The 142,753-nt window shown below is 40.5% G+C and overlaps 4 protein-coding genes and 2 non-coding genes across 10 annotated transcripts; all 6 read left to right on the top strand.

Moving 5' to 3' along the window:
• Positions 1 to 2,498: 2,498 nt before the first annotated feature.
• Positions 2,499 to 53,070, top strand: LOC118804761 (zinc finger protein GLIS1). 4 transcript variants are annotated; one of them, XM_036565403.1, is made up of 8 exons: positions 2,499 to 3,426; positions 24,116 to 24,277; positions 33,151 to 33,261; positions 36,554 to 36,686; positions 43,043 to 43,196; positions 48,087 to 48,223; positions 50,131 to 50,241; positions 52,498 to 53,070. In XM_036565403.1, exons 1-8 carry the CDS (start codon positions 2,500 to 2,502, stop codon positions 52,632 to 52,634), a joined length of 1,872 nt encoding a protein of 623 aa, XP_036421296.1. In that variant the 5' UTR covers position 2,499; the 3' UTR covers positions 52,635 to 53,070. The 4 variants fall into 4 exon arrangements, with proteins under 4 accessions (XP_036421296.1, XP_036421299.1, XP_036421297.1 ...); XM_036565406.1 differs by having other exon boundaries at positions 52,501 to 53,070; XM_036565404.1 differs by having other exon boundaries at positions 43,046 to 43,196.
• A 1,302-nt stretch (positions 53,071 to 54,372) lies between these two features.
• si:ch211-106k21.5 (leucine-rich repeat-containing protein 26) lies at positions 54,373 to 66,720 on the top strand. 2 transcript variants are annotated; one of them, XM_036556383.1, is made up of 3 exons: positions 54,373 to 54,807; positions 63,448 to 63,606; positions 65,397 to 66,720. In XM_036556383.1, exons 2-3 carry the CDS (start codon positions 63,579 to 63,581, stop codon positions 66,632 to 66,634), a joined length of 1,266 nt encoding a protein of 421 aa, XP_036412276.1. In that variant the 5' UTR covers positions 54,373 to 54,807; positions 63,448 to 63,578; the 3' UTR covers positions 66,635 to 66,720. The 2 variants fall into 2 exon arrangements, with proteins under 2 accessions (XP_036412276.1, XP_036412285.1); XM_036556392.1 differs by lacking the exon at positions 54,373 to 54,807 and adding an exon at positions 63,082 to 63,239.
• A 31,703-nt stretch (positions 66,721 to 98,423) lies between these two features.
• Positions 98,424 to 128,216, top strand: hectd3 (HECT domain containing 3). The gene is made up of 22 exons (XM_036565407.1): positions 98,424 to 99,094; positions 101,128 to 101,288; positions 103,455 to 103,547; positions 105,449 to 105,584; positions 106,639 to 106,760; positions 109,387 to 109,500; positions 110,745 to 110,827; positions 111,124 to 111,125; positions 112,399 to 112,565; positions 113,824 to 113,905; positions 114,653 to 114,835; positions 115,817 to 115,869; positions 116,109 to 116,173; positions 116,841 to 116,944; positions 119,363 to 119,476; positions 119,590 to 119,679; positions 121,212 to 121,418; positions 121,874 to 122,003; positions 124,094 to 124,168; positions 124,264 to 124,345; positions 125,547 to 125,618; positions 127,993 to 128,216. Exons 1-22 carry the CDS (start codon positions 98,744 to 98,746, stop codon positions 128,075 to 128,077), a joined length of 2,571 nt encoding a protein of 856 aa, XP_036421300.1. The 5' UTR covers positions 98,424 to 98,743; the 3' UTR covers positions 128,078 to 128,216.
• A 7,553-nt stretch (positions 128,217 to 135,769) lies between these two features.
• Positions 135,770 to 140,747, top strand: rps8a (ribosomal protein S8a). The gene is made up of 6 exons (XM_036565408.1): positions 135,770 to 135,875; positions 138,190 to 138,296; positions 138,533 to 138,632; positions 139,423 to 139,598; positions 140,265 to 140,394; positions 140,587 to 140,747. Exons 1-6 carry the CDS (start codon positions 135,872 to 135,874, stop codon positions 140,694 to 140,696), a joined length of 627 nt encoding a protein of 208 aa, XP_036421301.1. The 5' UTR covers positions 135,770 to 135,871; the 3' UTR covers positions 140,697 to 140,747.
• On the top strand, positions 138,341 to 138,446 carry LOC118804804. The gene has a single exon (XR_005007019.1). It is a non-coding gene; the product is annotated as a small nucleolar RNA SNORD46 (small nucleolar RNA).
• LOC118804803 lies at positions 140,069 to 140,137 on the top strand. Its single transcript, XR_005007018.1, has one exon. It is a non-coding gene; the product is annotated as a small nucleolar RNA SNORD38 (small nucleolar RNA).
• Positions 140,748 to 142,753: the final 2,006 nt, after the last annotated feature.

A 142,753-nucleotide genomic window follows, 5' to 3' on the forward strand; every position in this document is an offset into this window, starting at 1 on the left:
AATCATTTAAACCCCATTATTAATCGAAAATAGTACAAAGACAACATATCAAATGTTGAAACTGAGAATTTTTGTTGTTTCTTGAAAAATATTTGCCCATTTTGAATTTGATGCCAACAACACATTCTAAAAGAGTCTGGACGGGGGAACAAGGGCCTAATAAAGTTCATTGTAAAGTGTATTGCTAAAAGAAACACCTGGTGGTTGATTGGCAACAGGTCAGTAACATGACTGAATATAAAATGAGCTTCTCAGAGAGGCGGAGTCTTTCAGAAGTAAAGATGAGGAGGGGTTCACCACTCTGTGAAAGACTGCACGATCAAATAGAGCAACAATTCAAGAATAATGTTTCTTAATGTAAAATAGCAAAGAACTTCTGCTTTTTATCATCTATGGTACAAAATAACATTAAAAGATTTAGAGAATCTGGAGAAATCTCTGTATGTGAGGGACAAGACCAAAAATCAGTATTTGCTGGTCGTGATCTTTGGGCCCTCAGACAGCACTGCATTAAAAACAGACATGATTCTGTAGTGGAAATCACTGCATGGGCTCAGAAACACTTCTGAAACCACTGTCTGTGAAAACGCTTCATCGCTGCATCCACAAAAACTCTAAAACGCAAAGAAGAAACCAAATATAAGGATCCAGAAACGCTGCCACCTTCTCTGAGCCTGAGCTCATTTAAAATGGACTGAGAGGAAGTGGAAAAGTGTCCTGTGGTCTGACGAATCAACATTTGAAATTCTTTTTGTAAATCATGGACACTGTGTCCTCCGGACTAAAGACCACTCAGTTTGTTATCAGTGCACAGTTCTAAAGCCAGTATTCATGATGGTGTAGGGGGGCATTAGTGCACATAGTATGGGTGACTTGCACATCTGTGAAGGCAACATTAATGCTGAATGATTTATACAGGTTTTGGCAACATATGCTGCCATCCAGACGACGTCTTTTTCAGGGAAGGCATTGATTATTTCAGCAAGACAATGTAAAACCACATTCTGCATGTATTACAGCAGCATTGCTCTGTATTAAAAGAGTCCGGGTGCTAAACTGCCCTGCCTGCAGTCCAGACCTGTCACCACTGATAACATGTGGCGCATTATAAATAGAAAAATACAACAAAGGAGACCCTGAACTGATGAGCAGCTGAAATCCTGTATTAAACAAGAATGGAAAACATTTCAGTTTCTAAACTACAGCAGTGTCTCCTCAGTTCCCAAACACTTACAGAGTGCTGTTAAAGAAGAGGTGATGAAACTCAGTGGTCAACAGGCCCCCGTCCCAACTTTTTGTTGGCATCAAATTCAAAATGGGCATATATTTTTCAAAAAACAATAAAATTTCTCAGTTTCAACATTTGGTATGTTGTTTTTGTGGTATCTTCCTTTAAAAATATGGTTTACAGGATTTACACATCATTGCATCCTATTTTTATTTACATTCTGCACAGCGTCCCAACTTTTCTGGAAATGGGGTTGTATATGAGAAGAGTGAAATCAGCACATTGACAGTGTTATTCTATTTCTACCAACTGCTTAATCTTTTCGTGGTGTTTTTGTACATGCAGTACTGCAGAATTCAGACAGCACCCTTTATTTATTTAATTTCCAGTAAACGAAGCCATTAAATAAAAGTTACTAATTTTTCAGGAGATTAGATATGAGAATCCACATGCATAAGGAAAGAGAAAGTCAAAGAAAATAGGTGAGTCTCCTGAAAAGAATGGAAGCTGGAATAAAGGGAAAGAGTGACTCACTGAACTAGATTTAGTTGTTGAGGCCTCTGTGTGATTTTCTGATAAATGTGTTTTCTTCTTTTTTTCCCCTGAAAAAGAATAACTTGTATTCAACAGTTGTTTTGACTGGAAATTAAATAAATGAAAGGTGCTCTCTGCCTGTACAGTACAGTGTTACACTGTTATTAATGAAGGTTCTGTGCAAGTAGATTTTTTGTTCATCAAGGTACAAACAGTGTAAATGTTCCCTCAAAGCTCCAACAGTGGTTTTAAGGTCTGATTGTGAACCTTAAATAAGTTTTTCCAGGTGAAAAGTTCGTATTTGTACCTTTTCATAACCGAATGTTTTAAACAGAACAGTAAAATAAAAGCCTGGAGACGAGACGGGGTGTGTGGAGTCAGTACAGCTTAGAACATATCATTCAGTGGATTATGGTTCAGTTATGTTCCCTGACTAAAGGTACTGAGATGGACCCTTTAGGGAACCACCCCAGTGACCAGAGGGGCACTGCCCCAGTGTCAGTTTAGTACCTTTATTTCTGAGAGTGTATTTGGTCAGTAAAAAAACAACTTTTATTTTGATTCTGGAAATAACGAGATGCACTTCTAACATTCTCTGTCATCGTGTAGGTGCTTTGGGACCGAAGATAAATTCACCACTTTGGGAAAACATGGAGTGAATTATTTGTATGACAAGATTCAAGACGAGATCCAGAGGACAGCCTTGTTTTTCACCTCGAAGAGCCTTTAGGAGAATAATGGGGCCAACCAGGTTTGGGCCAGCAGCGCTACAGCTGGACAAGTGTGGCTTTTCAAACAGTATTTATGAGGAAGAGCAAGTTCCCCAGCACTCACTGAGCTCGTCCAGCCAGTATTGCTTTTCTCGCTCGTTCCACACTCAAAGCGTCAACCTATGCAGCGTGTCCAAAGCCACGGTGCCCATCATCACTGCGGATGGGTTTGATCTGGCCTCTGTTGTCTACTCAACTCAGAGAGCCATAATGTATCAGTGTGTCAGTGAAGTACAAAGCGACTGCGCTCATTCAGCTGACCTTTCCCAAGCAGCCAGCGCTTCCTCTTCATTAGCATCCCTCACACCTCCCTTCTCCTCTAACTCCTGCTGTATCGGACCAGAACTGTCAGGCTCTCAATCGATCTCATGTTCTACTGCGATCCAAGACATTCTGGACGATGCACCACAACAGGAAGCGTGCCCGTTTCCCAAGAACCTGAAGCAAGAACCTGGAGGAACGTCTGAAGCTTGCAGTTTACGCTGTGAGAACAAGGATGTGCTTTTTCATCTCTTGTATGGACAGAGCTATCTCTGCACCAGCCCGAACACAGCCAATGAGCTAAAAGCCCACGAAAGTCCAGCGGCACCGTCTGAAGACCTTCACGCCAAGCTCCACTGCCAGGCGGATCTGGGTCGGGTACCCGGAGAGAAGGAGGCGAATTCCTTCTTGGGGAACGAACAGCCGTGCCAGTGGATGGACTGCAGAGCGTCGTACGAGCAGAAGGAGGAGCTGGTGAGACACATCGAGAAGGTTCATGTCGACCAGCGGAAAGGAGAAGATTTCACCTGTTTCTGGGCCGGCTGTGTTCGCCGCTGCAAGCCTTTCAACGCCCGCTACAAACTGCTCATCCACATGAGGGTCCACTCCGGAGAGAAGCCCAACAGGTGCATGGTGAGTCCCCAAAGGAGCATCACAGAGTCAAGCTAGCATTTATTGGGTTCATTGGCTGTTATTGGCTCAGTGATCACGAGTGGCAGCAAACAGACTTCCCTGCTTAAAGTGATCATAGTTGTTTTCTGGTGGCGTCCAATGGTCTCTGGGGCTGATATCACAGTCTAAAGGATTCTAATGGTTTAACAGGTGTTGTGATTTCAGATCTGCACTGCAAAAAATAACATCTCAGAAAATGTAGTGAATAAATCTAATATCTCTCATTATGAGACTGTTGTGAGAATATTCTAAGATTATTCCACCTGTTTCTGTACATTTTTACTTGTTTTAAGTGATTTTATCTGGTGAAAGTGTCTTATTCCATTGGCAGATTAGTTTACTTGTTTTGAGAAATAATGAAGATAATTTTGCTCATTTCGAGAAATAATGATTAAAACTAGAAACATGATCTGCCAATGAAATAAGACACTTTTATAAGATAAAACTGCTTGAAAAAACAAGTAAAAATGTCTAGAAATAAGTTAAATAATCTCAGTATTCTTACAACAGTCAAATAGTAAATTTATTGACTACATTTAAGAAGTTTACACTCACTAAGATATCATTTTTTGCCGTGTGGTTTCCTAATGGGATATAAAGGTGTCCTATAGGAAGCTAGTGGTCTCTAATGATAACAATTAAGCCAATTTCCCTCAGAAAGGGAAACCATCAGGTTTAAATCCTAATGGTTCTAATGGTCTTTTTTCAGCAGGGTTGTGAAGCAGAGGACCAGAGTAAAAGAGTACAGACAGAGGCCTAGGATTTAGCTCACTAACTTAAATGTCACATCTAGACTATATTTAATATCTAATACATCAAATATCCCACTTACAGTTTTGTACTGGAGGCTCTTTCAGCCAAGGTGCTTCAGTGGAAATCGGTCTCTAAATGTTATTTACACCAGGGCTGCGCGATAAATAGTCTTTATTGTTTCTGTGATAAACACATCATAAAAAAAACTCCACCAGTTTTTCAAAGATTCTTCATAATTAACTGGTTAAGATGTAAACAGAGTCGTTCAGAGTGGTTTGGTGTGAAACGCTCTGTTCTAGATAAACTTACAGAGTCAGAACTGTTCACAGTGGTGGTGATAGGAACCAGACGTCCACCTCTAAAAGCTCCCTCACAGAAAGTTACTACATGAAATGGTTATGAATTCACTGCCTGATGACTGAGACACTGTTTTATGATAGTTTTGTTGGCTTAAATTGTATTTGAATCCATTTATGGGATACATGCAGGGCGCTGTGAGGCAAAATAGTCCCCAAGGAAAAATTATTGTTTCAGATTTTCCACTATTTACCATCATCAACGTTCCATATAAACTCAGAAGACTCGTGTAGGTTCACTGGTGGTTCTGGATAGTAAATAAAATGTCTATATCTGTGTTGTAGTCATGGCGACCCCTGGTTCCTATCACCACCACTGTAAAGACATCACAGTCTGTAAGTTTCTCTACAATGAACTATTTCCTATCAAACCACTCTGAATGACTCTGTTCGTACCTCAAGGACTGAATGATTGGGGAATTTTAAAAAAATTGGTGGATTTCACCTTTAAGAGCTGCAGAAATGTCTGCACTTTGTCTCGACTCTGTTTTAATGGTGTTTTGTCGCTTCTCATGTCGTCGTCGCGATGTTTGACAGCTTTATTGGACATCGTTTGATGTCAGTGTCGTACAGCTCTGTGTTATTAAGATTATTTACTATAAGTACCGTCTGTGTAATATAGTGTTTTCTTTCTTTCTTTCATAGAGCAGCCCACATAATGACAATATAATATGTCTTATTTTGATCACACAGGACGCAAATTGGTCACAATGAGCAGAGCAGTGAATGAAAGGCTCATCGTTTTTACTGCATTCATGATTTAATACTGTTGTCATGTTTTTGTCCATCAACGTTACATAAATATGTCATGGTACCATTTTGAAACACTTCTGATTTTAACCAATACTGACTGTAGTCAGGGGCAGATTTAGTGATTCTGGAGCTCTTCAAGAACATTTTAAAGCTAGTTGAGGCTCTGGGCTCCCACTGCACTGGAAAGAATCATATCTTGGCAGGTGAAATCATCTTAAATCTAGCCGTTATATCTAATATTTCTCCTTTTGAGGTTGCTGTAAAGTTTCTTTGCTGCACTTGGAAGACTGTATTTGATTTTCCCTGTAAACACCCAGAAACTCACACACTCACACAGTTGTGTCGTCACATAACAATAAGGAATAGTCCATTATAACCATGACAGAGGGGTGGAGCTGCAACGAAAAGACTGAAAACAATCACTGCAGTTGCAAATAACATATAAAACAAAACACATTTTTAAAATATATTTACATTTCAGAATTATTTAACAGCAAAATTTACAGTCTCCGTAATTTTCTGTATTTTCATGAGGGCTCTAGACAGCCTACTATTGCCTATTGAAAACACCGCCCTTGGTTATAGTGCTTACCTCAATCGTGGCACAATTCAGTGCAGTATGTCTAGCTGAGGTGAAAGCTAAAGGTGTTACTTGTACAAAAAATAAAAAACTGCAAAAAAAACACATGGTTTTGGAACACTTTACATGTTTAAAAAAGTGTGATTACATGAAAAAAAACACATGGTCACACGAAAACATGCTCACGTGAAAAAATGTGTTCACGTGTGAAAACATGCTCATGCGTGAAAATGAGTGTTCACGTGTGAAAAAACGTGTTCACGTGTGAAAAAACGTGTTCACGTGTGGGAACATGCTCATGTGAAAAAAATGTTCACGTGTGAAAACATACTCACGTGAAAAAAATGTTCACGTGTGAAAACATGCTCACGTGAAAAAAATGTGTTCATGTGTGAAAAAACGTGTTCACGTGTGAAAAAACGTGTTCATGTGTGAAAAAACGTGTTCATGTGTGAAGACATGCTCACGTGAAAAAAATGTTCACGTGTGAAAACATGCTCACGTGAAAAAATGAGTTCACGTGTGAAATAGATGTGACATCTCTATAAAATGAACATGTGATTAAAAATGAATACCATGAAAATGATCTACAAGCTGCACCGCTAAGAATCGTTCTTTGCACTTTTAGGTAGAAACAAAGTCAGTCTGAGCTAAGCTATCCAGCTAGCTAGATCTCTAATTTGCTAACTTCATCGTTTAGCTCGTCTTTCCTCCTCATCTGACGAGTCATGTGATAATCCACACTGTCCATTGTAATGCTGATTTAAAGACAGTTAGCAAAGAAGTTCAGTTGCAGTGAGGTTTCCAGCTTCTTAGCACGTTCCTGCATTAGCTAGTGAATGAGGAGTGAACCCCCAGTGAGTTTTTAAAGAACTACAAGTTCTCTGGGCCAGTACACTCTTAAAGATGTTTCTTCAAGGGTTCTTTAGTAAAGAAAATGGTTCTGTATAGAAGCATGAACACTCAAAGAACCCATTGCATGATTAAAGGGTTCTTTGCATTATCAAAGGGTTCTTCAGGTTGATGGAAAATGTGCATGAATGTACTGTAGACGGTTCTATATAGAACCTCCTTGAAAAGGGTTAAATATATCACCCAAAAGGGTTCTTCTGTTGTTACGAGCTTGACATCATTACAATAGAAGAACCCTCAAAAAGGTTCTATATACAACCATATAAACACACATCTTTCAATCTGAAGAACACTTTAATGATGCAAAGAACCCGTTAGTCATTTGAGTGTTCAGAAAGAGAGACAGAAAGAGAGAGAAAGAGAGAGAGAGAGAGAGAGAGAGAGAGAGAGAGAGAGAGAGAGAGGATTTGTTTGACTCGTTGTTCAGTCGTCTTTTCTAGTTTTCTAGAGAGAGAGAGAGAGAGAGAGAGAGGGAGAGAGAGTGAGAGAGAGAGGATTTGTTTGACTCGCTCAGTTGTCTTTTCTAGAGAGAGAGAGAGAGAGAGAGAGAGAGAGAGAGAGAGAGAGGATTTGTTTGACTCGTTCAGTCGTCTTTTCTAGTTTTCTAGAGAGAGAGGGAGAGAGAGTGAGAGAGAGAGGATTTGTTTGACTCGTTCAGTTGTCTTTTCGAGAGAGAGAGAGAGAGAGAGTGAGTGAGAGAGAGAGAGAGAGAGAGAGGATTTGTTTGACTCGTTCAGTCGTCTTTTCTAGAGAAAGAGTGAGAGAGAGAGAGAGAGATAGTGAGTGAGAGAGAGAGAGAGAGGGAGAGAGAGTGAGAGAGAGAGGATTTGTTTGACTCGTTCAGTTGTCTTTTCGAGAGAGAGAGAAAGTGAGTGAGAGAGAGAGAGAGAGGATTTGTTTGACTCGTTCAGTCGTCTTTTCTAGGAAAGAGTGAGAGAGAGAGAGAGAGAGAGTGAGTGAGAGAGAGAGAGAGAGAGAGAGGATTTGTTTGACTTGTTGTTCAGTCGTCTTTTCTAGAGAGAGAGAGAGAGAGAGAGAGAGAGAGAGAGAGAGAGAGAGAGAGAGAGGATTTGTTTGACTTGTTGTTCAGTCGTCTTTTCTAGAGAGAGAGAGAGAGAGAGAGAGAGAGAGAGAGAGAGAGGGAGAGGGAGAGAGGGTTTGTTTGACTCGTTTTTCAGTCGTCTTTTCTTGCCGGTGAGTTCAGGTGAAGGAGTGAGTGTGTCAGATTGTGAGGATCCGGAATGGGAAAGCGTTTAGGGCCGACACTGAGTCCGTCGCCGTGCTGTAGGAAACCGCAGCCTAGGCTGGAGTGAGAGTAGGAGTGGAATTCCCCTCTGGAGCTGATGCAGACAGCAGAATCCCCTCAGAGAGAACAGCAAGCAGCAGGAAACACAGAGAGGCCTTCTGGAGAGAGAGACCAGAGCGACTGCTGGATGGTTGTGCTGAAGGCTAATTGGCTGTAATTGATGGACGAGTGGGTTAAAGTAGTGTTGCACCGATACTGATACCATATCAGTGCTGATACTGGCACTTAAATACGGTATTGATATTAGTGATGGAGATACTGATACCTGTGATCAATACCATGAAGCGATATCAGACTTGTTGGCGTCTGCATGTGCACCAGTAGAAAGGACTTGACATGTCGGCGGTGTGGATGAACAAACAGCAGTAAAAAATGCTCACTGCAAAAACCGTAACGGCAGGATTTGGCAATGTGAGTGGGTGGAAGATCAGTTGGAATTCTTCCTACGATATTATTACTAATATTACTAATTACTAAGATATTAGTTCCACTTGTACGCCACAAATAAGACAGTTAACAATGAACAAACAGTGCAAAACATGCTAACAGGAGCCCCTTTACCTCAATGTCAGGCTTCAGCAGAGCCCGATGCTCGGAGATGTAAGTGAGAGTGAACAGGACACACGTCTGAGACTAATTTGGATGTGAAACAACATTCAGTACCACTTTTTGCTGATCGAGAGAGGCTGCTGTGTGCTTACCTGAACACTGACAGGCTCATCAGTACAGTGTTCAGATCAGTTTTTAACTGTTTTGCAGAATAAAGATAATTTACATGTACTTCAGTTGTTAAATATAGACCTTATTACTAATATGGTAAATAAACTGAAGCATCTCATTTGGTTTCACACACATGTTTGTTATATTTACTTGTGAGGACTTCCATTGGTTTCTGTTGATCTTTGTATACTGTAGCCAAGTAATACTACACCTAAACCCTAACCTTAACCTCAGTATCCAAAAGGCAGTTTTGTGAGCTCATTTAGTTAATATATATATATGTATGTATATATATATATATATATATATATATATATATATATATATATATATATATATATATATATATAATACACACACCGATCAGGCATAACATTATGATCACCTTGTTTCTACGCTCATTGTCCATTTTATCAGCTCCACTTACTATATAGGTGCACTTTGTAGTTCTACAGTTACAGACTGTAGTCCATCTGTTTCTCTGATACTTTGTTAGCCCCCTTTTACCCTGTTCTTCAGTGGTCAGGACCCCCATGGACCCTCACAGAGCAGGTACTATTTGGGTGGTGGATCATTCTCAGCACTGCAGTAACACTGACGTGGTGGTGGTGTGTTAGTGTGTGTTGCGTTGGTACGAGTGGATCAGACACAGCAGTGCTGCTGGAGTTTTTAGTAAGTGGAGCTGATAAAATGGACAATGAGCTTAGAAACAAAGAGGTGGTCATAATGTTATGCCTGATTGGTATGTGTGTATACATATATATATATATATATATATAAAATGGAAAATTACACTTAAATGTTGTTTTGACTGGAAATAAATACATGAAGCATGCTCTTTGCTCAGTACTTTACAGTACAGTGTTACTATTAAAAACTATTTTAATTCTGATTCTGTAAATCTATATCTATAAACATATATGTCTATATAAATAGAGTTAGTATTGGTATCGGTATTCGATATCGGCTGACTGATCAGGTATCGGTATCGGTATCGGAAGGGAAAAAGTGGTATCGGTGCATCACTAGGTTGAACTCTCATATTTAACCATTATGCTGCGTTTTCGTATTTATGTTGAAAACTGTTCTGTGCCTCATGGCGCTGTGTGCGACCTTCAGCAGCGGCCTTTATCGACGTAAATGTGTGACGATCAGAGGAGACTGGCAGAGTTGGTTGTTTATTTAATGTGGAAAGGAGGCAGTTGGATGCTCTGTTTCATTATGTTTTAAAGTTTACAATAAATCTTAAAAATAAGATGTTCCATATCCATGTCTGAAAAACATCAGCATATGGTTTATTTCGTGCTCGTGGTTGATGGCAAAAGTTGGGAAACCCGAGCTCTTGATGGGACGTTCTGCTGACCGCTGCACTATACTGGTGGTGTCAGAATCTGCTCCATTGAAAACAATGGAATATCTGGTTTGCAGTCAAACATCTGCACCAACAGCTGCATAGTAAGTCTGGAGTTGTTGTTTTTTTACTATATTATATAGATGTGACTATATAGAAACATATTTACACACTTTGTTCAATAATTCATTATATTAATATTCAGATTTTAACTTTTGTCTGTTTGTTTCAAGAACAAAAACGGGGCCAAACTGTAAAGGATGCTTTTTTCTTTCTGCAAAACAAAACTACACACAACAATAACTTTACAGCAAATTAAGATTATAATAAAATATCTCCTCTTTTACCCACAAACACTAATGAAAGTTTAGAGTCTGCTCGTTTCAGTGAGTTATGAGTCAGAAATGAATCATGTAATTTTACAGCGTTTACATGCTTTCGCTATCACTATAACTGTGATTCTAACGGTGGAAGGTGGGTGTAGAGTCGTGAGGAGTGGTTTTGGCAGGGCTGGTGTTTTTCTCCTGGCAGTATTTTAAACCCACAGTCAGGAACAGCTGAAACAGCAGCAGAGCTGGAACAGCATTCACTCCAAACTGACCAGCAGATTCAGGCCAATGTACATACTGGACGCTGCAGAGTCTCATTGCTGTTATTTGAAGGGATAAAAACTGATCCACCAGGTGCAGTGAAAGCTTTAAGTGTTGTGTTTGTTTATGTGAGTGTAAACTTTAGCTGTAGAGTAGTTTGATCCTGAAGATTGCTTTAGTGATGTTCTAGTGTTCTCTGATCCTGGACGCTGTTACAGGTATACACAGTTCCTTTAAGGGGTCCATATGTTTTATATAATTGTCTTGTTTTTATTATCTTTCCTGAACTCCACTTATGACATTCATGTGGTTTTATGCACCAAAATGATGATCATGATGCATTTTTACATGACAAGTTACATACATGACAATATACATTACAGTGTTTGTAATAAAGTGAGACTACACACTTTATCACACACATTTTACTGTATTTATCTACTGTATAGGCCGTGCCATAAGCCTTCTGAATAAGAACCTTTCCCACATTACAGTGCGCATGCCCTGTAATTTCTTACAATATACATGTTATAGACACACATTTATATTTACATTATATATATATATATATTTACATTTACATTCACTGCTCACTCCTCTAGCTGTACATACTGTGTATTTGTACTTCAGCACGTGATTGTAACTATACTTAACTCCTGTTGCATATCCTTATATATATATATATATATATATATATATATATATATATATATATATGTATGTATTATATGGACAAAAGTATTGGGACACCTACACATCACTCCTACAGGAGCTTTTATGAATCCCATTCTAAATCCATAGGCATTAATATGGAGCTGGTCCCTCTTTGTGGCTCTAACAGCTTCCACTCTTCTGGGAAGCTTCTACAGATGTTGGAGAGTCTGTGGGAATTTCTGCCCATTCATCCAGAAGAGCATTTGTGAGGTCAGACACTGATGTCGGACGAGAGGGTCTGGCTCACAATCTCGGTTCTAGTTCATCCCAAAGGTGTTGGATGGGGTTGAGGTCAGGGCTCTGTGAGGGTCAGTCAAGTTCTTCCACACCAAACTCACCCAGTCAGGCCTTTATGGAGCTGCTTTGTGCACTGGGGCTCAGTCATGCTGGAACAGGAAAGGTTCTTCCCCAAACTGTTCCCACAAAGTTGGAAGTGTCCAAAATGTCTTGGTGCTGAGTCATTAAGATTTCCCTTCACTGGAACTAAGGGTTCTAGACCAACCCCTGAAAAACAACCCATATCATCATCCCTCCTCCACCAAACTCTACAGCTGGCACAGTGCAGTCAGGCAGGTAACGTTCTCCTGGCATTCGCCAAACCCAGACTCGTCCTTTAAAGGCACTCTTCCTGTGCCTTTAAAACTGTTACATGCAAGTCACCTGTTTTCTGATTGGCTGCTTTGAACCTCATTCAAAAAGCAGTCAGGACTGAAATACTTCTGCTACTGGCAGAGCTAAACTGCTTTAGACTGAATAGGCAGTTATTTTGTAAATGCATCACAAATGCAGTGAATTTCAAACAGCCTGTTCACACAGCTCAGTTTCCATATATTGACTAAAAGGTATATTTAGAAGCTCTGTATAATTTGTATATATTACACCAGGTGCTTTGTCCTTTAAAAAAGACTTTGAGAGCACTTTCAAAGCCTACTGTTCACTCTAACCCTGCCCTTTCTTTTATCCTTTATTTTAATTTGATCCATATCATTCCATTATATGATTTCAATTTAATAATCAGTATTTCCTCTGTTACTGTTAAGCCTGATCTCCTGTCTGTAAAGCACTGATTAAAAAATAAGTATTATTATTATTATTATTATTGTTATTATTATTCATACAGAAGTTATAAGAAGTGTTCTATCCTTGACTGCATACAATACAGGGCAGCCAATCAAAACAGAGCTCATTTTCATATCGCTGTTGTCAGAAGAAAACCTGTTATCTCCAAAATGGTAACTTTACAAGAAAAAGAAAAAACCTACTGTACTTTTAATGTAAGTCAATGGAACCAGACATCTTTCCAAGTCATTTTGGTGCCAGTTATTTTGGGTCCATTCTTAATGAAATTTACGCACAATGTAAAGAGAAACAGGCATTTTCAAATTCTGTCAAAAACTGAAAAACAACAAAAATGGAGATACAAGGTTTTCTTCCGACAGCAGTGATATACTCCTTTTCAGAAATTGGTTTTAAAGGCACACTAACAAAAACAGCCTGTCTAATTACTGGGGATAAAGAGAGGCTGGAAAATGACCATGTAAAAATATTTTATGACCATTTTTGGTTCATAAAACCGCACAAACATTATGATTGGACTGAATTCTGATCAGATTTTGGCACCATTAGGTCCCATAAACACTGTAAAACTGAACAAATCAGAATCCATAACAGTGTGATGAGTGGCTGCAGCCAGCAGCTGCAGTGTGTCTGTCCCGTTTACATTATATATTACAGTTTGCGGTAAATAACAGTGCAGTGAAGAGTCGACCGGGGCGTTTTATCCTCAGAGCGCAGATGCGTCAGGGATTTAGATGGATATGTAATGTATACAAACAGAGCGTGTTTGTGAGAGGCGATCCCTCAGAGCCTCGTAACGTATCACAGCTCTGTGTAAATCCGTCGCCGCTCCTTCCAGGAAAATACAGGCCGATTTAACTTCAGAGTGACGGACTGCGTCAGACTGGAGCGCTGCAGGTGATGAAGCGTACAGGTGGTCATTAAGTGGACGTATGTGCTCTGAGTGGACGTACCTCCCTGACTTAATGCTGTGTGGCCACATTTGAAGCCAGAATGTTCTCAGACGATACAACTCAACTTAACAAGTGATGCAACTGTACAGTTATGACCCATATTCATTTTTCCCTGTCAGTTGAATATAATTCAGTTTTATGCTATAAAATTTGTGATACTGGGAATGTTTTCTACACCAGTAAACACTCCAGCAGCACTGCTGTGTCTGATCCACTCGCACCAGCACAACACACACTAACACATCATCTCCACGTCAGTGTTACTGCAGTGCTGAGAATGATCCACCACCCAAATAGTACCTGCTCTGTGGGGGTCCATGGGGGTCCTGACCACTGAAGAACAGGGTAAAAGGGGGCTAACAAAGTATGCAGAGAAACAGATGGACTACAGTCTGTAATTGTAGAACTGCAGAGTGAAACTATACGGTCAGTGGAGCTGATTAAATGGACAATGAGCGTAGAAACAAGGAGGTGGACTTACTGAAGTGGCCGATTGGTGTATACACTCTTAAAAAAAGATGGTTCTTCAAGGGTTCTTTAGTAAAGCCAGTGGTTCTATATCAAACCATGAACACTCAATGAACCGTTTGCATGCTTAAATGGTTCTTTGCATGGTGAAATGTTCTTCAGACTGATGGAGAATGTGTTGTATGTATGTGGTTCTATATAGAACCTTTTTGAAAATGGTTCTATATTGCACCAAAAAATGTTCTTCTGTTGTTTCAAGCTTTAGTACAACCCTTTTTTGTGCTATATAGAACCATTTACACACTCCACATCAATCTGAAGAACCATTTCACCATGTGAAGAACCCTTTAAGCATGCAAATGGTTCTTTGAGTGTTCTTCGTTCTATAAAGAACCATTGTCTTCACTAAAGAACCTTTAAAAGACATCTTTAAGACTGTAGTTCTATTTAACACAATCCATTATATTCCTCAGTACGTTCACCATGAAGGTAAAAACCCAGTCGCTGGTTCGTGGTTTGTCCATCCTTGGTCCACTCTCGGCAGGTGCTCACCACTGCTGACCAGGTGTCCCACAAGCCTGGCCATTTCAGAGATGCTCCAACCCAGCTGTCAATAACTATTTGGCCCTTGTCAAAGTTGCTCAGGTCTTCACACCCACTCATTTCTCCCACGTCCAACTCATCGACTGTGAGAGCCGTTTAATATCTCCCAGACCTTCATACGCTCCACTGTTAATAATCAGCATTATTAACTTCATCTGTCAGAGCTCATAATGCTTTGGCTCATATATAGAGTGAATCATCTCTGTCAGACCAAAACCCCAATATCCAAAATGGTAACTTCACAAGAAGAAGGGAAAAAATAATATAAATTTCAATGTAAGTTAATGTAAAAAGATTTTATATAAAAAAAAAAAAAATCAGAAATAATAGAAATTATCTTCAAATATAAAGTGTTTTTATTTTAAAGTTCAGTAGTCCTTTTAAAATTCTTTTCATATGTAGTTGCACTGCTCTTTGTGTGTACAGTAAGCCTGTCATGGTTATCTGTGTACCAGGGATTTTGTCTTTTCGTTGGAAAAAAAATAAAATATAATATACAGCCACACACTGCTGATGAGCTGTCATTAAAGGGCTACAGTACTGTTAGCATTATTCAGTGTTTTGGCCTTAAATGAGCTGAAGGATGCAGACTGACTTGTTTAGGACTTGAAGATTAGGACTATTGACTCGGGACTCGACTATCTCGACTCGGGACTTGAGTGTGAAGACTTGAGACTTACTTGTTACTTGCAACTTAGTGACTTGTTCCCATCTGTGACACAATGTAAAGGGCAGCTGGTTCTTCCAAATTATATCAAAAAAATGCAAAATTGACGAAAATTGATATGAAATATGAAGCTGATAAAGTTGTTGCTATTCATTTTGCACCAAAGTACAAAACAGATATTCTGCAAATGCAGCTTTGTCCTATACTTAATTAGGCTTTGCCACCCCTCGCTGTGCTCTTGCCCCCCTTTGTTTAATTACTCTTGTCCGTAACTGGTCAGTTTGGAACATGTTTATGTAAGTTATGAAATAAACAGCTTACATACACTCTCAGGAATAAAGGTACAAAACTGTCTCTGGGTCAGTGCCCCTCTGGTCACTGGGGTTGGACCCTCAAGGGTCCATCTCAGTACCTTTAGTCAGGGAACATAACTGAACCATAATGAAATGATATGTTCTAAGCTGTACTGACTCCACACACCCCGTCTCGTCTCCAGGCTTTTATTTTACTGTTCTGTTTAAAACATTCGGTTATGAAAAGGTACAAATACAAACTTTTCACCTGGAAAAACTTATTTAAGGTTCACAATCAGACCTTAAAACCACTGTTGGAGCTTTGAAGGAACATTTACACTGTTTGTACCTTGATGAACGTAAAATGTACTTGAACAGAACCTTTATTTCTAACTGTGTATTGCGAAAAAAGGAGAGGGCCTAAAATGGAGCCTTGCAGAACCCCAGGTATTGTATTCCCAGATGCAGAGGAGTATCTCCCAGCATTAACTGAGACGATCCTGTGTTTTAATATTGGAGATAAACCATTTAAGAGTCAAACTCATGACTCCAGTGTTCCAAACACTCCTTAGGCCTCATTCTCCAGTATCTTCCTGAGTTTGTTCTTAAATGTGTTCTTGAGAAAGGTTCTAAGAAAAGGTCTACGTCAGATTCATGACGTGTTCTTAAAGCGCAGAACTGTTCTCACCTTTGTGTTCTTGAGTGTGTGTAGACTCTTTTCTTACCTACACTTTTAGAAAAGGTACTAAGCTGTCACTGGGGCAGTTCCCCTCTTGTCACTGGGGTGGAACCCTCAAGGGTTCATTTCAGTACCTTTAGTCAGGGAACATAACTGAACCATAATCCACTGAAATGATATTTTCTAAGTTGTACACTGCAAAAGTGGAGTCTTTACAAGTACAGTTATCTTACAAATAGTCAATAAATCTAATATTTCTCCTGTGGAGACTGTTGTAAGCTTAATTTGAGATTATGTACTGCATTTCTAGACATTTTTTACTTGGTTTAAGTGATTTATTAAGTAAAATGATCTCATTATAGTGGCAGATAATGTTGCTTGCTTTAAAAAATGTGCTTGAAACCAGCAAAACTATCTCCCAGTGCAGTGAGAGAATTTTACTTGATAAAATGACCTAAAACAACTGTATAATATAAAGAAATAAACTAGATAATCGCATTTGTGAGGTCAGACACTGATGCTGGACGAGAATGTCTGGCTCGCAGTCTCCGCTCTAATTCATCCCAAAGGTGTTCTATCGGGTTGAGGTCAGGACTCTGTGCAGGCCGGTCAAGTTCTTCCACACCAAACTCGCTCATCCATGTCTTTATGGACTTTGCCTTGTGCACTGGTGTGCAGTCATGTTGGAACAGGAAGGGGCCGTCCCCAAACTGTTCCCACAAAGTTGGGAGCATGAAATTGTCCAGAATCTCTTGGTGCTGAAGCATTAAGAGTTCCTTTCACTGGAACTAAGGGGCCGAGCCCAACTCCTGAAAACACCCCCACACCATAATCCCCCCTCCACCAAACTTTACACTCGGCACAATGCAGTCAGACAAGTACCGTCTCCTGGCAACCGCCAAGCCCAGACTTGTCCATCGGATTGGCAGACGAAGAAGCGTGATTGGTCACTCCAGAGAACACGTCTCCACTGCTCTAGAGTTCAGTGGCGGCGCTTTACACCACTGCATTCGACGCTTTGCATTGCGCTTGGTGATGTAAGGCTTGGATGCAGCTGCTCAGCCATGGAAACCCATTCCATGAAGCTCTCTACGCTGTTCTTGAGCTGATCTGAAGGCCACATGAAGTTTGGAGGTCTGTAGCGATTGACTCTGCAGAAAGTTGGCGACCTCTGCGCACTATGTGCCTCAGCATCCGCTGACCCCACTGTCATTTTACGTGGCCGACCACTTCGTGACTGAGTTGCTGTCGTTCCCAATCACTTCCACTTTGTTATAATTCCACTGACAGTTGACTGTGGAATATTTAGTAGTGAGGAAATTTCACGACTGGACTTGTTGCACAGGTGGCATCCAATCACGGTACCACGCTGGAGTTCACTGAGCTCCTGAGAGCGACACATTCTTTCACTAATGTCTGTAGAAGCAGTCTGCAGGCCTAGGTGCTTGGTTTTATACACCTGTGGCCATGGAAGTGATTGGAACACCTGAATTCAATGATTTGGATGGGTGAGTGAACACTTTTGGCAATAAAGTGTATATCGACTAGAATAAGATCATTTCACTTGACAAGACACTCCCCGGCTCGACTCCAGGCTTTTATCTTACTGTTCTGTTTTAAATCATTCAGTTATGAAAAGGTACAAATACGAACTTTTCACCTGGAGAAACTTATTTAAGGTTCACAATCAGACCTTAAATCCACTGTTGAACCTTTGAGGGAACGTTTACACTGTTTGTACCTTAATGAACGAGAAATGTACCTGAACAGAACCTTTATTTCTAACTGTGCACTTGAAAATAACTTTCAGGAAAAAAGAGAAACAGCCCCAGGAGAACATTTCATACTTACGGTAATAACACGCCACTTAAGCCAAGAATGAACAATCATGAATCCTCGAAGGACGATCAGCGAGAGACGTTTTCAGGGCAGCGCTCTGCATCGTAAATTGTTCTTTAATTAAGCGTTTGGACTTTGAAAGCGGTCCCTGTGAGAAGGAGCTGGACTGGGCCGTGCGTTTAAAAAGCTGCCAGGCACGGATAATGATAAAGAATAAGGGCCGTTAAGTGCTTTGATGAAGCTGTGTTTGATTTACTCCTCCAGTGAGGAATATGGGAAGTGTGCTTTGTTTTTGGTGATCGTTTATTAAGGGTTTCATTTCACAAATCTACATGTGTCGAAATGTTCTCGCAGCCGCAGGGCAGGAGATTTTATCAAATGCACATGTTCCTCTGCGCTCCTTTTCCTCCAGCAGCCCTCCCTCGCTTTCCCTCGCAGGGCTTCATCCTTTCAGCACGGCGTTTTAGCTTCCTGAGGCATTTTAGCACCGTTCTACTGCCTCTAACCTGCTAGATATAACATAATACACCGATCAGGCATAACATTATGACCACCTCCTTGTTTCTACACTCATTGTCCATTTTATCAGCTCCACTTACTATATAGGTTCACTTTGTAGTTCTACAGTTACAGACTGTAGTCCATCTGTTTCTCTGATACTTTGTTAGCCCCCTTTTACCCTGTTCTTCAGTGGCCAGGACCCCCATGGACCCTCACAGAGCAGGTACTATTTGGGTGGTGGGTCATTCTCAGCACTGCAGTAACACTGACATGGTGGTGGTGTGTTAGTGTGTGTTGTGCTGGTGTGAGTGGATCAGACACAGCAGCGCTGCTGGAGTTTTTAAACACCTCAGTGTCACTGCTGGACTGAGAATAGTCCACCAACCAAAAATATCCAGCCAACAGCGTCCTGTGGGCAGCGTCCTGTGACCACTGATGAAGGACTAGAGGATGACCGACACAAACTGTGCAGCAGCAGATGAGCTATCGGCTCTGACTTTACATCTACAAGGTGGACTGACAAGGTAGGAGTGTCTAATAGAGTGGACAGTGAGTGGACGCAGTGTTTAAAAACTCCAGCAGCACTGCTGTGTCTGATCCACTCGTACCAGCACAACACACACTAACACACCACCACCACGTCAGTGTTACTGCAGTGCTGAGAATGATCCACCACCCAAATAGTACCTGCTCTGTGAGGGTCCATGGGGGTCCTGACCACTGAAGAACAGGGTAAAAGGGGGCTAACAAAGTATCAGAGAAACAGATGGACTACAGTCTGTAACTGTAGAACTACAAAGTGCACCTATATAGTAAGTGGAGCTGATAAAATGGACAATGAGCGTAGAAACAAGGAGGTGGTCATAATGTAATGGCTGACCGGTGTATGTTCAGCGAGAGAGCTGTAAAGTGCTTTATTTTGCTTTTAGCTTTGCTTTCAAAGCAGGAAAAAAGGTGTTTAATGGTCTGTATTTGTACCTCAGTGGACGTGTACATGTTGATCAGCATTTAGAGGCTGTAATAACATCAGACTCGTCTGAAACGTAAATAAACTACAGCTTGTCCAGCAGTGTAATATTATATGTATCAGCAGCTGCAGCTTTATTACTGTTACCGACTCTCTCTGTGACCCGATTCCAACCCAAATATCCACATTTCTATATTGTACAGTACTGTTCTAAAGGATTTGGTGCAAAAGGCTCTGAGAAAGTGCTCTGTAAAGCCATTTATATAGTTTATAAGAGCTTATTTAATATTAGAATAAGGACAAATAAACAAATAAACAATCCATTAATTGCTTAGTATGTGAGAGTGATCTTAACTTTTTCCAGATCTCTGCTGGAGGAAGTCCAGTGTTTACAGTTACCACCCAGTACCTGCTTTATCTAATCAATCCTTCATTAAAGTAAATCAGATAGAACTAAACAAATTCATGTGATGACTGGAGAACAGAGAGACATCAGGAACCAAACCTGAGATCTTCTAACCTACATATTCACTTTACTGACAAACACATTCTGACTACTGCACTGCAAAAAATAATATCAAGTGTAAACATCTTAAATGTAGTCAGTAAATCTAATATCTCTCATTATGAGTCTGTTGTAAGAATATTATAAGATTATTCCACCTGTTTCTGTACATTTTTACTTGTTTTCAGTGATTTTATCTGGTGAAAGTGTCTTATTCCATTGGCAGATTAGTTTACTTGTTTTGAGAAATAATGAAGGTAATTTTGCTCATTTCAAAAAAATAATGATTAAAACAAGTAACATGATCTGCCAATGAAATAAGACACTTTTATGAGATAAAACTGCTTAAAAACAGTAAAAATGTCTAGAATTAAGTTCAGTAATCTCACAATATTCTTACAACAGTCTCATAATGAGAAATACTAGATATACTGACTACATTTAAGATGATTACCCTCACTAAGGCATCATTTTTGCAGTGTGACTCCTGTATATATGCCTATTTGTATTGGTTCTAATGTTATATGGTGGCACACTGGCGCAGCAGGTAGCGCTGTCACCTCAAAGAAAGATCTCTCTCTGGGTTTGATGCCCTGGCCGGGTGCCCCAGCTCTGGGTTTGATGCCCTGGCCGGGTGACCAGGGTCCTTTCTGTGTGGAGTTTGCAAGTTCTCCTTGTGTCCATTTCCCCATGCTTAAATGGTTCTTTGCATGCTTAAACAGTTCTTTGCCTTCACTAAAGAACCCTTGAAGAACCATCTTTTTTAAGCATGCATGTCAAAATAATTAGCTGTTAAATTTCAGAGACACTCTTAAAAACAATGTTTCTTCAAGGGTTATTTAGGAAAGAAAATGGTTCTATATAGAACCATGTACACTCAAAAAATTGTATGATTAAAGTGTTCTTTGCATTGCAAAAGTGTTCTTCAGATTGATAGAGAATGTGTGGTATATGGTTCTATATAGAACCTTTTTAAAAGGGGTCTGTTATTGTTACGATACATGCTTATTGCAGTAGAAGAACCCCTTTTCCTGCTATACAGAGCCCTTTTCAAAAAATGTCTATATAGAACCATCTAGAGCACTTTCTTCATCAGTCTGGAGTCTTATGATGCAGAGAACCATTTTCTTTACTAAAGAACCCTTAAAGAACCATCTTTAAGTGTAAATGAGTGTAAGTCATTATTTGAAGCTAGTAAGACAGTGTTTTGAGAAAGTAATTATGTTGAGATGTTCTCCCCGTGTCTGTGTGGGTTTCCTTTGGGTGGTCCAGTTTCCTCCCACAGTCCAAAGACATGCAGGGATGCTAAATTGCCCCTCGGTGTGAGTGTGTGTGTTTATCTGCCCTGTGATGGATTGGCAGCCTGTCCAGGGTGTTTCTTGCCTGCGGGGGTTGGGGGGAGGTGGGGGGGCTGGGGGTGTGTACAAATGTACTGCCCAGGCAAACCATTTTAATCAGATATCTTAGCTGCCTCAAACTTATGCACAGTGCTATGGAAGACTGTTCCTACCAAGTAGAGGAGAAACAGTGACTCACACAAGATTGTTATGCATTGTAAATAGAAGCTGGTGCTTCCAAAATAAATTGAAAAAAAAAAAAGAAAAACGACAAAAATTGAGATTTAATGTAAAGCCAATTAGGTATTAATATGTTGTTGCTATTCATTTTGCAACAAAGTACAAATCAGATATTCTGCAAATGCAGCTTTGTCCTATACTTAATTAGGCTTTGCCACCCGTCGCTGTGCTCTTGCCCCCCTTTGTTTAATTACTCTTGTCCGTAACTGGTCAGTTTGGAAGATGTTTATGTAAGTTATGAAATAAACAGCTTACATACACTCTCAGGAATAAAGGTAGGAAACTGTCTCTGGGTCAGTCCCCCTCCTGTCACTGGGGTGGTTCCCTCAAGGGTCCATCTCAGTACCTTTAGTCAGGGAACATAACTGAACCATAATCCACTGAAATGATATGTTCTAAGCTGTACTGACTCCACACACCACGTCTCGCCTCCAGGCTTTTATTTTACTGTTCTGTTTTAAATCATTCGGTTATGAAAAGGTACAAATACAAACTTTTCACCTGGAAAAACTTATTTAAGGTTCACAATCAGACCTTAAAACCACTGTTGGAGCTTTGAGGGAACATTTACACTGTTTGTACCTTGATGAACGTAAAATGTACCTGAACAGAACCTTTATTTCTAATTGTGTATTACGAAAAAAGGAGAGGGCCTAAAATGGAGCCTTGCGGAACCCCAGGTATTGTATTCCCAGATGCAGAGGAGTATCTCCCAGCATTAACTGAGAAGATCCTGTGTTTTAATATTGGAGATAAACCATTTAAGAGTCAAACTCGTGACTCCAGCACAGTGTTCCAAACACTCCTTAGGCCTCATTCTCCAGTATCTTCCTGAGTTTGTTCTTAAATGTGTTCTTGAGTGTCTACGTCAGATTCATGACGTGTTCTTAAAGCGCAGAACTGTTCTCACCTTTGTGTTCTTGAGTGTGTGTAGACTCTTTTCTTACCTACACTCTCAGAAAAGGTACTAAACTGTCACTGGGTCAGTTCCCCTCTGGTCACTGGGGTGGTTCCCTCAAGGGTCCATCTCAGTACCTTTAGTCAGGGAACATAACTGAACCATAATCCACTGAATGATATGTTCTAAGCTGTACTGACTCCACACACCCCGTCTCGTCTCCAGGCTTTTATTTTACTGTTCTGTTTAAAACATTCGGTTATGAAAAGATACAAATACCAACTTTTCACCTGGAAAAACTTATTTAAGGTTCACAATCAGACCTTAAAACCACTGTTGGAGCTTTGAAGGAACATTTACACTGTTTGTACCTTGATGAACAAAAACCATTTACATCAGATATCCTGGCTGCCTCAAACGTTTGCACAGTCCTATGGAAGCCTGTTATGACCAAGTAGAGGAGAAACAGTGACTTATTGTGACTACATCATAAAATGACTTATTTTCTCAACACACTGACTCAGTATCTCAAAGTAGTGACTTACTTTGTGATTAATACACACTTAAAAAAGATGGTTCTTTAAGGATAATTCAGTAAAAGCAATGGTTCTATTTAGAACCACAGGTTCTCTATAGAACCTTTTAGAAAAAGGTCTGGTCTGTATCAACAAACAGTGTTCTGCTATTGTTAGGATGTCAAGCTTGCAACATAAGAAGAACCTTTTTGGCACCATATAGAACCATTCTCAACAAGGTTCTATATAGAACCATATAAAACACATTCTCCCGCAATCTGAAGAACTATTTCACAATGCTTAAATGGTTCTTTGCCTTTAGTAAAGAACCCTTAAAGAACCATCTTTTTTGTGTGCATGTCAAAATAATTAGTTTCAAATACACTCGCAAAAAGATGGTTCTTCAAGGGTTCTTTTGTAACGAAAATGGTTCTGTAAAGAACTGTAAACACCAAAGAATCCTTTGCATGATTAAAGGGTTCTTTGTATTGTGAAAGGGTTCTTCAGACTGATGGAGAATGTATGGTATATGGCTCTCAAAAGGTTCAAAAAGGTTCTGTATAGCACCAAAAAGGATTCTGCTATTGTTACGATACATGCTTGTTACAACAGAAGAACCCTTTTTGGTGCGGTACCTTTTCAAAAATGTTCTATATAGAACCATCTAGAGCACTTTCTCTATCAATCTGAAGGATTTCACCAGGCAAAGCACCCTTAAATCATGCAAAGGGTTCTTTTAGTGTTTACGGTTCTATATAGAACCATTTTCTTTACTAAAGAACCCTTGAGGAAACATCTTTTTTGAGAGTGTGTCATTATTTCAAGCTAGTAAGTCAGTGTAACATTCAGTAAGTCACTATAATCCATTGTTTCAACATACTAAGTCATTATTTTGAGAAAGTAAGTCATTTAATTCATAACTCATTTGCATAATAAGTGCTATAGAAGATGCTTTGTCAGTATTTTGTCAAACTGCTGCCGGATGAGTTTTCTCCTCGTTTCATGGGAATGTCCTTCCCCACGTCAGCGCCTGTGCTGAACGTACTGATCTGTGTGTTTCTTTTTCTGTGCAGTTCGAAGGCTGCAGTAAGGCTTTCTCTCGGCTGGAGAACCTGAAGATCCACCTGCGGAGCCACACGGGCGAGAAGCCGTACGTGTGTCAGTATCGCGGCTGCCTGAAAGCCTTCAGTAACTCCAGCGACCGCGCGAAACACCAGAGGACCCACCTGGACACGGTACACACACTCCATCGCCACGCTCTAACACACTGTACACCACACGCCAGGCTGGGGGACGCCTCACTTCTCAGAGTGTTTTCATTATAAACAGCGTTTTCTCTGCTGCTCCTGTCCTGTAATGTAAGGCAGATGCGTAACTTTAACTCATGCAAATAATAGCTGTTCTTCAGGGGGCTTAAAGGGGAATTCCACCAATCTTTCTGAATTTCTGCATAATTAAAACACCCTCACAGAAAGTTACTACATGAAATGGTTATGAATTCACTGCCTGATGTCTGTGAGATTGTTTGGTGATAGTTTTGAGAAGATTTCAGCCTTTACATCCATTTATGGTGGAGGGATGCATGCAGAGTTCTGTGAGAAAAAGAAGACTTATTTAGATTTATCAATATTTTACCTTTGACATTCTATATAGAAGGTCCACTGGTGGATTTGGATTCACTGCAGACAGTAGTATCTTGTCAAGTGAAATGATGGTAAACGTAGTCAGTGTATCTAATATTTCCCATTTTGAGACAGTTGTGCTCTTATTGTAAGATTATCTAGCTTATTTCTAGACATTATTTGCTTGTTTTAGGTAATTTTATCAAGTATAATTCTCTCACTATACTGGCAGATAATTTTGTCAATGATGTTTCTTAAAACAAGCACAATTATCTGCCAGTATAGTGAGATAATTTTACTTAACCTCTTCAACTCCTTGAGACCACCGGTGGTTCCAAAACGCACTTCGTCATATTCTTCATAATTTTCATATTTCATAAGCTCCATTCTAAAGGTGGGGGTCGTATGAGAGCTGTAACTGTCTTCTTTCCAATCAAATAGATGGGTGATGTAATTTTAAACCCTTATAATAAAAGAAGCTGAACTTTTCTACTGAAAGTCGACCCATTTTTCCACAAATCTGGGCTATAAACTATAAACAGATGGCGTCTCTTCAGTGATCTGCTCTGTAAACATTATTTTTATAAAATAATAAAAGGGCGTCAAAGATTTTTGGCTTTCAGCAGTAAATTGTAAGCATATAGTAATATGTGTATCATAAAACATAATAATGATAAAAAATAAAAAAATAAATAAATAAAATAAAAATGTACATTTATTTCATGCAGTTACTGAATAATTTGCCTTAAGATTTGGTCGTGTAAATTCAGATGGACAAACCAAAATACACCCACGTGCATAAGAGGTTAATAAAATCAAATAAAACAAGTAAAAATGTCTAGAAATGAGGTAAATATTCTTAAATTAAGCTCACAACAATCTCAACTTGAGACAAATTAGATTTATTTACTATATTTTAAAATAATTTAACTGGACAAGACACCATTTTTTTTGCAGTGTAGTAAATAAAATGTCTATATTTGTGTTGTAGTCATGGCGACCCCTGGTTCCTATCACCACCACTGTAAAGACATCTGAACCATTTCACACCAAACCACTCTGAATCACTCTGTTTACATCTGAACACTGAATTATGAAAACAGGTGTAATTCCCCTTTAATTGGCAAAGGTGCCTTGCAATTAATTAATAAGCAATTATGAGACCACAGACAATAAAAAATAACATGCAGATTCGTTATAAAAGCTCAGTGAAGTTGCTCTGTTTCTCTTTCTTCTTTTTTAGCCTGTTTCCCGTCACCTGCCCCGAGCGCTCCCATCTTTCCTTCTTTCTCCTCCTCTCTGTGCTGCCTGACATTAGGTACATATCAAGCTAATAAGCTCGGAGTAAACGAGCAGTGGAAGTGTTGACCTGTCACTTTTTCCGTGCGGAGTAAAGCCCTTAAATAGCAGGGTTTTGTTTTACATGCGCGCTGCAGTAAGAAACGACACGCAGCCAAACACTGATATCCCCTTTCACTTTAATGGCCGGAGGCTCGGGCCGCCCGTCTTTCTGCGCTGCGCTCACAGTGTGGCTTTCACACCAGCTAATCAAGCCGCAGAGCTGCTGTTTTTACCCACGATTCCCTCTCACACTTCAGTCAGCAGCGTGCGTTCACTCACAGCGGGGTGGTTTCATTAAAGGGCCCATATTCTGCTTTTTTCTTTAGTTTATTTTTTGTCCCTGAGGTCCTTTTTATAAAGTTTGTGTGGATTTATGAACAAAAACAGTTCATCCTCTTCCCTCTCTTTGTCCCGTAGAATTAAACCGACTATTTTTGTTACTGTGCCTTTAAGACCGATATGTAAATGAACTCTATTCTGATTGGCTACCCTGTATTGAGCCTCATTTAAAACGCAGTGTGGGCTGAAACACTCCCTATAACTTCAGTGTGAGTGGGCGGGGCTAAACTGCTGTAGGCTGAACAGGATATATGTAAATGAGTTGTTTTTGTGACATCATGATAACGGTGAATTGTATGGAGGGGGGTAAATGGTACATTTTGAAACATAATGTTTATATACTACACTTATTATTTCAAACATACTTTATTAAGTGACCCTTATTAGTCCAACAACGGGGAAATTTCACCTCCACATTTTGACCCATCTATGCAGTGAAACACCACATACACACTAGTGAATGCACACACACTAGGGGGCAGTGAGCATACTTGCCCGGAGCGGTGGGCAGCCCTATCCACAGTACCAGGGAGCAGTTGGGGGTTAGGTGTCTTGCTCAAGGGCACTTCAGTCACGTACTGTCGGCTCAGGGGATCAAACCGGCGACCTTCCGGTCACAAGGCTGGTTCCCTGACCTCCAGCCCACAACTGCCCTTGGACCCTTTAAAAGAATATTCTAGCAAATGTTTGGTGTCTGAAGTTGCATCTTTAGTTTTAGCACTGGAGCTTTGAGGCTGATGTGGTTAACATATAATGTGCAGCAGTTAGCGTAGTGCTAACACACTATAAACAAGGACTACAGCACCTCTCTAACCACCTCCACTCAGCCTGCAACTCTTTCATTTGATTTTAGTTAACTTTTAATAATATTTTGGTTCGTTTTAGCTATTGTGTCACTTTTATAATTACCAAGTTATTGTTTTCCATCTTCTATTCCTTTATTTATTTCTTTAATTATTTTAGTTTTTTATTTATTTTATCCCTATTTGTTTTTTTTTTGATTGATTATGATTTATTAAGTTGCTACATTGTTGGAATTTTAACGGTTTATTATTATTATTTTTTTTACTATTAAATTTACTATTATGATTATAATTACTTTTTGCTAAGTTTTTATAATCCAGTTTTTCGATCCCTTTTTTCAGTGTTGGCTTGGCCACGTTGTAAATGAGGATCAGTGTACTCTGAGTTTAAATAAAGGTGGATTGATTAATTGATTGGATGATTGAAAAGTAGCAGAATTTTGTTTGTGCTTCAGTCCATGTTTATAGATCACAGATTTACATACAGTGTCAGGAAACCACATAATCAAGTCTGTTAGAGATACTTAAAAGGGCATTCCAGCCCAAAACTAAGTTTAATGTGCTGTTTGTCATGTTATGCAGCAGTGTGGGTGGTTTTGGCGTGAGAGTCACGATTTTGGGTCTTTTTTTCAAACTCTGAAACTACTCTGCTTAAAAACCCAGCACAGACCAGCATGCGTTCCATGCTGATCTAAACTGGTCTATGCTGGTCTGGTGCTGGTTTAGCTGGTCACCCAGCATCGTCATGCTGGTTGACCAGTATACTAATATATATAATTATGTAATTAGCATTCCTAATTATAACTAATCATTGTAAATAAATAACTACTACATAACGTTAAGATCCCCTGAATAGACTATTAAATGAAATAAGCTTAATATAAAACCAGAGGAAAAACAATCACATTAACAGGTTCTCTGTGCTTCACCAACCACACGGCCATATCTACACAAACATCACACAGACAATACGCATCACACAGACATGAGTGTGGATCACTGCGTTCCCTCCGTTATATAATCTTATCCCACTTTCTGAGAGTAATATTATTGAAATAGTGTAATTTTGGACAGTATCTTTCTTAAACTGCCGCTCTGTAATGGTACTGAATGCAGTCCAGCAGCGATGTTGACCGCCCCAAAATGGTGGCGCCGTTGACGTGCCTGGCTGGACCCAACGCGGCATCTAGGTGTGTTTATCTATGAAAAAACATACAAACATTGGGAGTCCCTGTGGTGTCAACCAGTCCTGACTGCTAGCCTAGCCCCTGCGCTATAGGCTAATAAATACACCACGCCTACATTAGCATAACTCTTGAAGGTAAAGTATTTAGATTGGCATGTAGCGACCGTGCTAACTTAGCTTCATGAGGAATCATTTCTGGGGTTGGTAGTCCAGTCTCTCCACTGTAATGATGGTTTGAAGACAGTTTCTACAGTGATGCGGCTGCAGTGAGACGGCTGCAGTGAGACACTTCCCTGCTAGAAAAAACAGCAAACCCAGCTGTCACCATGCTGAGTTTTGGATGCTGGTATGCTGGTCAACCAGCGTGACCATAGACCACTGTAGTCGTGTCGTCAGTGTAGACGGCTCCATGCTCTTATGCCCGTATTAGGAACTCCGGGTCTGAGCTCCATTTCTCTATGGCCAGAATGAATAGGGTTTTCGAAAAATCGCCTCTAGCGCCCCCTGTGTTAAATACAAATGTTCAGAACCCGATACGTTCTGTCCTGTGAACATTTTTCTTTCGAATATCACTGGATACTCCGAATCACGAGGGCGTTAAAGAGTTGAAATATGAATATTGCTACATGCGAGCTAAAGCTACTGCACACTAAATTCATGTTATTAGACTGACTCCTTAATCAGGTTTTGTCAGCGTACATTTCCATGTTCAGACTGAGGGCAGATGAACGGAAGTCAGAACAACATCAGCAGGTTTCCCTGCAGTTCTCTGTTCTTCATCTGATCCTCACTGAAACCCAAAAGATCTTTCCTTTTAGCTTGATTTAAAAAGATCTACAAACTGACCTGCACTCAGGCTGATCCAGAACAGACTCAGCTTAACATCACTGCTCACCCTGATAAACTGATTTAGGCTCTCAGAACATCCTAATTTTTATTTTAATGCTGGTAACATTTTTCTGAGGACACTTTCTCGGGAAATTCGCCAGCTTTTTGTTCGTCTTTCCCCGTTCCACCTTAAATGGCGCAGCAGTCACGTTCTGAACTGCTGCGCCATTTAAGGTGGAACGGGAAAACTCGAACAAGCAGCCGGCGAAAAAGAAGCTGAGTTCAGCTTCATGGAGGGTTGATAGACCTGATATGAGGAGGTTTCTCTATTTCTGCTGAACAGCTGAGTAACATTAACTGATTTTTGCTGTTTCTCAGAACCGACAGGTCAGTGTTTTGTCTCGTTTGCTATTGTTTGTGATAGCTAGTCACAGCTGCTGCACCATTTAAGGTGGAACGGGAACGCCTTAGTGTTGTGTAGTTTAGTGACGTCAAATTGATGCGCAGTAGCTTTAGCTCACATGTAGCAATATTGGTATTATAGCTCTTTAACGACCTCGTAATTCGGAGGATCCAGTGGTATTCGGGAGAAAAATGTTCACAGGACAGAACGTATCGGGTTCTGAACATTTTTATTTAACACAGGGGGCGCTAGAGGCGATTTTTTGAAAACGCTATTCATTCTGGCCATAGAGAAATGGAGCTCAGACCCGGAATTCCTAATATGGGCATAACGAGGACTACAGAATGAAGCACGACTACAGTGGTCTATGAACCAGAACCAGACCAGCATTAGACCCACATACACCAGCTTAAACCAGCATGAAATGGTTGCTGGTCTGTGATGTTTTTTTTCAGCAGGGTTTGGTTCCTCATGGTGATGTACGCAGTTGTAGTTCCTCAACCGTTCCTCTCTCCTCCACGGTAGATCGTTGCCTCAGCTTTAGAGTGAAAAGTCTCACTCAGAGAGGTTGTAGGATGTCAGTTAGCATGTTTACAGCAGATGTGGCGACAGTTAACTCGACTGTAAAACCAAAGAAGCAAACTTCTGACACCAAACGCGGCTGGGCTGATGGGAAAACTGGGAAAATGAGATTTTCTGCTGAGCTGTTCCTCCAACCGCTGTCAGTGAGAGTTTGACAGCAGCGGTGCGTGGGCAGATGTTTTTTGAGTGGAAAACATCTGCACCGAGCGAGAGAGTTCAGTGTTGTTATCGTTCAGTAAATCCGTGTTATTAACGTGAACCGTGTCGTTATTCCCAGCCTGCAGACGGCACGTAAGTGTTCTTTAATAAAAGTGAGGAAGCATGAGTGCATGTCTGAGGAGTTCCTTTCCTCTGCCTGTCTTTTCCGTCTCCTCCTCCTCCTCCTCCTCCTCGTTTCTGCTTGTCTCTCTCGGCTCTTGCGGCTGAAGGCTGCACACCTGTGAGTTTATTGATTATTAAACATGTTACTCATTCACATTCCATACAGCTCAGGTTTAGAGAGCGCAGGTGCAGAGAGAGACTAATATTTATAAACTCTATCGCTGTATATCACACTACACCTACAATCTGCTACAAGAAGTGACCAGAACATACACCGATCAGGCATAACATTATGACCACCTCCTTTTTCTATGCTCATTGTCCATTTTATCAGCTCCACTTACTATATAGGTGCACTTTGTAGTTCTACAGTTACAGACTGTAGTCCATCTGTTTCTCTGATACTTTGTTAGCCCCCTTTTACCCTGTTCTTCAGTGGTCAGGACCCCCATGGACCCTCACAAAGCAGGTACTATTTGGGTGGTGGGTCATTCTCAGCACTGCAGTGACACTGACGTGGTGGTGGTGTGTTAGTGTGTGTTGTGCTGGTCTGAGTGGATCAGACACAGCAGTGCTGCTGGAGTTTTTAAACCCCTCAGTGTCACTGCTGGACTGAGAATAGTCCACCAACCAAAAATATCCAGCCAACAGCGTCCTGTGGGCAGCATCCTGTGACCACTGATGAAGGACTAGAGGATGACTGACACAAACTGTGCAGCAGCAGATGAGCTATCGTCTCTGACTTTACATCTACAAGGTGGACTGACAAGGTAGGAGTGTCTAATAGAGTGGACAGTGAGTGGACACAGTGTTTAAAAACTCCAGCTGCACTGCTGTGTCTGATCCACTCGTACCAGCACAACACACACTAACACACCACCACCACGTCAGTGTTACTGCAGTGCTGAGAATGATCCACCACCCAAATAGTACCTGCTCTGTGAGGGTCCATGGGGGTCCTGACCACTGAAGAACAGGGTAAAAGGGGGCTAACAAAGTATCAGAGAAACAGATGGACTACAGTCTGTAACTGTAGAACTACAGAGTGAAACTATATAGTAAGTGGAGCTGATAAAATGGACAATGAGCGGAGAAAAAGGAGGTGGTCATAATGCTATGCCTGACCGGTGTAGCTGTGGGAAATGTGCTTACAGCTGAGTGTTAGACAAGATTTTATTCTTGTGCATGGTTAAACAGTTAAAGGTTTGGACACGCCCACTCATAGAAACGTTTTGCGTGTTATAGAATAACAGCAAAGACATCCAAGCTGTGTAATATGCAGCAATCTTTTAGGCTGGCTTTACGCAGTGATGCAAGTAGTTGCATGCTGTGAGTTGCCTGCAACATAACTTCAGCGCAACTTGACAGTTACAGAGAAATTCAAAAACAAGTTGCACGCAACACATACAGTTACTCCACTGGCGAGTATCAGCTTGTGTTTCTGAAATGATGTTTTGTTCTCAATAGTCAGTTGCAGCTGGGTTTCAAATGAGTTGCAGGATACTTTGCATCATGCAACTCGAGCAACGTAGTTTTGTGTAGGTTGTAAGCTACTAAAATTGCATTAAAGTTCTTTTAATTTGGAAATAAATTCATATAAAGGCAGCACAAACTTCACTGTTTATATTTGTCTTAAAGAGAATCCAGTGAGAAACTGTGAACACACTCATGGCACATTATAATGCAGTTGTAAGGCACTATAAACACGACTATAGATATTTTAAAAGTTAAGAGTAAGATTGTTACGGTGTTATTGTTACAGTCACTGTTACTACATATATATATATATATATATATATATATATATATATATATATATATATATATATATATAATTTGCCTATAGGTAATTTGTCTATATATATGTCTATATGTACAAATAATAATGCTTACATTTTATAGCCGTGTTTATTGTGCATTATGAATTAATATGCTTTAGAAGTAATGCTAATAACGTGTTATATCATCAGCACCACAGAAACACAGCCTGCATAACAGGTTATGACTATCAACGCTGCCTAGTCTTAAACTCGTGCTGAGCTGTTTCATGATTTATATTCATAAAATATTAGTATTTAAGTTACCTCCATGTCTCCACCCTCAATAGACGGTTGAGAGTTTTAGTTTTATTAGTTACACTGTAAATATGTGGCGTCAATAAGCTTCAATAATACTTTAGTCTAAAGTATCACTTCACTTAGAGTGAGTCATAATCAGCTATGCGAGCTGAGACTGAGTTTCTTTGGCACTAATGATATAACCTGTTATGAATACTACTAATGACAGGGTATGTTACCAATTCATAATGCATCATAAACATGGTTATAAAGATTAACGCATTTGTCTTAGTATTTATATTCAAATTTATAATGCCTCATCACTGCATTATAACATGTTTAATGTGTTCATAGTCTCTTAAATTCATGGTGTTTGTTGTTTCAGACCTTTAAATCAAAAGGCTTAAGGTTATGAAAAGTGTACATGTCAGTCAGGTGGGTCTGAACCTTTAAGTGGTCTTATGTGTTTAAAGCCTAGTCCTCAACTAGATTCCTCTAACGATGAGGATTCCACACCTGACAGCACTTTTAGTTTAGGACCAGGCTTAATCTGAGCCCACTTAAGTGCTCAGTGTGTAAATGACTTGTCCTGTTCTGACCTCTGTGACCTCTGTGACCCCTGATAGAAGCCATATGCCTGTCAGCTCCCGGGCTGCACCAAACGCTACACGGACCCCAGCTCCCTACGCAAGCATGTGAAGGGCCACTCCACCAAAACCCGACATTCACAGGACCAGGTAACACATCCAGCTCTTTACGGGATCCACTGCAAACGCCATTTATCAAACTAGTAATATATTTTAAAGAAGAGAATCCTAACGTTTTGTGTTAGCTGATCTCCTTCGACCTAAATTAATTTCCTTTCTGAAATTTTAAGTAAGCTAATGATAAATTAAACAGATTTTTAAAGGGCCCATGTTCTATATGTTCTACCTGTTCTTTTATTTTTTAATTTTTTATTTATTTATTTATTTTTTTGTTCTTTTCTTTTCCATTGCTAACTAAGTTAGCCGTGTAGCTCCAGTGCAAAACTAAAGAAGCGAACTTCAGACATCAAACACAACGGGATAAATTGATTCATCACCCAAATATTCTTTTAATATAATAGTAAAAGTGTAAATAAACATGCATTGGGGTCATTCTACAGAAACGTCCATTTTTGTGTCCCTAACGTTTACAGACATATTACACTTAATAAACCTGTTAGGGTTACAATTTATTTATATTTTAAAATAAAACAATAAGTTATTTTAACAATTACACCTTCTTGAGCCTCAATTTCGCAATATTTTTGTTTAAATCAATCATATAGAATTCAGAGCACCACAGAAGAGCTCGTCCTCACAGTCATGTGTGAAGGCTGAGGCCATATTTTGAGGAAAAAAAAAACATTTTTTCTGCAATTTAACTGCAATAATCTATACATGACTACGGAATATATAAATTAATTGACAAAAAGAAAACAAATGGCAAATAAATATTATAAAATATATAATGAAAGTTGTCCCCAGGAGTCAAGTCACTGGTGTTACCGCGCAACAAAAAATCTCTTATTTTGAAATAAAAATCACACTGATGACATCACTCGACTTCCTTTTACCTGTTTTCTGAGGATCTATGAAGAAAAGCTCATGGTGAGTCCACTGTGTCTCTCAGTTATCAGAGATTTTCTCATTCAGCTCATGATTTCATATGAAGCTTTTAGCTGAAGTCACTGGTGTGACCCACTTTATTCTGAGGTAACTGTGAAAAAATAGAATACAAATGGATTAAATTCCATATTTTAGTGGATATTCCATTATTGACATCATGTGGTTTGATGCTCTGTAGCAGTTATTCTGTAAAATGCATTGTTCATTAAAAATGTCTCTGGTGTTCCTTTATTATGTGTAACACCAATGAGGATCAGTAACACCAGTGACTCCTATGAAGAGACAGAAAAGTGGACGTTTCTGTAGGATGACCCCGTGCCTTTACGTCCCTTCTACACTGCAGAAAAGCTCAATTCTTGCTCTCTGCTGTGCTAAATCCACTCAGCCTGAATTGGAAAACAATATATACCTAATTAGATGAGGTCAGTAATCTAATAAACTGAATTATTCTTGTTGGTATGTTTTGTAATACGGCTCCTTCCTCAGTATCTCACATTAAAAAGCCTATTGTGTTTCTGCCTTGTGAAAGCAAAGTGGGTGATGTGTGATTTCTCATGGCTTTGGTTCTCTAAGCAGTAACACATGTGTTCCTGTAACACAGTGGATTATAGCGTTCCCCAAGTGGCCCAGATGGTGACACGCACCGAACACTGAACACGCCTGCCAGTGACTCACAGCGCAGAGCTCTTCTACACTGTCAGAGGATTTCAGGCCTGAGACTCATTACAGACGGCTCTTAGACAGAAAGACTGCGTTCTGTATTAGTGACGCACCCAAATGAAAATTTTGGCCGAAACCAAAACTCAGAATGCAACGAGCTGAAAAAATGAAAATAAAAGACAATAATTAAAAACTGTGTACATAAAATACATGTACTAAAATAATTACAGTGTGTAGCTGCAGAATGAGCCACGAAATCCAGCGTCCTCCACAACAGAGAACAGATCATCATTCAAGACAATGAAGTCCACTAATCCGACTCTTTGCTCTTCGTCTGTGGTTTGGGACTGTTTATCATGTGTACAGATGGTGTTGGCGCGCTCGCAGGGACTTTCCCTTCTGCTTCTGCTGTTTTGCTGTGTTCCGTGTATCGTCATGTTTTCAGGTGCTATCAAACCTGCAGTGGGGAAGATCTTGGGTGTTGTACAGGGGCGTCACATGACCTGAGTTTAAAATAATATTTTTTAACCAGACCTGAACATTATGCCGTTTACATATCACATGTTTCACACCGACTCGTTTGCACATCATTCTCATCATCCATTGTTTTGTTCAGGGACACATTCACCCACATTCAAACTCCAGAGTCATTCCAACACAGCTATAGACTGTAACATGACTAGAGAGAGGGAAAGTCAGAAGATAAAATGTGTGAGTCCAGGAAATTTCTGTTAAAAACCAAATCTATTACATAAAAAAGTCACTCGTTACAAACCAAGCCCGACTCGAGCCTGATTTTTGGCCCGAAATATCGGCCCGAAAGCTGATATTTTGTTGCTGAAATCAAATCACGTTTATCGTCGTATCACGTTTACACAGGTGCGAAGGTGAGTGAAAATCTTAGGTGCGTAGCCCCCTTGTAGAATTTAAATACAAAAAAATATATATAAGAAAAAAGAAATATATGCATCCTCTTTAAATATATACACATATACACAATATACACTAGTATTGCAGTATTTCTAATGTACAGTTGTACAGTAATAAGTTCTGAAATAAAACTATGATATGTACTGTTGTTTCTGTATGTGCAGTTCGTGAGTCTGAGGTAGATAAAAAAGTTAAGTGACCCTTATTAGTCCCACAACGGGGAACTTTCACCTCCACATTTAACCCATCTGTGCAGCGAAACACCACATACACACTAGTGAACACACACACTAGGGGGCAGTGAGCACACTTGCCCGGAGCGGTGGGCAGCCCTATCCACAGCGCCCTGGGAGCAGTTGGGGGTTAGGTGTCTTGCTCAAGGGCACTTCAGTCACGTACTGTCGGCTCAGGGGATCGAACTGGTGACCTTCCAGTCACAGGGCTGGTTCCCTGACCTCCAGCCCACGACTGCCCCATTGAGATGCAGGGTACACAGGGGATAGAATATTGATACAGAAATCTTCCGGATTATACATTGTATGTTGGGTTTTGTCTGCACTTTATTATTCTAATTTCTTTTTTTTTGTGATTTTCATTAACATTAACATTGTTCGTAAAGTCTTTCTGTCATCTCGTAAAGAATCTGTCATCTCGTTTTTCTGGTCAAAACTGTCAGTTTGAGTTCTTGGCCAACATTTTTGGTGGCTGAAATTTCGGTGCATCTTTATTCTGTGCACTTTTGCCAGTTGGAAATGAATAAATCTTTCGTTTATCTCTGTTTTATCAGCAGCAGCTTTGTTTGGAGGCAGAGTCGGAAGGCATGGAGGATCGACTGACCACTGGCGCTGTCCATTCACTACATGCATCTGGTCAGATGGAGCCCTGTTCTCTCTATGAGCTTCAGCAAAGCAGCTTGACTGGTAGGTCCTGAGACACCTTACTCCTGAAGCACTTAAAAGCTTCTCAAACTCAAATTTATACAGTTCCCAAATGTAGTCCATCAGCTTGCCATGAAGGGGTGTACCCGTTCCACAGTGATGTTTAGGTAGGTTGCATGTGTCAAACTGATGGCCACACGAATGTCCAGTCCAGAGTTTCTCAGCAGAACATCTCCCAGAGCATCACACTCCCTCCTGCGTCTTGTCTTCTTCACACAGTGCATCCCAGTGCAAGTTTAATAGTAGACTTAGGCCCAGTCCCTTTTCTTATTTTTACCCCTACCCCTTGTTTTCAAGGGTCACTCTAACCCTTGGAACTGAGTTACAGGGTAGTGGTTGAAATCTTCCCTCTGAAATGGGACCCTCAAATAAAAAGAGCATCACTTCATTAACAGCTACCAGCGCTGCTCTGTAGGCGACCCTGCCAGACTGCAGTGACAGCAGAGGAGGGTAAAGTTCAGCTCCTCACTGCTGGGCTTTAGTTACATTTAGGGCATCGTATGCCTTCAAAGAGGGGGGCAATTATTTATTATCACCCACCCCTAATTCTTCAGTGATATGAAGCTGAAGTCAGATATTCACCAGCATGTTGTTCGAATTTTCTCGTTCCACCTTAAATGATGCAGCAGTTTTGATCCTAGAGGCACCAGAATGTAACTGCTGCACCATCTCAGGTGGAATGGGAAATTTAGCTAGCTACACTATATGGACAAAAGTATTGGGACACACTTCTTAATCACTGAATTCAGGTGTTTCATTCAGTCTCATTGCTACAGGTGTATAAAATCAAGCCCCCAGACATGCAGCCTGCCTTTACACGCATTAGTGAAAGAATGGGTCTAAAGAGCTCAGTGAATTCGAGCGTGGTGCTGTAATAGGATGGCACCGTCAGTTTGTGAAATTTCTTCCCTCCCTGATTTTCCACGATCAGCTGTGAGTGTATTATTGAAAAGTGGAAGCGTTTAAGAACCACAGCAACTCAGACACGAAGTGTCAGACCACGTAAAGTTACAGAGTGGGTCGCTGAGTACTGAGGAGCATAGAGCATAAAAGACACCAACGCTCTGCTGATCAGTAACTGCAGAGATCAAAAACTGTAACTGCAGAATACAAAAACTGCACCGGGAGCTTCATGGCAGGGTTTCCATGGCTGAGCAGCTGCACACAAGCCTTACATCACCAAGCACAATGCCAAGGGTCAGATGGAGTGGAGTAAAGCGCCGCCACTGGACTCTGGAGCAGTGGAACCGTATTCTGTGTAGTGATGAATCAGCTTCTCTACCTGTCAGTCTGATGGACGAGTCTGGGTTTGGAGAATGCCAGGAGAACCTTACCTGCCTGACTGCACTGTGCCAGCTGTAGAGTTTGGTGGAGGAGGGATGATGATATGGGGCTGTTTTTCAGGGGTTGGTCTAGAACCCTTAGTTCCAGTGAAGGGGAATCTTAATGACTCAGCACCAAGACATTTTGGACAATTGTACACCTCCAACTTTGTGGAACAGTTTGGGGAAGAACCTTTCCTGTTCCAGCATGACTGAGCCCCAGTGCACAGAGCAGCTCCATAAAGGCCTGACTGGGTGAGTTTGGTGTGGAAGAACCTGACTGACCCTCACAGAGCCCTGACCTCAACCCCATCAAACACCTTTGGGATGAACTAGAACGGAGATTGTGAGCCAGACCCTCTCGTCCAACATCAGTGTCTGACCTCACAAATGCTCTTCTGGATGAATGGGCAGAAATTCCCACAGACTCTCTCCAACATCTTGTAGAAGCTTCCCAGAAGAGTAGAAGCTGTTAGAGCTGCAAAGGGGGACCAACTCCATATTAATGTCTATGGATTTAGAATGGGGTGTCCAACAAGCTCATGTAGGTCAGGTGTCCACATACATTTTGGCCATCATATTGTGGATAAAAGTTAGCCGTGTAGCTCTGGTGCAAAAGTGAAGAATCAAACTTGTCGACTGCAGTTGAGGGAAGAAGGGAAACTGAGTAACCTTGATTTTCAGTGAACTTTAAACTTTAAACTTCTTCAGTTTTCATCAGAAGCACTCATTGTGCAGCAGCTCCTCCAGGGTTAAACACACGAAATCATGTAAAAACCCTTAAGATTCTTGTGAAATCGTTTCTGAAAAAGAGCGATGTGGTCAGTTTAAATAAATGTTTATGTGTAAATGCCAGTTAGCATTAGTGATGACAGGGCAGAAAGGCTGCAGACTGGCGGCTCTTTTCTCTCCTCGCCTCTCTTTAGCTCTGCACACGTTCTCTGAGATCAGTTCTTCCAAACCCATCAGCGGTGTGTTTACTCAATTACTGCACTCGTCCTTCCAAACGTTTTCCATTCCCTCCTTCAGCCCCTGAAGCCGAGTCAAGAAGCTGTCAGGTGGGCTAAAGCGCGTCAGAAACCGAAATCCGCGCTGACTGAACGAGACGAGGGGCTGTTTAGCTGAGAGGCTGGGTGGGAAAAGAGAAGCCGCATTATTTACTCCAGACTGATTCTGACCAGCGAGAAACAAAATCACCCCAGCACTCGAATTAGAGGACGTGGAGAGACGATGACTATCAGCTGGAAGCAATTACTGTCAGATCACTCTCAGGGCCTGCATTGTTTATTTGTTTAGACTTTGACTGATGTGTGAGGCGATTTTGTTTTAGTTTTGAGTTTGATTGAGTTTCAGCTATTTTTTTATGACGGATCATTTCTGGCTTGGCTAACAGTAAAACCCATTTCAGTAGAAGTGCTGTGATTCTAGTGGCTCATGGTTTCTCACAGTATTCAACTCCGTTTCCTCACAGCAGCAGATGTGTCTACAGTTTGGTAACGGACAGTAGAAAGATAACAGAACAAATTTGGTTAAAGCATTTGGTGGGAGGGGGGGCATTATGAGGGGGGGGCTTATGAGGCAGCTAATTTACACCGATCAGGCATAACATTATGACCACCTCCTTGTTTATACACTCATTGTCCATTTTATCAGCTCCACTTACTATATAGGTGCACTTTGTAGTTCTACAGTTACAGACTGTAGTCCATCTGTTTCTCTGATACTTTGTTAGCCCCCTTTTACCCTGTTCTTCAGTGGTCAGGACCCCCTTGGACCCTCACAGAGCAGGTACTATTTGGGTGGTGGATCATTCTCAGCACTGCAGTAACACTGACGTGGTGGTGGTGTGTTAGTGTGTGTTGTGCTGGTACGAGTGGATCAGACACAGCAGTGCTGCTGGAGTTTTTAAACACTGTGTCCACTCACTGTCCACTCTATTAGACACTCCTACCTTGTCAGTCCACCTTGTAGATGTAAAGTCAGAGACGATAGCTCATCTGCTGCTGCACAGTTTGTGTTGGTCATCCTCTAGTCCTTCATCAGTGGTCACAGGACGCTGCCCACAGGACGCTGTTGGCTGGATATTTTTGGTTGGTGGGCTATTCTCAGTCCAGTAGACACACTGTTTAAAAACTCCAGCAGCACTGCTGTGTCTGATCGACTCAGACCAGCGCAACACACACTAACACACCACCACCACGTCAGTGTTACTGCAGTGCTGAGAATGATCCACCACCCAAATAGTACCTGCTCTGTGAGGGTCCAAGGGGGTCCTGACCACTGAAGAACAGGGTAAAAGGGGGCTAACAAAGTATCAGAGAAACAGATGGACTACAGTCTGTAACTGTAGAACTACAAAGTGCACCTATATAGTAAGTGGAGCTGATAAAATGGACAATGAGCGTAGAAACAAGGAGGTGGTCAGAATGTTATACCTGATCGGTGTATTAAGCAATAACTAGGATTAATTAAGCCTCAGAGCATTTTCATTTGCCTGTTTTACAGAATAATCCTTTCTGCATTATTTAGTGATACAAAGACATTCAGCTAGTGCTTTAAGACAGTCTGATAATATTCAATCTAACAGGTTAGGTATTCAGTACACACTTAAAAATGATGGTTCTTTAGTAAGAAAATGATTCTATATAGAAACCTTGTGAAAGATTGATGGAGGATGTGTTGTAGACGGTTCTAAATAGATAACCTTTTTGAAAGGTGTACTATGTTGCACCATAAAAGGTTCTTCTGTTGTTATGATGTCAAGCTAGTTACAAAAGAGGAACTGTTTTTGGTGCCAAATTGAACCATTTTCAGAAAAGTCCTATATAGAACCATATACAGCACATTCTCCATCAATCTGAAGAACCATTTCACCCTGCAAAGAACTTTTTAATCATGCAAACGGTTCATGCACTGCAAAAAATAATATCAAGTGTAAACGTCTTAAATGTAGTCAATAAATCTAATATCTCTCATTATGAGTCTGTTGTGAAAAGTGTCTTATTCCATTGGCAGATTAGTTTACTTTTTTTCGAGAAATATTGAAGATAATTCTGCTTATTTTTTTATGGTAATAAGACACTTTTAATATATAAAAACAAGTAAAAAGTGTCTTGAAACAAGTTAAATAATCTCAGTATTCTTACAGCAGTCTCATAATGAGAAAAAGTAGATTTATTGACTACATTTAAGATGTTACACTCACTTAGATATCATTGTTTGCAGTGTGGTACTATGTAGAACCATTTTCTGTTCCCTTGAAGAACTATAATTTTTAGATGTCCTGTTAATAAGCATAGTTTGTGCAGACCCCGTGTTCAATTAAGGCCCATACAGCACAGTTTACACCTTTTTCATACATGTTAACCAGAAATCTTCACCTTAAAATCGACAGTTTTCAAGACAGCAACACTGAACCTGAACTCCATGTGAATGTTCTGATTGCTTATATACAGCTTTTTAATTGTGGTTTCCGTGTAGCAACTATTCAAAGTTGCTTCATTCAATTCCGAAGGAAGGAGAGATGCATGAGCTATTCTTCTCCAACCACCCATAGAAACCTGCAATACGATATCAGCTGTTTAGCATCCCCCAAGCAACCACCTAATACACCATAGAAACTGCCTAGCAACCACCTAGCAACCACCTGGGATACCATAGCATCATCTAGCAATACCTTAGCAGCCACCTGGGACACAATAGCAACCACCCAGAATAGCACGGAAGTGTAGAATACCAGATCAACCGTTTGGCCCCCTAGATACCGTAGCAACTGCCTAGCAACACTCTAGCAAGCACCTGGAACAGAGTTTTATCCACCTAGCAACCACCTCACATACCTTAGCAACCACCTATCAAAAGCCTAGCAGCCACCTGTGATACCATATCAGCAGCTTAGCAACTATTTAGCAACCACCTAGAATACGATATCAACTGTTTAGCATCCCCTAGCAACCACCTGGGATACCATAGCAACTGCCTAGCAACCACTTAGCAACCACCTGGGATACCGTAGCGCCATCTAGGAATACCCTACCAGCCACCTGTGATACCATATGAGTAGCTTAGCACCTATCTAGCAAACACCTGTAATATGATATCAACTGTTTATCAACCCCCTAGCAACCACCTAGATACCATAGTAGAACCACCTATCAACACCCGAGCAGCCACCTGTGTTACCATATCAGCAGCTTAGCAACTATTTAGCAACCACTTGGAATATCATGTCCACTGTTTAGCATCCACCTAGCAACCACCTGAGATACCATAGCAACTGCCTGGCAACACCATAGCAACACCCTAGCAAGTCCATGGAACACCATTTCAACTACCTAGCAACCACCTGAAATACCATAGCAACCACCTTTCAGCACCCTAGCAGCCACCTCTGATACCACTAGTTCACTCTAGTTACTGCTTAATAAAGGAGTAATGAGCAGAAACTTCCAGCTTCTGGCTTCATAAGGCTTAATAACAGCATTACAAGGGCATTATTATGACTCTTTATTAGTTTTTGCTGAAATCCTACCCTCTTAAAAAAGAAGGTTCTTCAAGGGTGAGATATAGAACCGTGAACACTCAAAGTACCCTTGCATGATTAAAAGGTTCTTTGCACCATGACAGAGTTCTTTGGAGTGATGGAAAATGTGCATGAATGTGCTATAGACGGTTCTATATAGAACCTTTTCGAAAAGGGTTCTATATAGCACCCAAAAGCGTTCTTCTATCATTACAAGCTTAACACTGTAACAATAGAAGAGCCCTTTTGGATGCTATATAGAATCATTTGTCAAAAAGGTTCTATGTGGAGCCATCTACAGCACATTCTCCATCAATTTGAAGAACGCTTTCATGATGCAAAGAACCCTTTAATCATGCAGAGGGTACTTTGAGTGTTTTATAAGTTCTACAGTGAAGCTGACCGGTGGGACATGCTTTTCTCATGGAATGGTCAGATCATCACTTTGCATACTTTTGGCCTGTAGTGTGTATAATGTTGTCCTGCTCTCTCAGCAGTGTTGTCGGAGAACAGGACGGTGTGCAGCAGAAGTCCAGCAGTGTCCGGCAGCACAGCGCTGCTCCAGACATCCAGGAACAGCAGCACGGAGCTCAGCTTCCCCCAAAACCTGCCGGACCCTCTACATAACAACAAAATCGCTCAGAACAGGTGGGATTCAGCATTCTTTAATTGCTAGTGTCTGTAGTTGATAATATTGGCCAATATTGGTGACTCACAGTTTCAGAGAAAACATTGCTGATCATTACTAACTTCATCACTGGGATTTGAACTCATGATCTCCTGATGATCTGGGGAGCCAAGTGTAATACTGACTGAACTGTTGCACCAGCTGTACGTAAAATCTTACAATGAGAGAAGTTAGTTTAAAACTAGCAACACACAGAATTTCAGTTGCACCACAGACACTTACGCACATGCACACACTTTCTAAGCTGCTTATCCTTCTGGATCAGGGGGGGAACTGGAGCCTATCCCAGCAGTCGTTGGGCAGAAGGCAGGTCGCCAGTCCATCGCAGGGCAGACAGACAGACGTAGACATTCACACACACACTCAGGGGTAATTTAGCATGCCTGATTAGCCTGGTTACCCATCTTTGGACTGTGGGAGGAAACCCACGCAGACACGGGGAGAACATGCAAACTCCACACAAAGAGGACTCTTGTCACCCGGCTGGGAATCGAACCCAGACCCTTCTTGCTGTGAGGCGACAGCGCTACCCACTGCCCCACTGACGTTTTCACTCTGCAGCCAATCAGTAACGCTACCCAACATAAACAGGAAACACTACACGCAATGATCTCCAGTCAAATCGCTTGTGCTCCTCTCTTTTCGTGCCACGTTTGCTTCTCTTAAGGTTAGTCGGCTGTATTAGCTGTAATTCAGAAAGACAGTGTTTTACAGTAAAGTGGGGTCCTCAAAGCGTCCGTCTCTTCTATGTGTGTTTATTCTGTTCTGCTGCTGGAATGGTTCAAACTGGGCTCTCGTGCACAATACTTTAACAGCACTTCAGCAGTCGGTAGCGTTAGCGTAGCTGCGGCTAATGTAATCTCCATTTGATTTCACTAAATGACAAAAAGGTGATGTTAGCTATGTTAGGTAGCTATAATTCAAAAAATAATCTGTGTTATGTATTATATGATAATGAGATCAGCGTCACACACAACCTGAGCACCGATGGAGCTGCTCTTATTGCTCTGCACACAGTTGACGTCTGTACTTGAACAGAGTCGTTCAGCAGGTTTAGGAATGATCCAAAGTGCCGGCCACAAAGTAGGACCCAGGGCTCTGTTCCAGTCTGTGTTGCGTTGCAAATCTGCTCCAGGAGGTCTGTGATCTGTTCTATCTCTAAGGGACGAAAATGGGTATAATCTATTCTGCAGAACTGATTGCCGACGCAAACCGAGACGTATTTCGTTTTCTTGCAGGTTTTCCGAACCAGCCGTTTTATCTATGGCAGAACTTATACATGCTACAAGGTATGTGTAAATTTTAAGTTATAATTTAAAGCTACGTTAAAACTATGTTACTTTGTGCAAGTGGTTAAATTCTAGTAGCTCGTAAACTAAACACCCTAGCAACCACCTGGAACACCATCGCAGAAACCTAGCAACCATCCCAAACACCATAGAAAGCCGGAATACCATATCAACCACTTAGCATCGCCTTAGCATCTTTGATCACAGCATCTCTGGGATTCGAACTCATGATCTTCTGACGATCTGAGGAGCCGAGACCAAACACAAAACATCATCATGGTTAAAATAACAAACACCTGTAAAATGTATCCAAACCTCACCTTAAGCATGACAATAACATAAAACAAACCCAATGAAAATATAAGAACATTAATAACTTGTTTTCTAATAAGAAAGCAACTAATAACTAACTAATAAGACAAACAAAAGCATGAAGAGTGCCTCGTAAGCCTCTCAAGTGCTACAACATTTACATTATTTAAGACTGGAGTTAAAGATCATTCAGACCTGACCATCGTATCGGTCAGTGTAGCCCTGTTTAATTATAACTAAAATCAAAATATCAAATATAAATATGAAATTGTGTATGTCAGTCTGCTTGTGACCCATGACCTCATTTTCTCCTCTCGAACATTTATCAGATAAATAACAAAGAAAATATCAAAACATAGCAAGATCCACTGTACTTTGTTGTTATCTTGTGATAAAACAGTAACGTGTTTCTGCAGTTGTGCTCAGTCGTGGCAGTTTGAGTTATACATACAGCACTGAGCAAATGTTTTAGGTGCTTAAGATTACATGTAGAAGTTGTTTATCTGGGCAGTGAGTGTTTATTTGCTCAAAAAACATTAATATTAGAATAAATACAAATAGCATTAATACAATATGTAGTATATTGATTGTCAGATTGTGTGTCAGTGTGTGTGTTTGACCGTTTCCTGCCCTCTCCTCGATGAAGCCCAGCATTACCTGTAGTTCTAATCAGTACTTCATTATGTTAAACCAGGAGCTGCTGATGAGGTTAATAAATCCATGTGATGCTGGAGGAGAAATCTGCAAACAAACTTTGTTCTTCAGTCTAGCTCACGAGATATCAGCTGCTTTTTTCAAAATTAGAAATTCCTGCTTCTTTTTATTGTATTTATGTCTATTTGCATTATTTCTAATGATATGTGGTGATTTTACAGGCAAAAACACATTTTACTGCTGAGATAAATGTTTTTAAACGATGAGCTTTCACACAGAACTGTGTGAGCCTGAGATTCACTAACGGCTGAAGAAAACAGCCATAAATTAAAGAGTTAATGGATAAAACTACTTAGATTGAAATGAGATTAGACATGTATGTATGACGTCTGAGGTTTGTCATGTCCAAACTTTTTACCAACAGCTGTTAAGCGGTCAGATGGGAGTGATTTGTCACTGGAAGGCTGCGTCTGCGCTGCGTAGACTCAGCCTGAATGTGGTTCTGTTTCTAAAAGCCACAAACTAGAAAGCAATAATCATAAAACAACACTCTAGGCTTTACGACAGAGTGTCACTTCGGACTCTCTCTAATGATGATTAACGTGATGTGCGGTTTTAGAGAAATGCAGCCAAGAACGTCAGCAGTCTGAGTAAACCAGCTTTCGCATCGGGGTTTTCTTTACTTCCTGGCCACTTTATCAGAAACCCCTCTCTTCTCGCACAAGGTGGGTGTTACTAATAAAGTGGCCAGGTAGTGGAAACACAAGGTAGGTGTTTCTAATAAATTGGCCAGTGAGTGTAAGTACAAGGCGGGTGTTTCTAATAAAGTGTCCAGTGAGTGGAAGCACAAGGTGGGTGTTTCTAATAAAGTGGCCAGTGAGTGCAAGCCCAGTGTGGGTGTTTCTGATAAAGTGGCCAGTTAGTGGAAGCGCAAGGTAGGTGTTTCTAATAAAGTGGCCAGTTAGTAAAACACAGGGTAGGTGTTTCCAATAAAGTGGCCAGTTTGTGAAGCACAAGGTAGGTGTTTCTAATAAAGTGGCCAGTTGGTGGAAGCACAAGGTAGGTGTTTCTAATAAAGTGGCCAGCTGGTGGAAGCACAAGGTGGGTGTTTCTAATAAAGTGGCCAGTTGGTGGAAGCACTAGGTAGGTGTTTCTAATAAAGTGGCCAGTTAGTAAAACACAGGGTAGGTGTTTCTAATAAAGTGGCCAGTTTGTGAAGCACAAGGTGGGTGTTTCTAATAAAGTGGCCAGTTGGTGGAAGCACAAGGTAGGTGTTTCTAATAAAGTGGCCAGTGGGTGGAAGCGCAAGGTAGGTGTTTCTAATAAAGTGGCCAGTTAGTAAAACACAGGGTAGGTGTTTCTAATAAAGTGGCCAGTTTGTGAAGCACAAGGTGGGTGTTTCTAATAAAGTGGCCAGTTGGTGGAAGCACAAGGTAGGTGTTTCTAATAAAGTGGCCAGTTGGTGGAAGCACAAGGTGGGTGTTTCTAATAAAGTGGCCAGTTGGTGGAAGCACTAGGTGGGTGTTTCTAATAAAGTGGCCAGTTAGTAAAGCACAAAGTGGGTGTTTCTAATAAAGTGGCCAGTTGGTGGAAGCACAAGGTGGGTGTTTCTAATAAAGTGGCCAGTGAGAGGAAACACAAGGTGAGTGTTTCTAGTAAAGTGGCCAGTTTGTGGAAGCGCAAGATAGGTGTTTCTAATAAAATGGCCAGTTGGTGGAAGCACAAGGTAGATGTTTCTAATAAAGTGGCCAGTTAGTAAAACACAGGGTAGGTGTTTCTAATAAAATGGCCAGTTTGTGAAGCATAAGGTAGGGGTTTCTAATAAAGTGGCCAGCGAGTGGAAAATAAAGTTAATGCAGGACTTCGTAGGAGATCCTACAGTCTTGGTGACACTATAATGTAAACAGTTGCTGATCATTGTGATCCCTGTAAGTTTTGGGGAACTCAGTGTGATTCTTATATTCCTAATAATCTGAGTGTGTCAGTGTCCGTTGTTGATGTTGGCGATGCTCTTGTCTTAGCCTGACACTGTAGCACTCTGGATTTGTACTGATGCTTAAAGGCCTCTTATTACGGAACGTCCATTTCTACCCGTCTTATGCCTGATTAAGTGTTACAAATGGCCTGTAGTGTTTATCCCCTGGGAACGTCGTTATTATTGGAGCGCTCGTTCATTCCAAATGGTTTTTAAACTAAATTATATTTACTTTGCATTGCGTTGTCAGAATTGTGACAGAATGTGCTTGTACAGAGTAAATTGGGCTCTTTTTGTTGTTTTTAGCAGTTTAATCTGCTGTTTGAGTGTTTTGTGCTGCATCATTACTGTATGAGTGTTTAGTGACTGAGTGATTTAATGTGGGTTTTTAGTGGAATGTGGGTTCAAATATACAACTCATGGAATTTGACCAGGGGTGCTCAAACTTTTGCATACAACTGTATGTTTTGATTATTCAGAGACTTTCATGACATAAAAATTTAATGGAAATAAATAATGTGTAACAATGTGAACAGTGTATTATTATTATTATTATTATTATTATTATTATTATTATTATACGGTATACTTAGCCTCTTATAATGCTCGTCTCCTTTCAGACTGACCTGTCCACTCTTGTATGGAAGCAGTTCGACCAGCCGTCCAGAAGATCAGCAACCAGCCAAAGAAACGTCCTTCAGCAGCTCAGCTCAGAAACCGGACCTGCTTCACCACGAGCACCCTGTACTCCAGCACTGTGAGCAGCAAAACAGAAACATAATAAGAGCGTTTCTAGTAAAGATGGTTCAGATGTCTTTACAGTGGTGGTAATAGGAACCAGGGGTCGCCATGACTACAACACAAATATAGACATTTTATTTACTATCCAGAACCACCAGTGAACCTACACGAGTCTTCTGAGTTTATATGGAATGTTGATGATGGGAAAATAGTGGAAAATCTGAAATAAATTTACAATTGTATTAATTATATAATTAATATAATTATATTATGTCGCTGTTGTCGGAAGAAAACAATCTCCAAAATGGTAATTTTACAGGAGAAGGAAAAAACCTACTTTACTTTTAATGTAAGTCAATGGAACCAGAATTTTTTACAAGTCATTTTGGGCCGTTTCTTTTAGTTTATTCATCATGAAGTTTACACACAATGTAAAGAACAACATGTATTTTCAAATAATGTCAAAAACTCAAAAACGTCAAAAATGGACATATGAGGTTTTCTTCCGACAGCTGTGATATATTATATCATTACTAATCATAATAATTAAGTTTAAAAAGTAAATCTCCACCATGAATTGATTTTAAAAATACATTTTAGATGAAAATCTCTAAACAATCCTAAAACAGTGTCTCAGTCATCAGGCAATGAATTCATAACCATGTCATGTAGGAACTTTCTGTGAGGGAGCTTTTAGAGGCAGATTCGTTGTGCTGTGATTGGTTGGAGGGCTCATTTGCATACTGTAGCCTTTTGCTATATCAGTATTGCAAAGACTTGCATCACAATAACAGCATCTGTGTCACACTAAAGGGGAATTCCACCAAATGTTCAAAATTTCAGCAATTTTCATGCTAAAATAGTGATAAATCTAAGAAAATAAGTTTTCTTTGTGGACTGTTTTGCCTTAGAACACCCTGCATGTATCCCTCCACCATGAATGAATTTAAAAAACACGTTTTAGACCAAAAGCGGGAACACTTTATTTTGATGGTCCTCTGTAAATGCTTAGTAGATGCTCAGTTTATCTTTAAATAACATTCAACTAAATATCAGTTAAATGCAACTGAAACTAACCCGAACCGTAATGTTGTTGATAATCAACTATCACCAAAAAGTTAATAAGTTAAGTGTCTGTAGATCATCTGTAGGGGACTATTCAAAGAAAATGTGACCCCAAAAAGCTGTGTTTTCAGCACTGGTGCAACAGATTTATAACTATTTCATGTAGTAACTTTCTGTGAGGGAGCTTTTAGAGGTGGACGTCTGGTTCCTATCACCACCACTGTGAGCAATTCTGACTCTAGAACAGAGCGTTTCACACCAAACCACTCTGAACGACTCTGTTTACATCTTAACCAGTTAATTATGCTGGTATTTTGAAAAATGAGTGCATTTCCCCTTTAATTAACAGAAATAGTTGTGTTTTTTGCTTCGGGGGTTAAAAATCTGTTGGCAGTAACTGTGGAATCTGCATTAAGTCTAGTAAAGCTGATGCAGCGTGGGTAAAAAGCCACTTTTACAGGCTTTTTCAGGAAGTCCCTCGCTTACAGGAACCCTCAGCCCCGCATGAAGAGCGCTATTGTTGCTGCAGAGGATTTATGCTTTATTTGCTTGTTCCCCATTGAGAGTGCGGTTAGTTAGCCATAACGATGGTAATGATTTAACTCTGGCTTCATTAACTCAGCGGCGAACGACTGCTCCATGGCCAGTTAAATTAGGGGAATTAATCAGATCCAACTGCGCGGCGCGGATCCTGAGCACAGACGTTTATACGCATCTGTAAACACTCCGTGATTTAAACGATGCTCCATAAATGTCCTCAATTAAAGTCCACTGCAGTCTGATTATGAGGAGATGCTGTGTTGATAATGAAGACGTGTCTCTCTCTCTCTGTAGTCTAACTGCTCGTATCGCTTCCAGCTTTCCACAGCTTTCCTGCACCTCCAGAGCAGAGTTACGCTGAGAGAGGAGAAGATCTGCACAGCTGTGAGCTGAACGGATACACCTTCATCCCCAACTTCACTCCAGCTGGTGAGAGATGAACATTACAAATCATATCACTGAGTTTGCGCACAAGAAAAAAACTAGAAAAGCTTCGTTCTGCTGGTGTACAAAGAATTTCTGAAGGAGGAGAACATAAATAAATTAAAATAATCTAGAATTTTCCACTCTAACAGTCATTAAGTACAAGCCATTCATTTTTCAGTGTCGGGAAAAATGCAGAAATCATTTAACACAAAGTGACACAGAAGCCTCAGCAGCTAAATCTAATCTCAGCTGTCTGATTGTTCAGTGAGTCACTCTTCACCTTTATTCCAGCTTCCATTCTTTTCAGGAGCCTCACTTTCAGCTCCTCAAAGAATCTGCAGACACACCTCCAAAGTTCAGTCTTAGAAGCTGGTTGATCATTTTCTGAAGTGATCAAACACATTCAGTGGTGTTGAGGTCTGGACTCTGGGGTGGTCAGTCCATCGTTCAGCTTCTTTGTTTGATGTGTCCGTCTCCTTTTCTCAGTGAGGTTCTTCTTGATCAGCTACACATCCTTTCAGACCCACAGCGCTGAGTCGTCTTCTCACAGTGGAAGGATGGACAGAAACACCTGTGGATGTTTTCAGATCTGAAGCAGCTTGATTTTCTCCTCTCTCTCAAAGATGAGAGCTTTAAGTGCTGTTTATCTGATGGGGGCAGGTTTGGGGTCTACCAGGTCTTCCAGGTGGTTGTTAGGAGACACATTTTCTCTGTGGACTTTAATCAGTTGTTAAAGTCCAGGTTTTTTTTTTTCACTTATTTTGCTTTGACTTTCTTCCTCATTATGAAAGTGGATTATTTTATATCTAATCTCCTCAGAATCTCCTGAAAATGGATAATTCACGACTGTTTTGATTGGAAATTAGATAAATGAAGGGTCTCTGACTTTTGCACAGCTCTGTATGTTTACTTCCATACCGTTACATTAACATACAAGGAGATTTATCTGGGCAGTCAGTGTGTCTGCGCCAGTAAAACATTATATAACATTAGAACACATGCAATAACTACACTAGTCAGAATGTGTTTGTCAGTAAAGTTCTGAATATGTAGTTTAGAAGATCTCAGCTTTGGTTCCGGACGTCCCTCTGACGTCCCATTAGCAGCAGCTCATTTACTTTAATGAAGGATTGATTAGATAAAGCAGGCACTGGATGGTGACTGTAAACCCTGCACTTCCTCCAGCAGAGATCTGGAATCGGTGAAGATAACAACAAGATCAAATCAAGAATTGTTTATATGTTTATTTGTATTTATAATATTTCAACTAATATATTAATTTTAATATAGTATTTGTTTTTTTAAGCGAATAAATGCTTACTGTCCAGATAAGCAGCTTTACAGACCATTTTCTCAGATGGACTAAGACTTTTTCACAGTGCTGAATGTAGTGTTTATTATATCAGTGCTGTCAGAACAAAACCACACGTCTCCATTTTAGTCATTGTTTTTTTACATGAAAATGTCTGCTGCTTATATTGCGTTTAAAGTTCATGATTAACAGACCAAAATGACTTTGAATACAATTTTTATTCTGTTATTCAATTTTATTCCTTTATTTAATCCATTGAAAGCTAAGAATTGTTTTTGTTTCTCCTGTAAAGTTACTTCTTCTTTAGTGATATGAGGTTTTGCTCCAACAGCGATATGTATACACAAATTATATATATATATATATATATATATATATATATATATACATATATATACGTGTGTGTGTGTGTATATATCTCGCTGTACCTTGTATCTCAATTTTTGACGTTTTCCAGTTTTTTACATAATTTGAAAAAGTCTGTTACCGTTTACATTGTGTGTAAATTTCATGATGAATGGACCAAAAGAAACGACCCAAAATGACTTGGAAAAAAGTCTGGTTCCATTGACTTACATTAACAGTAAAGTAGTATTTTCATTCTCCTGTAAAGTTACCATTTTGGAGATACAAGGTTTTCTTCTGATACCATATATATACATATATATATCATCACTGTTGTGCAAAAACTTAAAACCTATGCCTTCCTAACCTTGCATCTTCATTTTTTGTTGTTTTTTACTATTTTGCATTAAGTTAAATGTAAATTTTTCATGACGAATGGACCAACAGAAATGTATGTTATGTTAACTTTGTAAGTTAATCATTACACGCAAAGAATTTTTTTCCTTCTCCTGTGAAGTTACCAGTTTGGAGATATGAAGTTTTGTTCAGGTGGTTACTATATATATATATATATATATATATTCCTTCTTTCCTCTCTTTAGCAGACTTCAGTTCGAGTCCTGACCCTCAGACAGTCAGTGGGCACCTCTCCAGCTGTCCTGATGAAGGCCTCCTGCTGCAGATGGGTGTATATGACCGCTGTGTGGGTCAGATCTGCTCTCTGTACGCTGAGACGTGATGCCAGCCTTGAGCCCTGTTGTCATGGTGGACATACAACAACCAGCTAGAGGTCAACATCTTCAGAACCATTTCTGGACTTTTGGATTTTCATTCATATTTAATTTCATGGAAGTTCATTCTGGACGAAAGTCACAGCTGCAGAGATTATGTAGCAATATTAAAGACCACAGCGGTCACTGCAGCTCTTCAGCTGCGGACAGTGTTTACAGTAAAAGGGCTACGTGCTTTCACTGCGTTCTGTTATATGATAAGAGCTCTACTGGATCAGACGGCTCTCCTTCTTTAAATAAAACCCCTTCAAAAAGGAGAAGCCAGTTTTCAGTCCTAGTCTCGCTGATAAAGCCATTATGTGTACAATGTCACCATCTAGTGGTCAGTTTGAGCACTACAGACATCTGTGTTTTATAAATAAAATACCTTTTTATATTTTACATCAGTTTTTTCTCCAACACTTCAGTGTAGAACAGTCCAGAATTTCTTACTACAGCTTTTTAAATAAAATATTTAAAATGGTTTAATATCAGCTTTATTTACAGTGCCTGTGTCCATATCTCCTAAACACACTTCTCCACCTCACACTTCTCTCCTTCTGTTTCTGTTTCCGGCAGCAAAGTGTTACAATACTGAGTTAGTATCTCAAAATAATGACTTATATTTTCGAAATGTTGTCTATGTCAAAATAATGACTCAGTATCTTGTAATCATGACATATGATCCCAATTCCTTCTTCAAATTTAATAATGTATTATTTTACATAGTACTATAAACTTACCGCAAAATCTCTTTGAAAACAAATCAGTTTCATTGTAATAAGTAAATATTTCAAGAAAATAAGTCTTTTTCAAAATAACAAGTACATATTTCCAAAAACAAGTAATTACCCGAGATACTAAGTCAGTATTTTGAGAAGATAAGGCATTATTTCAATACAGTAATGCAGTATTATTGTTCAATGGTACTGATGTAGCACTAATAATGTAGTAATAATGACTTATTTGACTTATTCGGTTGGAAAAATGGCTTATTTTCTGAAAAATTCACTTACTTTTTCGAAATATTTGCTAATTTAATCAAAATATTGGTGTGCCAGGTCAGAACAATGACTTCTCAAAATATTAACTCACTATTTTGTGTCTATTTAATAACTCATTTTGGAATACTATTTCAAAATCTGGAGAAAATTAGTCCCTGTTTCGACATATTAAGTCAGTATTTTAAGAAAGCAAATAATGTTTTGAACATACTGAGTGAATATTTCAAGTAAAGAAGTTATTTTGATATATTAAGTCAATTTTTTATTTCAATATTTAAAAAATTTTGAAAACAAATATTTTGAGTCAATATTTTGAAAAAATTAGTCATTATCAACTTATACTGACTTAATATGTCAAAATAACGACTTATATCCAGAAATAAGTGCATGCTTTTAATAAAATGTAATAACTTTATTTCAACATTCAACATAAGTCAAAATTTTGAGAAAATAGGTCATCAGTATTTGAGAACCCTGCTGAAAAAACCCGTAGAAACCATTACATGTTTCTGTTGGGTTGGTATCACAGTGTAAAGGGTCCTAATGGTTTAACATGTGACCAATAGCTGATTCTAAATGCATGTGATGGTTTCCTAAGTGTCTGTCGGTTCCTGGTGGTGTCCAGTAGTCTCTATTGGTACTTTGTGTTGTCCTGATGGGTTGGTGTCACAGTGCAAAGGACTCTAATGGTTTTTAAGGTGTTCTGTGACGGATTCCAGATGCTTCTGATGGTTTCCTGATGGGATATAAAGGTCTTCTACAGGAAACTAGTGCTCTCCATTGGAAGCGATTAAGCCAATTTCCATTAGAAAGCAAAACCAGTTGTACTCTACTACACCAGTGCTAATACTGCCGCCCTGCTGGCAGAGTCAGGTGGTTCTCTGAGCTCCAGCTGGTCTGGATGAGCTCCTGTATGTCCTGTAGATATTCGGTCCCCACACGGAGATAAATACACACCCAGTGACGCACACACTCCTTCAGGGAGGAAGCAGAAGCTCTGCTGTTCTACACGGACACACCCGCAGATCTGCTGGAGAACGACCACAGCAGCTCCACGCCAGACCACCGAGAGGACAGACCATCACCACCACCACCACCATCATCATCATCATCATCATCATCATCATGACAGCTGAAGGTAAAACTTCTTACTCACCTTCCTGTGATCTGAAATCTATAATCAATAACCTGTTCGGCTGCATTTCTGCCTGTCTGAGAGTTCATTGTGTCTGTTGTTGTCTGGTGGCTTCTTGAAGCTGAAACTGGCTTCATTCTCGACAACTTCTTCTCTGAATTCTCCGCTCCACCTTAAACGGTGCATTTAACATGCGCCATTTAAGGTGGAACGGCAAATTCGAAGACGTCCACAAGCGTGAAGCATCTGAAGTGTCTCTTAAGTTCAGTTAATAAGGGATACAGTTAAAGATGCTTATTCAAATGAACAGTTTAACAGTTTAAACACTTCAAACTCGGAGTCTAAAACCTGATTGACCAAAAAAGCACAAAGAACCAACCAAACTTTAGCTCCGTTGTAGCTGCTGTGAAACAAAACGGACAATTCTGATTTCTTTATTTAGCTTTAATGTTGGAAAAAAGGCAAACAGACCTGCAGTCTGACCACAGAGTTCAGTCGTACAGTAATAAACGGAGTTGAGCTACCGCGCATGCGCGGTTTTTTAGCCATCACGGTACATACTACCATTTAATGTAGTTTAAAAGTGATTTTCACGATTTTTTCACAACTTTCTACATAATTAACTGGTTAAGATGTAAACAGAGTCATTCAGAGTGGTTTGGTGTGAAACGCTCTGTTCTAGAGAAACTTACCGAGTCAGAACTGTTCACAGTGGTGGTGATAGGAACCAGACGTCCACCTCTAAAAGCTCCCTCACAGAAAGTTCCTACATGAAACGGTTATGAATTCACTGCCTGATGACTGAGACACTGTTTTATGGTAGTTTTGAGAAGATTTTGGCCCAGAATATGTATTTTTAAAATCCATTCATGGTGGAGGGATACATGCAGAGCGCTGTGAGTCAAAATAGTCCCCAAAGAAAACATTTAGTTTCAGATTTTCCACTATTTTACCATCATGAAAACTCAGAGGACGTGTAGGTTTACTGACGGTTTTGGATAGTACAACCCCATTTCCAAAAATGTTGTGACGCTATGCAGAATGTAAATAAAAACAAAATGCAATGATGTGCAAATCATTAAAACCCTATATTTCATTGAAAATAGTACAAAGACAACAAATCAAATGTTGAAACTGAGAAATTTTCTTGCTTTTTGAAAAATATTTGCCCATTTTGAATTTTATGCCAACAACAAGTTCCAAAAAAGTTGGGACGGGGGCAACAAAAGGCTGGTAAAGTGGTGTAATGCAAAAAAAAACACCTGGTGGTTGATTGGCAACAGGTCAGTAACATGATTGGGTATAAAGAGCATCTCAGAGAGGCGGAGTCTTTCAGAAGTAAAGATGAGGAGGAGTTCACCACTCTGTGAAAGACTGCCTGATCAAATAGAGCAACAATTCAAAAATAACGTTTCTAAACATAAAATAGCAAAGAACTTTTGGGCTCAGAAACACTTCTGAAAACCACTGTCTGTGAAAACAGTTCATCACTGTATCCACAAATGCAAGTTAAAACTCTTAAATGCAAAGAAGAAATCATATATAAACAGGATCCAGAAATGCTGCCACCTTCTCTGGGCCTGAGCTCATTTAAAATGGACTGAGGGGAAGTGGAAAAGTGTCCTGTGGTCCGACGAATCAACATTTTAAATTCTTTTTGTAAATCATGGACACTGTGTCCTCCAGGCTAAATACCACTCAGCTTGTTATCAGTGCACAGTTCAAAAGCCAGTATTCATGATGGTGTAGGGGAGCATTAGTGCACATGGTATGGGTGACGTGTTCATCTGTGAAGGCACCATTAATGCTGAATGATATATACATGTTTTGGCAACATATGCTGCCGTCCAGACAACGTCTTTTTCATGGAAGGCCTTGATTATTTCAGCAAGACAATGTCAAACCACATTCTGCATGTATTACAGCAGCATTGCTCCGTAGTAAAAGAGTCCAGGTGCTAAACTGACCTGCCTGCAGTCCAGACCTGTCACCACTGATAACATTTGGCGCATTATTAAATGAAAACTACGACAAATGAGACCCTGAACTGATGAGCAGCTGAAATCCTGTATCAAACAAGAATGGAAAACATTTCAGTTTCTAAACTACAGCAGTGTCTCCTCAGTTCCCAAACGCTTACAGAGTGTTGTTAAAGAAGAGGTGATGTTGGCATCAAATTCAAAATGGGCATATATTTTTCAAAACACGCTAAAATTTCTCAACTTCAAAATTTGATATGTTGTCTTTGTAGTATTTTCCTTTAAAAACATGGTTTACATGATTTACACATTACATCCTATTTTTATTTACATTCTGCACCTTTTTTGGAAATGGGGTTGTAAATAAAATGTCTATATTTGTGTTGTAGTCATGGCAACCCCTGGTTCCTATCACCACCACTGTAAAGACAACTGAACCATTTCACACCAAACCACTCTGAATCTCTCTGTTTACATGTCACACACTGAGTTATACAGACATTTTGAAAAATCAGGGGAATTCCCCTTTAACTTAATTAAACCGAGAGTGTTTGTTGTCTGAATAAACAGTCATATAACAGTGAGATCACTGAGGTCCCCCTCTGTGGAGAGGAAGGGGATGTGAGGGGGAAGTTGTTGCTGGATGAGATCATTAGGTTTGTGTTTATATATAACTGACTAATGCGTTTCCATACAGTGTGCACGAGTTAGCTTAGCCGTGTTCATGTACAGTTCTGCGCAAAGAGGAAATTATATTAAAAAAACTGTTTATCTCGTCTAAAAACCTTTATTTGATCAGAAGAGCACTAATAATAGAATAAATACAAATACCACGCTGCAAAATTGGCATCTTGGCCAATGAAATGATGGTAAATCTAGTCAATATTCCTCATGTTGAGAGGGTTGTAAGCTTATTATAAGATTATTTAACTTCTTTTTAGATGTTTATTACTTGTTATGAGTGATTTTGGTCAATTCTAAGTCAGATTATTTCACTACATTGGCAGATATTTTTGCTTGTTGTAAAAAATACTTGAAACAAAATTACCTGCCACTTTATTCGCTTAAATAAGCACTAAAATAATTTAAAACAAGCAACAAACGCCTATAAATAGTTAAAGAATCTCATAAAAAGCTTATATTATATTAGGTATATTGACTTCAATTTAAGATAATTTCACTTGCCAAGATATTGTTACAGTGCAGTAATACAGTAAGTAGTGATTTTCTATGTGTCAGTGTTTTAATTTAACCATTTCCTGCCTTCTCATTTAAAAAAAGGTGGTTCTTCAAGGGTTCTTTAGTAAAGAAAATGGTTCTAAATAGAACCATAAACACTCAAAGTACCGTTTACATGATTAAATGGTTCTTTGAATGGTGAAATGGTTCTTCTGATTGATGGAGAATGTGCTGTACATGGTTCTTGTGACAATGCCAAGCTTATAATAATAGAAGAACCCTTTTTGGTGCTATATAGAACCCTTTTCAAAAATGTTCTGTATAGGAATATCTATAGCACATTCTACACTCTTAAAAAAGAAGGTCCTTCAAGGGTTCTTTAGTCAAGAAAATGGTTCTGTATAGAACAATGAACACTCAATGAACCCTTTGCATGATTAAATGGTTCTCCGCATGGTGAAATGGTTCTTCAGATTGATGGAGAATGTGCTGTAGATGGTTCTACAAAGAACCTTTTGGAAAGGGGTTCTGTTGTTGTGACAGCCTCAAGCTTATAATAATCGAAGAACCCTTTTTGGTGCTATATAGAACCCTTTTCCAAAATGTTCTGTATAGGAACATCTACAGCACATTCTACACTCTTAAAAAAGATGGTCCTTCAAAGGTTCTTTAGTCAAGAAAATTGTTCTTTGTAGAACCAGTAACACTCAAAGAACTCTTTGCATAATTAAATGGTTCTTTGTATCATTAAATGGTTCTTCAGATTGACGGAGAATGTGCTGTGAATGGTTCTATATAGAACATTTTTAAAAGTGGTTCTATGTAGCACCCAGAAGGGTTTTGCTATTGTTACAGAGTCAAGCTTGTTACAATAGAAGAACCCTTTTGGGTGCTATATAGGTCCCTTTTCAAAAAGGTTCTGCACAGAACCAGGTACAACACATTCATGCACATTTTCCATCAATCTGAAGAACCCTTTCATGACACAGAGAACCCTTTAATCATGTACACTTAAAGAACCCTTTGCATGATTAAATGTTTCTTCGCATGGTGAAATGGTTCTTCAGAATGACGGAGAATGTGCTTTAGATGGTTCTGTATAGATGGTTCTATATAGCACCAGAAAGGGTTCTGCTATTGTTACGGTGTCAGGCTTGTTACAATAAAAGAACCCTTTTTGGTGCTTAACCCTTTTCAAAAAGGTTCTATATAGAACAGCACATTCTCCACCTTTTACCATGCAGAGAACCATTTAGTCATGCAAAAGGTTCTTTTAGTGTTCAGCGTTCTATATAGAACCACTTCCTTTACAAAAGAACCCTTGAGGAACCATCTTTTTTAAGTGTGTGCATCAATCTGGAACCAAAGCTGTTCTAACCAGCTCAGAAAACATAAGCTACTTTATTTTTTTATTTACTTTATTTTTACTTTATTTTTTTATTTTTTACTTTTTGCACGGAACCATCCAGGTTCTAAGTATGCAGCAGCACTCCAAAAGCTGACCTTTGACCTGCCCGGCCTGAGAGATATCACTAAACGGACTGATAATACAGCTGTAGTGAGGATATGAGTCAGAAAACAGTGAGGCATGGTGAACATTAGTGTTTTCACTAAGAAATAAGCTGCACAGAGCCGTTCCTGGAGCGTGAGGTCAGACTGGGCAGTGTAGACCGTGATACGGAGCAGGCCGTGTGCTGTGAGGGTGTGTTTCAGCCTCACACACCTATCAGCCCTGCTGGACCTTTCTCTAATGCCTGTACACCTCTGTGCTGCTGTCTAATCAGGCTGGGAGTGGACGGCTGAGGAAAGCACACTTATCTCTGGGGTTCAAAGTTTAGGCCGTCTGGTGCTTTAAGGCCTTTTCCTGTTACAGAGCTGACCAACATCTTACACCTTCATAACACACTGCAAAAAATAATATCTTAGCAAGTGTTAATAGCTTAAATATAATCAATAAATCTCATATTTCACATTATGAGACTGTTGTAAGAATATTATAAGATGATTTAACTTATTTCTAGACATTTTTACTTGTTTTTAAGCAGTTTTATCTTATAATCGTGTCTTATTTCATTGGCAGATCATGTTAGTTGTTTTAATCATTATTTCTTTAAATGAGCAAAATTATCTTCATTATTTCTCAAAACAACTCAACTAATCTGCCAATGGAATAAGACACTTTCACCAGATAAAATCACTTAAAACAAGTAAAAATGTACAGAAACAGGTGGAATAATCTTATAATATTCTCACAACAGACTCATAATGAGAGATCTTAGATTTATTGACTACATTTAAGACATTTTCACTTGTTAAGATATTATTTTTTTGCAGTGCAGACTCCTTTTTTAATTGCATATATTTATTATTTTTTAATGTTTTTTAAATTGTAACCTTCTAAAAACAAACTTATTAATAGCTTGCAGCATTTGTAATGTGTATAAAGTAAACAGTCTTGCAGCAAATAAATAATTTGTCTTTTCAAATTTCTACATTGTAATCAGAGAGATTCAGAGTGGTTTGGTGTGAAATGGTTCAGATGTCTTTACAGTGGTGGTGATAGGAACCAGGGGTCGCCATGACTACAACACAGATATAGACATTTTATTTACTATCCAAAACCACCAGTGAACCTACACGAGTCTTCTGAGTTTATATGGAATGTTGATGATGAAATGATGAAAATAGAGGTAAATCTGTGTGTCAACATCATAGACTACTGTTACATCATCTTAAAGGGCTCATATTTCTGTATTTCTATGTACCAAAAACAATGATCTTATCTCAGCCTCTCTTTTTCCCTTACTATTGAATAGGTTGTTCCTGTCACTGTGCCTTTAAGACTGATATATGTAAATGAGCTCTGTTCTGATTGGCTGCCTCATATCAAAATGTGGCTGAGACGCTCCTTGTAGCTTTACTGTGAGTGGGCGGAGCTAAACTGCTATAGGCTGAAATATGAAAATGTTCAAAACCAGCTGTTTGTGTGGCTTAAGCCCTGTTTGGGTGGGATAGGTTTTACATGAGGAGGTGATGTAATGTAATTATTACCAGCGTTTCTCAGTGATTTTAGTCCCGTCTGAAGGTGCCATATCAGTCATGTTGACCGACGGCGCGCTCCAGCGTCAGTACAGTTTCCGGCGCCTTTTACTTACTACTCGGGTTATATTAGTCCAGTGTGAATCATCTTATCAATAAAAATGCGATCATATTCTGTGGAAATGGAGCTTCTCAAGCATGGAGACACTCAAGGAAGCACTTACTTGTGTTCTCTGTCAAACATGTAAACCCCACACAGAGAGGACCCTGGTCTCCCGGCTGGGGAATCGAACCCCTTCTTGCTGTGAGGCGACAGCGCTACCCACTGCGCCACCGTGCCGCCCTGTTGAAGCTGCAGTGAGCTTCTTATTCCAATTTTCCTATTCCACCTTAAATGTGTGGCAGTTGTTATTATTATAATGCCTGAAGCACCAGAATGTAACCATTTAAGGTGGAACGGGTGGTGATTACGAAGCCAACTTCAGCCTTGTTGTTCTCTGTGGCTAAAATCAGGCCGACGTGTAACGTTACTGTCCCGTCTCACCTGTACAACTCAAAACACGTAAAGATCACAAGAGCAAAGTTTGTTTATCTGTGGTGAAATTGACTGTTGGCTGTGAATTAAGGCTAATGGCAATGCTAACGACACACTTAATTCACTTAAGACAGAAAGGTGAATGGTTAGGGTAAACGAAGCAATGGCTAAATGAAATCTTTTCTCCTCTCTCCTGCAGTGAAGGCGGCTCGTAAATCGTCTAGCTGCTCCCATCTCTGTCATTCATAGAGATTTTTTATCCCGTGCGAATCGCTCCTAAACATTACAGACGACCTGAGGTAAACTTTCATTACCTGCCTCCCAAGGAAGACTAACCCTATCCAAATAGTGCTTTGGTTTCCATATATGGACTGTATGGGCTTCATGGTGGAAAGGCTACAGCGCAGTGAGTAGCACTGTCACCCCACAGCATGAAGGCTCTGGGTTCGATGCCCCAGCCGGGCAACCAGGGTTCTTTCTGTGTGGAGTTTGCATGTTCTTTTTGTGTCTCATGAGCAGTTTAAATGATGAATGAATGATAAGGACTGTTCAAGTGAAAAATAGCTTGTTTTAAAGCTTCGGCATTTTTAAAGAAGAAATCAGATCAGTATCAGAAAAGAAAAACTGGTATCTCTACTTAAAGCACCCTGCATACCTCTCCACCATGAATGCTTTTAAAAATGTTTTAGGCCAGAATCCTCTCAAGACTACTGTAAAACAGTGACATCAGGCAGTGAATTCATAACCATTTCATGTAGTAACTTTCTGTGAGGGAGCTTTTAGAGGTGGTTCCTATCACCACCACTGTGAACAGTTCTGACTCGGTAAGTTTCTCTAGAACAGAGCGTTTCACACCAAACCACTCTGAACGACTCTGTTTACATCTTAACCACTTAATTAAGAAGAAATTTTGAAAAACTGGAAAAATGCTGGAGTTCCCCTTAAACTCGCCGATAACTGTAATGTTATAACCTTTGACTTCTGATGATGGTAAAATAGTGGAAAATCTGAAATAATAAGTTTTCTTTGGGGACTATTTTGTCTCACAGCGCCCTGCATGTATCCCTCCACCATGAATGGAGTTTAAGTTCTCAACACTACCATAAAACAGTGTCTCAGTCATCAGGCAGTGAATTCATAACCATTTCATGTAGGAACTTTCTGTGAGGGAGCTTTTAGAGGTGGAGGTCTGGTTCCTATCACCACCACTGTGAACAGTTCTGACTCGGTCAGTTTATCTAGAACAGAGCGTTTCACACCAAACCACTCTGAACCACTCTGTTTACGTCTTAACCGTTTCATTATGCAGAAGGTTTGGACAGTAAGTGGAGTTCCCCTTTGGTATGTAGGATGCACTGTAGCGCTGGAGAGATTGTGGAGGTGGGCTGGTCTGTTGGTTAGTTCACACATTCCACTCTCCATTGTTTACATCAGGAAAGCTTGCCGCTGTCAGGGCTACACGGGCGCAGGAGAGGAAACGCACACACACACAGAGGCCTCACTGCTAAGCAATGAGGTGGAAAAAATATCTCAGAGCAAAGTGCGCTCATCTTAAAGGCTCTTATTGATTCCCAGGCTCTGAGACTGGTGCACAATCAGCCGGAGAAAGACTCCAGTTCAGTTCAGTTCAATTAACTTAGAGCTTTTAACAACAGACGCTGTTACAAAATCAGCTTTGAAGAAAATCAGGGTCCCAGTAATGGGTAAGTGTTGCTATTTTACAGTTACAGGGTTCTTTTATTTGAGTTTCTATGGTGCAGGTTCTAAGAAGGAAGCTCTAGCTCGAAGCTCTAGCTTGGCAGAAAGTCACAGCGTTCCCTTCGCCCTGTTGCACCACACGCTGTCTGAGCCAATGTATTTATGTATTTGTTCTTTTCCTGGCCAATCATGCTTTTTCTCCTGCATTTGCAGCTTGGACTCCTGATCCCAGCTCACCTGGTCACCATGGCAACCCTTAGACAAACCACAAGAGCCCTGAAACCTTGGCAGCAGCGCTAAACCCGGAGGCAAAAGCTAGGAGATCCCTTAAGGTCACCTCCAACATGAGAGAAAACAGAACACAACACAAACGTGAGCATCCAGAATGCATGTTAGGACTTGAATGGAATTAAAGTGATGATTTACACGGCACAAAATGAGACCTTAGTGAGTGTAAACATCTTAAATGTAGTCAATATAGCTAATATTTCTTATTATGAGACTGTCGTAAGAATATTATGAGATTATATAATTTATTTCTAGAAATTTTTACTTGTTTTTAAGCAGTTTTATCTTATAAAAGTGTCTTATTTCATTGTCAGATCATGTTACTTGTTTTAAGCATCATTTCTTGAAATGAGCAAAATTATCTTCATTATTTCTCGAAACAAGTAAACTAATCTGCCAATGGAATAAGACACTTTCACCAGATAAAATCACTTAAAACAAGTAAAAATGTACAGAAACAGGTGGAATAATCTTATAATATTCTTACAACAGCCTCATAATGAGGAATATTAGATTTATTGACTACATTTAAGATGTTTACACTTGTTAAGATATAATTTTTGTGGTAAAAAAGGCTGGCTTTACACTTTGAAACCTTCATACAGCTAGTTGCATGTTGTGAGTTGCCTGCAACATAATTTCTGTGCAACTTGAGAGTTACACAAAACAATCCAAAAACAAAGTTGAACGCAACACATTCAGTAACTTCACTAGTTAGCCAAATTACCAAGTCTTTTTTTGATGCACCCTATCATTCTCACTGTAAAGTCATCTGTATCAGGTGAAATTTGTAATAATAAGAAAATTATTTACTTGTTTTAAGTGATTTTATCTGGTGAAAGTGTTTTATTCCATTGGCAGATCAGTTTACTTGTTTTGAGAAATAATGAAGATAATTTTGCTCATTTCAAGATGATGATTTTCATAAGACCCTTTCGTAAGATACAGCTGCATCTCTGTCTCCTCTTCTTAAATATTTGCATAGTAATCAAATAAGAATAGCTCTGTTTATAATGGAGCGTCCCGAGAGGAGAAACTGAATCTAGCTAAATAAATCACTCTAACAGCAGCTAAAGAAGAATAACCGATGAAATGAGCAGCTGTTTAAACAGCTGTCAGCGTTAGCTGGCCAGTTAACGCAGCTGTTTACAGAATCATTCGCTCAGAGAAAGTCACGTTTGTTGTTGTGGCTTAGAAATCTGACAAAATGCATAACAACTAACCTTGAGTAAGTTGTGCCGTTATGACTGGCTGTTTCGCGAAACTTTGTGGAACCAATGCGGCTGAGTTTCAGGTTGCAACTTGACATGTTACATTATGCAACTTAAGTGCAATTAAGTTTAATGTATGTTTGAGGCAATTAAAGTTGCATGAAAGTTACACCATGTAAAGCCAGACTAAAGTAGCTATCAAGTACCCAACAATTAGCATGGTGCTAACTGCATCCCTGAATCATCAGATACTCACCTCCAACTGTGTAGAGGTGTTCAGTATAAATAATAAATAATCTATAAATATGGACAGAAGTACATTAGCATTTGGCTTCATTTTTATAGATAATAGTAGTTTACAGTAATTTACAGTAGTTTACAGTTCTGTGTCCAGAATCCACAATGTTTGCATGACCGTAATGAAGACCTGGATGCTGTTTGAGCAGGTTGAGAGAGGTTTTAGGGTTAATTTCAGGGAAAAGATTTGGGTGACTATTGATTTCTAGTGTTTATTAGCAACGTTAGCCTCATAGCTGCAGCGCTAAACTAACAAAGGCTACATCTGAGGTCATTTGTTTGCTTGTCAAACTATTCCTTTAAAATTTCTTGACAAAGGGTTGTTTATTGGTTGAAATGGCGTCTAATTCTGTGCCTTTGCTGTAGGGGTCTTCTCCCTTTGTGGCGTCCTCTTTATTCTCTACCTGGCGTCTGGTTCTGAGGGACAGTCTCAGAGATGCGAGTGTCTAGCCGCCATGGTTTTGCCACAGCTTCCTTCGAATCTCCCCAACGAGACCTGCTGCCTGAACTTCTCTGGGTCTTCACTTAACAATCTGTCTTGGACGGCTTTCGGCTCCTTGGCCAAGCTTGAGATTTTGGATCTGTCGTTTTGTAACCTCACCCATGTTGATGAAACTGCAGTTGGTTTTAAGCTCTCCTCACTGCGAGAGCTGTACCTGGGTCACAACCAGCTCAGATCAGTGCCTAGAACATTTCTAGCTAACGCGTACAGTTTGGAAGTGCTGGATTTGAGGGACAATCTCATGGAAGATCTGCCTGTGGATTTCTTGCAAAGCTCAAACCTCCTCCGTGTTCTGCTTCTGGATGGAAACCGTCTGCAATTTCTTCCCAGCACCATCTTCAAACCTTCACTCCAGCAGCTGGATTTGGAGGGAAACCCCTGGAACTGCACTTGCTCTTTGGCGGAGGAGCTCCAGAAGGTTCGGAATGGCAACTCCACCAGCCTGGAGGACATTGTGGGCAACCTGACCTGCGCTTCTCCACCAAGACTGGCAGGCAAGACCGTGTGGTCAGTGCAGGCTAAAGACATCTGTCCACCAGGGCGCACTAGCCTTAGCGCCCTTTTTATACTCCTACCGCTTTTCCTCCTCCTGGTCCTGTTGCTCTGCTGGTGCTGCGGCAAAACAGGGAAGAAGAAGGAGACCCAAACCTCCAGGTCCTGCAAGAAGGACACTCACCTGAACAGGAACGGACGCTGGGCTCAGGAAAAGCCGGCATTCGAAGAGAAAGCGGGAGCTGGAGAAAGCGCCAAAGATGCTATGCTAAAGAACCAGCTAATGCTGCGGCCTTCTTCGGCTCTGCTGGGCAGCACGCGGGACATCTACGAAGAGGTGGAGGTCAAATTGGGGTCCGTGGACTCTCTGGGGCCTCCACCCTCAACCTCTTCAGCAGAGGGGACTGTGGATAAAGTGGAGAACGAGGAAAAGGAGGAGGAAGATAGCAAGCAGGACCTGGAGACGGTCAGTGTGACCGAAGTGATGAAGGACTCGGCTGACCGCGAGAAAGCCTACATGACTCAGTCCACCAAATACTACAGCCTGGTTCCCGGGCTAGAAATCGAGGATTCGGATCATGGAGAGTACGAGAGCGTGGATCTGTCGTGACCCTCCGAAAAGTGTTTGCATGTCAATAAGATAAGCTTTCAGGCTACGTTCGCTTTACAGGACGTTGACTTGGTCAGTTCCTTGTGTTTGTCAGATAAAGCAGCTGCTGACCACACTGGATGATGACCAGAAAGAAAAGAAAGCATCGATCCTGAAGATCTCGAAATACTTTCAGGCCAAAACTACACACTACAACCACAAATGATGGTTTTTAGTAAAGAAAATGGTTCTATTAAGGAACCATGGACACTCAAAGAACCCTTTGCATGATTAAAGGGTTCTTTGCATCATTAAAGATCAGATTAATGGAGAATGTGCTGTAGATGGTTCTATATAGCACCAAAAAGGGTTCTTCTATTGTTACAATGTCAAGCCTGTAACAGTAAAAGAAACCTTTTTGGTGCTATATAGAACCCTTTTCAGAAAGGTTCTTTGCAGAACCATATAAAACGCGTTCTCCATCAATCTGAAGAACGCTTTAATGATGCGAAGCAGAACGCTTGTTGGTGCTATAGGGTTCGCTGCATTGTGAAAGGGTTCTTCAGACTGATGGAGAAGGCACTGTAGACCCTTTTTCAAAAGGGTTCTATATAGCTCCAGAAAAGTTTGTATCGTAACAGTAACAGAACCCATTTTCAAAAAGGGTTCTTTTTAGAACCATATACAGCACATTCTCCATCAGTCTGAAGATCAAGAACCCTTGAATCATGCAAAGGGTTCTCTGAGTGTTCATGGTTCTAATAGAACCATTTTCTTTACTAAAGAACCCTTGAAGAACCATCTTTTTTAAGGGTGTCTCTGCCAGCTTAGAAGCTCACATACATTGTTTATGCTTGTTTCGGCTGATCCACCTTTTAATGACGGCACGCCTCTTTTGCACTGACCAGCGGCGCAGTGTGTTTGTCCACAGAGCTCGGCCGGCTGCCCTGTGCCCAGTATCAAAAGTAAAAGCACTAAAAGATTAATTATGACTTTAATGTCCTGTTATCATTTTTATAACAAGACTCGCTTCATTAACTCATTTTAGGTGAAAATACTCCAGTGTCTCTCTTGGTAAACCAGTCTTTAATAGAGTCATTAATTAGTGACGCTGATGTCTATTAAAATTATCATAAGCACAAAACACTGAAGGCAAACAGTTTCCATCAGGTAGAACTGAGTGGCTCTGAAATCACTTTTACAAACAAGCAAAGTTTCAGTTTAAGATTTATTTGAACTTAGTTACAAGTTTAAGTTTAATAAAAACTTTAAACTCAGATTCACAAATGAGTTTCCTTTACTAAACTGCATCTGTAGGTCTCTGTTCATAAACATAAACTAGCCTAAACTAATTTACTATAAAATGAAATAGTGTTTGTATAAATTCAGAAAAAGTTACGTTTTTATTCACACATAAACCAAAAGGAGCGACAGATTTCTCATAATGTAGTGGAGTAAAAAGTGAGATATTTGACTTTGAAATGTAGTGGAGTGAAAGTAAAAAGTCACCAAAATGGAAAAACTTCAGTAAAGTACAGATACACGAAAAAACTACTTAAGTACAGTAATGAATTACATTTACTTAATTAATGTCCGCCACTGGTCTTTTGTTGCACTATGTTGGTTTAGAGCTGGGCGATATGACAAAAATATAATATTGTGATACTTCAAGAAATTTTCACGATAGACGATATGTCACAATATTTATTTTTTCAGACAGCTGATCAGTTGGAACAGAGGAAATAAAACACATTTTAAAAATACTATTAAAGCACAGTGATTTTTACTCAATATTTTTCACTAAATCCAGTTAAACGGGACTAATTTTGCTTGCTTTGTAATGAAACATGCAGTTGGTCAGTGTTTAACTGACGATCTACACAATATGTTCAGAAAAGCACACTGTATTGTGTTGTGACATAATTTATCACTATAATGATATATATTGTCATATTTCCCAGCTCTGTGTTGATTTAAGACACCCACAGAAACTCATCTGGGACTGTGATTGGTTAGAGGGCTCATTTGCATATTGTAGCCTTCTGCCATATCAGTATTGCAAAGGTTTGTTTTGCAATAACAGCATCTGTGTCACATTAAAAGGGGAATTCCACCCTATTTTCAAAATTTCAGCATAATAAGGTGCTGATGATACTAAAAAAGTGATAAATCTGAGAAAATAAGTTTTCTATGGGGACTATTTTGCCTTAAAACACCTTGCATGTATCCCTCCATCATGAATGGATTTAAAAAAATGGTCCCCTGTTAGTGCTTTACAGGTTCTAAGCCTGTCTTTAAGTAACATTCAACTAAGTATCAATTAAATGCAACTTTAAGTTGAGTGTGAAAGGTTCTATTAAATCTAACCCCAACCTTAACCTCAACACAAGCTTACACCTGCTTCTAAAACTAACCCTGAGCCTAATGTTGTTGATTTTGTTTGTCATCAGAAATCAGTCTGTTAATAATTTAGGTGTCTGTAGATCATCTATAGGGGACCATTCAAATACATAAAACAGTGTCTCAGTCATCAGGCAGTGAATTCATAACCATTTCATGTAGTAACTTTCTGTGAGGGAGCTTTTAGAGGTGGACGTCTGGTTCCTATCACCACCACTGTGAACAGTTCTGACTCTGTAAATTAATCTAGAACGGAACATTTCACGCTAGAGCTGAAAGATTTGGGAAAAATAACTAATCGCGATTTTTCTAATATTGTGAGTTTAGTTACAATTATTTTCTATAAATTAAGGTTCAGGCCTGTTGTTTTTTTGCCCAGTAGGACCAGAATATCCACTTTTATAGGCTTGGGGCTCGACCCCTGAATGTAGTCAGCCAGACTGCCAGTAAGTCGTAGTTGTGATGTCGCCACACATGGAGGTTTGGTTGCCTCTGATTGCTCTAACTCATCTACAGGCATTTCACAAGCTCTGTGTTATTAGGTTCAAATTTTGCCACTTAAAACCTAAGACAACATTTGTTGATGTAGACCAGGGGTGTCCAAAGTCCGGCCCTAGGGCCGAATGTGGCCCGCGGATCGCTTTTACTCGGCCCTCCAGCCTGTACGCTGCAGCTGTTCCTTTCACTTGACGGTGGCAGCAGTGCTGTAAACCTGCGATTAATCTTCAGTTAACCTGCAAATGAATTACTGAATGACTACACACACACAGTGCAGCTGACAGTGACAACTGACAGTTTTAAGAGTGATGGAACACTTTTTCATCGAGAACCGTAACAAATGCGCGTCTCAAACGTCACGAGAATGTAATGAGTTTAATATTAAAGCACATTATGTAACCCAGCATGGATGTTACAGCAAATATTCAGAGGACAAGAAGAAAAAAACGAAAGCAGCTTTTTATCAGAGCAAATTCAGTAGTTTGTACTATAAACATTACTTGTTCTGTCGCCCTTCTTGCTGTGCGGCGACAGTGCAACCCGCTGTGCCACCATGCCGCCTTATTCAAAGTCATTTATGAATAATATTTTGGAATGACAGGCCCTCAGGTTTCCTGATAAGGTCCATTCAGGCCCCCTTCGAAAAAAGTTTGGACGCTGCAGATGGAGACCATAATATAAAAACTGCAGCTCTTGCACTCTTAAATTACAATTTTAATATAGTAATGATTATTTTGAATACTGAATATTTAAAGTCACACACATCTTCTAAACCACTTATCCTTCTGGGTCTCAGCGAAGCTGGAGCCTATTCTAGCAGTTATTGGGCAGAAGACAGGAAACACCCAGGACAGACAGACATGTACATTCACACACACACCGAGGGGCAGTTTAGCATCTCCAATTGGCCTGACTGCATGTCTTTGGACTGTGGGAGGAAACCCACACAGACACAGGGAGAACATGCAAACCCCACACAGAGAGGGCTCTGGTCGCCTGGCCGGGGAATCGAACCCAGGCCTTTCTTGCTGTGCGGTGACAGTGCGACCCCCTGCACCACTGGCCGCCTCATTTAACCTTCTATTGCACGATGTTGCCTCAGGGCAACAAACTCATTTTCCTCACTTTACAATAACATTATACATATTTAAAGACCATAATAGGTTAACAAGAAAGGGAAGAGTTTGAATAAGTGAATAAAAAGCATGTACTTGGTCATACTATCTCTTAGTGGGCACATTTAAATCTCTTTTTAACGTTCAATATTATTTTTTTGTTTTGGAGAGAATTTGCAGAAATATGTTTGTTGCCTAGGAGCAACACTGTGTGACAGTGAAATGGATTTAGCCAATCACAAGCCAGGTTTCCCCACTTCAGGGAACACAGCTGTATGTCATTTCTTCCTACTGTCTCACAATGTTGCCTCAAGGCAACATACTCCAAGAAGATCCCTGCACAATTTTTAAAAATGTTTTGAATTTAATAACCGGGACAGATTATTAATAATCATTCTATATTATTTTGTAATTATATAATTTAATAATCAAAGACTTTTTTTCATGCAAAAAAGTGAGGTTATTAAATTGCTTTCATAATGCATGCAACAGAGGGTTAAAGTCGTTTATGAATAATATTTTGGCAAGGAGTGACTGTCCCTCAGGTATCTTGATAAGGTCCATTCAGACCCCCTTTGAAAAAAGCCTGGACGCCTCTGATGTAGACCATAATATTAAAAAATTGCAGCTCTTGCAATTTGAAACTTGCACTCTGTTAAATTGTGATTTCAATATAGAAACGATTAATCTTTCAGCCCTGTTTCACACTCGGAGTGACTCTGTTCACATGTTAACCGTTTAATCATGCAGAAATTTGGAAAAATTGGTGGAATTTCCCCTTTACGAAGAGAAACATCGGGTTTGTGCCGTTTCATCCCTGTGCTGTGAACGTGGCCTGATCAGAACCCTTGAAATCCGTGACACTTCTGCTCCTGTTGGAGGGCTGAGTGAGTGGGAGGTTCCAGCACGGCTGCTGTTTAAACTTGTGTGTTACTCACTGCTGTTGAACCTTTGTTTTACTGCCTCAATGGAATGTGTCATAGGGAGTCATCAGTGGGCGGGGCAGGAGTTCTGTTGCCTAGATAAGCTAAGCACAGTAAAGGGAGTTGGTTTTTGTGCTGTGGTTTAACCTGTTTGCTCTACTGTTTTACATCTAGAGCCACTGCTTCCCTCATTCTGTTTCCTATTTGATTACAGCGTCTCAGCTTCCCTGCGGATCACTGCGCCGCACCAGCGCACGCTTCCCTCCTCTAGCACACCGAGTCACCTCGTCAGATAATTATCAGGCCCTGCATGAGCACGTTCAGGTGTGGTAAGATGGGGCAAATAGAAACGGACAGTTCATTTCCTGTAGGCCTGGGCTTGAGATGAACTGGGTTAAAGGGGAACTCCACCTTTTTTCAAAATCCCTACATAATATCAGTGTGTGGGATGTAATCAGAGTCATTCAGAGAGGTTTGGTGTGAAATGGTTCCGATGTGGTGGTGATAGGAACCAGGGGTCGCCATGACTACAACACAAACATAGACATTTTATTTACTATCCAAAACCACCAGTGAACCTACACGAGTCTTCTGAGTTTATATGGAATGTTGATGATGGAAAATAGTGGAAAATCTGGAAAAAAAGCCTTTTAAAAGCACGTTTTAGTCAAAAATCTTCCCAAAACTATCGTAAAACAGTGTCTCAGTCATCAGGCAGTGAATTTGTAACCATTTCATGTAGTAACTTTCTGTGAGGGAGCTTTTAGAGGTGGACGTCTGGTTACTATCACCACCACTGTGAACAGTTCTGACCCGGTAAATGACTATTTACATCTCAACCCTTTAACTATGCAGGAATAACAAAGAAATCGAAGGAATTCCCCTTTAAATAATAGTGACGTTTGTTATTGATAACACTAGGGGTCTAAACCTCTGACTGGATTTGATTATGATTCATTATGAAATGATTCAGTGAATCATAAAAATCCCAGATTGATTCCATTCAACTAGATTATTTTTAATATTTTTATTTTTAGAAATACACTGACTAGAACTGAGGCTGGAGGATCTATTTATACACGCCTATCAAAAAGCGTTCTGTATAGAACCGAAAACACGTTCTTTAAGCGGTGCTATTTAGGACCATTTTTAAAAGGGTTCATTAAAACACAATTTTCTGGTTTTCCATCATAGAGAAGAACCATTTAGCTAGTCAGTGAGCTATTCATGTATTTACATGGTTCTTTGAGTGTTCACAGTTCCATATCCAGAGCAATAAACGTCTCTAAGCTTATTTATGGTTTATGTTTGTGATTTGATCTCGAACAGGCTGAGAAACTGTGTGGAGATCAGATTCCAGACCTTCAGACTCGTGTTTAAAGCTGTTAAAAAGTAAATAGAACTGAATGTAATTCATCATATGACTATGTAATGTAATGTAAGCATGATTGAGTGTTTCTGCAACTACAGGCAGTTTTGGCTGCCAGATATTTAGAGAAACATGAAAATATCATATATATTGACATGTTCTTACTAATACAGAGTGCTACACACTTAAAAATGGGTTCTATTTAGAACCATAGAGCCATTTGTATGCTTAAATGGTTCTTTGCATGGTAAAATGGTTCAGACTGATGGAGAATGTGTTGTATTTGATTCTATGTAGAACCTTTTTGAAAAGAACTCTTTTTGGTGCCACATAGAACCATGCACGACACATTCTCCATCAGTCTGAGGAACCATTTGACAATGCAAAGAACACTTTAAGCATGCACATGGTTCTTTGAGTGTTCATGGTTCTATGTAGAATCATTGCCTTTACTAAGGAACCCCTAAAGAACCATCTTTTTAAGCGTGTATGATAAGGGCTTTGTCACTGTTATATAATATACTCTCTGAAATATGTTAGTTATAAGCTGTACAGTTTGGACATGCTGAAAATATTGAATATGAAACTATATTTATTTTGCTTTTATGTAAATTCAGAGAGATCAAGATTAGATTTCCCACACGTTTATCCATGAGCTCTCCATCGAAAGTAGGACTGTTTGTCTTTATTACTTTATTTCAGGTCATTTTTGGTCAGCGTCACTGTAAAGACAGATAACTGTGGGGCAGATGTGCATTTAAAAAATGATGAATGACTCAAGAGCAGTACTTTTTCAAAACATTTTCTTTTTTTGGTCATTTTCTTTTTATTGGAAAAGTCTTTAAACAATAAAAAGGGGAACAACATTCACATTGTATCAGTGTCGGTTATGTAAATGTTTTTTCAGTGATGTAAAATGTATAATGTGTCAGTACATCAGTTCTGACTGTATGGCTGCTTTTCTATTACAGTATAATCCTATTCATCTGCAGTATACAGTATACAGTAAAATCACTGTAGATACTTGGGTATCTACACCAATCAGGCATAACATTATGACCACCTCCTTGTTTCTACACTCATTGTCCATTTTATCAGCTCCACTTACTATATAGGTGCACTTTGTAGTTCTACAGTTACAGACTGTAGTCCATCTGTTTCTCTGATACTTTGTTAGCCCCCTTTTACCCTGTTCTTCAGTGGTCAGGACCCCCATGGACCCTCACAGAGCAGGTACTATTTAGGTGGTGGATCATTCTCAGCACTGCAGTGACACTGACGTGGTGATGGTGTGTTAGTGTGTGTTGTGCTGGTCTGAGTGGATCAGACACAGCAGTGCTGCTGGAGTTTTTAAACACCTCAGTGTCACTGCTGGACTGAGAATAGTCCACCAACCAAAAATATCCAGCCAACAGCGTCCTGTGACCACTGATGAAGGACTAGAGGATATGAGCTATCGTCTCTGACTTTACATCTACAAGGTGGACCGACAAGGTAGGAGTGTCTAATAGAGTGGACAGTGAGTGGACACAGTGTTTAAAAACGCCAGCAGCACTGCTGTGTCTGATCCACTCAGACCAGCACAACACACACTAACACACCACCACCACGTCAGTGTTACTGCAGTGCTGAGAATGACCCACCACCCAAATAGTACCTGCCCTGTGAGGGTCCATGGGGGTCCTGCAACTTCTTTTTGAAATCATAGATGTGGGACATGAATAAAAGTGACATTTTCACCCAAAATATGTGAACTTACGATTTTACTTACTATTTAGGAACTGTTTTATATGTAAAGTTGTGTTATGATGCTAATGAACTATTTAAAAATGTGAACGTCTACCCCAAAATGTACTGCTAAAGGACCTAAAGGTGCCCACAGATACAAAAGTAAGCAATAAGCCACGAGAGACCATGCGTTACAGGGAAGGGTGTTATTAGGCACGACACAAAGTGGAGTAAAACCCCCTTCACCCGTGATAAAATCACTGTAACGCACGGCCTCGAGTGCATTTCTGCTTTTATAAAACAGCGGACAACATGAAATATGATACAGTATACCATTTTCTTCAGAAATAATTTATTATTAATACTAATCATCATAAACAACTATTCAGCCAAGAAATGTAGTTCCTTTACAGTGTGGTATTGTTGCCAGTCAACCATGGACCATGGATCACTGTATGTATAATAAACTTTTCAACTTTCTGTCGCATTATAATGAGCGTATCGCTGTTGTCGGAAAAGATTTACAGGAGAAGGAAAAAACATGCTTTACTTTTAATGTAAGTCAATGGAACCGGACTTTTTTCCAAGTCATTTTGGGCCGTTTATTTTTGTCCATTTATCGTGAAATTTACAGACAATGTAAAGAACAACAGGTATTTTCAAATTATGTAAAAAACTGAAAAGCGTCAAAAATTGAAATACGAGGTTTTCTTCCGACAGCAGCGATATCATAACACAGCACTGTTTAGTGCAAAAAACCTTCGCTTTATAAGTACTTTTTGGTCTCCAAATTACCGCTGTGACAACAATTTCCATTAGCGCCTCAAAGCGATTTCCAGTCTTATTTAGCACCAGGTAAACAGGGTCCCTCTTCCCATGCCAGGGCTGAATCTCAAACGGCTCCCTGCTCCCTACATAGTGCACTACATAGGGGTTTAAATACTGGATCCTGCAGCTCAACAGAGCAAAATACAGCTAAGAAACAGTCATTTGGGATTCAGACACATCAGTACACAAAAATAATTCACTACTTGGCTGTAGAAGTTTGAATTTCAAAACTTTTCTAGAACACTATTTAGGGAGTACGGAGCCGTTTGGGATTCAGCCTGGGTTTGATGTGACATTCAAGTGACATTTTTAGACTTTTATACTACAGTTTTACTGTAAATCATACTGTAAGTGCTTTAAAACAAGACTGTGATGTTAATGTTTCAGCTGACTATCATGTTTGCTATCTTTAGGCTGTTAGCCAGCTGACTAGACTAGTTCTAGATAAGGACATAAGTCGTCAGCCACTCAGTTTAAACAGAAACAGGTTCTACACTGCAAACAATAACATCTTAGCAAGTGAAATCTTCTTAAATGTAGTGAATAAATCTAATATCTCTCATTATGAGTCTGTTGTAAGAATATTATAAGATTATTCCACCTGTTTCTGTACATTTTTACTTGTTTTAACTGATTTTATCTGGTGAAAGTGTCTTATTCCATTGGCAGATTAGTTTACTTGTTTCGAGAAATAATGAAGATAATTTTGCTCATTTCAGGAAATAATGATTAAAACAAGTAACATGATCTGTCAATGAAATAAGACACTTTTGCAAGATAAACCTGCTTAAAAACAAGTAAAAATGTCTAGAAATAAGTTAAATAATCTCACAATATTCTTACGACAGTCTCATAATGAGAAATATTAGTTTTTTGACTACATTTAAGATGTTGACACTCACTATGATGATATTTTTGGAGTGTAAATAGGAAAAAGTTTAAGGGGAAACAATGGAAACGCTTTAGCCTTTGAGCACCAAAGTTTAGTGCAGTTTTTCATCAAACAGAACTGATCCTGACTACAAACAGATCAATACGGTGCAAAAATCTGCTTATAATGACTCTAAATGAGCAGGTCACTCATGTAGACGGGCAGGATAGTGGATTCACGCGTGTTCAGGCTGAAAACCAGGCCCACGTTTCAGTTAGTCCTGTTCTAGTCAAATCAGGAGGCTCTCAGATAACATCTCTGCCTTATCAGACCGACACATCGGGAGAGACTGTGAGCTCATTTGAATAGAGAGAGTGAACGGATGCGAAGTTAAGGACTACAGAGTCTTATTCTGCTGAGAAGCTGCTACGCTGCAAAAATGCACTAAAAAAAAGAAGAAAAATAAAAACAAATTAAAAAATGGTCTTGAATCAAAGCACAATTATCTGCCAACGTGGTGAGAAAATATAAATTTTATTTTATTAAAGAAATTTATTAAAGAAAACAGATCTTGTGCTGTGAATGATCTCATCCGAAAATCAGTAAATATTTCGTTGGTTTGAGGCACCGTTTGTCAAAGAGGGCCGTGTCAGAAAACCTGAGGGCTGAAATATTATTCACAGATGTTTCAAAATATTAACTTATCAAAATATCAGCGCATAGAGTCTGAGCTTTCTGTGAGCGACTGTGTTTCCCATCACTGCATTAAAGATGCACGAGGCTCCTTTTATCACTGGACTAAATAAAAAACTCTAAAATTTCAGTTTTCAATTTATGAAATAACAGCAGATTAAACTTACCTGTTTCCTTTATTCTACAGCAAACCACTGCTACTGAGTGCTGATTGGTCAGCGTTACTGCTACTGAGTGCTGATTGGTTAGCATTACTGCTACTGAGTGCTGATTGGTCAGCGTTACTGCTACTGAGCGCTGATTGGTTAGCATTACTGCTACTGAGTGCTGATTGGTCAGCGTTACTGCTACTGAGCGCTGATTGGTTAGCATTACTGCTACTGAGCGCTGATTGGTCAGCGTTACTGCTACTGAGCGCTGATTGGTCAGCGTTACTGCTACTGAGCGCTGATTGGTCAGCGTTACTGCTACTGAGAGCTGATTGGTTAGTGTTACTGCCACTGAGCGCTGATTGGTCAGCGTTACTGCTATTGAGTGCTGATTGGTTAGTGTTACTGCTACTGAGCGCTGATTGGTTGGCATTACTGCTACTGAGCGCTGATTGGTTAGCGTTACTGCTACTGAGTGCTGATTGGTCAGCGTTACTGCTACTGAGCGCTGATTGGTTAGTGTTACTGCTACTGAGTGCTGATTGGTTAGCGTTACTGCTACTGAGCGCTGATTGGTTAGCGTTACTGCTACTGAGCGCTGATTGGTCGGCATTACTGCTACTGAGCGCTAATTGGTTAGCGTTACTGCTACTGAGCGCTGATTGGTCGGCATTACTGCTACTGAGCGCTGATTGGTTAGCGTTACTGCTACTGAGCGCTGATTGTTTAGCGTTACTGCTACTGAGCGCTGATTGGTCGGCATTACTGCTACTGAGCGCTAATTGGTTAGTGTTACTGCTACTGAGTGCTGACTGGTTAGCATTACTGCTACTGAGTGCTGATTAGTTAGTGTTACTGCTACTGAGCGCTGATTGGTTAGCATTACTGCTACTGAGCGCTGATTGGTTAGTGTTACTGTTACTGAGTGCTGATTGGTTAGCATTACTGTTACTGAGTGCTGATTGGTTAGTGTTACTGCTACTGAGCGCTGATTGGTTAGTGTTACTGTTACTGAGCGCTGATTGGTAGCATTACTGCTACTGAGTGCTGATTGGTTAGTGTTACTGCTACTGAGCGCTGATTGGTTAGTGTTACTGTTACTGTTACTGAGTGCTGATTGGTTAGCATTACTGCTACTGAGTGCTGATTGGTTAGTGTTACTGTTACTGAGCGCTGATTGGTTAGCATTACTGCTACTGAGCGCTGATTGGTTGGCATTACTGCTACTGAGCGCTGATTGGTTAGCATTACTGCTACTGAGCGCTGATTGGTTGGCATTACTGCTACTGAGCGCTGATTGGTTAGCATTACTGTTACTAAGTGCTGATTGGTTGGTGAGCAGCGCGGCTCATTGGCTGTTCGCGCTCACTGACGTCATGAATGTACATGAGGCGCCGTTTTAAACTCCTATAACACGAGTTGAAAAGCTCTTAAAAATATAACAGCAGTGTTAAAATGTTTTACTCTGTTCTGTGTTCAGGACATGAATTAATTCATTTACCTTAGAAATGTTTAAGCATTTATAAACTATGATTTTGCTCAAATGTTCCATCTTAACCCATTCATTTTGGACTTGCTCGGGAGCGCCCTCTAGTGTTTGAGAAACCAGAATAAATTTTAATGTATGTAGTATGACTAAGTAAATTACACGTATGTAGTCATGCTGCATCTATGTACATCAATAGAAGCACAGATATCAAACTTAATCCATAATAAAGAAGAATTATGATGGAATTTGATCAGAACAAAGACAAGAATGTTTGCTGCCACTTTAAACGGCTGCTGAAAAAGTAGCTGCGAGTAATCTGCTCTTACTCATGACCTCTCTCCACGTCAGGAAGAGAGGTGTTTGATTACTGTTTTCATGTTTGGAGCTTCTTTCCCAACGTTTTCTACTGGACGCAGTCCAGCCTGTAAACAGAAGCAGAGGAGGAAACCGCAGCTGAACTGAGGCCTTTAAAAAGGCCAGAGACGTCCCACTACAGACCCTCTGTATAAACAAAGGTTCAGGTACTTATTTCACATGAAAACATCTCATTCTTACTAAAACAGCTTTAAAAACACAGAACACTGACACTGACACTGACACCAACACAGACACAGGCCGTTTAATCAAATAAGATAATGTTCACTTAAGGCTTTTTAATAAAAAATGGTTCTTCAGGGGTTCTTTAATAAAGACAGTGATTCTATATAGAACCATGAACACTCAAAGAACCCTTTGCATTGCAGAGAACACTGAGGCCATGTGATGTAAGCTGAGTATACACAGCTGCACTAATGGATAGCTAGACTCAATGTTATTGTCATTGCTCAGTACATGTACAAGGCGTATACAGTTAGCATCTACCAGAAGTGTACGTAGTAGCAATAGTGCTAAATAGACATAAATATAATATATCTATGAAATATATAAAGAATATACACACAATTACATGTGTTCTTTATATATATATATATATATATATATACACACACACACAGATGTAATTGTGTGCATATTGTTGATATATTTCTATATATGTATATATTTCTATATATATAAAATGTGTTATATTTATGTATATATAAACAATATATACGGCATGTTACATACTGTTACAGTAGGCAGTTATGTGTTGTATTCTATATACAGTGAACAGTCTGTTATATGGAAATAAATAATGTGTGCAACATACAAATATGAGTATTAGTGGAGTGGTGTTGAGTTCAGCAGGGTGATGGTGGAGGGAAAAGAAGCTGGACCTGAGCCGACTGGTTCTGGTTCGAATGTTTCTGTGTCTCCTCCTGGATGGGAGGGGCTTAAACAGTGTGTGGTGGGGTGGGAGGAGTCCTTGATGATGCACACAGCACTGGTGGCGAATGTCTTTGACGGCAGGGAGCCGTGTGCCAGTGATGCGCTCAGCGGTCCTCACCACTTTTTGGAGGGCCTTCCTGTCGGCCTCAGCGGAGCTGCTGTACCGCACTGTCACACGGTTGGTCAGTAAGCTTTCGATGGTGCAGCAGTAGAAGTTTGTGAGAATCTGAGGAGACAGATGTTCCTTCTTTAGTCTCGTCAGGAAGTAAAGGCGCTGCTGTGCCATCTTAACCAGGTGTGAGGTGTTGAGTGTCCATGAAAGGTCTTCGGAGATGTGCACTCCCAGGAACCTGAAGCTGGAGACACGCTCTACCTCAGAACCGTTGATTCAGACAGGAGAGTATGTGCAGCTTTTAATTTTCCGGTAGTCCACAATGAGCTCCTCGGTTTTGTCTGTGTTGAGGGAGAGGTTGTTGGCGGTACACCAGGCAGCCCACCTGGATCCTCCTCCCTGTAGGCTGATTCATCATTGTCCCTGATGTGGCCAACCACTGTGGCATCGTCTGCAAATTTAATAATGAAGTTTGATGTATGAAGAGGAACGCAGTCCTTGTGGAACACCGGTGCTCAGGGTGACTGTGGAGGACATATGACTGCCCAATCTCACAGACTGGGGTCTGTTTGTCAGGAAGTCCAAGACCAAATTACACAGGGGGTTCTGATTCCCAGATCACTGAGCTTGGTGACCAGCCTGGTGGGGATGACTGTATTGAAGGCGGAGCTGAAGTCAATAACCAGCATCCGAATGTATGTGTTCCGGTTTTCCAGGTCAGTGAGGGCAGAAAGAAGAGCTGTGGAAATAACATCCTCTGTCAATCTCTTAGAGCGGTATGCAAACTGGAGGGGATCCAGTGATGGTGGGAGCGCTGCTTTCAGGTGACTGAGAACCACTTTCTCAAAGCACTTCATCACAACGGGAGTAAGGGGCTGCTGCTGAAAAAGATGAGGATCAAAACTATGAAATGTTCTTTACTCACAGCTGTACAGAAGTGTTTTTCTAATGTAGAACAAAACCAGCTCTTCTCCACTGCAGCGCTCCTCGATCCAAGGTAATTAATGTAGCATAGCTAGCTAACGCACTTCATTTACACTGACAACTACTTCATTCTAGGTAGGTTACTCAGTGCGGTATTGGCGAGTGCTAAAAATATGTACTTGTACTCAAATTGAAAAAATTGGTATTGATGCAAAAAAGCAAACAAACAAACAAAAAAAACAAAACAAAAAAGATCTCCAAAGTGGTAACTTTAGAGGAGAAGACATCATCCTTGACTTTTATTGTAAGTTACTGTAAAGAGAATTTATTCCAAGCAATGAAGTTCTACTGAAAAACATTGAAAAACATGGAGATAGATTTTTTTATTTATTTAATTAATGCAGAAATGATGTACACATTTGAATATAAGTAAAGTCAATGCAGGCCTGTAATTTGACTGGACACTGATTTGTCACTCTTCCTCTCGGAGGCCCTCAGTGTTGTCCTCTCTCTCTCTCTCTCTCTCTCTCTGTGTTTCTGCCCTGGCTTTGACCCGCTCCCCTCATTAGCGTCTGAATCTCCCAGCAGCTGCGAGTCGCTGCTCTCGTTTCACTCTGTTTTGGAGATTGTAATTACAGCGTTGGGTTTCAGAGGCCCATTAAGCGTCTTTACCTGGCCTGCCTGGACACACTGGCCTTTAAGTGAAGGTTCTGGCTCGTCCGTTTGGGTGGCGGCTCTCCGTTCTGCTGCATTACTCCCACAGGCAGCCTTTCACTCTGTGATTTAACACCAGCAGAGCCGCGAGAGGAGAAAGTGCTGGATGTTTCCTCACTCAAATACAAAAACAAGGCTCTAGAGATTTAAAGCAGATCCAGACCTGAATCAAGTCATTGCTTACTGTTTGTGAAGCTGGGAGGTAGGGCTGGGCGATTAATCAAAAAGTAATCGAAACCGACATTCAGAACCTCTAACTGACGTAATCTTGCCCATGTCAGTTATTCCGATTTTTTAAATTCTGCTAATCCTTTCCCCACTCTGTGTGTTCATGCACTGTCCCCTTAAAAACGTACTACCGCACGTGTCAAGTGACTCCGCCATGTCCACTCTGCATCATAGAAGCTAAAGCTACGTTCACACAGCAGGTAAAAGAGGCCCAGAACTGATTTTCTCACCAAATCTGATTTCTTTGTTTGGCTGTTCAGATTATCTTTTAAATGTGATCTGTATCATCAGTCTGAACAGATCAGCTCCTAAACTGACCCACAAAGCAAAAGATCAGAGCTTCACGCTGCTTCACGGCTCATCCAGAGGTCAACCATCACGACCGCCAACGAACACCAGTCGCTCCCGGAGGATCAGCTTCATCTTCACCAGCATCACAGGAGCCATCATGAAGCTTCACTGACTGACAGCTGGGCTCATCACCCAGAATGTGTTTGAGCTGTAAAAGGGCGCGGCCACTTCTTTGGTTCGCGTCCTCGGATTCTTTAAACTTCGCTTTCAGACTTTTAACTGTTCTTTAACTCTGCAGCCTCGTTCTCCTGCGGCCGCGTTCGGACATTTCTTTAGAAATCTCTTCAAACGTGGAGGGTTTTGATGAGTCTCTTCAAAATTTTGTGCAGAAATATCAGCCCAAGTGTTTATGAGTCTCAGCAGCGTGAAATTATGATGAATGTCGAGTTGGACTGACGTAAAAGTCTTACTTAAAGTCTTAAAAGTGAATTCCGATCTGGCTGTTGAGATGATTTACATTAAGATATGCAGAGCATATTTAAAGTTTTTCAGTGAACTATGAGGGCAAACAAACAAACAAACAAACAAACAAAAAAACAAAAAAATAATCATTCATTATTCATAATCGAGGTAAAACATTCAGTTAATCGTGATATTGATTTGAGGTCATATTGCCCGGCACTACTGGTAGATATGATGAACGTATAACATCACCATATTTAATACTGATTTACAATATATGATCTTATGATCTATGACAAAATACACCAGCAGAGCCACATTTAAACAGCCTGCAGAACTACCCTTTTATAAATGATGGTCCTTCTGGGGTTCTTTAGTAAAGAAAATGGTTCTATATACAACCATGAACACTAAAAGAACCCTCTGCATGATTAAAATGTTCTTTGCATCATGAAATAGTTCTTCAGATTGATGGAGAACGTGCTGTAAATGGTTCTATATAGAACCTTTTTGAAAAGGGTTCTGTTACTGTTATAATACGAACTTGTAACAATAGAAGAACCCTTTTTTGGTGTTATATAGAACCATTTTGAAAAATCTACAGCACATTCTCTATCAATCTGAAGAACGCTTTCACAATGCAAAATACCCTTTAATGTTCTTTTAGTGTTCATGGTTCTATATAGAACCATTTTCTTTACTATAGAACTCTTGAGGAACCATCTTTTTTTAAGTGTGTAGGAGTACAACAATGTTTTAAATTAAATGTTGGCTACACACTTAAAAAAAGATGGTACTTAAAGGGTTCTTTAGTACAGGCAATGGTTCTATTTAGAATCATGAGTTCTATATAGAACCATTTGCATGCATGGTGAAATGGTTCTTCAGATTGCTGGAGAATGTGTTGTAAGTGGTTCTATATAGCACCAAAGAAGGTTCTGCTATTGTTATGAATCAAACTTGTAACAAGAGAAGGACTTTATTCGGTTCTATATAGAACCATTTTCAAAAAGGCTCAACATAGAACCATACACAACACATTCTCCACCGATCTGAAGAACCATTTCACCATGCAGAGAACAATTTAAGCATGCAAATGCTTCTATATAGAACTCATGGTTCTAAATAGAACCATTCCCTTTACTAAAGAAGTGTGTTAAAACAAACTATTTAAGAAGAAACAAATAAACAATTGATTAAAAATAAATGTATATGTTACAGTGAGAGGTGGGCAGAGAATGGTTCTTCAAGGGTTCTTTACTAAAGAAAATGGTTATATAAGGAACCATGAACACTCAAAGAACCCTTTGCATGATTAAAGGTTTTTCTGCATCGTGAAAGTGTTCCTCAGGTTGATGGAAAATGTGTTTTATATGGTTCTATATAGAACCTTTTGGAAAAGGGTTCTATATAGCACCAAAAAGGGTTATTCTGTTGTTACAATGTACTCTTTGATGCTATATAGAACCATCTACAGCACATTCTCCATCAATCTGAAGAACCCATTAACAATGCAGAGAACCCATTAATCACGCAAAGGGTTCTTTGAGTGTTCATGGATGCATATAGAGCCATTTTCTTTATTAAAGAACCCTTGAAGAACCATCTAGAACTGCAGTGGAACCGCAGCATCTCTCAGCAGAGGAACTGAAGACTGAACAGCTCTGTTCTCCTCTTTCTGGGATTCTTTGGTCTACAATAAAACGCTAAAGCTCCAGAGTCAGAGCTGAGACCGATCACAGTCACACAGCTGTGCAGATGTTTATACCAACAGAACGGAATGAAATTAAACACTGAATGAATCAGTAACTCAGTGTGAATGTGAGTAAATCAGATTCCTTCACTGACTGATCTGCTTCAGTAGGAGTAACGGTGCTCTGATCTGAGAGAACAGGGGCTGTATTACAGAAACCTCTTTGGTCTGAAATCATATCTGTTTGGTCTCCATGACGACTTCAGTACAGACTGTAGCTGTTACAGAATAACAGCTCCTAACTTCATCATCTCATCATGAACTCCAGATAAGAAAACAGCATCACACAAACATCCTAACGAGACTAAACCTCCTAAATCCTGTCCTAACTTTAGGATGAACCCCAACAGGGTCCTCACTTCTGTTTAAGGTCCGTTTCTATGGTTTTTAGGCAGCTGAGTCAGCAGCATAGTTCACTACCAGCATAATGAGCTCCATTTATTTCTACTGTAAAACGCTGCTTTCACTGTGAGATGATTTTCTTTTCTAACTCTGCATTTTAAAGATCTCAGACGCTGCAGACTCGATCTCCACCGCCCCTCTGATCACCTTCGTGTGTTAATGTTGATGATGAAATATTACAGCGATGGTGGTGAATAATGAGGAGGCGGAGCTGAATGTGTGTCTGTTTATTAGGAGGAGTAACGTTAGCGCGCTCGGCTAAAGCGTTTGGGAAATGGAGACCGAAACTGGGGAGATGGCGACTCTGATAAACAGCAGGGGGCGCTGACACAATATTCTTAACTCTCAGTTTATCGCGCTTTAGTTTTATTTGACCTTTTTAACCTCAGTAACAGCAGCTAACGTTAGCTGTCTGGCTAACTAACTAACTTGATTACGTGTTTGCGTTTCAGCTGTGCGCACAGGGTCGGTTGCTAGGTAACAGACATGACAGTTGACTGTCAACTTCAATCGAGTAAGTTAAGATTTCCTAACTTGAGATAAGAAAAGATGCTGTAAGATAAGATTAGATTCCTAAATTAAGATCAGATTTGCTTCTGTAATACGAATTTGTGAAAATCTTATCTTGACCTGTCTGATCTTAAGTTAAGACAAAAAGATAAGAAGTTTCTGTAATACGGCCCCAAATCCATCAGTATTTGACTAAAGTAAACATACTTGAGTAAATGTAAGTAGTTACTACCCAGATAGCAGCATATATCAGTCTGCTGGCCTGACAAGGTCGCTACCCAATTGACTGTTTGCCACTGCTGGTCCACCTTCGGACCACCCAGATTACTGTCCTGCATACAAGCCTTCACTTGTTTTTAATCTCCTCAAACAGATTTTAAATGCAGAGAGACTTTTATTAGAAAATAAACTAATAAAAAAATTAATGGGCCTGATATAAAATGGTTTTATAGAAAGTGTTGCTGAGCTGGATTAACATTATTTACTAAACCACAACTACAGAAAAGAAGGAAGGGAAAATCAGTAAACTGGACTGTGAGTGGAAAATGAGTGATGATCAGTGGAATTATGTCTAATTCTCTTCTTAACCACCGGTGGGCTGCCCAGAAAACGCTGAGCAAAACGCCAGTGGACCACCAGCTTTGCCATGAGTGGGCCAACAGTGGTCCACTATCCTCTTGCTATCAGGGCACTAACATCTAGATACCATGTGTTTGTTGTTCTATCATTTGTTATTTATTTAATCATATCGCTCTACTGTTGTCTCTTACATTATGGGTGAAGTTCATGATGAATGGACCAAAGGGAAACGGCTCAAAATTACTCAGAAAAAAGAGGTGTTACACTGATTTACGTTAAAAGTAAAGTATGTTGTACCACTGTGTAGATATGGGTTTTGTTCAGACAGCAGCGATCACATATATATATATATATATATATATATATATTATTTAATCAGAGCCGTTGCTTCACTTGCTTTTCCCCTTTTCTGTATTTGAATATTTAACAGTCCTACTCTCTGTTCATTTTGCTTCATATTGTGTTATTGTTTGCTGTCCGGTGTCGATCAGAGGGAGGATGGGTCCCCCTTTTGAGTCTTGGTTCCTCTCAGTGTTTCTTCCTCTTGCTCTTTGGGTGTTTTTCTTGCCACTGTCACCGCTGGTGACGATCATGGGAGCTCAGACCCAGATTTTCCTGTAAAGCTACTTTGTGACAGCTCCTGTTGTAAAAAGCGCTATATAAATAAACTTCGACTTGTCTTGACTTGACTATCATACACCACATTCATATCACACTGAACACCTGCACGGATCCTAGAAAGAGGCCCATGCATTTCAGTTCAGTGGACTTTGAGTATGGTCACTATAGACGTACTGACCGTACCCATCATATACTCAGATAAGAGTACTGTCATATAATTCATGATTTAGATTATGAACAGGTTCGTATATGGTCATATGGTCCACTCCTGATTGTTTGGGCTCGAGAACCTGACTGTACCTGACTGTCGAGGCCAACTGTTTAACCCTTAGAACCTGAAGTCCGCACTTCGGGGGCAAAGATGTAGGTAAGTTCTAGCCTTCATAACTTCAGAACAGACTAAGGTACAGACATGATACACATATCAGACCACACAGCAGATCCGGCCCAAACTGGTTAGCTGTGATGTCAGCATCAGTGAGTAATTTGGCTTGGAAGATCACCCAAACTCCTGTTATTACTGCTCTGCTTTTAGCCTTCATATTATAAACAAAGAGTTAAAGCAGTGACACAATTAACACACCAGATCACTCAGGAACCTGACCTCACTAGCCAGAGTGAGAGAAACCAGCTCTAACATCCCACAACCGAGAAATACAGCACAAACACACAGCCAGATCACTGTAAAACCTGCTCTTAGCTCTCTGCTGTAGCCTTCACATGGCAACAAAAGGGTTAAGGTGTATTAGGTGAGTTAAACAAACCCAACACTACTGTAAGCAGAATAAGCCCAGAAATGTCCGGCTTATCCACAGTTTTGAATAGTCCACAGATAAGAGATAAGACCATGAGCTGCTTCCTGGGAGGATAAAAATAAAGGCTGTTTTCCATAAAGAGTGAAACATTCATTAAACGTTCCTCTTACGGCTCACAGTGAATGAAGCACAGTCAACCAGCTACTACCTCAGCTTTATTGTTCCACCGTAAATTTGACTAAAACACAACATTACCAAACTTAAAGATGTTTTCACATATAATATGTGTTATGATGTTTACTTTTCTGCAGGTTTGTGAAACATATCAACAACAGAGTAGTGCTACTATAAAAAGACGATGAACAAAGACGATTAATATGATTTTGCTATGTTTTAGTTATTGTTTTTTTTACTTACTTTTGAGTTACTGCTGTGTTATTGTTTTACATTTTCTATTATTTTATTTATTTTATTGACTATATTTTTTATTTTATTTGGCTCTATGTGACCTTATTATTCAGCATCTACAGGGATTTCAGTACAAACTGGCTGAGCTGTTCTTAGATTATAGAAGTGTGTAATAAAACTTTGGGTCCACCGGAGGGCCCTCACCATTTAAAGGGTTACATTAGTATTTTTTTTTAATAGTTTATTCTGAGTTGATTGATTTTTTCACAATTAATTTTATTGCTATTATTATAATGACCTATTTTTAGTATTTGATATGTTTTATCTGATCTAAATCTAATTTTTTTTTAGAGATTTTAGAGATTTTTAGAGATTTTTCTGAGATTTGATATGTTGGAACAGACAAAATAAAGCCTGTAGTGCCACATATAAACAATATTACTATATTATTATTATTATTAATAATAATAATAATAATAATGACAACAATAATAATAATGATAACTGCACTAAATCCACTTAAACGGACCAATTCTGTGCTTTGACTTGAGTCTTTTTTTCTAACTGCGTTTTAAAGATCTCAGACGCTGCAGACTCGATCTCCACCGCCCCTCTGATCACCTTCGTGTGTTAATGTTGATGATGAAATATTACAGTGATGGTGGTGAATAATGAGGAGACGGAGCTGAACGTGTGTCTGTTTATTAGGAGGAGTAACGTTAGCGCGCTCGGCTAAAGCGTTTGGGAAATGGGACTGAAACTGTGGGGCAGTGACTCTGATAAACAGCAGGGGGCGCTGACACAATATTCTTAACTCTCAGTTTATCACGCTTTAGTTTTATTTTGACCTTTTTAACCTCAGTAACAGTAGCTAACGTTAGCTGTCTGGCTAACTAGATTACATGTTTATGTTTCAGCTGTGCGCACAGGGTCGGTTGCTAGGTAACAGACATGACAGTTGATTGTCGACTTCAATCGAGTAAGTTAAGATTTCCTAACTTGAGATAAGAAAAGATGCTGTAAGATTAGACTCCTGAATTAAGATCAGATTTGCTTCTGTAATACGGATTTGTGAAAATCTTATCTTGACCTGTCAGATCTTAAGATAAAAAGATAGGAGGTTCCTGTAATGCGGCCCCTGTAGTACACAGGAAGCCAGTGTAAGGATGGCTAAATGGGAGTAATGTCGGTCCTTTTTTCGTGCCTGTGAGAAGGCGAGCAGCCGCATTTTGCACTAACTGCAAACGAGCTATTGAGGCCTTATTGTGTGAATTTTGTGATAAATGGACCAAAAATGGTCCAAAATGAACCCTGTTTACATTAACTTACATTAGAAACTGAGAGCGTTGTTGCCCTCCGCTGTACAGCTGCTGTTTGGGGGATACGTGTTTTCCTCCTGACTGTGATGATGTGTCAGTTTATTCTCATTTCCAGTCTAGCAGGGATCAATAATCCGCTCTGAAGGGAGTGACGTGTTTCCAGGGAGTCGCTCTGGGATAAGAAGGAGGGTGTGTGATGTTTCCTTTACATTCTTTAGTGGTGAGGGCAGTGCTGCTGTCCGGCCTGAACCCCAGAATACAGCGTGAAGAAGTCCAGCTCCACTGTTCTCTTCTTCATCCTGCTGAGCTGCTATGCAGATCAGTTATTTCCTCCTGTTTACCTTTAAGACCACATACAGGATGTTCAGAAATGACTTTAAACTGCACGTTAATTTAGCCATGGACTTGTTTTTCAGTAACAGCTACAGATTATTCAGTAACTTTTGGACAGAGACGTCATTTACATGCACACACCTTTGTACTGCTTACATACATTACACACAGATTTATTACTAATCGTGTGGCGATTACTCACCACTGGGTTCTGTGCTCATTGGCTCTGCGTAGGCTGATTCACTGATGTACTTTAATTTATACATCTATATTTGGTTCATTACCTTCTTTTATATTTAATGTTGTCAAAAAATGAACCAGGAATTATGAGCTGCACTCAATTAGGAGAACAAGCTTTATTAATGCTGCTCTGTGCACTCCTAAAAAGATGGTTCTTCAAGAGTTCTTTAGTAAAGAAATTGGTTCTATATATTACCATGAACACTCAAAGATTGCTTTGCATGACTAAAGTGTTCTCTGCATGGTGAAATGGTTCTTCAGATTGATGGAGGATGTGCTGTAGATGGTTCTAATAGCACCTTGCTGAAGAGGGTTTTATAGCACCCAAAAAACTGTAACGATGTCACAATAGAAGAACCCTTTTAGGTGCTATATAGACATCTACAGCACGTTCTCAACTAATCTGAAGAACCCTTTCAGCATGCAAAGAACAATTTAATCATGCAAATGATTTTTTGAGTGTTCATGGTTCTATATAGAACTAGTTTCTTTATTAAAGAACCCCTGAAGAACCATCTTTTGGAGGAGGATATAAAGGAGGCGCGGTGGCGCAGTGGGTAGCGCTGTCGCCTCACATCGAGACCAGGGTCATTTCTGTGTGGAGTTTGCCTGTTCTCCCCGTGTCTGCGTGGGTTTCCTCCGGGTACTCCGGTTTCCTCCCACAGTCCAAAGACATGCAGTCAGGCTGATTGGACATGCTGAATTGCCCCTAGGTGTGACTGTGTATGTCTGTCTGTCTGCCCTGTGATGGACTGGCAACCCGTCCAGGGTGTTTCCTGCCTTCCGCCCAATGACAGCTGGGATAGGCTCCAGCACCCCACCATGACCCAGAAGGATAAGTGGTTTAGATGATGTATGTATGTATATATATATATATATATATATATATATATATATATAGTTATCATGATGAATTACATTAAAACACTTCCCAACTGCATGTCTGATCACAGACAGCATCATTAGACCTGTTTGATTTGATTTAGTGCGCTCAGTGTGTGAGATGTGGAATACAAGTGATTGAATTCGTAGTTTTACGGTATTTTTAAAATGTGGGTTTACTTTGTCTGTTCCAGCTAATCAGACATCAGAAAAAGTAAATATTGTGACACATCATGTATCGTAAAAAACGTCCTGAAGCGCATTTTGCCATGTCGCTCAGCTCTACTGCACCATCTGACTGGAGTTTGTCACAGAAAGGCTTAAAATTCGTGTCACTGAATCGTTTAAGAACATTTTTAAACAGTGAAAGTGGCTGAAACTGTCAGATTTGTTGATTTTTCTGTTTGTAATGTGTTATTTGTTTTTGTGGGAGCCATTTATGTGCAGCCTTTCTCGGCCAGGGCGCTCCTGACACAGAGACTTTTATTCTCAGCAAGATTTTTTTTTATTAAATATAGGCAATAATAATAATAATAATAATAATAATAATAATAATAATAAACTGCTATGAAACTGATGTCTCTCTCAATATCTCTCTTGCTCTTTCTCTCTCTCTCTCTCTCTCTCTCTCTCTCTCTCTCGCTCTCTCTCTCTCTCTCTCTCTCTCTCTCCCCTGCTGCCCTCTGGTGGTCACAGGCTCATGTTGACCTTGTCTAGATCCTCTGTTTCCTGTTTTTTGTTCCACGCTGGTTTCTGAATATGAAGATCGTCAGAGAAATGTTCAGCTTGTTCAGACTTTATTAACTTCATTTTAAAATAATCCACATTTGGATTATTACACTGTAAAAAGTCAGTAATACATGAGGTAGATAGAAACTGCTTAAATACCCATCTTATGCATTTTAACTTCAATCTATTTATCTAAACACTCTGAATTAACTGAACATCAAATGAACGTTGACAGTTAAACAGTATACAAAGTAATAAAACTGCTCCCTCTTAAAAAAGGTGGTTCTTGAGGGGTTCTGTAGTAAAAACAATGGTTCTGTATAGAACCTAATGGAAAATGTGTTGTGTATGGATCTATATAGAACCAAAAAGGGTTCTGTTATTGTTAGGATGTCAAGCTTCTCACAATAGCAGAACGCTTTAAGGTTCTGTATAGAACCATTTTCAAAAAGGCACATTTTCTGACAATCTGAAGAACGATTTCACCATTCAAAGAGCCATTGAGAGGGTTCTTTACTAAAGACAGTGGCTTACTAAAGACAGTGGCTCTATAAAGAACCATTGACACTCAAAGAACGCTTTGCATGATTAAATGGTTCTTTGCATCGTGAAAGAGTTCTTCAGATTGATGGAGAATGTGCTGTAGGTGGTTCTATATAGAATCTTTTTGGAAATGGTTCTATATAACACCAAAAAGGTTATTCTATTAGAACAAGCTTGACATCATAACTATCTTATATAGAACATATAAAACACACTATCAGTTTGAAGAACCCTATATATAGAACCATGAACACTCAAAGAATCTTTTGCATGCTTAAAAGGTTCTCTGCATGGTGAAATGGTTCCTCAGATTGATGGAGAATGTGTTGTATATGATTCTATACAGGACCAAAAAGGGCTTCTTCTTCTTTTTCAAGTTTGTAATAATCGAAGAACCCTTTTTGGTGCTATACAGAACCCTTTTAAGAACCCCTGAAGAACCTTCCTTTTTAAGTGTGTACTGACCATCCTGTGAAGTTGTTCAGGGCTGACAGAATGCAGAATGAAACCAGGCTCATTCCACTGAGAACACTGTTTATGAGCTTTTCAAACAGTCTTTTAAGTACAGAGTGTTTGTTTCTCAGGGTTCCTCTGCTGCTCTGTCCATCATGACCGTCTCCTACACGCTGGAGGTTGTTAATTTCAGGAATCCTGGCTTCTCCAAACTTCTCTTCAGAAGAAAGGACAGCATTTATGAACTGCTGTACAGGGAGTTCCTCGTTTTCTAAATATCTTCAATTTCATTTCACACCTGCACTGATTGGTTGTTATTGGGTCTGTGCTGAAACTCCTAATAGTGCTCCAAAGTAGAAAACCACTACACTGCATATGCATATTATTACATAACATCAGTGTGTGAAATACCCCCTGGTATTCAGGGGGTCCCGTGTTGGCTGGCTACTCATTTACAGCATTTGGAGGACGCTCTTATCCAGAGTGACTTACAGTTTGATCATTTTACACAGGTAGATGAAGGTGGTGTTAGGAGTCTTGCCCAAGGACTCTTATTGGTATAGTGTAGGGTGTTTATCCAGGAGGGGATTGAACCCCAGTCTACAGCGTAGAGGACAGAGGTGTTACAGCATACCAACCACTACCCACTACACCATACCAACCACTACCCACTACACTACACCAACCACTACTCACTACACCAACTACTACCCACTACACTATACCAACCACTACCCACTACACTATACCAACCACTACCCACTACACTATACCAACCACTACTCACTACACTACACCAACCACTACTCACTACACTATATCAACCACTACCCACTACACTACACCAACCACTACCCACTACACTATATCAACCACTACCCACTACACTACACCAACCACTACCCACTACACTATATCAACCACTACCCACTACACTACACCAACCACTACCCACTACACTATATCAACCACTACCCACTACACTACACCAACCACTACCCACTACACTATACCAACCACTACCCACTACACCATACCAACCACTATCCACTACACTACACCAACCACTACTCACTACACCATACCAACCACTACCCACTACACCATACCAACCACTACCCACTACACTATACCAACCACTACTCACTACACCATACCAACCACTATCCACTACACTACACCAACCACTACCCACTACACCATACCAACCACTACCCACTACACCATACCAACCACTACCCACTACACTATATCAACCACTACCCACTACACTACACCAACCACTACCCACTACACTATATCAACCACTACCCACTACACTACACCAACCACTACCCACTACACTATATCAACCACTACCCACTACACTACACCAACCACTACCCACTACACTATATCAACCACTACCCACTACACTACACCAATCACTACCCACTACACTACACCAACCACTACTCACTATACCAACCACTACCCACTACACTACACCAACCACTACTCACTATACCAATCACTACCCACTACACTACACCAACTACTACCCACTACACTATACCAACCACTACCCACTACACTACACCAACCACTACTCACTATACCAACCACTACCCACTACACTATACCAACCACTACCCACTACACTATACCAATCACTACCCACTACACTATACCAACCACTACCCACTACACTACACCAACCACTACTCACTATACCAATCACTACCCACTACACTATACCAACCACTACCCACTACACTATACCAACCACTAATGATTCTTAGAGTGTTTATGGTTCTATATTGAACCATTGTCTTTACTAAAGAAGTAAGAGACTTTGTTTCTCTCAGTGGTTCTTCTTCATGTTCTTGCGGAGGTTCTCCTTTTGAGTCTTGGTTCCTCTCAGTGGTTCTTCCTCATGCTCTTAGGTAGGTTCTCCTTTTGAGACTTGGTTCCTCTCAGTGGTTCCTCCTAATACTCTTAGGTAGGTTCTCCTTTCGAGTCTTTGTTCTTCTCAGTGGTTCTTCCTAATGCTCTTAGGGAGGTTCTCCTTTTGAGACTTGGTTCCTCTCAGTGTTTCCTCCTAATACTCTTAGGGAGGTTCTCCTTTCGAGTCTGTGTTTCTCTCAGTGGTTCTTCCTAATGCTCTTAGGGAGGTTCTCCTTTTAAGTCCTGGTTCCTCTCAGTGGTTCTTCCTCATGTTCTGAGGGATGTTCTCCTTTTGAGTCTTGGTTCTTCTCAGTGGTTCTTCCTCATGCTCTTAGGTAGGTTCTCCTTTTGAGTCTTGGTTCCTCTTAGTGGTTCTTCCTAATGCTCTTAGGTAGGTTCTCCTTTCGAGTCTTTGTTCCTCTCAGTGGTTCTTCCTCATGCTCTTATGGAGGTTCTCCTTTTGAGTCTTGGTTCCTCTGAGTCTTTAGAACGCTGATCAGTGTAAATGTATCATAATCTAGCTGTATAAGTGTGATTATGTTAGAAAGGGCTTTATTAAAGGTCTGGTTGCTCTTGTGGTTTGTATTATAACATTCATTATAATCTGTTATTATCGTTCAGTTTACTATTATTGTTGTGTATTTATTGGATACATTGTATTTCTGTATTTATCATTATTTTTATGGGGTTAATTCCAGAAATAGTCTTCAGTAAAGGCCACTGCCGTGACAAGTGACTTCCACATTGACACAGCCGACCTGCGGTAAACGAGGTCAACAAGGGCATCATTACAGCGGGTGGAGAAATATGGCCTTTAGACTCTCAGTGGAGAGGAGGGAGGGGCTTTTACTGAACTACAGTATTACTTTACCTTGTAAATATTACACATTTCAAATAAATTCTTCATTCTTAACATAAAAACTATGATGAATATCAGGTTTAAACTTGTTCAAATGCTCAACCAAAAACAATTTAACACAAATGAGAAAACTCGGATCAATTTAAGCTTTGTTCTGAATATTTACTTTGCAAAGAATCATAAAACAATTTACTTCAAAGGATAATAAAACAGACTGCAGCCATATTAGGAATACTGCAACAACTATAATGATTTTTAATGAGTCAGAAATTTGTGTGTTTGGATTTATTTGTATTTTGAATAAAAACTTTGTAACAGAACAGGCCGGCAGATGGCGCACTTGTCCGCTAAAGCTTCTACGCTGTTGCGCCCCCTGTCGGCCGCTGAGGTTACAGCAGACTCTCCCTTCAGTTTCGGTTAAGGGAAGTTGGAATCGGTTCATCGAACCGATTCTTTCTTTCGATGAATCAAAAGTTCGAGTGAATGAGTGAATGAGTGAGTGGGCGGGGGTGGCACAATGATCAGTCATGTGAACTTTGCTCTCATTTCCTGAGTGATCAGCCGTGTCAGCTTCACTCTCGGTCCCTCAGTCAAAGCTATTCAGGTTTGTTCTCTCCGTTCACACCGGCGTTTGATTCATGACAGAACGACCTGCAGTCTGCAGTGAGGGAACACGAGGGAACTCTAAGAGGCTGTTCTGAACTTTTTAGATATCAGTTTAATGACACGAACCACAGTGAAAGTATCATTAAAAACACACCGAGCCCCGCTGGTGACATCCCTTCTGAACCAAAACAATGTGTGGCCACAACTTAGAAAGGCATAGGAAGAGAAGAATTAGTTGGTATAGTTACGTCATGGTCATAACTTAGAAACGCGTAGGAATGAGATAATGAAGTTGGGATAGTTATATTGTGGCTGTGACTTGGTAAGGTGTAGGAATGAGATAATTAAGTTGGGATAGTTAGGCTGCGGCCATGACTTAGTAAGGTGTAGGAATGAGATAATTAAGTTGGGATAGTTAGGCTGCGGCCATGACTTAGTAAGGTGTAGTAATGAGATAAGTTGGGATAGTTATGTTGTGGCTGTGACTTGGTAAGGTGTAGGAATGAGATAATTAAGTTGGGATAGTTAGGCTGCGGCCATGACTTAGTAAGGTGTAGTAATGAGATAATTAAGTTGGGATAGTTATGTTGTGGCCGTGACTTAGTAAGGTGTAGGAATGAGATAATTAAGTTGGGATAGTTAGGTTGCGGTCATGACTTAGTAAGGTGTAGGAATGAGATAATTAAATTGGGATAGTCATGTCGTGGCCGTGACTTAGTAAGGTGTAGGAATGAGATAATTAAGTTGGGATAGTTATATTGTGGCCGTGACTTAGTAAGGTGTAGGAATGAGATAATTAAGTTGGGATAGTTATATTGTGGCCGTGACTTAGTTAGGTGTAGGAATGAGGCAATTAAGTTGGGATAGTTATGTTGTGGCCGTGACTTAGTAAGGTGTAGGAATGAGATAATTAAGTTGGGATAGTTATCTTGTGATCACGACTTAGTAAAACATGGGAACAAGTTAATTCAGTGGTGATAGTTATCTTGTGGTCACGACTTAGTAACATGTAGGAATGAGACAATTAAGTTGGGATAGTTATGTTGTGGTCACAACTTAGTAAGGTGTAGGAATGAGATAATTAAGTTAGGGACAGTTATGTTGTGGCCGTGACTTAGTACAGTGTAAGAATGAGATAATTAAGTTGTGATAGTTATGTCGTGGTCACGACTTAGTAAGGTGTAGGAACAAGATAATTTAACTGGAATAGTTATGTCATGGTCACAAATTAGCAGGGATGGGCGGTTCTCATCCCAAACATAATTAGGTTGGGATAGTTATGTTGTGGTCATGACTTAGTAAGGTGTAGGAATGAGACAATTAAGTTGAGACAGTTATGTTGTGGCCATGACTTCTCAAACAGTACTATGTTGTGGCTACACATTACGCGACCCTGTTCCCAGGGCTCCATACGAACCCAAAGTGGAGGAGATGAGAAAAATGAAGTTTATTCTTTAATAACTGACAATGTGGCGTTTTATGATGTGATTTATTTTTGTTGGTTCCTGATAGTTTCTTAATCTGTTATGGCTGATTCTATATGCATTTGATGGTTTACTAGCAGAGGTGGACGAAGTACACAAACCATGTACCTGAGTTAAAGTAGAGACACCCAAGGTAAAATATTACTCCAGTAAAAGTAGAAGTTCCTCCCTTTAGACCTCCACTTGAGTAAAAGTACTAAAGTATTCACCTTCAAATGTACTTAAGTATCGAAAGTAAAAGCACTAAAAGATTAATTATGACTTTAATGTCCTGTTATCATTTTTATAACAAGACTCGCTTCATTAACTCATTTTAGGTGAAAATACTCCAGTGTCTCTCTTGGTAAACCAGTCTTTTAATAGAGTCATTAATTAGTGACGCTGATGTCTATTAAAATTATCATAAGCACAAAACACTGAAGGCAAACAGTTTCCATCAGGTAGAACTGAGTGGCTCTGAAATCACTTTGTACAAACAAGCAAAGTTTCAGTTTAAGATTTATTTGAACTTAGTTACAAGTTTAAGTTTAATAAAAACTTTAAACTCAGATTCACAAATGAGTTTCCTTTACTAAACTGCATCTGTAGGTCTCTGTTCATAAACATAAACTAGCCTAAACTAATTTACTATAAAATGAAAGTGTTTGTATAAATTCAGAATAAAGACACGTCAGTCACAACTGCATATGAGTACATATTTCTATATTGTGGTCTGTTTACACAAAGTTAGGTTAGTTCATCATTTATGTTGAATAGACTCTCCCAGAATTTTACTCTGCTGCACTGATGTTGAACCGTGTGCTGCACTGGGTCGGTATGACCTACAGGTCAAAACAAGCTCAAAACTAAGTGACCACTGTGCCCTGATTGGTGTTCTTACTTTGCGCTTCTTTCGTTTTGACATGTTACGTTTTTATTCACACATAAACCAAAAGGAGCGACAGATTTCTCATAATGTAGTGGAGTAAAAAGTGAGATATCTGACTTTGAAATGTGGAGTGAAAGGAAAAAGTCGCCCAAAATGGAAAAACTTCAGTAAAGTACAGATACAGGAAAAACTACTTAAGTACAGTAATGAATTACATTTACTTCGTTACTGTCCACCACTGTTTACTAATGGGATCTAAAGGTGTTATACAGCAAACCAGTGGTCTCTAATGGTAACCATTAAGCCAATTCCCATTAGTAAAAGCAAAAAACAATAGGGTTTTAATCCTAACGGTTCTTTTTCAGCAGGGTTTGAGCGCCAGAGCTGTGAATCGGTTCGCCCAAATCATTGGAAAGGATTCGGTTGAAAAGAGCCGACTCGCTGACTAGTCGGACTCGTTAGCCAGTGTGACAGTTGCTAGCTTGCGGGCTGAGCGCTGTCGAGAATGTTCTGGACTCTGCGGGACCGTAAGACTTTGTTTTTTGTATTGTTTTGTTCTTTTTGTCCATAACTGGGGTCTCAGCGGTGACCAGAGACGGGGAAAAGAGAGAAAAGGGCGGAAAAGCGAGCCGTCGTGTGTGATTTAACCGCTTTTCTGGGTGCTAGCTAGCTTCAACAACTCCTTGTTGACATTATCGCTAAGTTAGCTAGCCGGACTTGGAGCCAGGAGCCGCAGCGCAGGGTCCGTGTGAGGGGAGATGTCTCCGGGGGAGAACCCTCACCTTCTCCTGGGGCGGATTCGCTTCCTGAACCGCTGTATCGAGCGCTTCAGGAGAGGCGAAGCTCTGCCGGAGAGCCTGTGCTTCGTGCCGAAGGAGGTGTGCTACAAAATCTGTAAGGACTCGTCCGCCGGCTCCGGATCCTCCTCCTCTTCGGCTTCATGTGGAAACTCCGGGGGTAAAACCCTGGTTCCAGTGTGGGACCACCCGAACCAGCCCCCCAACAGAAAGACAGCCAAGTGCACCATCGAGCCTAAAAAAGGGACCTGCATACGGACATCAGGGGAAGAGTACTACAACAGCCACGGCCTGTGGGTCAAAATCAGCAAGGTAGTAGCTAACTTCGGGCTGGGCAGCGTGACAGTGTCCACTCTATCAGCTCCACTGACCATATAGTTTCACTCTGTAGGTCTACAGACTGTAGTCCATCTGTTTCTCTGCATGTTACCCTGTTCTTCAGTGGTCAGGACCCCCACAGAGCTGGTGACACTGATGTGGTGAGAAGGTGGTGGTGCGAGTGGATCAGACACAGCAGTGCTGCTGGAGTTTTTAAACACTGTGTCCACTCACTGTCCACTCTATTAGACACTCCTACCTTGTCGGTCCACCTTGTAGATGTAAAGTCAGAGACGATAGCTCATCTGCTGCTGCACAGTTTGTGTTGGTCATCCTCTAGTCCTTCATCAGTGGTCACAGGACGCTGCCCACAGGACGCTGTTGGCTGGATATTGTTGGTTGGTGGACTATTCTCAGTCCAGCAGCGACACTGAGGTGTTTAAAAACTCCAGCAGCACTGCTGTGTCTGATCCACTCAGACCAGCACGACACACACTAACATACCACCACCACGTCAGTGTTACTGCAGTGCTGAGAATGATCCACCACCCAAATAGTACCTGATCTGTGAGGGTCCATGGGGGTCCTGACCACTGAAGAACAGGGTAAAAGGGGGCTAACAAAGTATCAGAGAAACAGATGGACTACAGTCTGTAACTGTAGAACTACAAAGTGCACCTATATAGTAAGTGGAGCTGATAAAATGGACACTGAGTGTAAAAACTGGACACTGAAGTGGCCAGTCAGTGTAGCCGAGCGTTATTCAAAAAAGAAGGGACTGAAAAGGGAAAAATATTCATTTGTGAGAGTAAAAGTACAGCAGAGAAAATAAAATATGACTGTGAAATTATTATTAAAGTAGCACATAAAAATAATTAGGAAACATAATAAAAATTATGAAAAAAACAAAAAATAAAAGCAAAATAAAAATGAATAACAAAAGTAAGTAAATAAAACTAAATAAAAAAAATAAAAACTAAATAAAAATGAATAATAAAAGTAAGTAAATAAAACTACTGAGTAGGGTAAGAACAGAAAGATAAAGTAGAGAACGATACTAAAACAATAATAGTACTGATAAAATATTAAAAATAAGTAGGTTAATATTATCAGCTGTCAATATATCGAAATGATAAAGTGGAGTTTTGGCACAGTGTCGTTTTCCTCCATAACTGGTGTCCTACATCACTTTTCAGTGATCATTCTTATCATTTCTTTCCTTTAAAAACACCCAAAATGCTGTTTTGACGCGTCGGTGACGTCACCACCCTCATATCATTCTGTAAGTTGCCGATACTGATCAATATCGCTGGTCAGTCAATAGGGAAAGCCAGAATTTGCATAATGTGTACATTGAGTGCTGACCTAAAACTTCTGTCAAGTCAGCCAACATTTCAGTCAGTCAAGTCCTTTTCAGATAGGAAAAAGGGCGATTCCACCAAACGTTTCAAAATTCCTCCTTAATTCAATCACATACATGTTAAGAGAGAGATTCAGAGTGGTTTGGTGTGAAACGGTTCAGATGTCTTTACAGTGGTGGTGATAGGAACCAGGGGTCGCCATGACTACAACACAAGTATAGACATTTTATTTACTATCCAGAACCACCAGTGAACCTACACGAGTCTTCTGAGTTTATATGAATGTTGATGATGGAAAATAGTGGAAAATCTGAAATAATAAATTCTCATTTGGGACTATTTTGTTGCCTCACAACACCCTGCATGTATCCCTCCACCATGAACATGCTCAGAAATACATTGTAGGCCAAAACCTTCTCGAAACTGTCCCAAAGCAACATCTCAGACATCAAAGTCATATAATTACACAGAAATTTAGAAAAATCAGTGGACTTCCCCTTTTGAGTTGCTAAGAAAGCAGTTATAAGAATGTAAAGACATGAGTGAGTAGAAGTTGTATTAGCAGCTCGTTCTGCAGTTGTGAGTTGCATCGTTTGGAGTGTCGCTCTTCATCACTCCTTCACTTTTAAATCTTCTCCTTCTCTCTGATGTCTTCTCCTTCCTCAGGAGCAGCTGGAGGAGTACCGCAATGGAGTGGAGATGGATGAGGGCTGGATCCTGGCCTGTAAACACGCCGAGGGAGGAGACAGGCTCGTTCCCGTTGAAGCCCCGGACACAGCCAGCAGGCAGCAGCAGCTTTTCGGCTACGACCACAAGCCATGCAACAGGTTCGTTCCCTGTCCGTGATCGACTGTCGCTGAGGGATGCGGCGATACGGGAAGTGTGGGCTCGGAAACATTTATGCAACGTAGGAATTAAGATCCACCTACACCTTTAAACAAGACGGTGCTTCAAGGGTTCTTTACTAAAGAAAATGGTTCTGTATAGAACCATGAACACTCAGATAAACCTTTGCATGATTAAAGTTCTTTGCATCATAAAATGGTTATTCAGATTGATGGGAAACGTGCATGAATGTGCTGTAAAGGGTTGTGTTTAGAACCTTTTTGATAAAGGGTTAACACTGGAACAATTGCAGAGCCCTTTTCAAAAAGGTTCTATGTAGAACCATCTACAGCACATTCTCCATCAGTCTGAAGAACGCTTTCATGATGCAAAGAACCCTTTAATCATGCAGAGGGTTCTTTGAGTGTTCATGGTTGCTTAGTGAAGAAAATGGTTCTGTATAAAACCATGAACACTCATAGAACCCTTTGCATGATTCAAGGGTCCTTCAGATTGACGGAGGATGTGCATGGATGTGCTATAAGCGGTTCTATATAGAGCCTTTTTGAAAAGGATGAACACTAACAGTAGAAGGGTTCTTCGAGTGTTCATGGTTCTGTAAAGAACCATTTTCTCACTAAAGAACCCTGGAAGCCTTTTTTAAAAATTTAGACTAACATTGCAGAAAAATATAACATTTATTAGTGTGGGGTGTATATATATATATATATATATATTATATATATATATTATATATATTATACATGTGTGTGTGTGTATATATATATAGATATATATATATATATATATATATATATATATATGCACCCCTATTACCACCTGAAGTTTGTTTTTATGGCGAGGTTTATTTTTATAGCCCTTTTTATACAGAGCAGCAGTTCAAAGTGCTTCTCAAACACAGAAACATAAAAGCATTAAATAATAAAGACGTTCTGAGATGTATCTCCTCAGAAAGGCATTTGCAAAAATAGTTACAGAAAAATAAAATTAAAGCGTTTTGCAGAAATAAAAGGCAATAAAATAGACAATTAAATAAGAAAAATAAAAATACTGTACTGCAGTGCTAAACAAAGCCACAAGAAAGCAAGAACATCTTTAAGCTGCTGTCCAGCCTCGGTCCTGGAGGGCTTTAGTCCAGCGCTGTTTGGTGTAGGGATGCGCAGTCGGACTCATTTTGATACGATGTCAGTCTCCATAAGAGTTAATGAACAGATTTTCGCTTAACTGCTGGGAAGGAAATATATAGCCGATATCAACATATAAAAAATAATCATTTTTCCACTACAAACGTTCCTCTAGTCTTTATTGAAAGTCGCATAACCACATAAGATGTGGCTTTTCTTTGTTGGTGTCATACTTTCTTCCTGTTTTGCTGTGATTACAATCTACCAAATACCTAAACAGTGATGTCAGTGATTTCGGAAGAAACCATTAGCTTAGTGGTTTACCTAACTGGACACTTTATTAGAAACAACTACCTTGTACTTCCACTTAGTGGCCACTTTATCGGAAACACCAACCTTGTGCTTCCATGCACTGGCCACTTTATTAGAAACAACTACCTTGTACTTCCACTTAGTGGCCACTTTATCGGAAACACCAACCTTGTGCTTCCATGCACTGGCCACTTTATTAGAAACACCCACCTTGTGCTTCCACTCACTGGCCACTTTATTAGAAACACTCACCTTGTGCTTCCACTCACTGGCCACTTTATTAGAAACACCAACCTTGTGCTTCCACTCACTGGCCACTTTATTAGAAACACCAACCTTGTGCTTCCATTCACTGGCCACTTTATTAGAAACACCTACCTTATAGCTCCACTGTGTTGGCACAGGGCTGCTGTTGTCCAGAGGTTATTCGGGTGGTGGTCCGTTCTCAGCACAGCACTGACACTGACACTGTAGCAGTGAACTAACAGATGGGGTAACGTAGCTGACAAACACATCATCTTAATATGTGATTAACAGCAGTTTGAACTTTGTGGTACATTAACAAGTTTGGCACTGAGTTCAGGAGGAAATGCTGCAGATGGAGCAGTAATAGTGCAGCTATAATCTCTATCATAGTCTAATCATAGGCTGCTCTAGATGCTGTAGCTCTGAACTCTGAGTGATCCTGATCCTGGTGATGGCTGTTTTCAGGTGGGAGCAGGTGGTGGATGCGGAGAACTGCCTACACCTAGGTGGCCGACCCAAAGTGGCAGAGCGTGATGAGGGCGCAGTGCAGAAGCTCAGGTGGGTGGAGCTGGAAACAGGATTTGTGTTGATGGTGTTTGGATGAAGTGGGAAGGACGACGGCATTGAAGAGCCCGTATCCTGTGTTTTTTTATGTACAGCCACAGTTTAACAGTTTAAGCCTGATATATCACTGCTGTCAGAACAAAACCTTGTATCTCCAAAATGGTAACTTTACAGGAGAGGGAAAAAACATACTGTACTTTTAATGTAAGTCAATGGAACCAGAGTTCTTTCCAAGTAACTTTGGGCCGTTTCTTTTGGTCCATTCTTCATGAAATTTACACACAAAGTAAAGAACAACAGGCATTTTCAAATTATGCCAAAAACTGAAAAACAACAAAAATGAAGATTTAAGGTTTTCTTCCGACAGCAGCGAAACGTGGTACTGAAATCCAATACGTATCCGATCTGCTGCAATGCGACTCAGTCTGAACAGCCAGATCGGAATTCATGAGACTTTTAGGTCAATCCAACTCAACATGCGTCATCATTCCGCTCTGCTGAGACTCATAAACATTTAGTCTGATGTTTCTGTACTAAAACATTAGAAGAGACTCATCAAGCCGCTCCATGTTCGAAGAGGTTTCGAACGAAACGGCCGAGCGCGGCCGGAGGAGCCCGAGGCTGCAGCGTCAGAGAACAGTTTAAAGAATCGAGGACCCGAACCAAAGAAGTGGCCGTGGCAGAATAACGCGCCCTTTTTACGAAAAACTCGAACACATTCTGGGTGATGAGTCCAGCTGTCAACCACTGGAACTTTATACTCGCTCCTGTGATGCTGGCGAGGACGAAACTGAAAGCTGCGGGAGCGACAGGCGTTCGCTGGCCGTCATGACTGTTTACCTCTGGATGAGCCACATGAAGCTCTGTTCTTTTGCGCGTGCGGGTCGGTTTAGGTGCTGATCTGTTCAGTCTGATGTCGCATACAGATCACATTTAAAAGGTATTGTGAACAGCCAAACAAAAAAAATTCGATTTGATGAGAAAATCAGATTTGGGTCACTTTTACCTGCTGTGTAAACGCAGCCTTAGAAACTTAACAATGTTTACATACTACATCAAACTCTTTTATTAAAAAACGTGAGGAACATTCAGTTTTCCACTATATGGGCCCTTTAATCTGACTTCTCTGTTATGCATTTACCTGATTGTTGATTGTTCTTGGTTGTTTTCTCGATCCTTATTCTGGCTCAAAAGCTACGTTCACATTACGAGCCTTGTTGCTCAAATCCGATTTTTTGCTCAGATCCGATCTCACTGACGCGATGGTTCACACTCGTTTAGGTAAGTGATTCAAATCCATCATTAATGTAAACGAACCGGCGTCCTGAAATGACCCTCATGAGCTCATCCTACTCAGTAACGTCACGTGAACGAATCACGTTCATCATCAGCACAAACTAACGAGCAGAACGAGCTTCGCTGAGAAGATCATTAACTCTGATCAGCTCTCAGCTTCATTATTAGAGCGAGACGAAGGAGAAAAAGGTGAGATGAGCTGCTTTTCCACCGTTTACAGGCTTAAGCTTCTGTTCGGCGCTGCTGCCATGGTAACGCTGAATGATGGCGCACACACAGTGGAAAAAAAGCACATGAATTCTGATCTGAGCGTCACATTAAGGTCACATGACCACGAACCGGATACGTATCAGATCTAGGACCACATATGGAAGTGGCTCAGGTCTGATTTGAAAAGATCAGATTTGTGTCCACACAGCCCTGAAAACATCAGATCTGAGTCACATTAGGGCAAAAAATCAGATTCGTGCCACTTCAGCCTGGTAATGTGAACGAGGCCTAATAGTCTCAAAAGTCAGTTGTGACCTCATTAGTTTTGTCAGCACTGTTGGATGACGTAACACTTTAAAAACTGCGCTCATTTTTTTGCTGCGTTTCAGATACGTCCCCCCCACCTGGACGTTTGAGTGTGATGAGGACCTTGTTCACTATTTTTACGATCATGTTGGTAAAGAGGATGAAAACCTGGGCAGTGTGAAGCAGTGCGTGAGCAGCATTGATGTCTCCTCATGCTCGGTATGTAGAGACCAGAACATTGGACAATATTGGATAATATTACCACATACACTAGGCTTATGATGTCATGTGTAATATACCACTTCCCTCGTAAAGGGGTATTCCACCAATATTTCATAATTGGGTCATTAAAATGTAAACAGAGTGATTCAGAGTGGTTTGGTGTGAAATAGTTCTGATGTCTTTACAGTGGTCGTGATAGGAACCAGGGGTCGCCATGACTACAACACAAATATAGACATTTTATTTACTACCAGTGAACTTACGTGTCTTCTGAGTTTTATATGTAGGGCTGATGATTGTAAAAGATAATTCTTATTCCTCCACCATGAATGGATTTTAAGGCCGAAACAAATCTCGAAAACTATCCTAAAACAGTGTCTCAGTCATCAGGCAGTGAATTCATAACCACTTCATGTAGTAACTTTCTGTGAGGGAGCTTTTAGAGGTGGACGTCTGGTTCCTATCATCACCACTGTGAACAATTCTGACTCGGTAAGTTTCTCTAAAACAGAGCGTTTCATACCAAACCACTCTGAACGACTCTGTTTATGTCTTAACAAGTTAATTGTTGAGGAAAATTTGGAAAACTGATGGAATTCCCCTTTAAGCAGAGTTCAACCCCCAGCTCAGCTCATCTTAGATTATAGTCCAGCAAATTCTGTATTTTCAATCTGATACACTTGATTCAGATATACAGTTAATCTAGTATACCTTAATACAGATGAAGCTCACCCCTCAGCCTGCTTTGCACATTTAAAATAACGGAACAAAACCTCGTATCTCCGTTTTTGTCGTTTTTCAGTTTTTGGCATAATTTGAAAATGCCTGTTACTCTTTACAATGTGTGTGAATTTCTTGAAGACTGGACCAAAAGAAACGACCCAGAATTACTTGTAAAAACGTCTGGTTCCATTGACTTACATTAAAAGTGTAGTAGGTTTTTTCCTTCTCCTGTAAACTTACCATTTTGGAGATGTGAGGTTTTCTTCCGACAACAGCGATAAGCATGTTGAAGTTACATCTGTACGTTAGTAAATGTGTTTTGGTGAAGGAGGACCCGAATGGTGGAGCCAGCTGCCTGACTGATGGAGACACCGAGACGTACTGGGAGAGCGACGGCATGCAGGGACAGCACTGGATCCGCCTGCACATGAAGAGAGGAACTGTGGTCAAGTGCGAACAGATTTTTACTACTTTAAAGTCAATCAGCAGTATCAGGAGTCTAGTCTTGTTCACGTGCATGCAGACAATCACGGGCACAGCTTGGTCATCAGTGTGTCACCAGTCTAGTCTGGTCACCAGTCCATTCTAGTCTAGCCTGCTCAGCAGTCCAGTCTAGCCCAGTCTGGTCAGCAGTCCAGTCTTATTCAGTACTCCAGTCTGACATGGTTTAAGTAGAGATACTGGGGGTCGGGGGGAGGAAGGTGACAATCAAAAGGTTGGGGAAGGGGGAAGGGGGTCTGGGGTCAGGGGAGACCCCAGGGGTAAGGTGAGGTTGTTCCCACCTCAGGGGGAACAATACAGATAAAACACCAATAGGCACACAACTGTAAGACAATACAGCTGACACAACAAAAAGACAACATAGATTAGAGCATAGAAGAGAGCAAATGTGAAAAGACCTGTACTTTCTCTCACCAATAAGCCAAGATGTTTTTGCTTCTTTAGTTTTGCACTGTTAATGTAGCTTAACAAGTATCATGTGTGCCTCATATGTCAAATATATGGTCGATATGTGGGCCAGATCAGGTCAATGGCAGAATCCTGACCAGCCCGCAAAATGATTTCGATTTTCTGTGAATATTAGTCCATTTCACATTGCGCTGCACTACAAGTCCCAGCATGCACCGCAATGTAATGTGCCCTCCCAACCCCCACTTCCCCAGCAAAAATCTATAGGACAGCAGTTATACCTCAATTCTATGCAATTCTACACCAGTCATATCATCAAACACACTAGATGTGTTTCAGTTGCAGTTCAACCAGTTTAAACACTCAGCAGCTCAGAAATTGACCATTAGAATGTATCAGCTCCACTTACTATATAGGTGCAGTTTGTAGTTCTACAGTTACAGACTGTAGTCCATCTGTTTCTCTGATACTTTGTTAGCCCCCTTTTACCCTGTTCTTCAGTGGTCAGGACCCCCATGGACCCTCACAGAGCAGGTACTATTTGGGTGGTGGATCATTCTCAGCACTGCAGTAACACTGGCGTGGTGGTGGTGTGTTAGTGTGTGTTGTGCTGGTGCGAGTGGATCAGACACAGCAGTGCTACTGGAGTTTTTAAACACTGTGTCCACTCACTGTCCACTCTATTAGACACTCCTACCTTGTCGGTCCACCTTGTAGATGTAAAGTCAGAGACGATAGCTCATCTGCTGCTCCTTCATCAGTGGTCACAGGACGCTGCCCACAGGACGCTGTTGGCTGGATATTTTTGGTTGGTGGACTATTCTCAGTCCAGCAGCGAAACTGAGGTGTTTAAAAACTCCAGCAGCACTGCTGTGTCTGATCCACTCAGACCAGCACAACACACACTAACACACCACCACCACGTCAGTGTTACTGCAGCGCTGAGAATGATCCACCAACCAAATAGTACCTGCTCTGTGAGGGTCCATGGGGGTCCTGACCACTGAAGAACAGGGTAAAAGGGGGCTAACAAAGTATCAGAGAAACAGATGGACTACAGTCTGTAACTGTAGAACTACAAAGTGCACCTATATAGTAAGTGGAGCTGATAAAATGGACGATGAGCGTCAGAATGTTATGCCTGACCGGTGTATGTAAAAGCATAGGCGTTCTCTGTCCCGTGGATTTGTTTACACCGCTGTGGAACACTGTAATCTTTAAAAATGGACAAAAAGTACAGAAAAAAATCAGACTTCTGTTTTTAGCCATGCTAATGTACTTTAGTCCATGTTTATAGGTAACAGTGAGTCATACAGTGTCAGAAACCACATAATGAAGTCTGTTAGAGACACTGAACAACGCCACACACAGTTTGAGGCGAGTGTGTGAAGATTTAGGCCTGCAGGTAGCACCATGCAGCACTTACAGCACTCATAGCTAAAACTAAAGACACTTCAGACACCAAACATGTCTTGGTTTAAGGTAGGGGGTGGGTTGTGTACCTGTAAAGAAAAGCAAGTTAGCACCTACTACCCTTGATTTGTCACTAAAAGGTAATTCCACCAGATTTCACAAGTTCCTCTGAAGTGTTTGAGCTGTAAACAGAGAGATTCAGAGTGGTTTGGTGTGAAATGGTTCAGACGTCTTTACAGTGGTGGTGATAGGAACCAGGGGTCGCCATGACTACAACACAAATATAGACATTTTATTTACTATCCAGAACCACCAGTGAACCTACACGCGGAGTTTTGTACCACTCCACCACGTATGAACTGAAAAAGAAATGCGTTTTGGACCAAAATCTTCTCAAGACTATCATAAAACAGTGTCTCAGTCATCAGGCAGTGAATTCATAACCATTTCATGTAGTAACTTTCTGTGAGGGAGCTTTTAGAGGTGGACATCTGGTTCCTATCACCACCACTGTGAACAGTTCTGACTCGGTAAGTTTCTCTAGAACAGAGCGTTTCACAAGAAGCTTCACAACTAAATGATGTAAAATAGAGACTTTGCCCTTTAGTGACCGTATAATGTTCGGATTTATTTAATACAGGGGTTCCTAATCCTGCTTTTAGAGTAATTGGCCCGACCCTGCACGTTTTCTTGGTTTCTCACAGTGCTATTTTGTGTGTGTATCTTTTTTATCTTTCCGTTTTTCCTTCTCTAGTAAGCTGATATTGACAGTGGATTCTACAGATGACACCTACATGCCTAAAAGAGTGACTGTGTTTGGTGGGGAGGGAGATAACCTTAAGAAATACGGCGACGTCGCCATAGACGAGTGAGTTCCTCAAAAACGCATTTCACAGTTCCTCAGGAATTCACATTTTAAAGCTGCGCAAAACATGATATCTTGGCAAGAGAAAGCATCTTCAATCTAGAGAGTATATCTTATACTTCTAATTATAAGATAGTTGGATGAATGTTATCGGATTATTTAATTTCTTTATGCACAGTTTTATGTCATTTTATCTAACGGAAGTATGTTGTTCCATTGGCAAATAACTTTAATTGTTTCAGATATTTTGTCTTGAAATAAACAAAATGGGTTGCATTATTTCCAAAACAAGTAAAATGATCTGCCAATGGAATAAGAGCCCAAATCCTAAAAGAGCCCAAATCCTCCAGGTCCACAAAGCATTAGTGTGGTTTTATGTACATTTATCTCTTAGAATTAAACAGATAGTTTTTGTTGCTGTGCCTTTAAGACTGATATATGTAAATGAGCTCTGTTCTGATTGGCTGCCTCAATCAAAAAGCAGTCTGGGCTGAAAACACTCCTTATAACTGTAGCATGAGTGGGTGGAGCCAAACTGCTGTAGGCTGAATAAGTGGATGTATGTAAATTCGTTGGTTCTCATGACATCACAAACACGAGGCATGACGTGGGCGCTTTAAAACAAGTGAAACTGTATAGAAATAGTTTTAAATGATATTATAATAGTCCTACAACATCTCATAAATAGAAATAGTGGATATATTGGCCAGATGTAGTAATAATAGTAATAATGAGGAATTTTATTTATAAAGCACACTTTTCGTGACAACGTCAACTCAAGGTGCTTTACAGAAAAATAAACAAAACAAAATCCATAAAAAGACGTCTGAAAGGAAGAGTCTTAAGATTCTACTTAAAAAAGATCCAGAATTTCTTAAAAACAAAACAAAATCCATAAAGCACATCCTAAAGGAAAATTCTTAAGGTTCTTCTTAAAAGATCCAGAGTTTCTAAAACAAAGCTAAATTAATTCATAAAACCAGGTCTAAAAAGAAAAGTCTTAAGATTCAGAATTACTTAAAACAAAACTAAAATGAATTCATGAAAACACGTCTGAGAAGAAACATCTTAAGATTCTTTTCTGAAAGAGATAAAGATACAGACTTTCTTAGAGACTCAGGAAGCTCGTTCCATAATCCCGGACCCGGTACACTAAAAGCACGGCCACCCGTGGAGCATAACGTTTTACATTTACATTGTACTGTTTAGTGTTTTCACCTTCACTGTATTGCAACGTTCATTCACAGGAATCTGATCGGTGAGGTGTGCGTGTTGGAGGACATGACGATACACTTGCCGATCATTGAGATCAGGATCGAGGAGTGCAGAGGTGAGACGCAGCAGATTTTATTCAGCCACAGGCTTTAAAAAGAGATTCTGTACAGTAAGAAGTAAGAAATGTGTGGGATTGTTTAATGTGGTTCTTTAAAATGCTGATATCGTGGAAAATTTAATTGTCCTCAATCTTTTTGAATCGAAGAGTGAGTGTCGTATATAAACTTCGTTAAAGTTTAAAAACATACCATTCACTCTCCAGTCCATGTCGGTCCCCGATAGAAAGGAAGCTGGATGTGTGTTTGCATGTTCTCCCTCGTGTCTGTGTGGGTTTCCTCCTACAGTCCAAAGACGTGCAGTCAGGCCAACTGGAGATACTAAATCACCCCTCGGTGTGAGTGTATATGTCTGTCTGTCTGTCTGTCTGCCCTGTGATGGACTGGCGACCTGTCCAGGGTGTTTCCTGCCTTCCTCCCTTTGGCTGCTGGGATAGGCTCCAGCTCCCCCCGTGACCCAGAAGGATAAGCGGCTTAGATAGTGTGTGTAGTTTAGCCCTGCCCATTCACTCTGAAGTTATAAGGAGTGTTTCAGTCCAGACTGCTTTTTGAATGAGGCTCAGGGCGGCCAGTCAAACAAAGCTCATTTACATATATCAGCCTTAAAGGCACGGTAAGTTTCTGTCAACAGTATCGCCTTGTTTCATCGGTCCATCAGGTTGGAAAGTGGTCATCTAGAAATTTATGATGACAGTTTTTTGTACATAAACCACACAAGTGTCATAAGCGGATCTCAAAGAAAGAAATAAAATACAAGAAAAATTCTGGATTTGTCATTAACGTGACACCCAAAGTTATAGACTGTATAGCAACAACTTTACGGCGTCTATTAGAGTATCAGGTATCAAATCTCTTTTTAACAACGTCCAGTTTACATTCTGTCCCATTTTAACAAATTCCAGCAACACTGAAGATCAGCACAGACTGCTGGTCACCATAGCAACACAGACAACAGTCTCGACTAGCTAGTAGCTAACGAAACGGCAAAGAGAGAGATTTAACTTCAGTGATTTGGAGACGAATGGGCTTATTTGTGTTTATAATCACTCCAGCTGGTTTCCTGATACGTTTAATCTGCAACGAGAAACTGACAAACACTAAAAAGTCGCACAGCTGTAGTCGCTTTCTCATTCGCCGGCTTCTTCTTCGAATTTTCCAGTTCCACCTTAAATGGTGCAGCAGTTACATTCTGGCATCTCAGGCACCATTTAAGGTGGAACGGGAAAATTTAAACAAGAAGCTGGTGAATGAGAAGCGACTTCAGCCTCGTAAAAAGTCAAACGTTGAGAGACATTTTACAAGAAGGTGAGGCGATGCGAGAAAAGCGGCTATAGCTGAGCTAAAGATTAAAGCAGAGCAAAGTGAGTCTGTGTTTTTGTTTATATTATATTTTTAGCCTATACTGGCACACCAGCACATACTGAGACACATTCACAGCCAAGATGGTAAAATGGACATTAAATGTTGTGGCTCCCAAGGTGGATTGATTTTTGTTGAGAGGAACATTTGGGTTGCCGACTCCTATTCTAGTCCTAAATCGCCTTTAATCTGCTATGGTGGTCTTTTTCAGATCGGGGGGATTGACGTGCGGATCCGAGGGCTGAAGATAAAGTCTTCGTGTGAGCGTGATCTGGGTCTGAACGCTGACGTGTTCCAGTCGCCCCACCTGGTGCGGTACCCTCGGCTGGAGGGAACTCCGCCTGACGTGCTGTACCGCCGCGCGCTCGTCATCCTGAGGTAATGCTCACATACAGAGAGGAAAACAGAGGGACGCGTACAGAAACGCCCTTTTAAATCACTACAGCACAGCGGAGTCACCAACCGGATCTAAAACAAACACACAGACACTGTTTGCTCTAGAAGAGGCCACTCGTTACGCACCTGCCACTCCTGCACAAACAAATTCCGCGTGTTTTACTCTCACGTGATGCATACAAGGAATACATGCTTTGAATATTCGGCGCTAAAGCTGTGGCTTTCAGTACCACAGGTTTGCAAATTGGAGATTGGTGTAAGTCAGTCCTGTTTTATGTCTATAGCCCTTTTTACATTAGCACTGCCTTTAAAATGGCCCTTGCAGTCCGGCCCACAGTATATATATATATAATGATTAACATACTGACCTTCCTTCAGGGTGTGTAGTATGGGCACTTTATTGCTCAATAGCCTTTGGTTATCTTGCTGTAGTTAACATAGTGTTATTTTGTCCATTATCTCATCTGGAGCAATACATATTATAGTGTGTGTAAATATTCATTAGCCTTCATGAGCACATTTGAGGATGCATAATGTTGTTTTTAGTCTCTTGTAGATTCTGCACTGTGAAAAAATGATATCTTGGCAACTGGAATCATCTAAATTTAGTCAGTTTATCTAATATTTATCATTTTGACACAGTTGTACACTGCAGAAAAGTATATCTTAGCGAGTTTAAACATCTTAAATGTAGTCAGTATATCTATTGTCTCTCATTATGAGGCTGTTGTAAAAATATTGTGAGATTGTTTAACTTGTTTCTTGACATTTTCACTTTTTTTTAAGCAGTTTTATCTTATAAAAGTGTCTTAATTCACTGGCAGATCATGTTACTTATTTTAAGCATTATTTATTGAAATGAGCAAAATTACCTTCATTATTTCTCGAAACAAGTAAACTAATGTCGCTGCTGTTGGAACAAAACCTTGTATCTGCATTTTGGTTGTTTTGTATTTGGCCCTAACAGAAAAACTGTAAACTTACTTCAAAAAAGTCAGTCGAAAAATGTGTGTGTGTGTGTGTGTGTGTGTGTGTGTGTGTATATATGTATGTATGTGTGTGTGTATATATGAAGTCTCCATAGATAAATCCTGGCAGTAGAGGGTCGCATTGATAAGCTTAGTGCCTTTAAACATGGCACCGTCATAAGATGCCTCCTCTGCCTCAAGTCAGTTTGTGAAATGTCTGTCCTGCTAGTCAGTTCTAGCCCATCCACTGTGTTAATTTCCTACATTTTCAGGTTCATCTCACTCCTGGATAGCCTTTTGCCTCACCTGGTGCCAGCCTGGGACTACAGCCTGGGCACCTTTAATCAGATTAAAGTGAGTATTTAACCACAGCAGAAAAATGCCAACACCCATTAGCACTGTTATAGAATTAAATCACCTGTTTGGACCTGAATCATGCAGATCTCGAGCCCCATGGAGATTAGTTTTACCCTAAAACCCAACACACCTGGCTCTCCTGAACACCTTGGCTCGATCAGTCAGGTCAGTTAGATTGCGGCTGGAGCTAATCTGGACAGGGCTGATTGGCAACTCCTTCAGCTGAGCGTACTTTGTCAGCTGTAACTGCTCTGTGGACACTCCTAGATCAAAGTTCAGTCTGTCAACAGAGGAGTGACGTAATGACCCTTCATACAAAGATGACCGGGTCACTGTAATCTGAGCTTAATCACTGAGCAATGAAACATCATCTCTCTCATGCTGTGTTCACATTCCATAATTAATAGGCCAATAGAAAGTGATGTCTTTACATTTTGGTGCTCCTATAAGGAAGCTTTTTCAGAGATACAGGGATGTGAGCGGCAACAGTGTCATTCCGTACATGTACAGGTTCTTTTTTAAAGACGGGAAATCTCTCTTCTTGATTTCCACCATTTCTAACTGATTCGGTTGAATTCTTGAGTTTTCTGTATTTATCTACCCTCATTAGTAACTTCATAGGCTGTTTGCTCATGTCTGCTGTGAGTACAGCTCTGAAGTATGCTGAGTATTTCAGGACTGCGAGAAGCTGCCAGGTTTGTCCTCATTCAGGATAATGACAAGTTACTCTCTGCTGCCCCCTAGAGTATAAAGCAGTTCCTGCTTCTGTCCAAACGCCGCTCAGCCCTCATCATCCAGTGCCTGAAAGATTCCGAATCCAGCAAGCCCAACTTCATGCCTCGCCTCTATATTAACCGCCGCCTGGCCATGGAGCACCGGGACAACCCCAGCCTCGACCCCACCTGCAAAAACGCTGTTTTCACTCAGGTAGTCTCATCACCCAGATCACTCACTCCAAGTGTAATCAAGAATCGTCTGATGTCTGAAGTTTGCTTGTTCAGTTTTTGCACAGGAGCTACGAGGCTACCAAATAGTTTTGTGCCCAAAATCATCACATACATTCCTCAAAGCGTTTGTTCTTCAGTAATCTCTAATAGACGTGTTTACAATGCTGTGAAAAAGTATTTGCCCCTTCCCAATTTCTTCTTTTTTTGCATATTTGTGACACTTGAATGTTTCAGATCATCAAACTTCTTTCAATATTATACAAAGGTAACCCAAGTAAACACAAAATGGTGCTTCTGAATGATGATTCCATTTATTTATTTCATTTATTCATTTTAAGTCCACCTCTGAATGTGTCTTTTGGAGAGTCACAGTCCTGACTTGAATCCCAGTGAGATGCTATGGCAAAACCTTAAACCCGCAGTTTATGCTCAAAAACTCTTCAGCGTAGCCGAATTAAAACAATCCTGCGGAGAAGAGCAGCTCAGAATTTCTCCACAGTGATGTAAAAGACTTTCGCAAGTTATCGCAGTCGTTTGATTTCAGTTGTTACTGCCAGGGGCGGCACAACCGGTCACTAGGTTTAGGGGAGCAATTACTTTTTCACATGGGTGAAATAGATATGGAATAAATCTTTATCTTCAACAAATGGAACGATCGTTTAAAAGCTGCATTCTGTGTTTACTCTTGTTGTCTTTATCTTATGTTAAAATTACTTGGATTGGAAACATTTAAATGTGACTCATTAGCAAAAATAGAAGAAATCGGGTGAGGGGCAAATACTTTTTCACAGCACTGTGGTTTCTGACGTCGTGTCACTCGCTGTTATCTATAAACATGAGCAAAGCCGTGTTTATAGATTACAAAAAAGACAGCAGCCTGAATTTATCCGTACTTTCATTAGTTTTTTTTCTCTGTAATCGTAAATTTGACTCTTTCGTTTGTTTTTGATCTGCCTTGCAGGTGTATGAGGGTTTAAAGCCATCGGACAAATATGAGAAGACTCTAGACTACAGGTATGAAGTTCTGTTTTACCGTGTACACCACGTAAAAAACTACACATTTCACCTCAGAGGTACACCTTCAGTATTTTTAGTTAAAGAACATAATTGTACCCATTGCAGTGCATTGCAGTGAGGCACACAACTGGACCTCAAGGACACTGTTGTACTTTTTTAGGGGGCATTTACATTGTTTTGTACCATTTGTTGAAACTAAAAATGCAAAAGAACTATCTTCATGTTTTTGACCTTAGATGGCCTGCACGTCATGACCAGTGGTGGGAGTGCAAGTTTATCGCAGAGGGGATCATCGATCAAGGTAACGGCTTCACGTCACAGCCCTGGTGTTTCTGTTTAAGCAGCTTGACTCTCTTAAGCTTTCACTTCTTCATTTTGCCCCGTGGATTCAGACGGCTGCTGTCTAAGCTGAGCCTCATTTCTGTGGAGAATCAGCTCTAAAGGGAATATTTAGATCTAATACAATTTAAACCAAAACAAATCATGTTTATTGTCACATCACATTTACACAGGTACAAAGGTGAGAGAAAATCTTAGGTGCATAGCCCCCTTGTAGTATAATACATTACACAATGAGGGTCCATGGGGGTCCTGAGCACTGAAGAACAGGGTAAAAGGGGGCTAACAAAGTATCAGAGAAACAGATGGACTACAGTCTGTAACTGTAGAACTACAAAGTGCACCTATATAGTAAGTGGAGCTGATAAAATGGACAATGAGCGTAGAAACAAGGAGGTGGTCAGAATGTTATGCCTGATTGGTCTATATGTATATATACTAGATTCAAAATATATGCACGTATACACAATATACACATTAATGTAAACCAGTGTTGCACCATTCTACTGTTCTTTTTTGAAATACAAAAGCTTGATGTGTTGTGTAAACACTGTTAAAGGGCCTATACCAGTGTAAGGTATGGGCCCTTTAAGGAGTAAGGCCTAAACCCTTTTCTTCCTGTTGTGTAGGAGGAGGTTTTCGGGACAGTCTGGCGGACATGTCTGAGGAACTCTGTCCCAGCTCGGCTGAATGTGCCATACCTCTGCCTTTCTTCGCCAGAACCTCCAACCAGGTACCCAACACTCGTGTGCTGTGATGAAATAATGACTGCAGTAAAGGTGAAAATACCTTTACAAAGACGACCTCAATAAAGGACAAAAGTTGCAGCTCAGAAAAAACTTCCTTAGTAAAGATTAACTTATCAAACTGCAGTGGAACTTCTTAGGCCGAATCCCATTTCACCCCTCGCCCCTACCGCCTAGCCTTCACCCCTCCGTTTTGCGTGGTCACGTCTAGGGGTTGGGTGTCCCATGATAGAGGGGTAGGGTGAAGTGTCAGGGGCTACATGACCCTCCAAACAGAGGTTTTTCAGAGACTCCAAGCAGAGTGATATGAGAAAAATAGAAAAACAGGCAAGACGGCTGAACAAGAGACCAAAGAGACTTTTCTCCTTTAAAAATTACAATAACCACTGTATTATCTTAGTTTAATGTTGTGTGTATGTATTATGGTCCTTTTCTTCTTAGCAAGCATAAAAATCGCTATTACTATGCTGATGTCTCAGTAGCTAAATTTCCCGTTCCACCTTAAATGTGCAGCAGTTACATTCTGGCGGCTCAGGCATCAGAACTGCTGCTCCATTTAAGGTGGAACGGGAAAATTCAAACAAGAATCTGGTGAATATCTGACTTCAGCTTCATATCACTGAAGAATTAGGGGGTGGGTGATAATAAATAATTGCCCCCCTCTTTGAAGATCATATGATGCCCTAAATGTAACTAAAGCCCAGCAGTGAGGAGCTGAACTTTACCCTCCTCTGCTGTCACTGCAGACTGGCAGGGTCGCCTACAGAGCAGCGCTGGTAGCTGTTAATGAAGTGATGCTCTTTTTATTTGAGGGTCCCATTTCAGAGGGGAGATTTCAACCACTACCCTGTAACTCAGTTCCAAGGGGTTAGGGTGACACTCGAAAACAAGGGGTAGGGGTAAAAAGAAGAAATGGGACTGGGCCTTTGTCCGTCCAACAACTATCAGCACAGTAACATCCAATACAAGTCAGATCAAGTCAAGAGGCTTTTATTGTCATTCTGTCTGTGTACAAGTACACAGTGGAGCGAAATTTGTTCCTCCAGGACCAACATGGTGCAACACGGAACAAAATAGACAGTACAGACAAAGTGCAAATGTGGAGTCGTAAGTGTGCAAAACATTAAACTAGACACAATACAATAAATATGATAAAACAGACATGACACAGCAAACGGACAGGACAGTGCAGCGCTGACACAGAACTCATTTCTGAGCATGAGGTAGTGAGAATAAGGTGCAGAGATATTTAACATGCTGTGATATGTAGGTATGCGCAGCCAGATTATGATACACGTGAGCACAGCAGTTACTGAGGTAGAAATATACAGAAGCTGAGTAGAACATAGTATTAGCAGCAATGTTCCAGATCGTAGGTTTGAGTGGAGCATCAAAAGAGGTGTGTGAGTGAGTGTCAAGCATGTGTGTGAGAGGGTTTTCAGTTCAGTCCTTGTGAGTTTAAAAATCTGATTGCTTGTGGAACAAAGCTGTTGCAGAGTCTGGTAGCGTTAAATAAAATTATATGACCACCTCCTTGTTTCTACGCTCATTGTCCATTTTATCAGCTCCACTTACTGTATAGGTGCACTTTGTAGTTCTACAGTTACAGACTGTAGTCCATCTGTTTCTCTGATACTTTGTTAGCCCCCTTTTACCCTGTTCTTCAGTGGTCAGGACCCCCATGTTGTGCTGGTCTGAGTGGATCAGACACAGCAGTGCTGCTGGAGTTTTTAAACACCTCAGTGTCACTGCTGGACTGAGAATAGTCCACCAACCCAAAACATCCAGCCAACAGCGTCCTGTGGGCAGCGTCCTGTGACCACTGATGAAGGACTGGAGGATGACCAACACAAACTGTGCAGCAGCAGATGAGCTATCGTCTCTGACTTTACATCTACAAGGTGGACTGACAAGGTAGGAGTGTCTAATAGAGTGGACAGTGAGTGGACACAGTGTTTAAAAACTCCAGCAGCACTGCTGCGTCTGATCCACTCGTACCAGCACAACACACACTAACACACCACCACCACGTCAGTGTTACTGCAGTGCTGAGAATGATCCACCACCCAAATAGTACCTGCTCTGTGAGGGTCCATGGGGGTCCTGACCACTGAAGAACAGGGTAAAAGGGGGCTAACAAAGTATCAGAGAAACAGATGGACTACAGTCTGTAACTGTAGAACTACAAAGTGCACCTATATAGTAAGTGGAGCTGATAAAATGGACAGTGAGCGTAGAAACAAGGAGGTGGTCAGAATGTTATGCCTGACCGGTGTATATAGTTTGTATTGAATGGAGAATATGGAAATGATGGTGATTCTGCCTGTCTGCCTGTTTGAGTTGAGCTGTTATGAGCTCAGGCAGCAGAATGACTGTACTTTGTGGCGCTTTCGTTTTTGCATCAGGTGGCTGGAGAGGCGAGAGATTTTTACGTGCCTAACCCGTCGTGCCGAGAGTTCCACAAGTTTGAGTGGATCGGGCAGCTCATGGGAGCAGCTCTGCGTGGGAAAGATTTCTTGGTCAGTGACGTAAATTCTGTTGTGATCCTTTAAAGGCCCTTTAACTTATCATTGTGAAGTGGTAATTGCGTAATTGCTTTCCTGTGTTTATTTCTCTGGATTCCTTCATTCAGGTTCTGGCTCTGCCTGGGCTGGTGTGGAAGCAGCTCACTGGAGAGGCGGTCAGCTGGAGTGAAGATTTTCCTGCAGTGGACTCTGTGCTGGTCAGCAACACCAACTTCAGCACTATATTCACTGCAAAAAATGGTGTCTTGTCAAGTGAAATGATCTTAAATCTAGTCGATGTGTCTAATATTTCTCATTTTGAGATGTTTGTGCACTTATATAAGATTATCTAGCTCATTTTTAGACATCTTTTATTTGTTCAGGGTAATTTTATTAAGTTAAATTATCTCACTATATACTGGCAGATAATTTTGCTGGCTTCAGGCACATTTCTTAAAACATGCTAATATAGTGAGATAATTTTACTTAATAAAATGACCTAAAACAAGTAAAAAATGTTTAGAAATAAGGTAAATAATCTTAAATCAAGCTTACAACTACGGCTGGGCGATAAAACGCCAACGATAATTATCGTGATGTAACTTTCCTCGATAGAAATATAAGACATGTTTGATAAATGTTCGATATAATAAACCGTTCTCACACTTTTACGTTTAGTGACTCTCCTGGTGGCGTTTTCTACTGCAAGGAAAGCGACGCTACTCTGCTGTCGCCACGAGAGGGCGCACTTCCGGGTTTTTCGGCATGATTAGAGAGGGAGAAATATACTTTAACAACGTCTGAAATGTGGAGTTATACACTCCCCGTTTGAGTGGAGCGGTGTAACTGTACTGTCCTACAGTGAACTCACCTCTTTCCTCACATCCTAACAAGCTTTAGCAGCGTTAAATCACGTCTGCTCCTCACAGCTACAGCACTGTTACAGCGCTCAGTCAGATTTTAGTATTAGTGCATTCCCAAACAACGAAAGTGAAAGAAGGAAGTGGGTTCATGTAAATTACAGCCCTGATTTAAACGACAGTAAACAGAGGAAGCTGTATGTCTGTGTGGCACTGGAGAGAGAGCTTTCCAGGCAGGCTGTTTTTAGCAGCTGGCTAACTTGAAGCAGCGCTCCGTCACTCACACAGCACAGCGAACTGATGTTACTGTAGATCAAATGAGACAAAAAAGCACCGATTTCAGTTTAAAGGTGCCTAAAAGGAGGACTCACACTGCAGTTAATGCTTTTACACAGCGAGCGTCAGATATATTGCGGTTCCCTTTAAACTTTCTCCCACTCTCCCACGACAGATCTGTGAAACGTTCCACTGTTCGGTGAGTGTTTGTCGTCTTCCGACTATAAAGGATAGTTTAAAATGACAATTAACCACTCAGGAGCAAAAATCAGCCTCCAAACTTCAAAAGAAATAATGATTTGGTATTTACCGTGATTTGTATCGATATCGACTGATGAAAATTTTTTATTGTGATAAAATTTTTGGCCATATCACCCAGTTCTACTTACAGCAATCTCAACAGGAGAAATATTAGACTTATTAACTATATTTAAGGTACTTTTACTTGACAAAGATACCGTTTTTTGCAGTGTTGTTTCAGTGAACGCCGAATTCAAGTCATTAGATAATTATCCAGTTCATTGTCTGAACGTTACCCAGGATTTTGATGCTGCTGTTGAAATGAGCTTTTTCTGAGTATAATTTCTCCGAGTGCTCATGTTGAATGTGTTCAGGTGAAGCTGCTGGAGGCGATGGAGCACATGGATAAGGAGACGTTTGACTTTAAGTTTGGTCAGGAGCTGGTGTACAGCACTCCGCTGAGCGACGGCCGGCTGGTGGAGCTGATCCCCGGGGGCGGGTCAGTGGTGGTGCGTTACGAGGACCGCATGGAGTTCGTCCGGCTGGTGCAGAAAGCCAGACTTGAGGAGAGCCGGGAACAGGTACTGCACACCTGCACATACACACACACTGTATACACACATGTACAAGTAAAATATAAGAACAATGACTGTGTACAAAGTTGATGCTTTTAATTATATGTAAACAAAACGATAGATGTGCTGCTTACTAAAAACAAAAGCGCTCCATAACCTTCATACGAGTCTGTCACAATCATGAAATCTTAGCTGATGATAAACACCATATAAATACAGTTGTGTGCAGAAGTTTGGGCACCCCAGGACAAATTCCATGTTGTTGTTGAATTTCTGAGTGTAAATAACTGAACACATCCTCAGCTGAGAGCACACTTCTGCACATCTCGGCTCACAATTACTGTTTATTTATGTACTGGGGAAAAATATATGACACAAAACGTGGTCTGTGCAAAAGTTATGGCGCGTTTTATTTTTTCCAGTTCAGCAAAATTAACCAAACTGTTGTTCATGTACTACAGATAGCGGCCATTCAGGCAGGCCTTCTGAAGGTGGTGCCGCAGGCTGTCCTGGATCTTCTGACGTGGCAGGAGGTGGAGAAGAAAGTGTGCGGAGACCCAGAGATCACTGTGGAGGCTCTAAAACGTCTCAGTGAGTCACGAACCTTACACAACACCGCAGGCGAAAAGCATTCATTATTGATTTTGACTGCTCTCTGCAGAAGGACTCAGTGCTGAATCAGAATAACCTGTATCTCGGTTTATGTAAGTGTTATCTAAAGCCCAGTTTACGGTCATCTGACGAGACCAAACGGTGTTAGAATGTTCACACTGGTCAGTTTTGCTTAGATTAAAATGAGCCCTGGTGTGATTGTTCTGTTAATGTGGTTTATTAGAAAAGTAACAAAGCCTTATTCAGTACAGCTCCTGAAGTCCTAACCAATGGGAGAGTTCGCTTGGCTGTATCTACCTCGACACCAGAAAGAAAACAGTCCTGATTGGATGATTTTCTGCTGGGTGTTTTGTTTCCAGTCAAAACGAAACAATGAAATAGAAGTATTACTACAATATTTACGAAGTTTAAAGCAGCAGTGTCTAATATTTTTGTTAAAATAGAAAAAAGTAGCATTACTGAGTGAGGAGAAAATAGAATACACTAAAATATGGTGAGTGTGAGCTGCTGCGAGTTGTCCTGTAAAGCCTGAAATAATCATTGAAAAGTCAGAGGTACAGAGACGGATTTGGCAGGAGTTTTTCACACCACGTCGTACGTCTTTACGCTTTAATTTCACACACAGGCTCAAAAAGAAGGTCCGGCTCGATGTTTAAACCTCAAATGATCTCGAAATCAACATCATACTGATGAAGATGTGATGACAATAGTAGATAATTCTACATGTTGTGTGCAGTTACACATTTCCGCCAGAGAGGTCTCCAAATCCCCAAATCTTGCATAGTGTAGCTTTCCTTCTCCAATAAAAGTTACTTACAATTCTGAATATGCAAAGTGTTGTTGCTGCTGTAACCTTTCAATGTTACATTAACATACGTCAAAGTTACAGCTGCTTAGTTCTGTGTGAGATTTGCTGTTTAAACTCAGATTTGTGTCATTACTGAGTTGAAGGATTAAAAACAGGCTAAAATATGGTGAGCGTGAGCTGCTGTGAGTCGCCCTGTAAAGCCTGAAAGGTACAGAGACGGATTTGGCAGGAGTTTTTCACACCACGTCGTACGTCATTACGTATTAATGACACACAGGCTCAAAAAGAAGGTCCGGCCGAATGTTTCGGCCTCAAATGATCTCAGAATCAACATCATACTGATGAAGATGTGATGACAATAGAGGATAATTCACTCACATCCTCAGAAGACGCTCCTTCACCAAGTTTAGACTGAGTTCTCTACACTCACTCACTAAAAGTGTGGAGAATTTTGTAGTTTAAAGGGTCCCGAATTATGCAGAGATGATGAATAAAAATGGGAAGGGCAAAATTAGTAGACGGGTGAGCCCCTCCTTTGCCCTGAGCCCTTTAAATTTCTCTGTTGAACTAGTCCGTGTAATTTCTTTGTGCCTTTAGTTACCTGTCAAGAATAACTCAGGATTAATGCTGTGCTCTTTGTAAAAGCCTTAATTCTTCATAGAAGAATTAGAAACTTTTCTGCGGCTCCTTGATGTCTTGTAATTTTAGTTTAATTTTTTGAGTTTGGTTGTTAGTGTTTTTAACGAAAAACAACGTCAAAAGTCAGATTTATCTGCTTGTGGGGGTCCGAAGCACAACCGACGTTATAAAATGTTTTTTTTTTTCTGAGATTATATTTGGTGAATGGATTAACAGCAAAGTAAGAATTTCATTGTACAGTGTAACTGCCTGTTTCTGCTGTGCATATGACGATAAAACTCTTGAACCTTGAAAAATCTTCCACACGTTACGTGCAATTACATGTTTCCACCAGAGAGGTCTCCAAATCCCCGAATCCTACACAGTGCTGCTTTAAGTATAACAAGCGTGATGTTTATATTAAATAAAAATGACAGACTTGACTCTTAGGGTTCTCTTCTGGATTTAGTGTTTTTTTGTTGTTTTTTTTGTAACTCTCCACTGTCTTCTGTGATTCAATTAGTGTGAACTGGGCTTAAGATTCTCCACAGTTTGTTTATTTACTCATATTTTGGTAATGCATGTAATACGGGCTGCTCTTTCGTAATAATCACAGTAACGAGTTCTGTTCGTCTTCCTCCAGCGCGCTATGAGGATCTGGAGCCGACAGATATCAGAGTGCAGTATCTCTGGGAGGCCCTGACCAACTTCACTAACGGTGAGTACATGTCCAGGTCCTTTCACTGACCGCTTCTTTACTGATCCTGTAAAAATGCTTCATGTCGCTGAGGCCTGTTTGTGTTGATTTTTCAGAGGACCGCAGCAGGTTCTTACGGTTCGTGACGGGTAGAAGTCGACTTCCTGCTCCAATCTACATCTTCCCAGATAAACAAGGGTAAGACTCGGCTCTGGCTCTCTGTAGCTGCGTTCCAAAGCCTAGACTGCAGCCGAGGTAGGGAGGGTCCTCGGTAGGACTGTCCCATGAAGACTCCTCCTTAGTAGCCTATTGGTCACACAAATGGAGCAGTCCTAACAAGCCTGCGTGGTGACGTCACCAGATCATTCTCAGCACTGCAGTAACACTGACGTGGTGGTGGTGTGTTAGTGTGTGTTGCGCTGGTCTGAGTGGATCAGACACAGCAGTGCTGCTGGAGTTTTTAAACACCTCAGTGTCACTGCTGGACTGAGAACAGTCCACCAACCAAAAATAACCAGCCGGCAGCGTCCTGTGACCACTGATGGTGGACTAGAGGATGACCAACACAAACTGTGCAGCAGCAGATGAGCTATCGTCTCTGACTTTACATCTACAAGGTGGACTGACAAGGTAGGAGTGTCTAATAGAGTGGACAGTGAGTGGACACAGTGTTTAAAAACTCCAGCAGCACTGCTGTGTCTGATCCACTCGTACCAGCACAACACACACTAACGCACCACCACCATGTCAGTGTTACTGCAGTGCTGAGAATGATCCACCACCCAAATAGCACCTGCTCTGTGAGGGTCCATGGGGGTCCTGACCACTGAAGAACAGGGTAAAAGGGGGCTAACAAAGTATCAGAGAAACATATGGACTACAGTCTGTAACTGTAGAACTACAAAGTGCACCTATATAGTAAGTGGAGCTGATAAAATGGACAATGAGTGTAGAAACAAGGAGGTGGTCAGAATGTTATGCCTGACCGGTGTATGGACGATATCTGATATGTGGACGAAAGCTAAAAGGTAGCGAAAATGAATTCAAGGATGTGAACAACTTACATTTTAAATCAAGTTCTGCTCCAACGGCTTCGCTTTCCGCCATTTTCGTAGTGCTGTTTTTTGTTTTTTTTTCCCCCTTCGCGTCGTTTGTGCGCAGAGAACTGTGGGTAACCGAAGGTCTGGGAGGAAACATGTGATGCGTCCTCGAAATCACTCAGAAGGTAGGCTGCATTTCTAGGCTGTAAATGAAGGGTCCTTAACTTTGGAACAGCCTTCTATGACGTAGCGGCCGAGAAATGCAGCCTAGGCTCTGGAACGCAGCTTGTGTGTGTGTTCTTTATATATTTGTTCATTTTCTGCTGATCACTGACCAGTTTCTCTACATTTTTACACAGATCTGAAACCACAGATGCACTTCCACAGTCTTCAACCTGTTCCAGCACACTTTATCTACCAAAATACCCAAGGTGACTTTATATTAATCTCACGCTCTGTGAAACACACACTACTTTTGAGGTATCAGAGATGTTTACATATAGAGCTGTGAAAAAGTGTTTCCCCCCTTTTTATTTTCTTCATTGTTGCGTGTCACAGTGAATGCTTTTAGATCTTTAAAGGGCTCATATCATCAAAGTTTGTATTAGAAATATGTACACATTGTTATGGTTTCAAAACATACTGTTTACTACCATATATGGATATGAAAAATACAGGTTTCAGTGTTTCTGTCACAAAAACGAGCTCATTTACTTATAAGCACCTATTCAGTTTGGCCCCGCCCACTCACACTGAAGTTATAAGGAGTTTATCTGCTTTTTGAAGGAGGCCCAATACAGGACAACCAATCAGAACAGAACTCATTTACATATAGCAGTCTTAAAGGCACAGCAGCAAAAATAGCCTAAGGGACAAAGAGAGGCTGAAAATGGTCATGTAAGAATGAATTATGACCATTTTTGGTACCACGCAAATGGCGTAAGTGGACCTTATAAGTGGGGAGTAAAATTTAAATAATTTAAAAAAAATAATAAATAAATATTAATATAAATAATAATAAAAAATGAAATACAATAAAAATGTAGGATGTGGGCCTGGGCGAGGGCTGTTACCTACAAACTGAGAACCCTAGGAACAAGGCCAAGAAGACACAGAGGCAAATCATCCAAGGCCCAGTCCCATTTCGCCCCTACCTCTGAGCCCTTAGTCCTCCGTTTTGTGTGTTCTCGTCTAGGGGTAGGGTGTCCCCATTCTTGTTGAGAGAGAGCGGTGAAGTGTTGGGGCTACATGACCCTCCAAACGGAGGTTTTTCAGAGACTCCGAAAACAGAGAGTTATGAGGAAAAAAAGAAAAACAGGCAAGATGGAGAACAAGAGACCAAAGAAACCCACAAATGTGAGAATTTTCTCCGTTACAAAAAATTATGATAATCACTGTTTTATCTTAGTTTAATGTTGTTTCAGTGTATTTTGGTCGTTTTCTTCATAACAAGCATAGAAAATCGCTAATAGCGAGCTAATGTCCCGGTAGCTATCTAGCTAATTTTCCTGTTCCACCTTAAATAGTCCAGCAGTTCTGACGCCTGAAGCGCCAGAATGTAACTGCTGCTCCATTTAAGGTGGAACGGGAAAATTCGAACAAGAATCTGGTGAATATCTGACTTCAGCTTCATATCACTGAAGAATTAGGGGTGGGTGATAATAAATAATTGCCCCCCTCTTTGAAGGCATATGATCCCTAAATGTAACTAAAGCCCAGCAGTGAGGAGCTGAACTTTACCCTCCTCTGCTGTCACTGCAGACTGGCAGGGTCGCCTACAGAGCAGCGCTGGTAGCTGTTAATGAAGTGATGCTCTTTTTATTTGAGGGTCCCATTTCAGAGGGAAGATTTCAACCACTACCATGTAACTCAGTTCCAAGGGGCAAGGTGACCCTCAAAAACAAGGGGTAGGGGTAAAAAGAAGAAAAGGGACTGGGCCCAAATCAATGTTCACCCAATGTTCTTTGCTCATCATATAATGATATAATACATTTTAAATGTGTTTTCTGTTTGAAACGGTTCTCTTAAGCCCTACAGGAGCTGGATTACTCTCTGGGGAGGTGCTGTAATTTGAGTGATGACAGATGAGATCTGTGATTTTTAATCCCGTACAAATCTGCCACGCCCGTAGTTTTTAAAGTCTGCCAAGTAATAATTCCTCGAACACAGAGCTCCTTCAGTAACAGTAGTCCTGTTCAAATTAACCTCACAGTAACCTCGTAAAAATCCTGCTAATAAACATCGGCACGGAGTTATTTTGGTGAGCGGGAGACGAGACTAACCACTAAAACAGAGCTGGGCACAGTTCCTTTATTCTCTGGTTCAAAACAGGAAGACTGAGTCTGTGATCTACATCATTTTTGGTGATGGTATAATGAGAAGGAGAGTTAAATTAGATGTTTTGACCTCTTTCAGGGCAGGGCAGTTTCTGTCCTGTTGGGCTGTGTTTACGATGAAAGAGTCCATTCTCTCCAATGCTATTCTATCCATTCCATCCAAAATTAACAGGAAGATAGTTTCTGGTGTTTGTTTGTTTGATTGAACCCATTTCATTTTAATCTTAATGTTGACATGAACGTATCAGTCTTAGAAGTCAAATCCTTTACAAATTACAATACAGGACCTCCCCTGGTTAAACTAATCCAGCTCAAATAGGGCTTTATATTACATTTTGTTTTAATATTTAATTACAATGACAAATCTGCAATAATAGAGCAAATTAGGAAGGGGCAAACACTTTTTCACAGCACTGTACGCTAGTGTTTGTATGTATTTCATCAGTATTCTGTGTTTTGTGTTCTGCAGTGCTAAGGTCTGTGAAGAGAAGCTTCGCTACGCTGCGTATAATTGTGTGGCCATCGACACAGACATGAGCCCTTGGGAAGAGTGACCAGTCCACATCATGTTTACGAATTTTACACCACAGGATTTTTACATCGGTAGCTTTAGCCATCACTATCCACAAGACCGTATCTATAGCGTTGCCAATTGCAATGTACATAATAAACCAGTATGTTAAAAACATCAAATTCACTCCTTTTCGTTTGATTCATAAATGTCAATTTGCCATGTTAAAAATATGATAAAGTGTTTTACTATTTTATTAACACCGGTAAAAAAACTGTCTGTGTAAAAATGTAGAGAAACTGGTCAGTGATCAGCAGAAAATGAACAAATATATAAAGAACACACACACAAGCTGCGTTCCAGAACCTAGGCTGCATTTCTCGGCCGCTACGTCACAGAAGGCTGTTCCAAAGTGAAGGACCCTTCGTTTACAGCCTAGAAATGCAGCCTTAGTGTGTGTTGTGCTGGTGCGAGTGGATCAGACCAGCAGTGTTGCTGGAGTTTTTAAACCCCTCAGTGTCACTGCTGGACTGAGAATAGTCCACCAACCAAAAATATCCAGCCAAACAGTGTCCTGTGGGCAGCGTCCTGTGACCACTGATGAAGGACTAGAGGATGACCAACACAAACTATGCAGCAGCAGATGAGCTATCGTCTCTGACTTTACATCCACAAGGTGGACTGACAAGGTAGGAGTGTCTAATAGAGTGGACAATGAGTGGACACAGTGTTTAAAAACTCCAGCAGCACTGCTGTGTCTGATCCACTCGTACCAGCACAACACACACTAACACACCACCACCACGTCAGTGTTACTGCAGTGCTGAGAATGATCCACCACCCAAATAGTACCTGCTCTGTGAGGGTCCATGGGAGTCCTGACCACTGAAGAACAGGGTAAAAGGGGGCTAACAAAGTATCAGAGAAACAGATGGACTACAGTCTGTAACTGTAGAACTACAAAGTGCACCTATATAGTAAGTGGAGCTGATAAAATGGACAATGAGTGTAGAAACAAGGAGGTGGTCAGAATGTTATGGCTGAAGGGTTCCCGCACACTCTGGGTCTCTGTCATCCTTTTTGACTTTGATGTTTTTAAAGGTGTGTAACCCACATAAATAATCATCTCGATTTCATAAATATGTTAAAACATTAGCTGAATAACCCACCAAACACAAACAGCTTACACCGGTCAGGCATAACATTCTGACCACCTCCTTGTTTCTACACTCAGTGTCCATTTTATCAGCTCCACTTACTATATAGGTGCACTTTGTAGTTCTACAGTTACAGACTGTAGTCCATCTGTTTCTCTGATACTTTGTTAGCCCCCTTTTACCCTGTTCTTCAGTGGTCAGGACTCCCATGGACCCTCACAGAGCAGGTACTATTTGGGTGGTGGATCATTCTCAGCACTGCAGTAACACTGACGTGGTGGTGGTGTGTTAGTGTGTGTTGCGCTGGTCTGAGTGGATCAGACACAGCAGTGCCTGTTTTCATTTCTTTCACCCGTATAAGTCTATAATCCATATAATCATCCCTATGATTTAGATATTCTAAATTTTATCAAATTTGTATCGACTCCTTCTTCTCTACTGCATAAAAACAGAAAAAAAGCTATTAAAGTCTGCTGAGTCTGCGAGACTAGGATTAAAAATCGACTAAATTAACATACCAAGCAGTCGCACATGATGAATAACATGAAGACAGTTACCCTCTGTTGCCATGAGGGGGCAGTCAGTGTTCTCCTGTTGGAAAATGACAGTTAATGGTTTCAGAGAAGAACTGTAGTGTCCTATTCAGAAGGGTTTAGCCTACTCCCTACACCCTACATAGTGGAAACTCAGAGTCAATAATAACACAGTAGCAAGAACTTAGCAGATAAGCTTGATCAGGTTGATTCATTTTAAAAGTGTCCTTAAACCGGCTGGTGATGCTGACGTACATGGTTGTGCTGTGGTTCTGCTTAGTTAATACTAGTTCTGAAGTTAAATTTCAGCCTTTTTACTCAACTCTGTTGGACTGATCTGTGAGTGAAGTCATGGCTTGGTCAGTTCTGACTTAAGGCTAAAGACCGAACTCAAAATACCACCTTTAGTAATGCATTCATATAGTACAGTATAGTAGTATATATAATATGTAGATTTAGGTGCAGGTGAAGGCACTAAGCTAAACAATGTGGTGGGAATTCCATGTTTTATTTTCATTTTTCCATATTCAGTGTGTGAGATGTAAACAGAGTGATTCAGAGTGGTTTGGTGTGAAATGGTTCAGGTTTCTTTACAGTGGTGGTGATAGGAACCAGGGGTCGCCATGACTACAACACAAATATAGACATTTTATTTACTATCCAGAACCACCAGTGAACCTACACGAGTCTTCTGAGTTTATATGGAATGTTGATGGTAGTGAAATATAAAGCTCCTAAGGTGACATGGTGAGTATTTTTAATTAGGCGGCCTTAATATAGTAATGTGTGGCCGCAATATGTTAACTTATGGCCTTAATATAGTAAATTGTGGTCTTGATATATTAATTTGTGACCTCAATATAGTAGTTTGTGGCCTCAGTATAGTAAATTGTGAGTATTTTTAATTAGGCCGCCTTAATATAGCAATGTGTTGCCTTGATATATTAATTTGTGGCCTCAATATAGTAATTTGTGGCCTTGATATATTAATTTGTGACGTCAATATAGTAATGTGTGGCCTTGATATGTTAATTTGTGGCCTCAATATAGTAATTTTTGGCCTGGATATATTTGTGGCCTCAGTATAGTAGTTTGTGGCCTCAATATAGTAATGTGTGGCCTGGATGTATTAATTTGTGGCCCCAACATAGTAATTTGTGGCCATATCCTATTAAACAATATCCACATTATCACCTTAGAAGCTCCACAGTAAAACAGTGATAAATCTGAAAGAATTTTCTTGGTGGACTATTTTGCCTCACAGCGCCCTGCATGTCTCCCTCCGCCATCAATATTTAGGCCAAATCTGAAAACTATCCTAAAACAGTGTCTCAGTCATCAGGCAGTGAATTCATAACCATTTCATGTAGTAACTTTCTGTGAGGGAGCTTTTAGAGGTGGACGTCTGGTTCCTATCACCACCACTGTGAACAGTTCTGACTCGGTAAGTTTATCTAGAACAGAGCGTTTCACACCAAACCACTCTGAACGACTCTGTTTACATCTGTTGATTTATGGTTGTGGAATTTGTCTCTAACGTGACATAAAAAGTAGAACGAATGATCGAGCAGAACGTCTGCGCGATTTATTGGCTATATTTTCTTTCCAGTATGGAGGAGCAGATTTGCCAATTTGAAAAATAAATAAAATTAAAAATAAATGACTTTACTAATGAATTAATATATGAAGTAGAATAGCAAAAGAATAATGATGATAAATTTAAAAATAAATTAATATACATAATATATTAATAAAGACAATCTTATATAAACTGCATTTATTTATTTGTCTATTTAGTAATTTCCCCTTATCACTGATGTTTGTATTTATTTTTTTGTTATTTTATGTTTCTTTATTAACATTTTTTTGTTTTTCTATTCATTTATTTCCATAACTATTCATTTCTCTGTTTATTTATTTCTGTATTTCCTTGTCCTTATGTTAATGAAGGGGCTGTCAGTCAATGATGTCACAGCGTGTTAATATTCCTATTGGTTGATCAATATCAGATTCTGTAGATTGATTGTACATGTCCTGCTCTCTCAGCGGTAACTGAGAACAAGACAGTACAAAATCCAGATCACACCCAGACATTCGGACGCCCTCCTCACATACGGCCTGTGGAAGACTTCGAGAGTTATTTATCGGCAGGTTTGTCTGTTTGTGATGTTACAGCTCTTTATGGAGTGAAAGAACAGTTTAATCAGAGAACTTGTAGAGAGGAGAATTTCGCTCTGCAATGTGTTCTGGTTTTCTCCAACACTAGAGGGCGCTCCCAAGCGAGTCCAAAATGAATGGGTTGATATGGAGCTTTTGAGCAAAATTATAGTTTATAAATGCTGAAACATTTTTAATGTAAAAGAATACATTCATTTCCTGAACACAGAGCAGCATAAAACATTTTAACACTGCTGTTATATTAAGAGCTTTTAAACTCAAGTAATAGGAGTTTAAAACGGTGCCTCATGTACGTCCATGTCAGTGAGCGCAAACAGCCAATGAGCTGCTCCGCTCGCCAATCAATCAGCACGCTCTAGCAGTAAGGCCCGCCTTCTGCTGCCCAAAACCCGTTTACTGTAGAAAAATGGAAACATACAGGTGAGTTTTCTTTGCTTTTTTTAGTGAAATCCATCCTTCTACTGTCTAAAATTAGAGGAAAGTTCTGGTTCAGTGATTAGAAACTATTTAACTTTTCGTTTTTAGCCGTTGAACTCCATTCACTCCCATTCATTGAGGACTCACTCGCGAGCGCCCTCTGCTGTTTAGCAGTCCTGTTTTTGATATAACGGGGGAAATAGGAAGCGGCCAGGCTCCTCATAAACCGCCTCTGGTTTAATCAGCTCTTCTCCTCTGGTCTTCATTGCTAAGCCTGAATGTGAAAAACACGCCCCCTCATTATCATATGAACGAAGAAATACAGGAATAAATAAATGAATTAATGAAAAAATAAATATATTAATGGGAAAAAAATATATGAATGCATGAATCAATGAATAAAGAGAACAATTGTTTTGTTTTTTTCAATAATGATTTTTATTCCATTTTCAATCATAAAAAAGAAAAGAGGAAAAAAAACAAACAAAAAAAAACAAAAACAGATGAGGGTAAGAAACTACAGAACCACCCCCCTTCCCCATCCTACTAACAACGAGACAGCTTGCTAGACATAATGGTGGACGTTCTAGATATTCCATTAAAAAACAAAAACAAATAAACGTAGCCATCCGCCTTAAAAACATGGTCAATTACAGCATCTCGGCCAAACCTGAGCACATTCAGCAATTTCACATACACTATATTGCCAAAAGTATTGGCTCGTCTGCCTTCACACGCATATGAACTTGAGTGACGTCCCATTCTTAATCCATGGGGTTTAATATGATGTCCCACCCTTTGCAGCTATAACAGCTTCAACTCTTCTGGGAAGCCTTTCCACAAGGTTTAGGAGTGTTTATGGGAATTTTTGACCTTCTTCCAGAAGCGCATTTGTGAGGTCAGACACTGATGTTGGACGAGAAGGCCTGGCTCGCAGTCTCCGCTCTAATTCATCCCAAAGGTGTTCTATCGGGTTGAGGTCAGGACTCTGTGCAGGCCAGTCAAGTTCTTCCACACCAAACTCGCTCATCCATGTCTTTATGGAGCTGCTTTGTGCACTGATGCGCAGTCATGTTGGAACAGGAAGGGGCCGTCCCCAAACTGTTCCCACAAAGTTGGGAGCATGAAATTGTCCAAAATCTCTTGGTGCTGAAGCATTAAGAGCTCCTTTCACTGGAACTAAGGGGCCGAGCCCAACTCCTGAAAAACAGCCCACACCATAATCCCTCTCCACCAAACTTTACACTTGGCACAATGCAGTCAGACAAGTACCGTCTCCTGGCAACCGCCAAACCCAGACTCGTCCATCGGATTGCCAGACGGAGAAGCGTGATTGGTCACTCCAGAGAACACGTCTCCACTGCTCTAGAGTCCAGTGGCGGCGCTTTACCCCACTGAATTTGACGCTTTGCATTGCGCTTGGTGATGTAAGGCTTGGATGCAGCTGCTCAGCCATGGAAACCCATTCCATGAAGCTCTCTACGCTGTTCTTGAGCTGATCTGAAGGCCACATGAAGTTTGGAGGTCTGTAGCGATTGACTCTGCAGAAAGTTGGTGACCTCTGCGCACTAAAACTTTCAAGCAGTCTGCAGGCAGTGCTGTCAGGCTGGGAAAGGGATTTGGTAAACCGCAAATAGATAAAGATGCGTCAGAACTTATAAGGAACATGGTAAATGTACTAGTCTGCAATAAAACCCTAGAAACACAGTTTAAGATATTGTATCCTTTACACTGCACACCTTATATTCTAAACAAAACTGACCCACTAAAATCATCGTCTGCCCAAAATGTAAAAAAGAGGTGGGTACATACTCCAGCGGTGGACGAAGTACACAAACCATGTACCTGAGTTAAAGTAGAGACACCCAAGGTAAAATATTACTCCAGTAAAAGTAGAAGTTCCTCCCTTTAGACCTCCACTTATGTAAAAGTACTAAAGTATTTACCTGCAAAAGTACTAAAAGATTAATTATGACTTTAATGTCCTGTTATCATTTTTATAACAAGACTCGCTTCATCAACTCATTTTAGGTGAAAATACTCCAGTGTCTCTCTTGGTAAACCAGTCTTTTAATAGAGTCATTAATTAGTGACGCTGATGTCTATTAAAATTCTCATAAGCACAAAACACTGAAGGCAAACAGTTTCCATCAGGTAGAACTGAGTGGCTCTGAAATCACTTTTTACAAACAAGCAAAGTTTCAGTTTAAGATTTATTTGAACTCAGTTACAGTTTAAGTTTAATAAAAACTTTAAACTCAGATTCACAAATGAGTTTCCTTTACTAAACTGCATCTGTAGGTCTCTGTTCATAAACATAAACTAGCCTAAACTAATTTACTATAAAATGAAATGTGTTTATATAAATTCAGAATAAAGACACGTCAGTCACAACTGCATATGAGTACATATTTCTATATTGTGGTCTGTTTACACAAAGGTAGGTTAGTTCATCATTTATGTTGAATAGACTCTCCCAGAATTTTACACTGCTGCACTGATGTTGAACCGTGTGCTGCACTGGGTCGGTATGACCAACAGGTCAAAACAAGCTCAAAACAAAGTGACCGCTGTGCCCTGATTGGTGTTCTTACTTTGCGCTTCTTTCGTTTTGACATGTTACGTTTTTATACACAAATAAACCAAAAGGAGTGACAGATTTCTCATAATGTAGTGGAGTAAAAAGTGAGATATCTGACTTTGAAATGTAGTGGAGTGAAAGTAAAAAGTCACCCAAAATGGAAAAACTTCAGTAAAGTACAGATACACCAAAAAACTACTTAAGTACAGTAATGAATTACATTTACTTAGTTACTGACCACCACTGCTCCTGCCCCATCATTGCCTCCTTCTGGAATAGGATCAAATTAACGCTTGAAAGGATATTCAGTTGCACCCCAGACAGCGACCCCTGTTTTTTGTACTAGGTGTGGTTAAGGATGAGGTTAAACTTACATCCTGTCAAATCCAGCTCTCTTACAAATTATTGTTCATTGCTCGTTCATTTGGGCTGAATTATAGCGGAGACTGCAAGCCAGACCTTCTCGTCCAACATCAGTGTCTGACCTCACAAATGCTCTTCTGGAAGAATGGTCAAAAATTCCCATAAACACTCCTAAACCTTGTGGAAAGCCTTCCCAGAAGAGTTGAAGCTGTTATAGCTGCAAAGGGTGAGCCGACAACATATTAAGCCCTATGGATAAAGAATGGGACGTCACTGAAGTTCATATGCGTGTGAAGGCAGACGGGCGAATAATTTGTCAACATAGTGTATGTTATATAATTACAGTCACAGTGAGCGATATATACTTTAGTTTATTTTATTTATTCATTGATTTACTGAGACATTTATTTTTAAACTTTATTTATTTTTCAGTAGCAAAACGATCAGAATTAAGCGAGACGAGTGGACAGAGCCCCTAGTGCCCTAGATAGGCTGCCTGCGTGCGGACTCGGACTTCCCCCAGTCTTCTCGCGAAGTCTCGCGATACGTGGGTCCTTGAAACATGCCCATGAGCCTTTGGGGTTCCTCTTTCTAGCCGGCGCCTGAGAATGGGTACGTGTTTACCGAGCCCGAGCGGGAGAATAATCCGCTCCCATCTGCGCGTCTAACGCAGATTTTCGCGTTCATCTTGACCTCGAATAGTGCGGTAGATATTTCCCCAGCGCTGCAAATGCATATTGTGGTGCTGTGTGGCGTTTTTGGTGTTATTTTTCTTGATTTGTCCGGAGCGGAGTTGTGGATGGGGATGGTGAGATGACTTAAGATGGCCGCGCTCGGCGTGTGTGAGCTGTGAGTGGAGGACAGAGTTTGTCGGTGTCGAGTTAACGGAGCGGCTTTTAAACCATCTGGACTGATTTTACAGCGTTTTTGAGCGGTTAATATCAGAGCTGTGTGTTTCAGAGCTGGCTTATAACACCACAACCCCCGGCTGGTTAGCGCGGCTAGCTAACTCCAGCGATGCCGAGGCTCAAATTCTCCTCTGATGTTTTATTATCGTCTGTTTTTTCGTTACGGGGTCGTTTTTATCCGCTGTGTCTCCTCCGAACATCTGACCTGTGTCCGGAGCTGAGAACCAAAGTTTAAGCGTTTGTAAATGTGCTCTGCGTTAGCCTGTTGGCTAAGCTAAGCCACCTGGGCGGTCCAAACCGCTGTTCTCCACACACTTTAGGACGGTTCTTCAGGTGTTCGTCGGTAAAGGGACTGGTTCTGTTTCTACAAAGAACCATTTGCATGCTTAAATGGCTCTTTGCGGGGTGAAATGGCTCCTTAGCTTGATGGAGGATGCGGTGTGGTTCTGTGTAGAACATTCGTTTGAAAACTATAGAACCAAAGGTTCTGCTGTTGTGACTGACTGTCGAGCGTGTAGGAGCAGAATGGTGGTATTTAGAACCACATGTTCTGTTAATCTGAAGAACCAGGTAAGAGTGCAGGTAGTTCTACGTTGAACTCGTGGTTCTGTATAGAACAGTTGTCTGTATTAAAGAACACTTGGTGCTTTGTAGAACCATTTGCATGCTTCAGTCGCTGATGGAGGATGTGTTGTGGTTCTGTGTAGAACATGTTTGAAAACTGTTCTGTGTAGAACCAAAGGTTCTGCTGTTCTGACTGACTTGAGCGTGTAGGAGCAGAATCCTTCTTAGTGTTATTTAGAACCATATAACATTCTGTTAATCTGAAGAACCATGTAGTATACATTGAACTCGTGGTTCTGTTCAGAACCGTTGTCTATTAAAGAACACTTAGTGTTTTGTAGAACCATTTGCATGCTTAAATGGTTCTAAGATCGAGGGAGAATTTGTATATGGTTCTATATAGCACCAACAGTGGTTCTGCTGTTATATTAAGCTTGAAATGTTTTCTTGAAATTGATGTTCTATATAGCACCATGCACAACTAAAGAATATCTTATCTAAAGAACCATTTCACTATGTGAAGAACCATTTAAGCATGCAGGTGGTTCTAAATAGAACTATTGTCTGTATTAAAGAGCACTTGGTGTTTTGTAGAACCATTTGCATGCTTAGATGGCTCTTTGCATAGTGAAATGGTTCTTTAGCTTGATGGAGCTGTGTAGAACATTGTTGAAAACTGTTCTGTATAGCACCAGAAAGGTTCTGCTATTGTGACTGTCTAGCGTGTAGTAGCAGAATCCTTCTTTGTGTTATTTAGAGCCACATACAACACGTTCTATTAATCTTTGCATGGTGAAATGGTTCTTCAGATTGATGGAGAACTTGTATATGGTTCTGTATAGCACTGGCAGTGGTTCCGCTGTTATATCAAGCTCAAAGCGGTAGAAAGATGTTCTACATAGCACCATGTTCACCACATTTATCTAACTAAAGAACCATTTCACCATACGAAGAACCATTTAAGCATGCAGGTGGTTCTAAATGGAACCGTCGCCTTCATTAAAGAGCACTTGAACCACTCGTGTGGTGAAATGGTTCTTCAGATCAACAGTGAATGTGTTGTGTATGGTTCTGTATAGCACCAAAACAGCAGATGCACTAACATCAAGCAGTAGTAGAACCCTTTTCAAAAAGGTCCCATATTCAACCGTATGTCTGAAAAACCATTTCACGACGCAGAGAACCATTTTAAGCCTACAGATGGTTCTAAACGGAACCGTTTCTTTCACTAAAGACTCTTTGAAGAGCAGCTCGTGTTTAGGTGTCTAAATTTGTAGGAATATAGATGTGAACGTGTGACTTGAGTGTACATGATGATCTCTTTTTGCGGAATCTGACTTCATGTGCGGATACACACCTTGGAGAACTGAACACTCAAGTTCCTGGACGTAGGGAACTCTGTTGGCCTGGACCTCATGCCTTGATTTGACACTAAATGACTTCTCTCCATCCAGGTATCTCAAGGGACAACTGGCATAAACGCCGCAAGACTGGCGGTAAACGCAAACCCGTCCACAAGAAGAGGAAGTATGAGCTCGGCCGGCCAGCCTCAAACACCAAGGTAAGCCTCTTCAACCTACACGGAGGTGAAGCCCATGTTTAGCCCATGTGAGTGATGTAAACACGTCCTTAGGTCGGTCTTTTTTGACCGTTTTGGTCAAAGCTCTGGACCTTCCAATGCTAGGATTAGTCATAGTTACACTGACACATGGCCGTCCTCAGGAGCTGAGGCTCGTCTGGGATGCAGGTGGAGATGAGATGCTTTAAGCTGTCTAACGCACCTTCTGTTCCGTGCAGCTTGGACCTAAGCGTATCCACACAGTGAGGGTCCGTGGTGGGAACAAGAAATACCGTGCCCTGAGGCTCGACGTGGGCAACTTCTCTTGGGGCTCAGAGTGTAAGTGGGTTTGTCATAAGTGGTGATTCTCAAGCCAGTCTCCGGGACCCGCCAGGCCAGGGGTGCCCAGTCCTGGTCCTGGAGATCACCCTTGATCCAACACACCTGGTCTGGGTAACCAAGGCTTTCGGGAGCCTCTGAATAGAGTTGGGTGTGTTGGATCTGAACTCTCCAGGACCAGGATTGAGCGCCCCTGCACCAGGCTGCCCACATTTTTGCTTTAGCACCAGCTCACAACACACCTGAACCAAGCATTTATGAACATGGGATATCTGGGACAGGTGTTTTTGCTTAGACCAAAAATGTGGGATGAATATCGTTGCTGTCCAGAGAAAAACCCAAGTATCTCCGAGATAGTAGCTTTACAGGAAAAGGCAGACACATTCTTGCCTTTCAATGTAAAGAGATTTTATTCAAAGTGATTTTAGAGCATTTCTTTTAGTCCATTTATTATGAAACTGTTCGCACAACGTAAAGGACAGGCTGGTGTGTTGAAATGATTTAGAAAAAATAGAAATAGCCAAAAATGGAGATGCCTGGCTTTCCTTGGACAGGGATGATATCTAAGCATAAACCATCTGGTTGATTCCCGATTTGGGTTGTAGAGCACCGTTGGAGGGTTTGAAATCATGTCTTTCGATGACGATACCTTGACCAGTTCTGCTACTGAACATTTGTGATAGATGCCAATGTTCCAACGCTGAGAAAGACCAAGTTCTCCTTTATTCTTTGCTGCCACATGTACAGAACGATGGCGTCCGAGTGTTTAGTGTGCCTTTTGTTCTAACAGGCTGCACCCGTAAGACCAGGATCATCGATGTGGTCTACAATGCCTCCAACAACGAGCTGGTGAGAACCAAGACCTTGGTGAAGAACTGTGTGGTCCTTGTGGACAGTGGTCCATTCAGGCAGTGGTACGAGTCTCACTACGCCCTTCCTCTCGGACGCAAGAAGGGAGCCAAGCTGGTATGTCTTTTTTCTGCTCTCAGGGCAGATTCCCTGTCTCTAGGCATGTTCCAGTATACAAATTTAATACTTAACCATGGTAATTAAGCCTTTTGTCAGGGTTAAATATAATTATTGCAGTTTTCAGTGCCAGGTCCTTGCATCTTGTTTTCCCTGCTCTTCTGGTTCACTCAATTTGAAGACAAGGTATTGGAGATCTGTCTATCAGGAAGCCTGTACACCACCTTATTAGTGGTGTCCAGGTTTCCATTACTAATTAGCTACATTAGCCTCGTACCTCCAGTGTAAAACTAAAGGAAACCTCAGATACCAAGAATATACATTTGGAATATGAGGGGGGGAAGTGTGTAAACTTGGGTTTTTGGGCAAACCATAGATTTAAGTACTTGATTTGTGGACTTTATTAGAGCTGGGGGATCAACCTTGTCTCAGGACTTGGACTGAAGACCCTCAAAGTTTTGTTCATGGTCTTTCTGTGATGATAACTTTGTCCAGTTCTGCTACTGAGTGTAAGTGATGCAGTTTGCGACTCTGAGAAAGACCAATCAATTGTGTGTTCAGTTTTGATCAGTGCTTAAGAGGTTTTTCGGTATTTGCATGTAGCGCCGAAGCATAGCTGAGCGATGTTTTTGATTCATTTAAGCAAGCTTTTTAATTCGTCCGCAGAGCCCTGAAGAGGAGGACATTCTGAACAAGAAGAGGTCAAAGAAGGTTCAGAGGAAGTTCAGTGAACGCAGAAAGAACAGCAAGATCAGCCCTCTCCTGGAAGAGCAGTTCCTGCAGGGTAAACTGCTCGGTAAGACCTGCTTCCTCCAGAGCGTCCGTGTTTTTTAACCCCCGCATTGGTGTGATGAGACCTTAACCAGTTCTGCTGCTGAGACCACAGCGATGAAACCTACCAAACTTCTGACTTGTGCTTGAATGTGACGCGTATGAGTTCTACGCACATCTGAATATTTGATAACGTGTTTTTTTTTGTCTGTTTCAGGCTGCATTGCCTCCAGACCCGGACAGTGTGGTAGAGCTGATGGCTACATCCTGGAGGGTAAAGAACTGGAGTTCTACCTGAGGAAGATCAAAGCCAAGAAAGGCAAATAAATGTACAGCTCTGTTTGATACCATCACTATTAAAAAGGAAAATGCCCCACAGTTGTGGTTTGTCTTTATTTCTTTATTTTGTAGTCCATAAACCCTGACAGCACTTTCAAAACAGGTGTTTGGATTTTAACGTTGCTGTACAGTTTAAAATGAACTGCTGAGCTGGACTGTGTTGTAGGTAATCAATCTGAGGCAGGTTGGAAGTGACGAATGTATCACTAATGTAGATTAATTACCCTACAAAATTACATTTTAAATTGATCTGTAAATTAAGTTAAAGCTAATATAAACCCTTTTTGTCTGCTCTCAGGGCATCAATATAGAAATCTAATATTAAGTCTGTGATTATACTTTTTCCAGGGTTAACTATAATCAAAAATCACATGTAGTCAAACTCGACCACTTAAAAGGCCATATTAAAAAACGTGATCAGGTCCGTGGGCCAGCTGTGCTTTTATTGTGATGAAACAAATGAAATACAGAATTGGAGATGATTCTATTATTATTGTGAAACTTTTGTTGTGAGAAGTTTGACATGGATAGAGGTGGTACTTAAAGAACACTGACCAACAGAACATGGTTCATTAAAATCAGAGTATAATTAGTCCTGTTTAATTCAATTTAGTGCAGCACAGTATGTAAAAAAAAAAAAAGTTTTTAAATGACACTTTGAGTGCACTCTATCAAAATATCACATGTATTGTGAAAATGTCTGATATACACACTATATTGCCAAAAGTATTTGCCCGTCTGGCTTCACACGCATGTGAAATTGAGTGACGTCCCATTCTTAATCCATGGGGTTTAATATGATGTCGTCTCACCCTTTGCAGCTATAACAGCTTCAACTCTTCTGGGAAGGCTTTCCACAGGTTTAGGAGTGTTTATGGGAATTTTTGTCCATTCTTCCAGAAGTGCATTTGTGAGGTCAGACACTGATGTTGGATGAGAAGGCCTGGCTCGCAGTCTCCACTTTAATTCATCCCAAAGGTGTTCTGTCGGGTTGAGGTCAGGACTCTGTGCAGGCCAGTCAAGTTCTTCCACACCAAACTCGCTCATCCATGTCTTTATGGACTTTGCTTTGTGCACTGGTGTGCAGTCATGTTGGAACAGGAAGGGGCCAAACTCCCCAAACTGTTCCCACAAAGTTGGGAGCATGAAATTGTCCAGAATCTCTTGGTGCTGAAGCATTAAGAGTTCCTTTCACTGGAACTAAGGGGCCGAGCCCAACTCCTGAAAAACAGCCCACACCAGAATCCCCCCTCCACCAAACTTTACACTTGGCACAATGCAGTCAGACAAGTACCGTCTCCTGGCAACCGCCAAACCCAGACACGTCCATCGGATTGTCAGACGGAGAAGCGTGATTGGTCACTCCAGAGAACACGTCTCCACTGCTCTAGAGTCCAGTGGCGGCGCTTTACACCACTGCATTCGACGCTCTGCATTGCGCTTGGTGATGTAAGGCTTGGATGCAGCTGCTCAGCCATGGAAACCCATTCATGAAGCTCTCTACGCTGTTCTTAAGCTAATCTGAAGGCCACATGAAGTTTGGAGGCCTGTAGGCTGAGTTGAGGTGCTTGGTTTTATACACCTGTGGCCATAGAAGTGATTGGAACACCTGAATTCAATGATTTGGATGGGTGAATGAAGACTTTTGGCAATATAGTGTATATATGCTGATTTATAGAACCTTTGAAGAAATATATATATATATATATATATATATATATATATATAAAAAATGTATGTATTTGCTATTTTGTCCACCCCTAATTAGTGCACACTTAAAAATGACAGGTCTTCAAGGGTTCTTTAGTAAAGACAATAGTTTTATATAGAACTATGAACACTCAAAAGATCCCTTTGCATGACTAAAGTTCTTCAGACTGATGGAGAATGTGCTGTAGATGGTTCTATATAGAACCTTTTTGAAAAGGGCTCTATAGCATCAAAAATGGTTCTTCTATTGTATAAAAGTTTGACATAACAATAGAAGAACCTTCTTTGGTGCTATATAGAGCCCTTTTCAAAAAGGTTCTTTATAGAACCATCTA

The sequence above is a fragment of the Colossoma macropomum genome, unplaced genomic scaffold (genome assembly GCF_904425465.1).
Source record: "Colossoma macropomum unplaced genomic scaffold, Colossoma_macropomum, whole genome shotgun sequence".
NCBI classification, from domain to species: Eukaryota; Metazoa; Chordata; class Actinopteri; order Characiformes; family Serrasalmidae; genus Colossoma; species Colossoma macropomum.

Coding starts and splice junctions, on each gene's coding strand:
- rps8a (XM_036565408.1), top strand. Junction 138,633..139,422: donor CTTCTCTTGGGGCTCAGAGT/GTAAGTGGGTTT, acceptor TTGTTCTAACAG/GCTGCACCCGTAAGACCAGG. Junction 139,599..140,264: donor GCAAGAAGGGAGCCAAGCTG/GTATGTCTTTTT, acceptor ATTCGTCCGCAG/AGCCCTGAAGAGGAGGACAT.
- hectd3 (XM_036565407.1), top strand. CDS start 98,744: ATGTCTCCGGGGGAGAACCCTCACCTTCTCCTGGGGCGGATTCGCTTC. Junction 121,419..121,873: donor TTGAGGAGAGCCGGGAACAG/GTACTGCACACC, acceptor CATGTACTACAG/ATAGCGGCCATTCAGGCAGG. Junction 125,619..127,992: donor TATCTACCAAAATACCCAAG/GTGACTTTATAT, acceptor TGTGTTCTGCAG/TGCTAAGGTCTGTGAAGAGA.
- LOC118804761 (XM_036565403.1), top strand. CDS start 2,500: ATGGGGCCAACCAGGTTTGGGCCAGCAGCGCTACAGCTGGACAAGTGT. Junction 33,262..36,553: donor CCCGACATTCACAGGACCAG/GTAACACATCCA, acceptor CTGTTTTATCAG/CAGCAGCTTTGTTTGGAGGC. Junction 43,197..48,086: donor AACAAAATCGCTCAGAACAG/GTGGGATTCAGC, acceptor GTCTCCTTTCAG/ACTGACCTGTCCACTCTTGT.
- si:ch211-106k21.5 (XM_036556383.1), top strand. CDS start 63,579: ATGAGAGAAAACAGAACACAACACAAAC. Junction 63,607..65,396: donor AAACAGAACACAACACAAAC/GTGAGCATCCAG, acceptor CCTTTGCTGTAG/GGGTCTTCTCCCTTTGTGGC.